The sequence below is a fragment of the Brassica rapa genome, chromosome A03 (genome assembly GCF_000309985.2).
Source record: "Brassica rapa cultivar Chiifu-401-42 chromosome A03, CAAS_Brap_v3.01, whole genome shotgun sequence".
NCBI classification, from domain to species: domain Eukaryota; kingdom Viridiplantae; phylum Streptophyta; class Magnoliopsida; order Brassicales; family Brassicaceae; genus Brassica; species Brassica rapa.
The window spans coordinates 35,960,836-36,105,014 of NC_024797.2; the positions used below are offsets into that span (position 1 = coordinate 35,960,836).

Sequence of the window (144,179 nt, forward strand, 5' to 3'; positions counted from 1 at the left end):
TTCTGGATTCCATCTGAAGCCTCGTGATGAGCTCCTCGAGCCCCATCTTCTTCTTCTTGTGCTTCAAGTAGTTCTTGAAATCCGCATAGCTTGGAGGAAGCTTTTCAATGAAGCTGAGAGTTGTGAATGTCTCGCAGATGGACATTCCTTCAGCAGCGATTTCATGGCAAATGAGCTGAAGCGCTTCTACCTGATCCATGATGGGTTTTGAATCCACCATTTTGAAGTCGTGGAATTTTGAGACCACATACTTCTGGCAGCCAGCGTCCTCACCTCTGTACTTCTTGTCTAGTGATCTCCATAGCTCTTTCACCGTGGGGATCTCACAGTAGACACGGTACAATGGGTCAATGAGGCGACCCAAGATGTAGCCTTTGCAAATGAAGTCGGAATGCACCCATATGTCAACAGTTGCGAGGCTGTGAACATCATCAATCCCGTAGGGCATAAGGGGCTTGTCCTCCTGGAGGAACTTCTCCTGCTTCATCGTTGCCAAGAAGAACAACATCTTATTCTGCCATGTTTTGAAGCCTTTGCCATCAAATTGGTTTGGCATCAGTCCTTGAGTGAACACACTAGGGACAGTCGGAGGAGTTTGAACTGCCACCGGACCACTTGCAGTTGCTGAAATGGAACCCGTCTGATAAAGACCAGCACCGAATAGGGTACGGCGAGTGGTTTCATCAGCAGCATTCCCCGCAGGGAGGAAAGTGCTCGTTGTTGCTGCAGTGGTTGACGCTGTGATGTTTCCAGCGGTTGTCACGCCAGTTGCTGCAGCGTTGAGTGGAGTCTGAATGACATCCGAGGTGTCCATGGGAGTGGGGGTGTCATTATCGTTTGTCATTTTTCTGTAGAGAAAACATGAAAACGGATTAGTACTCCATTCAATATTTAACATATTATTTTAAATAAAATAATAGTCTAAAATCGATGTTCATTTTTGGTGTTTGAACCAAATCATATCGATATAAGTCTTGGAAAAACGTTTTGCAAACTCGCTTAAAAAGCGTTCGCAGAAATCATTTTTATAGACTTAGAATGTTTCACAAACTCGCTTAAAAAAAACGATCTTGAAACGATTCATTTTTAATGAAATAAAACAGAAACGTTTCGCGGAAGTGCTATAAAGCAAATCGCAAACACGTTTTCAGAATAACACAGAAACGTTTCGCGGATAAGCGTATAGCAAATCGCAAACATCGTTATCAGATAATAATTAAACGTTTCGCGGAAGTGCTAGAAAGCAAATCGCAAACACGGTTCCAAAACCCGTTTTTATAAATCGTTTTTCAACCCGATTCGAGCTTTAGGAATAAAGCGATTTTGAGTTAAGATTGTAAAAGCCGGAAAACCGGACTGACATAAACGATAAAATAAGAAACGATGTTAAGGAAATATACGAATGTAAAGACGAATACAAGAACGATAAGAAATCGTATTCGCAAAGAGACATGGGGTCGAGATATGATCTCTTTCCTTAACTCAAAATATTCGCTCCGTTAGTGAGACGGAACTGTACGAATAAAGAGTCCCAGGATAAAACCATGGCAGACGAATCACGCCTCACTCGTGATCGCCCTATCGAACTATAAACTCTACGAAACACTCTCGCAAAATAGACTTACGCAGAGGGGTTTTTGCTGTTGGATTTTGATACGGAAAAAGTTGAGAAATGAAGGAAGAGGAGAGACGAAATTTAAAGAGACGGAGACGACCCACTTCCCGCAACAGCTGCTGCACGTGGGCGAGAATCTCGCGGAGATCGAGGGAAGTTGAGTACCGAAACTTCTTCCTCAAGACTCTCTCTTATCTCGTTTTAAATTTTTCGAGAAGATAACATGCATGACGTTTTTAATTTTAAGACAAACTACTTGTCGTTTTAAATAAAATTGTATGCTGTTTTGTCCCGAAATAAATGGCAAAACGTTGAGCTTAACTTGGTCCAAAAAAAATAGTTCTTATCGGGCCAAGGGCCCACCCAAGCCCAAGCCCAAGCCCAAGCCCACGCCGAGCCGAGCCGGCCGGACGGCGGCGGCGGCGCGCGTGGGGAGCTTTCTTCTCTCTCCAAGCTGTTTAAGCTTTCATGGTAAGTGAACATATATATATTGCTCAACTTCTCTTCCTCTAAGCGATGTGGGACAAGTCCCCTTACATCATAAATGATGATACTTTGGACTGTTGATTACACAGGCCCAAGTCATTTGCTTTTCACATATTTCATTAAAGCCTAAAGGCTATTAATGGATCCAACATAGTGTACTCCTAGATAAAATACATATTGTTATGTTTACTGGGGTAAATAGTTTGAGTCCACATTAACAGAAAAAAAATGAAGACTTTCTCTCAATTTTTATAACATGAAGATACGCACCATACAACATACAGTCATGCTCAGGAAGAAGACAAAATGAATTCCACATTTTAAAAAGTCGGGCTGCACAGCTGCATAACTTACACAGAGAGCGAGAATGAAACTTCATTAGGGAGATAAAATATGAGTCACCATCTCCAAAGCTATATCTGACCCGTACCTGAGAATCTATCGTAAGAAGAGAAAGCACATAGTCGGAACCATCAATGGAGATGTCGAAGGAAAGAAGAGACGGAACAGTGTCGGAGAAATTTTAACTGGCACACCGGACCCTTGAACCACTGTTGAACTGACATGTCCATCTTTTAAGAAGCAGATATGGTTATTCTTATCCACATCACTTGAATCGATTCCCGATTTTTATACCATATACAGATCTCTTTGCGTCTTAACTAAGCCTTGAATCATTTCACTGCAGCAGCGTTATAGGATCCGGACTGTGAATCTTCGTCTATTGAGATCCAATCACTCAGATCCAATCACTCGTCTCGGATCCGAACGATAATCCGTCAGTCCTAAAAGTTTCTCTATGCTTAAAAGTTAGAAACTGAGGAATACAAAATCACTTGTCCAACACTTGAACAATCGGCAAGCAACCATTTCCCTCATAAACTGAGGAAGACAATGATCTTCTTGAATGCCGAGTTATTGGAGTCGTGGTTTGATGGAGTCAATGAGAACGTAAATGCCACAAATTGAATGAAAGCATAGACCTTACGCTTTCGTATGGTAAGAGGCGTGTTCTGAACTATGATCGTTATGGTGGCCTATGAAGATGATGAACTGTTAGGAAACGTAAAGACCCTAATTGAGAACCCAAATTAATGAAGTTCTGCGTTTTTGGGATGGTGAGACACGTGTCGCAACGATAGTATTCGAATTTCTGACCTGGCATCTTAGGTGTCTCTCTAAGACTATCTACAATCATAAAATTATTCAACACCCTTTTTCTCTTTTTAACACTCCACATCATCTTTTCTCTTCCACATACTTATTCAACACCCATTTAAACTAAAATTTATATCAAAATTCATAATTTTTTATGGTCTATAAATAGAGTCTAGGTTTGTTTCATTTAGATAAAAACGTCAATTTCAGATAAATTTTCTATTAGTCTCCAAGCACATTTCCTTTTTTGTGTTTAAACTTCCTTTTTTTAGTTAAATGGATCACAATAATGATCCCTTTAATTTTAAAAAAAAAATTCTTATTACAAAATAATTGAGTTACAATGATTTGGGGAGAAAAAAATCTCCAAAATTTAGAATAGCCAATAGGATGGGAGTAGTTCTTTTTACAAAATAAGGTTTTAGACATGTGATCATTCTTTTCTTTTTTTCCTCTTAAATTTTGACATGTGTATTTGTGGGTCCCATAATCAATGTATTCAACTAGTTGAACTGATTCAACTCCAATTAATCCACGTCTGATTTTTTGAAAATTCAACTACTCCATTGTGGAGTTCAACGCGTTAAATTTATTATTCAACTATCTCATTTCTCCTTATCTAAGGAGAAAGCAAACTTTCCTTTATAAAATAAAATAATAAGATGTACGGGTGAGAGTGATTTCATATTTAAAAAATAAATAAGTTAGATTGAACCAAAATTGATAACCAAACAACGAAATAAAACATTTAAACTGAACCGAAACTCACGGCAAGAACACGTCATATACTCATATTAGAAACAAACATAGAAAAAACTTTCAAGTCGCAACCAAACAACGAAAATAAAACTTAAAACATAGACAAAAATTTCACCATACAGCAATTTCAAGTCATATTTAGAAACATAGAAACACTTAAACAAAAATAGAAAAAACTTTCAACTCACTAGGTAAAACCCGAGACCAAACTTTGAAACACATATGCTATTGGTTTCACCTGCTGACCACCCGGCCATGCCTATATTATTCCCCAAAAAATTGAGTTTAACCCATTTAATCCACTTTGCATATGGGGTTCGTCCCTAACCGACTCATCTATATTATTAAAAGAAAAATACAAAAATAAAGTACCCCTTAATTTTTCAACTTATCTACAATGACATGCCATTAAAATTATTAATTAACTTACTTTTTAGGATTCTTTGTCTTTCTCTATTTTCTTTATTTATTTAATAACTTGATTACTAACTAAAACAATTACTCAACTATACTTTAATGCAACTAAAAACCTAATTGAGCCTAACTTTTAGAATTTACTATTTTTTGTCAAATTAACAACCGTAAAACATAAATTTTATATAATAAATTTTCAACAAAATACTAATATCATAAATTTAGGACAAACGAAAATTTAAAACTGAAAACAAATACTAGCGTAATTTCGCGGATCATTAATATAAATTCAATATGATAAATATTTAACAGTATACAATACATGTTTTAAAAAAAGAGTATAAAATGCATAGCAGTAAATTTTAAATAGTACATAATTTTTTTATCATACATTATCATCAAATTTTAATCCATATAAAAAATAAAATCATATCCGCATGCACATGTCTTATTTTAAAAATGTGGATGATATAGTTAACGATTTACAATACAAAATAAAATCATGCAATATAAACTATAAATTTATTGTGTTAAGAAATGTCATATTAATCATTATTTAATATATGTTATAAATTTTGAAAATATATATTATCACTGATACAAAATATATATAATTACCATGATGTCGGTGTACCGACTACCGAAAGCTATAGGGAAGAAATTAACGAGTACAGTAGCTCAGTTTTGATGGAGCCCAGGAGGAAGTACAAGGGATATGCATTGGAAATCATGGGATAAAGTATGTGTCCATAAGGATAATAGTGGGCTAGGTTTCAAGGATTTGACGGATTTTAATACAGCAATGTTGAGAAAGCAGCTGTAGAGGCTGATTGAGAAGCCAAATTCTCTTTAATGTAAGAGAAAGAAAAAAAAAACGTCGATTTCAGATAAATTTTCTATTAGTCTCCAAGCACATTTCCTTTTTTTTTTGTTTAAACTTCCTTTTTTTAGTTAAATGGATCACAATAATGATCCCTTTAATTTTAAAAAAAAAATTTTATTACAAAATAATTGAGTTACAATGATTTGGGGAGAAAAAAATCTCCAAAATTTAGAATAGCCAATAGGATGAGAGTAGTTCTTTTTACAAAATAAGGTTTTAGACATGTGATCACTCTTTTCCTTTTCTCCTCTTAAATTTCGACATGTGTATTTGTGGGTCCCATAATCAATGTATTCAACTAGTTGAACTGATTCAACTCCAATTAATCCACGTCTGATTTTTTTGAAAATTCAACTACTCCATTGTGGAGTTCAACGCGTTAAATTTATTATTCAACTATCTCATTTCTCCTAATCTAAGGAGAAAGCAAACTTTCCTTTATATAATAAAATAATAAGATGTACGGGTGAGAGTGATTTCATATTTAAAAAATAAATAAGTTAGATTGAACCAAAATTGATAACCAAACAACGAAATAAAACATTTAAACTGAACCGAAACTCACGGCAAGAACACGTCATATACTCATATTAGAAACAAACATAGAAAAAACTTTCAAGTCGCAACCAAACCGCGAAAATAAAACTTAAAACATAGACAAAAATTTCACCATACAGCAATTTCAAGTCATATTTAGAAACATAGAAACACTTAAACAAAAATAGAAAAAACTTTCAACTCACTAGGTAAAACCCGAGACCAAACTTTGAAACACATATGCTATTGGTTTCACCTGCTGACCACCCCGCCATGCCTATATTATTCCCCAAAAAATTGAGATTAACCCATTTAATCCACTTTGCATATGGGGTTCGTCCCTAACCGACTCATCTATATTATTAAAAGAAAAATACAAAAATAAAGTACCCCTTAATTTTTCAACTTATCTACAATGACATGCCATTAAAATTATTAATTAACCTACTTTTTAGGATTCTTTGTCTTTTTCTATTTTCTTTATTTATTTAATAAATTGATTACTAACTAAAACAATTACTCAACTATACTTTAATGCAACTAAAAACCTAATTGAGCCTAACTTTTAGAATTTACTATTTTTTGTCAAATTAACAACCGTAAAACATAAATTTTATATGATAAATTTTCAACAAAATACTAATATCATAAATTTAGTACAAACAAAAATTTAAAACTGAAAACAAATACTAGCGTAATTTCGCGGATCATTAATATAAATTCAATATGATAAATATTTAACAGTATACAATACATGTTTTAAAAAAAGAGTATAAAATGCATAGCAGTAAATTTTAAATAGTACATAATTTTTTTATCATACATTATCATCAAATTTTAATCCATATAAAAAATAAAATCATATCCGCATGCACATGTCATATTTTAAAAATGTGGATGATATAGTTAACGATTTACAATACAAAATAAAATCATGCAATATAAACTATAAATTTATTGTGTTAAGAAATGTCATATTAATCATTATTTAATATATGTTATAAATTTTGAAAATATATATTATCACTGATACAAAATATATATAATTACCATGATGTCGGTGTACCGACTACCGAAAGCTATAGGGAAGAAATTAACGAGTACAGTAGCTCAGTTTTGGTGGAGCCCAGGAGGAAGTACAAGGGATATGCATTGGAAATTATGGGATAAATTATGTGTCCATAAGGATAATAGTGGGCTAGGTTTCAAGGATTTGACGGATTTTAATACAGCAATGTTGAGAAAGCAGCTGTAGAGGCTGATTGAGAAGCCAAATTCTCTTTAATGTAAGAGAAAGAAAAAAAAAACGTCGATTTCAGATAAATTTTCTATTAGTCTCCAAGCACATTTCCTTTTTTTTGTGTTTAAACTTCCTTTTTTTAGTTAAATGGATCACAATAATGATCCCTTTAATTTAAAAAAAAAATTCTTATTACAAAATAATTGAGTTACAATGATTTGGGGAGAAAAAAATCTCCAAAATTTAGAATAGCCAATAGGATGAGAGTAGTTCTTTTTACAAAATAAGGTTTTAGACATGTGATCACTCTTTTCCTTTTTTCCTCTTAAATTTCGACATGTGTATTTGTGGGTCCCATAATCAATGTATTCAACTAGTTGAACTGATTCAACTCCAATTAATCCATGTCTGATTTTTTGAAAATTCAACTACTCCATTGTGGAGTTCAACGCGTTAAATTTATTATTCAACTATCTCATTTCTCCTAATCTAAGGAGAAAACAAACTTTCCTTTATATAATAAAATAATAAGATGTACGGGTGAGAGTGATTTCATATTTAAAAAATAAATAAGTTAGATTGAACCAAAATTGATAACCAAACAGCAAAATAAAACATTTAAACTGAACCGAAACTCACGGCAAGAACAAGTCATATACTCATATTAGAAACAAACATAGAAAAAACTTTCAAGTTGCAACCAAACAACAAAAATAAAACTTAAAACATAGACAAAACTTTCACCATACAGCAATTTCAAGTCATATTTAGAAACATAGAAACACTTAAACAAAAATAGAAAAAACTTTCAACTCACTAGGTAAAACCCGAGACCAAACTTTGAAACACATATGCTATTGGTTTCACCTGCTGACCACCCGGCCATGCCTATATTATTCCCCAAAAAATTGAGTTTAACCCATTTAATCCACTTTGCATATGGGTTTCGTCCCTAACCGACTCATCTATATTATTAAAAGAAAAATACAAAAATAAAGTACCCCTTAATTTTTCAACTTATCTACAATGACATGCCATTAAAATTATTAATTAACCTACTTTTTAGGATTCTTTGTCTTTTTCTATTTTTTTTATTTATTTAATAAATTGACTACTAACTAAAACAATTACTCAACTATACTTTAATGCAACTAAAAACCTAATTGAGCCTAACTTTTAGAATTTACTATTTTTTGTCAAATTAACAACCGTAAAACATAAATTTTATATGATAAATTTTCAACAAAATACTAATATCATAAATTTAGTACAAACGAAAATTTAAAACTGAAAACAAATACTAGCGTAATTTCGCGGATCATTAATATAAATTCAATGTGATAAATATTTAACAGTATACAATACATGTTTTTAAAAAAAAGAGTATAAAATGCATAGCACTAAATTTTAAATAGTACATATTTTTTTATCATACATTATCATCAATTTTTAATCCATATAAAAAATAAAATCATATCCGCATGCACATGTCATATTTTAAAAATGTGGATGATATAGTTAACGATTTACAATACAAAATAAAATCATGCAATATAAACTATAAATTTATTGTGTTAAGAAATGTCATATTAATCATTATTTAATATATGTTATAAATTTTGAAAATATATATTATCACTTATACAAAATATATATAATTACCATGATGTCGGTGTACCGACTACCGAAAGCTATAGGGAAAAAATTAACGACTAAAGTAGCTCAGTTTTGGTGGAGCCCAGGAGGAAGTACAAGGGATATGCATTGGAAATCATTGGATAAATTATGTGTCCATAAGGATAATAGTGGGCTAGGTTTCAAGGATTTGACGGATTTTAATACAACAATGTTTGGAAAGCAGCTGTAGAGGCTGATTGAGAAGCCAAATTCTCTTTTCTCGCGAATCTTCAAAGGACGGTACTATAGGAATGCTTCACCCCTCGAACTGATTCGCTCATATTCCCCATCGTATGGCTGGAGGAGTATAATCTCTGCTAGATCTCTGGTTTGTAAAGGACTAATTAAAAGGGTTGGAACATGGTCATCTATCTCAGTATGGAATGACCCCTGGCTCCCATCCACCGCCCGAGACCAGCAAACAAAAATTTTCACTATAACTACCTGGACCTCACAGTGGATTCCCTCATTCATCAGGAATCCCGAACATGGAATTTACAGGCAATTATGACTTTGGTGGAACCCAATGATGCAAAAATGATTGAAAGTCTTCCTCTGAGTAGAAATCTGTTGGATGATAGGAATAGATGTCATTTCACTAAAAAAGGAAGATACACGGTACAATCAGGGTATCAAATTGAAAGGATATATCCTGATAAGGAGAAACAACCAGAATTTTATGGACTCAACGTGGATATTCTTAAGGCATTCTGCTGGAAATTGAAATGCCCTCCAAAGTTAAGGCATTTTCTATGGCAGTTATTGACAGGTTGTACATCAGTGACCAAATATTTAAAATCACGTGGAATACAAGGAGATACAAGATGTGCAAGATGTGATGATCCAGAGGAATCAATAAATCATGTATATTTTGAATGTCCTCCGGCACGGCAAGTGTGGGCACTATCTAAGATTCCATCGAACCCAAATATTTTCCCTTTGGGCTCGATATTTGCTAATATAGATCATCTGTTTTGGAGAGTTAATCCAAAAATGGAGGATCATTAGTTTGCATGGATTCTATGGTACATTTGGAAGGGTCGGAATAATAAAGTTTTTAGTAATATTTATGTTGACCCGAGAGAAACGATAAACTTAGCTGAATTGGAATCAACATTTAGGGCGGAGGCACAAATTTTTAATGATTCCAGGATGGCCCCTGAAGCGCAGTTCAGAGTTAACTCACAGACTACAGGAAGATGGTGTTTCATTGACGGATCTTGGAAAGATAAGGATTCTTTCTCAGGACAAGGCTGGTTCAGCACGTTTCCGGGGTTTGAGGGTTTGTTAGGGGCAAGGAATGTAAGGGCAAGTCTCTCATCTCTTCATGCGGAGTTGGAGGCTCTAATTTGGGCAACGGAGTGTATGAAGAACTTACGACAGTACCGGGTCACGTTTGCAACGGATTGTTCTCAATTGGTGAAGATGATTTCGGAACCAGAAGAATGGCCGGCATTTGAAAGCTACATGGATGACATTAAGTTTTTGAGAAGAAGCTTTACCAACTCAGAGATCGTTCATGTTCCAAGGACGGAAAACATAAAGGCGGATCGCTTTGCACGTAGTGCTCAGACACAACCGTCTTTCGTCGTACACATGGATACGAAGTTACCACATTGGTTTAAAGAGTCTATATGAGTCTGTAAATTTATTTTGCTATCAAAATATATATATATATATATATATATATATATATATATATATATATATATATAATTAAAAACAAACACTCGAGCGGAGGTTTAGTCTACTCTATTAATTTAAAGTCTTATTTTTTTATCTACCATAAAAGGTTATTTTTAAAATTTGGACTTTTCATTTTTAGTACCACGCTTAATATATTACGAGATGCACAAGTTTGTTACACATTATATATTTACACGCTACGTACATAATGAGACCGGATCACTTAAAGTAAACCAAAACCTTATTTACCATAACCATCGGAAATTAATCTAACAAAACCGATGTGTTATTGACTATTAGAATAATAATACACTAACTCTGATTTGACTCCATGTCACCACAAATAATCGATCATCTTTGCTTATATTCCAATCTACATATACAAGACCATGTTATGATAGAAGAGTAATACAATAACACTGATTTACTATTAGAAGCAAAACATGGTCTTTTCTGCTTATTCTCAGATCAATACCTGCGCACATAAAAAAATCAAAGTGTTTCATATTTGGTTCAGCTTGACCCATACAAAGATTACCACCAATTTATAGTTATTAATATGAAAATAAGTAGCATATAAGCTTCAGTCTTATATATTTATAACTAGGTCTTTTGCCCGCACATGCGGTCACAATCATCTTACGAATAATTATTAGTTTATGTGTTATTAATTCAAAAATCAGCATAACAAAACTCTAATTGGTGAACATGTTGAAGGAAAAAAATTATGGTGAATTCTTTTTTCTTCAAAATTTATACCAGTTATATCGAAATTTTAGTCAAATTATTGAGAGGTAGATCCCATTTTTTTCTTCTAAATTCTCCATGGAGGAATGAATTTATAAGAAAAAAATTCCCTATGCAATTTTGATAAGGAACAAATTGAACAAAAATTCATATTTTTTTTTTCAATTCCTCGAATGAAATTTTGTTTTTTATTTTATATTTTGTTTATTTTTTTCATTCGTCTAGTGGTCACCAACTGAAACTATAGTGTTTTACGGATTAAACTTAAACTGGTTTAAAGTAAAAGCAAAATAATTTGTTTTGAATTTAGTCACAAGTTAAGTTATTATTTATGATTTTAAATAGTTAAATCAAACGTCAAATTATTTATATATGTCAAAAAAACGTTCATCAAACTATGTACTTATTATTGTGTTAAAATTTTTAGAACATTTATATATTAGAAATAGTTTAGAAAATATCTTTATATAAATATTTTTGTTTGACTAATATTTAATTATAAATTTTTTTTATCTTAATTTTTTAACTTTATAATAGAAAATATTATTTTCAGATAGTAATACAATATATATAAGAATTCTCTTAATTTTTAAATATATTTTCCCAATTTTATTATATTAGTTTATAATTTAATTATTTAATATAACATATAAATTTCATATTATTAAGATAAAATTCGTATTTCATTATATATAAAATTCATTACAGGTTTTGTGAAAATTAATAAATACTCAGTTAAAAACTAATAATAAATCAATGACCTGTATAAAAGCTTAAAACCTAATTAAATATGAAAAATAAGAAAATATGAATTTTAATATAACACATAGATTTAAATATTATTAAATCAAAATTCGTTTTTAATTTTATAAAATTAATTACGAATATGTTTTAAATTAATAAATTAGTGATTCAGCTAAAAATTATTAATAAATCAATGACTAAACTAAAACCTAATAAAAACATGACAAATAAGCAATTGACTAAAACCATGGAAAACATGACAAATAAGCAAAATCAAAATAATTATTTATCTTATTACATATTTTCTAGTTATAGTATTTAAATTAATTAATTATGGAGTCAACTAAAAACTATTAATAAATTAATGACTCAGCTTAAACCTAATTAAAACATGACAAATAAACAAAATTAACTAAAATCATAGAAATCATGACAAATAAGCTAAATCACTTCATAAATAATAGTATAGATTCAAAACATAATTGTCATTACATATGTTTTCTTTTTTAATCTATTTAAGCCATATATTATAAAGGAATACTGCAGTTTATATCGGTATTGTAATACCAATTATTTTAATTTCTTTTAATTATCAAAATCTAATCAAATAGAATAGAATATTCTAACCTCATTAACAATATATAAATCTAATCTTAACTAAAGTACCGTGCAAACAAGATAACCTCTAACAACTTAATTCCTTCTTATCTTCAAGATTTTCTTTTTGATCAAAGTAGATTCTTTGTTTTAACTAATGAGCCAATTCCATAGACAATAAGTATAACCATTTTGCAAATATATGCTTCCCAAACGAGTATCTATTATTCTTATATGTGCCAAAAGTTTTCAAAGTTTGAATATATCAAAATTTACATAAATGTCTATCTCTTCCAAATTGTGTTTCAAAAAACAAACTTTTTTTGTCAACAAATAACAAACTAAAATACAAACGTTACGTCCAAAACAAAAGTAAATTATTTTAAAAAAAAGAAGTTATACAAAATAAAAATATAATCTTATCTCAATAATTATTATTAAAATTAGTACAAATATTATCCGCGCATGGATCTGGATCTAGTTATATTTTAAACGCTGATCACTCATGGTTACGCTGATCATTTGACACTCCTATAGACTGTCGCCAAAACGTATAAACAATACAACTATACGCGCATTTTAAAACTCGTACATATTTAGCAAATTTTGACTTTTTTGAGAGTTAGATTAACAGAATAATAGGATCACCGCATGACCATTTCTTCAACTCCAAATATAATCATTTCTCAAAAAAAAAAACACTCTCACTTTCTCTCTCTCCCTCTTTCTGTTGCCATCTTTGAGTTTTGCTCGAATCCAAAGGTTGATTTTAACTAAAATCATATTAGATTAACCAAGAGACTTTGGTTTTTGTTTGTTTCTTAAGTTTTGCTTGGAAGAATCAATAATGGGTTTGGAAGATGAGAAGAAGGGAGGAGAAGCATCAGGAGAAACATCAGACAGAGAAAATAGGCTAAGCAGAATGAACAGTGAGAGCTCTTTGTCTCCGACCGAAGATGATGATGATGACGACGAAGACAGGAAGCCCGAACTCGGTCCCATGATCGCTCTCAAAGAACAGCTTGAGAAAGACAAGGTCTTTATATTTTTTTAACTTACTGTTATGAGAAGATCTAAACTATACAAGGTTATATATAATGGTGGAATTAGCTTGGTTATATGTTATTAATCTTACTATTATATTAATCGAACTTTTAAAAATAATTTATATTTCCGTCGAAAATTTTGATAGGATGATGAAAGCTTGAGAAGATGGAAGGAGCAACTTATCGGCGTGGTGGATCTTGAAGACGTTGGAGGTAAACCAAAACCACAATCTCGTTTACATCTTATGATTTAATTAGACTGTAATCTTTAGAAGGATATCATGTACGGGAGGGACGATTCATGCATCTATCTTATTAAAACTCAAGTACAAAATAGGATTGTTTGGAAACTTAAATAGTAGTCTAAATGAAATGTGTTTGGAAACATGTATAATTAGATTCATTTTAGTAATTTCAAAAACATAATCCTTTTACCATAAATTATAAATCATGTGGCCCATTTACAAAATCTCAAACGTAAGCCCACTTTTTTCATGTTTTTTAAAATGAAACATGTGATTATCTTTTTGAAAATATCTTGCTTAACCACCAAATCATTTCGTTACCATAAATTTGGGACCGAATATATTATTCCGTCTAACAGATCGAATATTATCTTTTCTGTTTCATTCATTCTTTCTCTCCACGTAAACACTAAAACCAAATAAATACACCTTCCTTAACTATTTATGTGCAATATATTTTTAATATATCAATGAGATTTCAGCAAGAAATCCTAAAAATACACAAGCAGCTAAATATTCTGCACTAATTTGTTACCATGTTTTGCGCAAACAAGTTTAATAGTATCTAATATTGAATAAGATATATTGTCATATATATGCGCCCGCGCGGATATTATTGTTGACACCTATTTTGAAAAATAGGATTGTACCTCCGTGCGGATGTATACAGATACATGATCGATCATATTACAAGGATAGTAGTATTAAGAACAAAGTAATGGGCTTATGTTATTAAAAAAAATTGAAAGTTCATTATATTATAAGAAACTATCTATTTGGGCCAGTTTTAAAATATACGAAAATGGGTCAATCTAATTGTCTAAAACTTTTTTTTTCTAAACTAACCATAAAACAAAATTTAAACTTTATACACATATTTCAAATAAAAATAATAATTTAAAGTTGATTTATATCAAAAATTGATTAAAAAATAATACATATATTCAAAAATGGATTTTTACTAAACTATTTTTTAATAACCATTATAAAAAATATTGTCAATATATATAAGAAAAATACAATACAAAGCCCAATTTGAAATACCAACTCAAATTATGGTTTTTATATTTCATATTAAGTTTTAAAAATATAATATATGTAATTATTTATATGATGGTACGTATAAAATACTATTAATTATATGATTACTTATATGATGGTATGTATAAAATACGATTAATTATATGATGACAATATACGATATATAATAATGACTAGGGATAGGCTTTCGGGTACCCATACGGGTTTGGTTCTGATCGGTTTGCGTTTCGGGTTTTCGGAGTCAAAGATTTCAGTCCTATTAGGATGTTTCTACATTTTGGTTTGAGTTCGATTCAGATCTTTGCGGGTTTGGTTCGCGTTTGGATAATCCATTTAAATTATTTTTAAAGTTTTAAATCATTATATATTTTAAATTTCTCAAAATCTATAAATAAAATAATATATTACCTATAAATTTGAATAACATATGTCAGAATACCTAAGCTTAACATATCAATTGGTTTGATTTAAAATTTTGGATACAGAATCAATAATTATTTTAAGTATTTTTGGTGATTTGAGTATACTTTAACTATTTCAGATATTTACTTTTGACTATCTATTTATTTTCAAGTATTTAAACCAATTTAAAAGTATCATTCTTGATGTTTTATATACGTTAAATCTAAAAATAATTAATATATATAAGTATATAAATCTATTTTTAGATAAATTCGGGTACCGAATACTTCGGTTCGGATCAGATTTGATTCTCTAAATAATAAAATTTTGATTAATTTGAATATTTAATCAATTTATGTTCGGGTTTGGTACTATATTTTTGGATCGGTATTGGTTATGTTCCTCGGATTCATTTTGTCAAACTCTAATAATTACATAAAAAACAAATATCAACATATATTTCAAAATATACACTCGTGCAGGCGTGCGGGTCAAAGTCTACGATTGCCAATGTTATTATTATTATTTTTTTGTCAACCCAATGTTATTAATTATCAAATTAACTATCATTTTAAAAAATAAACTATATACTTACTTTCTGTACAAATTAATATATGAGTTTCTTATGTGGTCAAATATATCTGCATAGATACAATATACAATACATAGATACAATTTTAAATGGCCAAATCTTTTAAACAACCATTTTTAGTTTTTATCATAAAAAGGAATTTTGAAGAAGAAAAGTACCAAAATATGTTTTACTAAAAACACAAAATACTTTTCTACTCATCGTTTTCTATTTTTAAATAATAAATTTAAAAATTAAAATGCTTTTAAATATTTAAAACTTTCAGTATTTATTTTCTACTCTTTAAAATTTTAAACCTCACCCTGAAAACTCTTCCCATCTATCTTATTAAAACCAAAGTTTATGATTAGATAACCTTATGGATATAAGATTAAATATACCTTTTAATAAAACTATTTTCAATCATTTCTTCTTTTTTAGACTAAATGTGGAAGAAAAACTTACATAATGGTCATTTGAGGATATATTAATACATACTTACATTTTAAAAAATATATATATAATTACATGACTGATCCAACACACATCTAAGAACAAAAATATATAACACAGTAAAGTAACGAAATATATAGTCTCAACAATAAACTAAAGTAGTACAAATGAAACGAACATAATTATCGGAAAATAATACCCGCGCGGGTGCGCGGGTCAAAATCTAGTGTTAGTTAAATCAAATGACATTTTTACTTACTCTAGTCTCTCGGTTAATATTAATACGGGCATAAAGTCCATAACTATTGAATTTAAGCTGTCCTAATGCTATATGCTAAATGATGTTTTGGAAGAAAAACACTTAAATTGTTATATCCAACACACTTACGATCTACGAAATGCAGAGACACCGGATCCTGTAGTAAAGATACTACACTTGACAGTTAGGTCTCCAGACAGAGATGAGATGGTATTGACGATACCTGATGATGGTGTGCCGAACCCGAAAGGTCCTTGGTTCACCATAAAGGAAGGATCTAAGTACACCCTTGTCTTCAACTTTCGTGTTACCAACAATATTGTTTCTGGACTTCGCTATAACAATACCGTTTGGAAAACCGGTGTCAAGGGTAATTTTAAATTTTTGTGTAAGATATATTCTCCAAGAAATTATCTATTAATAGTTGGTGTTTTTCTTGTTGGGGCAGTGGATAGTACGAAAGCAATGCTTGGGACATTTAGTCCCCAGGCTGAGCCTTACCAACATGTGATGCCTGAAGAAACCACGCCGTCTGGTATATTTGCTAGAGGATCCTATTCCGCAAGGACAAAGGTATATCGTTTCATATTTGAGCAGGCAGTTAAATTTTTATAGGTTTTTGTCAACGTAATAAAATTTAATTATTATCTTTTACTAACGTTGATGAGTATCGATCATGAGGCCCTCTTCAAATACAACTATGTTTTGCTTTGTTAGTGAATAAGTTTTTAAGTTACTTAATTAGTTTATTTTACATTTCAGTTCATTGATGATGATAATAAGTGCTATTTGGAGATCAACTACACCTTCGACATCCGCAAAAATTGGCAATGATCTATCAGATTCAACATTTTCTTAAGTCTAAAACTATATAAACAAAGCTCTTCTGATAACATTCATTTTTATCTTACATTCGACTTCAGACTAGAAAATTTATTTAGCTTTCGATTAAACGAGCATGAATAAAAATATCGTTCGAAGCTTTAATCTAATTTCCTCTTCACTTCTCTAGTGATCTTTATCTTCTAGAGTTTTAATGAAAAAATGTTATTTTGAAGCATAGTGTTTTATCTCGTAGTCTTTCAATTCTTTCGACCATATATTATAAAACTCATTAAGCAAGAATAAGCATTTGTAAAAGTAATTTATATTTTTACAACATTTAGAAAATACACGTAAAATAAGTAGCCTATCTATACTATTATTTGCGAAATGATTTTTCCCGTTTGAACTTTCATGTTAAAAGTTAGACTGGTTAATGTCGGCTTTATCTTTAATGACCTTTTATATATAATTTATTATATAACTTAATCAAATCTATACTAATATTTGTGAAGTGATTTTTTGCATTCGAACTCTCATGTTAAAAGTTAGACTGGTTATATTGGCTTTACTCTTAATGAACTTTTTATATATAATTTATCTGTTATATTAGATAATTGATTATAATTTAATATAATAAATTTCCAAAAAAATATTTTAAAAAGTAAAATAATTCTTATATATTGTGTTATTATCGAAAAATAATTTTTTCTCTTATAAAATTATAAAATAAGATATAAAATATTTTTAATGTGTGCATATTTTTAAAATTTCAACACAATAATAAACATATTTAATAGATAAAATATTTTATATATATAAATAATCTGATGTTAAAGAACACAAATAATAACTTATTATGCTCTGTTTTTAATTTAATAAGATAAAATAATAATTATTCGCAAGAGAATTAAGCCCGCGGAGAAAATATTTAGTTAAGTTATTATTAATAATAAACAAAACTTATCCAAAATCTGAAAGATATATTTTAAAATAAAAGATAATTCATATATATTTTGTGTTGTTATCTGAAAACATAATCTAATAAAAAAATTAAATACTAAAAATTTAAAACTAAAAACACACAGAAAACATATAACTTAATATTATTCAATAAATATTAATCATATTTTATACTCAATTTGTTTTTGTCATCCATATTTTATACTCAATTATTAGCTTTAATTAATAATTTTAGATAATATTTATTACATGTCAATATAAAAACAATTTAGTCGTTAAAACCCCGTAAATCTTCTATCTTTTACTATATTATATTAAAATAAATATAAATTCATGTATATAGTTTTATGTATTTTTTTATGTATATATAAATGTTTTGAGGATTATTTTACATAATAATAGATATTATTAAAATGAAAAACTTTAGCGTATATAGAAAATTTAATATTAAATTAATTATTAAATATTTAAAAAGCATGAAAATAACGTATTCGAATTTTTTTGAATTGATAATATATTTCTTTACAAAACTTTATAAAATTATTAAGCCCGCAAGTGCGGGCAAAACACCTAGTAAACATTATTAACCACTCTAACTTTTAACGTGAGAGATCGATTCCAAAAATTTACTTAAATTATCTTTTTTTATTTATATTGTTAGATTTTGGATAATTCAATATTCTATTTTTAATTATATAATTAAGAATTTTATTTGATTAATATTTTGTTATATAATTCATGTTTTTAACTTTTAACTAAAAAACTTTTTCAGATAACAATACAATATATACAAAAATTATCTCGTTTTAAATTATATTTTCAGATTTTGGATAATTCTTACTATTATTAATTTTAATCAACTATCTAATCAAATAAATTAAAATTTCGTTTTTTTTTTTTAGTTATACATTTTATTCATTAAGGGTAAATACGTTATTAACCACTCTAATTTTTAACATGAGAGCTCGATTCCAAAAATTTACTTCGCAAATAATAGTATAGATTATCAAATCAAAACAACTTTCTATTTGGTTCGGTTTTAGTTGTTTGGGTTTTACCGGATTGAGATCTTGGTAAATTTATATTTATCTTCAGATTTGGTTTTTAGATTTCTTTTCTTTTCCGGCTTCACCCACCCCCCCTCCGCCGTTTGTAACCCATTAAAATAATATCAGTAAAATAATATATTATATAATTTATACATAACTATATTACTATATTTTAATTAGTTGATTTATTTAGTTTATAATATATATCGAACCATATCCATATACTATGGGTTTTTGTTAAAATAATATTCATTCGTTTTAAATGGTATTATTAAATCAAAACCACTTTCTATTCGGTTCTAGTTGTTTGGGTTTTTACCGGATTGAGATCTTGGTAAATTTATATTTATCTTCAAATTTGGTTTTTAGATTTCTTTTCGTTTTCGGCTTTGTAACCCACTAAACAAACCCCTTAAATTCAAATGGTCCAGGCCCAAAACCAAAGTCGCCTTTCCTGAAGAGCTAGTTGTTCGACTTTGTCTCTTAACCTACCAAAAACATTTGGGCCTAAATACCTGAATTACATATAATGGGCCTTTTTGACAAGAAGCTCGTTTGTCTAAAAAGAGAGCGAAATCAAAATCTTTTTTGTTTCGTCTTCTTCCTCCCCAAGAGACAACTACAAGTCTTAAACCCTAAAGAAGCACTATGAAGGATCGAATCTGATAGTTTGGAGATGAGTTTTCTGCTTCGTCTTCCTCAAACCCACCTGCGGAAAATGTCAGTGCTCATGGGCTCGAACCAGTTCCTCGGCTTTTGTCTTCCTTGTTCTTGTGGTAGTCAAAGGCAGCAGCTATCTATCTTCCGTTTATAAAATATTTCGTCCGGTTTTAGCCTCGAGACCCGTGTCTAAAAGCAACCCTTTTCACCATACACTTCAGGTATGTGTTGAATGCTTGAGTTCTCTATTCCGATAGATAGTTGCATGCAGTTGATTTAATTGCTGCTCTATAGTGGTCCCATTTGATGGATTCTCAACGTTTTATGAAGAAGAAGCTGTTCAATCTTAGATTAGTGAATTTGAGGCTTAATTTGGCTGAACATTGAATTGATTGCTCAGAACGACATTGTATGTTTCAGATTTGAGTCTGGAAAGTTCGAAACAAGGTTGCAGGACAAATTGGTGATGCGTACTTGTGTTACGACAGGTACATGAAGTCTTCAACTTCTCCCTTTTTTTGCTAATAATCCAAGTTAATGTACTGCAAAAGATCCCCAAGAACTTAGGACGGTATTGTTATGATCTGTTTTGTCATTAGAAACTTGCTGAAGTTGTTCTGAAGTAGTCAAGAGTTTTGATTAAAGAGGTCCACTCATAAAACTCAAGAGGAACTTGGTTCAGTAATGAAAGGTTAACTGGTTTATTCTCAGACTCTCTCCTATAAAAGCCTGAGAGGAGATCAAACAGACGGCCATGAGCTAGTTTGGTGAGTTGACGGACAGCTTAACACATTGGGACATAGACGTATCGATAACATTTGTCTGCTAATTTTTTTATTCCTTTTGGTGAGGCAAAAGATCTTTTTCTGAGATTCTTACTTACCTTTTGTAACAATTAACAGACTGTCTATGTGTGTGTAATGTGGGGATGGTTTCCTTGTTCTGTCTGGTGGGTCTGATGCAAAAAAAAACGTGACTATAGATTTGGTTTTTGTACAGCTTGATCTGGTGATCTTTTGTGCTCTGTCACTTTGTGTAGTTTGTTCTGTTTCTCTCTGTCTCTTGTCTGTCTCCTTTTGCTGCGGCTGATTTCGCGGGATGAATTAGCTGTAACTATTGACTTGTAACAACTTCTGTGTTAACAATTATGCAACTCTTTTTGCCAATTTGCTTCAATCATTTCTACTAATTAGTTGCGGCGGTGCACTATAAATGTCATCTTATAATCATTGGAAGGTCATTAATATTAGATGAGATGCGAATATATTTTTCCGGGTCAAAGATATACTTGACCAAACTTATTGTCATCTTCTAATTATTAATATCTGTCTTTAATGTAAACTAGATTTTGACCCGCGCAGGCGCGCGGGTGTATATTTTGAAAAATATGTTGATATTTGTTTTTCATGTAATTATTAGGATTTGGAAAAATGAATCCGAGGAACATAACCGATACCGATCCAAAAATATAGTACCAAACCCGAACATAAATTGATTAAATATTCTAATTATTCAAAATTTTGTTATTTAGAGAACCGAATCTGATCCGAACTGAAATATTTGAGTATCCGAATTTATCTAAAAATAGATTTATATACTTATATATATTAAATATTTTTAGATTTAACGTATATAAAAAATCAAAAATGATACTTTTAAATTGGTTTAAATACTTGAAAATATATATAGATAGTCAAAAGTAAATATCTGAAATAATTAAAGTATACTCAAATCACCAAAAATACTTAAAATAATTATTGATTTCGTATCCAAAATTTTAAATCAAGCCAATTGATATGTTAAGCTTAAGTATTATGACATATGTTATTCAAATTTATACGTAATATATTATTTTATTTATACATTTTGAGAAATTTAAAATATATAATGATTTAAGACTTTAAAAATAATTTAAATTAGTTATCCAAACCCAAACCAAACCCGCAAAGATCCAAATCGAACTCAAACCAAAATTTAGAAACATTTTAATAAGGCTGAAATCTTTGACCCCGAAAACCCGAAATACAAACCGATCAGAACCAAACCTGTATGGGTACCCAAAAGCCCATCCCTAGTCATTATTATATATTGTATTTTATCATCATATAATTAATCGTATTTTATATGTACCATCATATAAGTAATCATATAATTAATAGTATTTTATACATACCATCATATAAATAATTACATATATTATATTTTTTAAACTTAATATAAAATATAAAAACCATAATTTGAGTTGGTAATTTCAAATTGGGCTTTGTATTATATTTTTCTTATATATATTGACAATATTTTTTTATAATGGTTATTGAAAAATAGTTTAGTAAAAATCCATTTTTGAATATATGTATATTTTTGAATCAATTTTTGATATAAATCAAATTTGAATTATTATTTTGATTTGAAATATGTATATAAAGTTTAAATTTTGTTTTATGGTTAGTTTAGAAAAAAAAATTAGGCAATTAGATTGACCCATTTTGGTATATTTTAAAAGTGGCCTAGATAACTTTCAATTTAAAAAAAAACATAAGCCCATTACTTTTTTTATGAATACTACTATCCTTGTTTTCAAACAAAAATATTTTTTTTTAAAAGACTGCAATCTATGTTTCCAAACACTCATTTTTTAATAGTCCTATTCAAGTCTCCAAACATTCCAATTTTGTACTTGAGTTTTAATAAGATAGATATTAAGATATGTTAACAATATTTAAAATATTGTATGTTTAGAATGATTAATGTATTATCAGAAAAATAATAAATAGTTATACATAACTCCAACAACTTTTTTATATTAGATTTTTTAGAACTCTTTCCTTTTTGATAGTATTGATTCGTTTTAAGTGAAAAGTATATAAAAGTATAATATCTAAATAAATTATTTTCAAAATCTTGAATAATCAATACTGATATCGTGAAGTCAGGTTAGCTTTAATAGAACCAATGAATTTCTTCATTTTTGTGAAGGTAACATGAATATTCAAAAAAATCATTTTTAAATATGAAAATATTATCAAACTATAGACGGTTGAAAGTTTAGTATATGATATGAGATTTTAGTGGGAAAATTTATATATGATATGATTATTTTATCATAAACGAAAGAGGAAGTTAGAATGTACACATATATGTCTTGTAATTTATCTTGCTTTAAATCATATATTATATGATAAAAGTGATAATACAAAACATTAGTTTTAATGCTTTTACGATTAAAAATCAAAATGATAAATATAGTAATAGTAATGATTAGGATTTAGGAGTGAGATTTAAATAAATAAAAGAATTGACTAAATTATTGTTAGAGAAATATATGGTAACATATTGTTAGTATAAATTTAAGGTAAGACCAAAAAATAATGAGTTAAATAAAAGGGTCCAAACAATTTTTATAGGTAGATTTTCTTAGACTCCTTCCCTTTTAATAGTATTGATTATCTGTTTTCTCATATAAACACCATTGTAGCGAAGGTTTTGTTGGAGAGGAATTTAGCATTCTCACACAAGGCCCATCGGTTAATAAGATTCGGACCAACTTTATCAGGAGACTAACCAGGATCTAACATGACGATCGGTGTTAGAATCCAAGCTAATCAACTGGACCTCGCGATCGACTGGATCAGTCTTGGCCCATAAGGCCATCGCTCGATCGACTCAGCCTCCCGATCAAATGACCGACTGGATCAGTATCGGCCCATCAAGCCATCGCTCGGCTGGAAAGCCCATTAAACATCAAATTAAGCCCAAACTGCCAGGGCGAACGAGTGAGAGACATATAGAGCCTATAAAAGGAGAACGAATGGGAAGAAGAAAGGGATCCACAAATAGACACTAAGAGATTGACGGCAAGATCTAGGGTTTACGATCAATCGCCTTGCTTAGTGTTTCTGTCGGAGTCTTTCAACAAAGCTCCGACCTTTTCCTTCTTTCCCTAATCTCTTTGTAACCTCGACTGTTTACCTCATATTGTGAATAGAACGTCTTTGTAAGACCCACAAAAACCGAGTTCATTTCACTATCGTTCAACCTACCAAACTCGTACTCAACATTTGGCGCCCACCGTGGGGCCTTACAAAGTAACGTTCACAAACTCAGTATGAGTCCCGACGACACACCCGCTGACGGTAACCGACCGTCGGTCTCTTTCACGCCGGCTCCTGACGCTCCGGTCGCACCGAACCAATCTGTTCCCGAGATGCTACAGGCCATCATGGCACGTTTCATTCAACAAGAAGAAACCAACAAAGCTACGAGCGACCGTCTGGCCGCACTCGCTGCTGCTCTCGGAACCCTAGATGGTGAAAACGACAGAGCTGAAACGGCAAGAAGAAGGTTGTTCACAACCGCAAACCCTAACCTTGGAGTCGAACGACCAACAGACGAAGCAAACCCTACGAACGGTGAAGTTGCACAAACGACTGACGGCTCAGACTCTCTGACTAGCCGCCAGATCGCCGATCTGCAACTCTCACTGCGGGACATCCATTCCAAGATACATCATGTCAAGGCATCCACACCAGAGATCGAACGCGTTCTCGCCACCACCCGGCGAAACCCTTTCACCCAGCGGATAACGAAAGTTAAGATCAAGAAGACGGAGAAACTCCGTATCCCTCCATACAAGGGAGATTCTGATCCCACCGATCACATGACCGCTTTCAACATCGCTATGGGTCGAAATCACTTTTCCGACGAAGAGAAAGACGCAGGCCTCTGCCAACTCTTCGTCGAGAGCCTTTCCGGACCGGCCCTAAGTTGGTTTTCACATTTGAAAGAAGGTTCGATCGATAGCTTCGACGACCTGTCCGCCTCTTTCCTCAAAAACTATATCATGTGGTACCGTCAAGGAACATCCATGGCCGACCTATGGAAGTTGTCCCAATCGCAAAACGAGAGTCTAAAGGACTTTATGGAAAGATTCAAGCAAGTAATATCAACGGTATCTACCCCGGATCACACTACCGTCGAAGCTTTGACCAACACTCTTTGGATCAACTCCAAGTTTCGCGATTACCTCGGGACTAACCCAACCATAACCATCGAAGACGCTCTGCACGACTCAAAGAAATTTATCAAAATGGACGAAGACAAGCGAGCTTACAACGCCAAGCAACAGGCTCTAAAGCCAACGGCATCGAAGACATCAAACGCCCAGGAGCCACGACAGCACGCCCCTTACCAAAAGAAAGGACCTGTCTACGCCGTCTCCGAAGACGATCAATCTGGCATAGTTGCCGCGGTACGTGAACCAGGGTGGAACATATGGGAACGCGATACCGAAAGAAAGGCGCAGCAGCCCTGCAAACCTGCGCCTGCCAACTCTAAAAGCTCGTACGACCAGAACAAGTTCTGCAAGTATCATGATATGAGAGGTCATGACACCAAAGAATGCACACACCTCTATGAAGCATGGCTCGCCTCCACCAGCGACGGTCGCACCGAGGTCGAACCACTGGTGGGGTCAAAAACGGTTGCAACAAATTTAACATTCAAAACGTCCGAGGAAGAAAATAAGAATTTCTCCGATGAGTACTTTTCGAAATAGATTATTTTTTACGAAAAAGCTTTACGGAAGAAAGAATCGAGACGTCCGACGAAAGCTCGAAATAGGTCGTTACACAGCGACCGAACATCCGTCCCGCTCGGTCGCTACGTAGCGACCGAGCGTTCGTCTCGCTCGGTCGCTACGGATGCTCGGTCGCTGCGTAGCGACCGAGCGTCCGTCTCGCTCGGTCGCTACGTAGCGACCGAGCTTGGTCGTTACGTAGCGACCGAGCTCGAGCCGAAGCTCGGTCGCTACGAGAACGCTCGTCCCGCTCGGTCGCTACGTAGCGACCGGGCTCGAGCCGAAGTTCGACTGCTGTGTAACGATTGAACTCTTCCGAACATCGATACGACACCAATCCATGCATTCTCGTCAAACCTTCAAATGCTATCTCCCGAAGACCGTAGCAAGCTCAGTCCATGTTTTCCGCTATTCTAACTCATCGATCAAATTTCGCGGATTAGAAACCGTGGAAAGTTCGTTCTTTATCAAAAGAAATCGTAGTAAACGTGTCGAGTCGGAAGACGGCCCAAAGGGACCTAAAACACGACTCGAGGCCCATCTTACGATTTCTTAACTAAAAGCCCGTGAACCACAGCACGGTTTACGCTTGGTCCACAAGGAAGGATAAATGTCAAGTTTCCGCGGATAAATACGGAAGTTTTGAAGATAATTGTGAAGATCGGGAAAAATAGAATATCTTTATTTTTATGCTAGGACGGCTTAAGGGCAGAAGAGTAAAAGCGTAAACCGACCTTGGAGCTAGTATATAAGGAGTCCTAGGCGAGGAGCATGGGAGAGAACTTTTTCAGAGCAAACTTAGCACTTAGAGCAATTTAGGCAATTTTACGTTTTTGTTATTTCGAGCTGCGACTCAATTAGGTTTAGCCGTCTTAGGGTTGCTAGAACTAGGAATCTCGCCCACAGCTCTCGAGCCCAGGCTTATACCTTGTTGTAAACGCTCATACGCAAATTCGGAATAAGATCTTCTTTGCTCTCTTTTTCGATTTCTTATTCTTTATCGTTGTTATTCTCGTGTTCTGATTGCTTGACGTGTGGTAATTAGCAGATATCCGGGTCCTCTGGGAAATTAGGGTTTTCCTAGTTTCCTTATTTAAACGGAAATCGACAGTGCGAATTTCGGCTCCCACAGTTTGGCGCTAGAAGGAGGGGGACATACGGATCAATCTAACCCGCAAAAGCCACTCAACGATCAGGAACGGTATGCAAGATTCGACGTGTGCGAACGTCATCTCATTCAAGGGGGGAGCAAAGATCGATCGAGCCAAACCTCGAAACGATCTCCTTGTTATCGAGTTGACGATTCGAGATATCGACGTCGCTAGAGTGCTAATCGATACCGGAAGCTCGGCCGATATCATCTTCAAAGACACTCTTGAAAAGATGGGGATCAATCAATCCGAAGTCACGAAATGCCCAAGCCCACTGCTAGGACTTTCAGGGGAAACAACCATGGCCTATGGATCGATTAGTCTCGCTGTCAAAGCCGGAACCGTGACGAACGTCACAGAGTTTCTAGTCGTTGACCGTCCCGCATCGTACAACGTTATCATGGGAACGCCATGGCTGAACACCATGCGCGCAATCCCATCAACCTACCATCTTTGCCTCAAGTTCCCGACCCCTAACAGAGTCGAGGTAATTTGGGGAAATCCGAGAGTTTCACAGGTTTGTTTCGCCGCGGAACTAAAATGAAAGAGACCGATCCTCGAAATCACTCCTAAAAAAGTGGAGAAAAAGACCACCAGCAAAGATACGCGAAGTCAGGATTCAGCGGAATTCTTCTGGCAATCTCGCAGCATCGCAGCTCTAGACAAAAAACACGAGCCAACATGCGAACCAGTGGTAACGATCTGTCTCGACGAAGCCTTCCCAGAACGCTGCGTCGAGATTGGAGCCAATCTCCGCGAGCCTTTAAGGACATAACTCGTAACCTGTCTTAAAAAGAACCTCAATACTTTCGCATGGACTGCGGAAGATATGCCGGGAATCGACATTAACATAACATGTCACGAGCTGAATATCGACCCAACATTCAAACCCGTCAAACAGAAAAGACGAAAGCTAGGACCCGAACGTGCTGCCGCAGTAAACGATGAGGTCGAAAAATTGCTTAAAGTTGGGTCGATAACAGAAGTAAGATACCCGAACTGGCTCGCCAACCCCGTAGTAGTCAAAAAGAAGAACGGGAAGTGGCGAGTTTGCGTGGATTTTACCGACCTAAACAAGGAATGTCCAAAGGATAGCTTCCCTCTACCACATATCGATCGATTGGTAGAAGCAACAGAGGGCAACGAACTCTTATCCTTTATGGATGCCTTCTCAGGTTATAATCAAATTAGGATGAACCCCGACGATCGTGAGAAGACTGCGTTCATTACCGATCGTGGAACTTATTGCTATAAGGTAATGCCCTTCGGCCTCAAAAACGCTGGTGCAACTTACCAACGACTCGTGAACCGAATGTTCTCCAAACAGCTCGGAAAAACGATGGAGGTTTATATCGACGACATGCTCGTCAAATCCCTCAAAGCAAAAGATCACGTGTCACATCTCGAAGAATGCTTTGCACAATTAAATTCCCATAACATGAAGCTCAACCCGACAAAATGTAGATTCGCCGTGGCATCAGGGGAATTCTTCGGCTACTTGGTCACATACCGCGGCATCAAAGCAAATCCAAAACAGATCAACGCACTAATCGAGATGGCTTCACCAAAGAATAAGTGGGAGGTCCAAAGACTGACCGGCAGAATCGCAGCGCTTAACCGATTTATTTCACGATCAACAGATAAGTGTCTGCCCTTCTACGACGTCCTGCGAGGAAATAAAAAATTCGAATTGTCGGAAGAGTGCGAAAACGCCTTCCAACAGCTGAAGCGCTATTTAGCTACTCCTCCAGTCCTCGCAAAACCCGTGGAAGGGAAGCCTTTATTCTTGTACATCGCTGTGTCGGCAACGGCCGTAAGCGGAGTCCTAATCAGGGAAGAACGCGGGGAGCAGAAACCTATTTTCTACATAAGCAAAACCTTGCTGGATGCCGAATCTAGGTATCCATTGATGGAAAAATTGGCATGCGCGGTCGTAACATCGGCCCAAAAACTAAGACCATATTTCCAATCCCACACAATTGTCATCCTCACGACTTTTCCCTTACGGACAATTTTGCATAGCCCAAGTCAATCAGGCTGACTGGCTAAGTGGGCGGTTGAGTTGAGCGAGTATGACATCGAATACCGACCGAGGACCAGCGCAAAATCATAAGTGCTCGCAGACTTCTTGGTCGAACTTCCAACGGGAACAATAACCAATGAGGAACCAAATTCCACCTGGCTCCTCCACGTCGACGGATCCTCATCCAAGCAAGGATCGGGTATCGGAATCCGTCTCACATCTCCGACGAGTGAGATCTTGGAACAATCGTTCAGGCGGGAATTCCATGCCTCGAACAACGAGGCCAAATACGAAGCATTAATCGCAGGGCTACGTTTGGCTCACGGCTTAAAAATACGTAATCTCCACGCTTACTGCGACTCCCAGTTAGTGGCCAGTCAATTCAGCGGAGAGTATGAAGCCAGAGATGAAAGGATGGATGCGTACCTCAAACTGGTCCAAGGTCTAGCTCAAGACTTCGACTGTTTTGCCCTTACGCGGATCCCCGTTCCGAGAATGTCCAGGCGGACGCCCTCGCGGCCCTAGCATCAAGTTCCGATCCAGGACTCAAAAGGGTAATTCCGGTCGAGTTCATCGAACATCCGAGCATCAGACCACCAATCGTCGTCAATCTCATAGAGGGTCAAGACGACGAGGAAGAAGAAATTACGATACCACCACCATCGGAGCAATCTGATTACGGCTGTGATACCCCATGGCTTCAGACGATTCGAGACTACATTGTCAACGGGCAACTGCCCGGCGAAAAATGGGCAGCTCGCAAGGTCCGAACACAGGCCGCACGCTACGTAACAGTGGACGGCGAAATCTACAAATGGAGATTCTCCGGACCACTCATGACGTGCCTGGAAGGAGAAAATGCGAGAAAAGTAATGGAGGAAATACATTATGGCTCCTGCGGCAACCATTCCGGCAGAAGATCACTAGCCGTGAAAATCAAATGCCGTGGATACTATTGGCCAACAATGATCGGAGATTGCGAGAAATTCGCACGAAAATGCGAAAAATGCCAAAGGCATGCACCAACCATCCGACAACCGGCCGAAGTTCTTTCCTCCATCACATCGCCCTACCCCTTTATGCGCTGGGTCATGGATATTGTCGGACCTCTGCATAATTCAAAGCAAAAGCGTTTCCTTCTAGTCCTTACCGATTTTTTTCTCAAAATGGGTAGAGGCGGACTCGTACGCAAGTATAAAAGACGTCCAATTCGAGAATTTCGTATGGAAAAACATCATCTGTAGGCATGGAGTTCCTTACGAGATCGTAACCGATAACGGATCACAGTTCATCTCCACCCGATTCGAGGCATTCTGCAAAAAATGGAAGATACGACTCAACAAGTCAACTCCCAGATATCCGCAGTGCAACGGACATTCTCGACGGACTGAAGAAACGCTTAGAGGCCAAAAAAGGCAGGTGGGCCGACGAACTCGTGGGAGTCCTCTGGTCTCACCGTACCACCCCAAGGCGAGCAACGGGAGAAACTCCCTTCGCTCTGGTATACGGCACGTAATGCATGATTCCCGCAGAAGTAGAGTTCCCCGGTGTTCGAAGAAGGTTATTACCCGAACGAGAGGAACTTAACGATGCTATGCTCTTGGATGATCTCGACCTCATTAATGAGCGCCGAGATCGAGCGCTCATCCGAATTCAAAACTACCAGCACGCCGCTGCAAAATACTATAATTCCAACGTACGAAATCGTAGGTTCAATCAGGGAGATCTGGTCCTTCGCAAAGTCTTCCAAAACACCGCTAAACGAAACGCGGGAAAACTTGGAGCAAACTGGAAAGGTCCCTATAAAATCGAAAAAGTCGTCCGACCAGGTTCTTACGAAATAGCCAGCATGCAAGGCATAAAAATTCCTAGAACTTGGAACGCGATGCATCTCAAAAAATACTATCACTAAACTAACCAACTCGCAATCAATGAACTATGAGACGGCTTGATCTCCGCTAGGAGTACGTAGGCAGTTTGTCGAAAGGCAAATTCAGCTGTCCCCCCTCATTAAAAAAGGGGGGGGGAGTGGGTACGTATATTCGTATACTCCCAAAAATCGAAAAATCTTCTTACCACGCTCTTGGTGTTTTCGACTTATCAAAACATCCTCACCCGTAAAACCAGAACGAGGTCTTCGGAAATTAGTCAACCGCTTAGGAGAAGCAACTTTTAGCATCGCGAGACGTCGCAAAAGATGCCTCAAAGTTTATTTCTTCCGAACAAACGAAACCTCCGTCACAAAATATATATATATATATATATATATATATATATATATATATATATATATGCACACATTAACACTTATTTTGCGCAAAAATATTCAAAACAACGGACCACGCCACCAAGTCCGATGCTGATCACATCGAACTCACAAACGTCCTAAACAGACATAGCCATCTCACAGAGATGACTCTTTTACAACCGACACAAGGATAATAGCGCTATAAAAGAAATCCAAAATTTTGGTCTAGCACTTCCGGTCTCCGGAGAGATGCTCTATTCGTATCAAACAAGTCGTATAAGCCGAGAACCTATCGCGGACTTTACATCGATACGAATCAAGAAGAAATCGCGACAGGAAAAACGATAGCCGGTTAGTCACCGCACAATCCTTAAACCGAAAGTAAACCTAGGTCTTGCCCTAAACCCAGCGCACTGGTCTCTAACATCTCAAAGGCATGATATCGAAAGATAAGAGATTCTTAAACCATGCCTCTATGTTTATGTTCGACACCTTCAGCACCACCGCAGAGTTCATATCTCGCGGAAGAACTCTCGAAACAGATCTTGAATGAAACATTTCACAATCGAAGCCTCTTGGATCCCGCGGCTCGCTAGTCCCGCGTCACCCTCGATCTGACGCTGGAGTCGACGCACCTCCGAGGATTTGGCCTTCCTGGCCTTCTTTTCTTTAAGCAAGGAACTCGCCGTCTTCCCAAGGTCCCTCTCGAGCTCTCCTATCGCGACCTCGAGCTTCGACACTTTCGCAGAGTGAGAGTCCTTGACGGCCGTCAGCATGGTCTCAGTTTGAGACCATCTGCCCTGAAGCTCCACCAACTCCCCGGAAAGGCGACTGGTCTCAGAACCACACTCGCTGATCATCCCATCGATCAACGATATGAACTGCGAACGGTGAAAATTCTTAAGACTAAGTCCGAGAAAGAATGCACAAAAGACGATCGAGAATTCAAACAAGAGACAAACCTTTCCGCGAAGTCCCGATGCTAGGCTCGATCCACCTCGCTGCGAAGTCTCCCCGTCACCACTCTTGGCAAGTTTCCTCTTCCGACTCTTAGGCTGAGTAGCCAGGACAGCGCTAGGAGCACGCAATGCCAGAACGATTTCTTTCCTGGCTGGAGGAGGAGGCATAGGGCTTGCGGAAGAGGAGCCATGACCTCGGTCCCATGACACGGGGCAACGACCTGCGCGGAAGAAGACGGAAACTCGGAGCCAGCTTGAGCTAGTTCTTTCTCGGTTTGGCGACGAACTAGTTTCTCTCGGAAAGAAAGATGACCGGCAACACAAGCCGGCGCTTCAGCCGGAAAAGTTAGAACCGGAGCCGGAGAAGTGGCCTCGCCCATCTCGACGTTGGAATCTCTCTTATCACCTTGGGAGGAAGACATGTTGAAAGGAAAGTTATGAAACTAGAGAGGTTTTTGAAGGAATGAAGAAGGGAAGGTGTGGAGAAAATGAATGACAAGAGCTCAATACTTATAGAAGTATGGGTTCGGAATACTGTCTCGATAACTTTTGTCCGCGGAGTTTAAAATGTGAATTTCGTCCAATACGCTTAACCTTGTCAAAGTCGTTTATCCGCCCGCTAGAGTCACAACTCTAACGGGCTGGGGGGCTAACTGTTGGGGTCAAAAACGGTTGCGACAAATTTAACATTCAAAACGTCTGAGGAAGAAAATAAGAATTTCTCCGATGAGTACTTTTCGAAATAGATTTTTTTTTACGAAAAAGCTTTACGGAAGAAAGAATCGAGACGTCCGACGAAAGCTCGAAATAGGTCGTTACACAGCGACCGAACATCCATCCCGCTCGGTCGCTATGTAGCGACCGAGTATCAGTTTCGCTCGGTCGCTACGTAGCGACCGAGCACTCGTCCCGCTCGGTCGCTACGTAGCGACCGAACACTCGTCCCCCTCGGTCGCTACGTAGCGACCGAGCTCAAGCCAAAGCTCGGTCGCTACGTAGCGACCGAGCTCGAGCCAAAGCTCGGTCGCTACGTAGCGACCAAGCGCTCGTCCCACTCGGTCGCTACGTAACGACCGGGCTCGAGCCGAAGTTTGGTCGCTGTGTAGCGATTGAACTCTTCCGAACATTGATACGACACCAATCCATGCATTCTCGTCAAACCTTCAAATGCTGTCTCCCGAAGACTGTAGCAAGCTCAGTCCATGTTTTCTGCTATTCTAACTCATCGATCAAACTTCGCGGATTAGAAACCGCGGAAAGTTCGTTCTTTATCAAAAGAAATCGTAGTAAACGTGTTGAGTCGGAAGACGGCCCAAAGGGACCTAAAACACGACTCGAGGCCCATCTTACGATTTCTTAACTAAAAGCCCGTGAACCACAGCACGGTTTACGCTTGGTCCACAAGGAATGATAAATGTCAAGTTTTCGCGGATAAATACGGAAGTTTTGAAGATAATTGTGAAGATCGGGAAAAATAGAATATCTCCATTTTTATGCTATGACGGCTTAAGGGCAGAAAGGTAAAAGCGTAAACCGACCTTGGAGCTAGTATATAAGGAGTCCTAGGCGAGGAGCATGGGAGAGAACTTTTTCAGAGCAAACTTAGCACTTAGAGCAATTTAGGCAATTTTCTATTTTTGTTATTTCGAGCTTCGATTCAATTAGGTTTAGCCGTCTTAGAGTTGCTAGAACTAGGAGTCTCGCTGACAGCTCTCGAGCCCAGGCTTATACCTTGTTGTAAACGCTCATACGCAAATTCGGAATAAGATCTTCTTTGCTCTCTTTTTCGATTTCTTATTCTTTATCGTTGTTATTCTCGTGTTCTGATTGCTTGACGTGTGGTAATTAGCAGATATAGGGGTCCTCTGGGAAATTAGGTTTTCCTAGTTTCCTTATTTAAACGGAAATCGACAGTGCGAATTTTGGTTCCCACAACCACCAAAACCAAAAACGACCAAAAACAGTAAAAGTTGGAGCAAGAGCAAGGACAAGAAGAAAAAGTCCAATGAAAAGAAAGAAGAACACTCCCCTCCGACAGATGATGGCGACCAATCGCATCATGACGAGGAGTCAACCTCCGACAAAGAAAAACCAAAAGCTCGGCGAAAGATTTTCACAATCCGAGCCACGCCATCTACAACGGCAATGCCGGAGGACGATCTACGTCACTCACTCAACCAAAAACCCGGAAAGACGGTCGAAAGCCCCACTCTCACTGACACCTCGGCGCGAACAATAGGAAGCAGCAGTACGCTTATGGAGATCGATGGCGCGCCGCCTAGGATCAGTCGTTCCATAAGGAAGCTCAATGTCTCAGACGCTCGACACGTCCTAGACGCAAAGAGAAAAGATCCACTCCATCGGCAAGACAAACTTAAACGGGAACTGTTGTCAAGCAACCAATCCGATTGTGTCGAGATGACTGATCTTCGAATTAAGCTTAACTCGAAGATCCCGGATCTTCGCGAAAAACTCAAACGATGCAAGATCGACCGTTCCAAAGCGGCGCCAGAGCCAATCGCTCCATTTCAACGCAAGACTCAAGATCTGCGTACACGTCTCAATTCACTTAGAGCTGAACGAACGGTACAACCCGAGGAAGAGCACCAAGAGCAGTTTCAGCACTTAAACGTGATCATGGGAGGATCCCCTCCTGGGAACGATTCTGTCAGATCTGTGAAAGCGTTCCGAAGGAAGGCAATCACAACTAAGCGCTGGCCTACCACTCCAGAGGCTAGCCCTCCAATCACATTTTCTGTCGAAGACGCGGCAGGCATCCACATGCCGCACAACGATTCACTCCTCGTTGACGTCGGAATTAGTGACTGCACGGTCACCAAAGTCCTCGTAGACACTGGCAGTTCAGTCGATCTCATCTTTAAAAGAACACTCGTCAAGATGGGGGTAAGCCTCGACGATATGAAACCGTCCGCGCGGTTGCTAACAGGTTTTAACGGGTCAACCAAAACCATGCTCGGAACGATACGCTTGCGAGTATACGCCGAAGGCATCACCAAAAACGTCAAGTTCTCCGTCATCGACGTTCACGCTCCATATAACGCAATCCTAGGCACACCATGGATCCATGCGATGAAGGCTATCCCTTCGACCTATCACCAATGTATCAAATTTCCTGGTAACGAAGGACGGATCATTACTCTTCGGGGCAACCAAGCAGCTGCTCGAGATCTCCTCGTCGCTGAGATAAAAAACCGCAAGGCGACTTCCCACGTTAACTCAGTCGCCAAACCAATCCAGAAGATATACCCTTTCAAGGAAGAGATTCTCGAGGTAACCATCGACGACAGTGACCAAGCCAAGATCGTTCGAGTCGGCGCCCACCTTCCCGACGACACGAAAGACAAGATCATTTTGTTTCTCAGGGATAACATCTCTACTTTCGCTTGGTCTACCTCCGACATGAAAGGGATCGACCCGGGCGTCACTACACACGAGTTCAACGTCGACCCAACATTCAAACCAATTCGTCAAAAAAGGTGCAAGCTCGGCCCCAAACGATCAAAGGCCGTCAATGAAGAGGTCGACCGACTGCTGAACGCAGGCTCCATCACGAAAGTGAAGTATCCCGAACGGCTGGCAAACCCAGTCGTCATAAAGAAGAAGAATGGCAAATGGAGGGTCAGCGTCGATTTCACAGACCTCAACAAAGCATGTCCTAAAGACAGCTTCCCTCTCCCTCACATCGATCGACTAGTCGAATCAACAGCGGGAAACGAACTGCTGACATTCATGGATGCCTTTTCCGGTTACAACCAAATAATGATGCATCCAGACGATCGAGAGAAAACAGCTTTCATCACTGACCGCGGGATATACTGCTACAAAGTAATGCCCTTTGGTCTCAAGAATGCTGGCGCGACATACCAACGACTCGTCAATAAAATGTTCGCCGAGCGATTGGGAGTCACAATGGAAGTGTACATTGATGACATGCTGGTAAAGTCCCGAAAGGCAGCCGACCATATCGACCATCTCAAAGATTGTTTCTTCATTTTGAACAAGTACGGGATGAAGCTTAATCCAACGAAATGCACTTTCGGCGTAACGTCCGGCATATTCCTTGGATATATAGTCACTCAAAGGGGAATCGAGGCAAACCCAAAGCAAATAACCGCCATCCTTGATCTTCCTAGTCCAAAAAACAGTCGCGAGGTGCAACGGCTGACCGGTCGAATCGCCGCCCTCAATCGATTTATATCACGATCGACCGATAAGTGCCTCCCGTTTTATGATCTGCTGCGCGGCAACAAGAAATTCATTTGGAACGAACGCTGCGAGGAAGCATTCGAACAGCTCAAATGCTATCTTACAACACCGCCAGTGTTGGCCAAGCCGGACAAAGGTGACACGTTTTACCTTTACGTCGCAGTCTCCGACGCGGCTGTGAGTAGTGTGATCGTCAAAGATGAACGAGGCGAGCAGCGTCCAGTATTCTATACCAGCCAACGCATGACCGACGCAGAAACGCGGTACTCGACCCTCGAAAAGATGGCGTTGGCGGTTATGACTTCAGCAAGGAAACTTCGGCCTTATTTCCAATCTCATTCGATCGTCATCCTGACAAACCTACCACTACGAACCATCATGCAAAACTCCAATCACTCGGGTAGACTCTCAAAGTGGGCCATCGAGCTTGGTGAGTACGACGTCACGTTTCAGAGCAAACCAGCTGCGAAGTCCCAAGTGTTGGCCGATTTTCTCATCGAGCTATCGCCGGAACTCGAACAAGACTTACAACTGCCCAACGCCACCTGGATCCTGCACGTCGACGGATCATCCTCCACTAAAGGTTCAGGAATCAGTATCCACCTCCAATCCCCCACCGGGGAGTTGCTCCAGCAATCTTTCTGACTCGGTTTCAAAGCATCCAACAACAAAGCAGAATATGAATCCCTCATTGCTGGATTACGCCTTGCGCAAGCAGTCCAAACAAAGCACGTCCACACCTACTGCGACTCTCAATTGGTTGCTAATCAATTTAGCGGGGACTACGACGCTAGCAACGAGCGAATGGACGCTTACCTTAAAGTTGTGCAAGACCTAGCCAAAAAATTCGAGTCTTTTCAACTTACAAAGATTCCCCGCGGAGAAAACGTCTGCGCAGATGCTCTAGAGGCGCTCGGGAGCAGTCCAAAAGATCAAGTAAAGCGGACCATTCCAATTCAGCAGATTGACAAACCAAGCATCACTCTATCGCACGATGAGAGCGATCATGTAGTAACAATCGACGCAGCAGAAGGGATGGATATAAGCGAATCAGGCGATCGACCGAATGATACACCGCTTGACTGGCGAACCCCATTTATCCGTTTTCTCTCAGACGGATCACTTCCGCAAAACAAATGGGAAGCCCGTCGACTGAAAACCAAGAGTGCGAACTACGTTCTCATCGATGGAAGACTACGTTGTTGGAACAAGCCTCGATGTGGAAGAAGCGTCTCTCGCCATGGCCGAAACCCACAAAGGAGCAGCGGGGAACCATTCAAGCGGACGAGCGCTAGCCCTTAAAGTAAAAAGCCTCGGCTTTTACTGGCCAACCATGGTAACCGATTGCGAAACGTACGCACGCAAGTGCGACAAATACCAACGATACGCACCAAACGTACACAGCCCGACCGAAGCTCTGCGAACTATGACAGCTCCCTACCCATTCATGCGCTGGGGGATGGATCTCATCGGACCAATGCCAAGTTCCAGACAACGCAAATACGCCTTGATCATGACGGACTACTTCACCAAATGGGTCGAAGCGAAAGCACTCGTCCACATAACAGACAAAGAAGTCCAACACTTTGTTTGGAAGAACATCATTTGCAGGCACGGCCTTCCCTACGAAATCGTCACTGACAACGGCTCTCAGTTCATTTCTAACGACTTCCGCGGTTTTTTAGAACGATGGGGAATTTGCTTGAACACGGCGACGCCTCGCTACCCCCAATGCAACAGACAGGCCGAAGCCACCAACAAGACAATCCTGGATGGCATCAAAAAATGCTTGGACCTCAAAAAGGGACATTGGGCCGACGAGTTGGATGGAGTTCTTTGGTCACACAGAACAACCCTACGAAGTGCGACCGGTCAAACACCATTTTCTCTGGCATACGGAGTCGGGGCTATGGCTCCGGCGGAAGTCAACGTTACAAGTCTTCGCCAATCGAAGATGCCGCAGAACGAGAAACTCAACAGAGAAATGCTATTTGATGCCTTGGACGCAATCGAAGAACGAAGAGACCATGCGCTGCTCCGAATCCAGAACTACCAACACCTGGCCGAATCTTATTACAACAAGAAGGTTCGCGCTCGACCGTTAGAACTCAACGACCAAGTCCTCCGCAAAGTATTCGAAAACACGAAAGAATGGAAGGCCGGCAAGTTGGGGACAAACTGGGAAGGACCATACAAGATAGTCGAGATCGTTAAGCCTGGTGTCTATCGATTGGAAACCTCCACCGGCGACCCAGTGCCACGAGCGTGGAACGCCGCCAACCTTCGGAAGTACCTCATCTAACCGTCTCCCAAAAAAAAAAAAAAGGAGCGAATGACCTTACCGTCACTTTCGCTTAGAGCCGAACGAATGACAATACGTCACTTTCGCCCAGCTCCAGACAGATGACACCACGTCACTTCTGTCCAAACACCGAATGAGCACGTTTTCGTCACTTTTGCCTTAACTTATGGTAAATGACCAAGACGCCATTCGGTCAAATCGAACTACGATTGGCTTGATCCCTTTACCAGGGGTACGTAGGCAGCCTGTCATCAGGTCCAGCCATACTCCAAACAAACAAAAAACCCATATACATAAGTTGGAGTCCTCACCAAAGACACCGCGTGAACGCTTGTATGTCATTTCTGATCGACTCGGATGACTATACATCACACGGTCCGGACTCGCCATCAGCATCAATGGCAAATCCGTGATAAAGCCCCATCAACAGGAGCTTCTCGGTCCTCCATTTTTGAAGCCAAAGTCACCTAATTGGAGTACTCACCAAAGACATGGCGCGAACGGAAGCTTCTCGCAGCCCCATCAACGGAAGCTTCTCACGGGTTTAAAGCCCCATTATTTGCTCGACGGTCAAAGAAGCCAGAGATCATATATACACGTCGGCCAGCAAGAAGCTCGAGCTTAAGTTCGAAGATCAATAGGCTCACTGCGCCAAAATTCTTTTCGATCCTAAGACAAGTTCGCACATTGCTCGCAACTAGTCATAGTCGCTTCTCTAGCAGCCTTACTCCAAAGGCTAATCTTCTCTTTGTAAAAAAGATGCACACATGACCTTGACACGAACCATTTCGGATCGAAAATGTCATCACATCTCCATCACAAGAAGCTGAGCTAACACATTACATAGAATTTCAGGGGAGAGCGTCTGAAACTAGGAGAATAAAGAAGATCCAAAAGATACAACAACGGTTCCAGACCAAATGCAACAGCAAGCGGCCGACCAAACAAGAGACAGAGCTCAGAGGCCATAACAAAAGGTGCTAAATAATTAAAAAAAAAACATAAGTAGTAAAACAACAACAAGGTAGCACGATCAACCCTTGAAGGCTATTCTTCAATGGCTACTTCCGACGAAACAACACTTCCTGCTTCCGCGACCCCCGCAGGCGCAGAAACCCCAAGACTGTCCTGAGTAACCGCACGACCATCGGACGTGACAGCCGCCGATCGACAGGCAACGGCCGGATCCAAAGCAGCGGTCGAACTCTCACCACAAAGGACAGGAGATCGAAGAGCCGTCGCAGAATCAGAATCAACGGTGCCGAAGGTTGACCCAAATTGGTTCCCATAAGGAAGCAAGTCCCTACGAGGAGGTGAGAGAGCAAGATCGTGCTCCGTGATAACTTCAACACTAACGTTTTCTACCTCTTTCTTGAACTTCTCCTCGTTAGCAGTCAAAAGATCTTTCAGTTGTTGCGGGACAGACAGTCCCTTTGTCTCCAATAAACTCAACGCGTCCAAGGTTCCAAGAGCCGTACCGTGGAGTAGACGCTTCTCCTCCTTTTCATCTCGATCGGCAATATACTTCCAAAATTTGTCAAAACGCCTATTAGCCGCAGAAACCACGCAACTTCTCTCGGATAAAAGCTCGCGATTGCGAGATTGTCTCATGCGATCCATCGCTCTCTTCGTCTTCTCAAGCTCCTCGACCTTCTCCGCCTCTAGCCGAGAAATTGTGCTCCGGGCGGTCTCTAACTCCTCCTCAAGATCCGCGGCCGTCTGGATCGCTTGCCGACGCTTGCGGGAATAGCGACCTCGCTCAGCGGCCAACTCCTTATCCCTATCGTGCTTCTCCTTTCTAGCCGCTTCAAGCCCAGCCTCTTTTATCTTGATCGTCTCTTCCGCTTCCTTAAGGTCCAACGTCATCTTCTGCAAAGCTTTTTCGTACTCCATCACGAGAGCATTCTTCCGAGCAGCAGCCTAGACCAAGAGAAAGCCAACAAAAAGAAAAGGATCAATCGATGATAAGAAGATCGTCACCCAAAGGAACAAAATAAGTAAGCAATCAAACACAATCCCACAGACAAACGCCTACCTTCGCATCCGCACGAATTGATTCAGAAAATTTGTCTGGAAACGCAAACTCAGAAACAGATAGAGTCGTCTGCATCCCACCGTTGATCGGACGAGTCACCTCACCAGGCTCCCGGGTCCCCCCCCCCCCCCGAAGACTCATCTCCGCGCGGACCTGTAGAATCCTCTATGGGAGCAACTTCATCACCTTCCTCCACCTCGTCACCACCCATTGGTTTGAGTTGCGTTTGAGCAGCTTCTGTTTCATCTCCATCCAAAGGAGGATCAGCTGTCACCTCTTTGGAAGACTTAGTCCTCTTTCTCTTTTTCTTCGGCGGACGAATGTCAACGGATCCCTCAACGCCAGAATCAACTGTAACGATCACCGGCGCTGGCGCCCGATCGATCGATGTGTCCGCAACTGCGCTACCCGTCCCATCCGTGTTCACCGAAGGGCCGAAGTTTGCGTCCCTCAGTTGAGCAGCCAAGATTTCATTGTAGTCTGGATACACTCTAGAAGGCGTCCTCATGATCGGAAGTTTTAGTCTTTTCTTTCCCTTCAGTTCCTCGCAAGGAACGTTTGCTGCCCAATCGACTGCCAAAACAAAAAGGAGAGGAGAAGAAAAGATATAAAACACAAAGAGATAATGACAATCAATCGATCGGTCGAGAAGAAAGGAAAAATAAAAAAAAAGAAATATAAAGGAGACGAACCGTTAGCAACGCGTCTTCGTTGACGACAAATTCTTTTGAGGTCAAAGTCCTTTCACTCTTGGGATCGGAGCACGACGATCTTCGGTAAGTCCCTCCGAAAAGCGTCCCAAGGACCAAAGGTGTTTGGATGACCCACTGCAAAAATTTTAAAGAAAAAGTTAGAATCAACACCACACGAGGAACAGGTCGACACAAAACGATCTACCAATGCTGCTACTCCATAAAACCCGGCGATCGACTTCTAGCGGATCAACGAATCCAGCATCGTCTGCTTTGACATAAAAGTAAGAGCGTTGCCATCTCTTAGTCTTGATAAGGGGACTCGTAAAGACGTTCAAACCCGACCTCATCTGCACTGAGTAAAGCCCGTTTGGTTTTGGCTGAACTTGTGTTAGTTCCTCGAAAATGCGAACGGTCAACGAGACGTCAATCTCAGCCGCCATAACCATTAACGCAACAGCGATCCTGATCGCCCCGTTCATTAGCTGACTGATGGCGATCCCTCACCGAAAGCAATAAGAAGTGATCAAACGAGGAATTGGAAACCACAACCTTGAATCCTCCCCGAAAAACGATTCGTAAACGCAGCAGTATCCGACCGGCGGACTCCATGGACGCTGGTCTGATCTCGGGATCATGAAAGTGACGCCGGATGCTCGGCTCGCTTCCATCAACAAGGAAAGCCCTTCCAAAGTAGAATGAGTAGGGGCAACGTCGCCCCAATCCTGCCCATCTATTCCCCGCGACCGATCGAATGACGGAGCCAGATCTGGAAGTTCTTCAATCGTTCCATCACAGCAAAAACGGAACGGAGTCAGTCGTTCGGTCGGCGAAGGAATAGACCTCCACGATGATTGCCCTGCAGCCTCGGAGTTGCTCGAGCGCTTCCCGGCGGGCCCAACCTTCGCCGGACGAGAGTCGCGCGCAAGATGCCCAACGCCTCCATCGCCATCGCTCGCCGCGGAGTGCTCGCGATCGACCATAAGACGTCGCCTACCTTCACTTCCATCAAGCGGCTCTTCAGTGCCAGCCCCCGAATCGACGGATCGAGCAGCCGTGTCGTCGCGATTAACCCTAATCGCCGGATCCATCCGTTTAGGAGCGATCGACGGCACGCGCGGAGGACCCAAGACCGATCGATCGACTTTCAATCGATCATGAGAAAAGCCTAATCCGATCTCAGACAACGAACCTTCCTCCTCAAATAACGATCGACCAATCGATCCCGAAGATAAAAAAAAGGGAGGTGAAAGAAAGAATGGAAATCGAAAGGGAGAAAGGGAGAGAGAAAGTACCTTTGGGTTTGAAGAGAAGTGAAGAAATAAGAGATTAAGACCTTATTTATAGCTAAAATAATGAGCTTTGGAGACAATACTGTTATTAGGCCTTTTTGGGCCCATATTGTTACACTCAGAATCCCGCGCCAACGGAGGCGACGCTCCAGATTTCCGCACGACATGGCATAAGAGGCGACCAACCGATAGGCAAAGACCAGACGGTCAATCGATCGCCAAAAGGAATCGTGGAAACATCACGGTTGTTCGTTGATTACCGGATCACCCAGGGCGGCGGTCGTCTAACCATTCAATGAACTCCAACAATAGACAAGACCGAATCCATTACCCTCAGAACCAATTCATGACATTCCACTGCGAAGACCAATGTTTCTTCGCAAGCGGACTGGGGGGGGCTTATTGTTGGAGAGGAATTTAGCATTCTCACACAAGGCCCATCGGTTAATAAGATTCGGACCAACTTTATCAGGAGACTAACCAGGATCTAACATGACGATCGGTGTTAGAATCCAAGCTAATCAATTGGGCCTCGCGATCGACTGGATCAGTCTTGGCCCATCAGGCCATTGCTTGATCGACTCAGCCTCACGATCAAATGACCGACTGGATCAGTATCGGCCCATCAAGCCATCGCTCGGCTGGAAAGCCCATTAAACATCAAAGTAAGCCCAAACTGCCAGGGCGAACGAGTGAGAGACATGTAGAGCCTATAAAAGGAGAACGAATGGGAAGAAGAAAGGGATCCGCAAATAGACACTAAGAGATTGACGGCAAGATCTAGGGTTTACGATCAATCGCCTTGCTTAGTGTTTCTGTCGGAGTCTTTCAACAAAGATCCGACTTTTTCCTTCTTTCCCTAATCTCTTTGTAACCTCGACTGTTTATCTCATATTGTGAATAGAACGTCTTTGTAAGACCCATAAAAACCGAGTTTATTTCACTATCGTTCAACCTACCAAACTCGTACTCAACCGGTTTAATATGCTAATTATCTGATATGTTATCGGTGAACTCACCACTATCAAGACCGTGTGATGGCGACCATCAAATTGATAAGTAAATTTCTAATTCATGCCGAACTCAACACTGAATAAATAATTTTATACATTTTAAAATAAAACATGTGGTTTGCATTCCTTACACTGTTCTTCTTGTCGCAGTGATGTGTATGTGACCTTGAGTTAGCATTAAACAGGTTTTGTTGGTATACTATTTCCGATCTGGTTCTGTTTTCAAATACTGACTATATCACTTTCATGGCAGGGAAAACAAACAATGTGTTCTTGAAGAATTTTTAAGTTGGACGACTATGTTGAGATAAGCTTGAAGATCAAAGAAACTTGAGGAGCAAGTAAAAGACCTAATCCTATTAAAGATTGAGATGAATAATATATTTAGGAGTTATCTAGATATGTTTGTTAAATAGGATTAGGAAAATATAATCTCTATATAAAGGATATGTCAAAGTGTGACATAACTCGTGAGTTAGAGATTGTGAGTTTGAGAGCTTGTGGTTTTGAGTGAGTTTCCACAAGAGATTAATAAAGAAGAGTTAGTTCTTTATATCGATATACTTTCAATCTTTGATTCTATATTTGGTATCAGAGCTTTACGAGAAAAATGAGTGGTGAGATCGTTGTTACGGATGCAAAACCTAAAGATGGAGGTGGAACCTCGATTAAGTGCCCTATGCTTACGCAAACAAATTATACGGTCTTGGAGATAAGAATGAAAATCGCGTTGAAAGTTCACAAAGTTTGGGAAGCAGTCGAAGAAGAAACCCTCGAAGGAGACAAAAACAATATGGCCATGGCTCTTCTGTTCCAGTCTATACCAGAGGCGCTAATTCTACAAGTAGGTGAACTCAACACGGCAAAGAAGGTTTGGGAGGCTATAAAAACAAGACATGTTGGGGCAGAGAGAGTCAGGGAAGCAAGGTTGCAGACATTAATGTCTGAATTCGAAAGATTAAAGATGAAAGACACGGAGAAGATAGATGACTTTAGCGGGAAACTATCAGAGATTGCCTCAAAATCTGCAGCTTTAGGAGTGAATATAGAAGAACCAAAGCTAGTCAAGAATTCTTGACAAGCCTGCCAAGGAGAAAGTATATACACATCGTTGCCTCACTTGAACAAGTATTAAACCTCAACGATACTCGTTTTGAAGACATAATTGGCCGGTTGAAAGCCTACGAAGAGCGTATTGGTGAAGAAGAGGAGCAACAAGAAGATCAAAACAAATTGATGTATGCAAATTCTGAATCTAACCGAGATTACAACAGAAACTATCGAGGTAGAAGAAGAGGAGGCCGGTCATATTACAGAGGAAGAGGAAGAGGAAGATACAATGGAGAAAGAGATACTTCGAGGATCATGTGCTACCGTTGTGATAAGCTAGGTCATTACGCCACAGATTGTCCGGATCGTCTTCTCAAGCTCCAAGAAGCTCAAGAGAATGATAACAATGACACACAAGATGCTGATGAGTTAATGATGCATGAAGTTGTATATCTCAATGAGAAAAACTGCATACCCGAGAAGTACGAGACAAACACTGATACTGCAGACGTGTGGTGCCTAGACAACGGAACAGTAACCACATGACAGGAGATCAGCGGTATTTTTCTTCTTTGGATAATGGAATCACAGGAAAAGTGAGGTTCGGGGATGACTCAAAAATCGATATAAAGGGAAAAGGTACTATCTCATTCACTGATCTTAATGGAGAAGCAAGAAAGATGAATGATGTATATTTCATTCCCGATCTGCGAAGCAACATTATCAGCCTCGGACAGGAAACAGAGTCAGGTTGTGATATAAGACTGAAGGATGACAATCTGATGATGCGTGATCAGCAAGGAAAGATACTTGTGACGGCTAAGAGATCTAAAAATCGACTTTATAAGGTCCGTATAAGAATCAGAGATACAACACAACTTCACTTGAGCCAGATAAGCGAGTCAAATAGGTGGCACTATAGACTTGGACATGTAAACACGGCCACAATGAAGTTGATGATCCAAAAGGAACTAGTGCTTGGAGTTCCTAATTTTGCCGTCTTAAAGGAACTGTGCTCGTCATGCCTGTTCGGAAAACAAGCGAGACAAGTCTTCCCACAAGAAACAATGTATAGAGCAACTAAACCACTCGAACTAGTGCACGGGGATCTCTGTGGACCCATTACACCAAGCACTCCAGGAAGAAAACGGTATATTTTTGTTGTGATTGATGATCACACACGCTACATGTGGTCAATTCTTCTTGCAGAGAAAGGTGAAGCATTCGAAAAATTCAAACGACTAAAGGAGTTGATAGAGCAAGAAGTTGGAGAACCTATAATCACTTTCAGAACAGATCGCGGTGGAGAATTCACCTCTGGAGAATTCAATACATTCTGTGAAGAAAAGGGAATAAAAAGGCACCTCACGGCACCATGCACTCCTCAACAGAACGGAGTGGTAGAGAGAAGAAACAGGACGTTAATGGAGATGGCGAGGAGTCTCTTAAAGCATATGCACATGCCAAACTACCTCTGGGGAGAATCAGTGAGGCACGCAACGTATCTGATCAATCGTATAGCAACAAGATCACTCAAAGATCAAACTCATACGGAGTTCTGAGGGGTCGAAAGCCAAACATCAATCAACTTCGCGTCTTTGGGTGTATAGGCTACGCAAAAGTCGATAAAATCCATCTAAAGAAGCTAGACGACAGATCACGTGTGCTTGTTCATCTGGAACAGAGCCAGGGTCTAAAGCTTATAGATTATATGACCCTGATACAAGAAAAATTGTGGTGTCTCGTGATGTTATCTTTGATGAAACCAAAGGATGGAACTGGAAGAAGATCGATGGCGACACAAATAATTACAATGACTTTGAGGTCATACTAGGTGAGTTCGGAAACCATGGGATTACTAGAGCAGGTGAAACCGTCAACAACGATCAACATGTAGAAAAGGAGAGTAGAGGAGAAGATGATGATACTGAAAGGGATGAGAATAAACCAGAGACTTTAGAGACAAGTGTTACACAAGATGAAGGTGAAGAGAACGACAGTGATCATGGTGAACAACAACTGAGAAGAAGCGAACGAGTAACTAAGCTGCCAAAGTACCTTGATGATTACGTCTTGATCGCAGATGAGGAAGGAGAGATGTTACTATTGAGCTTAAATGATGAACCAAGCAACTTTGTGGAAGCAAGCAAGCTTAAGGAATGGATAGATGCATGCCTGGATGAGTTATCCTCTATAGAGAAGAATGAAGTGTGGACTTTAGTTGATCTACCAAGTGGTGCAAAACCAATTGGGCTCAGGTGGATTTTTAAGATCAAGCGAAACTCAGATGGGTCTATCAAGAAATACAAAGCACGTCTTGTGGCAAAGGGCTACGTACAGCAATATGGAGTTGATTTCGAGGAAGTCTTTGCACCCGTAGCTCGACTTGAAACCATCAGACTACTTGTTAGTATTGCAGCAACCTATGGATGGGAAGTCCATCACCTAGATGTGAAAACCGCATTCCTACACGGTGAACTTAATGAAACTGTTTATGTAAACCAGCCGGAAGGATTTGAGGTGAAAGGAAGCGAGATGAAGGTTTATAAGCTGCACAAAGCGTTGTATGGTTTGAAGCAGGCTCCAAGATCATGGAACCACAAATTGAATCAGATTCTACTTGAGCTTGGGTTTAGAAAGTGCACCAAGGAGGCCTCGGTGTATAGAAAGACAGTCAATTCAAGTATACTCGTGGTGGCTGTTTACGTCGACGATCTGTTTGTTACCGGAGCCGACAAGAAGATCATTGACGTGTTTAAAGTGGAGATGGCTTCTAAATTTGACATGAGCGACCTCGGTAAACTAAGTTACTATCTGGGAATCGAAGTAAGCCAAGAAGTAGGACGCATAACTCTAAATCAAAGACGATATGCACTGAAGATTCTAGAAGAAAGTGGTATGAAGAACTGCAACTTGTCTCACACGCCAATGGAGAGTGGACTCAAGCTGGCAAAATCGATTGAATAAGCTGATGTTGATGCAACGAAGTATCGAAGAAACGTTGGATGTTTGAGGTATCTCTTGCACACTAGGCCGGATCTCTCTTTCGCTGTTGGAGTTCTAAGTCGTTATATGCAATGGCCAAAGCAGCACATGAAGCAGCCATGAAACATTGCCTGAGATACTTGAAAGGGACGACATCACTAGGCCTTATATTCACAAGATCATCACCAAAGATTCCCAAGATCATAGGCTATAGTGATAGTAGTCACAACATCGATCCGGACGATGGAAGAAGCACTGCCGGTCACATATTTTATCTTGGAGAAAGCTTGATCACGTGGTGTTCTGTCAAACAAGAAACGGTGGCACTGTCAAGCTGCGAAGCTGAATTCATGGCCGGTACGGAGGCAGCCAAACAGGCCATATGGTTACAGGAGCTACTGAGTGAAGTCATGGATCAAGCAGTCGAGAAGGCAGTGATCAGAATTGACAATCAATCCGCTATAGCCCTTACCAAAAATCCGGTGTTTCATGGTAGAAGCAAACACAATCACTCAAGGTATCATTTCATTAGAGAATGTGTTGAGCAAGGGAAAATTATTGTTGGCACTTTTCTGGTGATCTACAAAAGGCGGACATCTTGACTAAAGCTCTTGGAAGAATCAAGTTCAAGGAGATGAAGGAGTTGATTGGAATGCAAGATTTGGAAAAGAATGATTTCAAGCTTAAGTGGGAGAATGTTGAGATAAGCTTGAAGATCAAAGAAACTTGAGGAGCAAGTAAAAGACCTAATCCTATTAAAGATTGAGATGAATAATATATTTAGGAGTTATCTAGATATGTTTGTTAAATAGGATTAGAAAAATATAATCTCTATATAAAGGATATGTCAAAGTGTGACATAACTCGTGAGTTAGAGATTGTGTGTTTGAGAGCTTGTGGTTTTGAGTGAGTTTCCACAAGAGATTAATAAAGAAGAGTTAGTTCTTTATATCGATATACTTTCAATCTTTGATTCTATAGACTAATCATATTCGAGTGGACAAAAAATATATTCTAAAAACTCAACTCACACTATTTTTTTGTTTTTTTCATTTGCTATTGTATGCAACCATCAACTGTTTCGCTTAAACATTGGTTAAAATATCAGGTTTCAAATAAATGAAAAAAGTACATTCGCCACCGCAGTTCAAATTATTTTGATTTATTAAGTTTCTATGGGATAGATAATTCATTCGTTCGGTGTTCAAATCTCATTGCAGCTCGAAATCTACTGAACTGGATGATCTATAGAGGAGTGACTTAGCTACGATAAATCTGAGAAGAAGCAGCTTCTTTTATTATTTTTGAAAGGTGTGTTCTGCCAAATAGTGTAAACAAAATATGTTTTAAATTTTTTTGGTCTCGATTCTAATATTTTTTTTTCGGCTGATATAAGAGAATATTATATCATTTTTATATGTTTTATAGGTATCATATTCTTCCTAATGAAAAACAAAGTATTTCTTCATATTTTTGTCTCGACTTTAAGGCATCCCTATTGTCTAATACGCATGTGTTAGTTAAAATGCTTCAAGATAAGGACTCACCAAGGAAATTAGCGGAATTTTCTTTGATATTTAACATTTCACTTCTTTAAAGCTTGCTCTTTATATAATATTCGTAGATTATGTAATGTGAGGCTGATGCAGTGGCAAATTCAACGCTCTTATCTCTAAATTTGTCTTTTCTTTGTTTCGGGTAAACTTGCTTTTTGTTTAATGAATTGTAGTTCAGCCAGAAAAATGTAACTATGTATAATGATATTTGCTTGGTGTTTACCACATTATAGCTTCAATGTAACAAAAGCAATCCACGTTTAAGTTTTGAATGAATCCTCAAAAATTTAACGAGATGTGTCTAGCCATCATATATATATATATTTTTTTTTTCTAAAATGTAGAAGTACTATATCTAATTATTACGAGTATACATATCTCTTTTGTAAAATGTATGGACACTATATCTAATTATTACAAATTATTTCAAAATCAACAAATATTAAAATGTTATAAAATACTCTAATATAAAATGCTAATATAGTCTTATAGAATAATTCTAGAAACAATGATGCAAGATTGAAAGAAAATTAATGCATAGTCATGTGTTAGACAAATACTTTATTTTTCATGACCATAAAATTAATTTAAATTTCACTAGAACATATATTATTATCGAAATCCGGCGCTATGCGCCGGACTACCCTAGTATATATATATATATATATATTATACGCTTCCAATAAGCATCTCCTTCTTAATATATTTTATAAAATTCGCTTTTACGCTTCCAAAGGTATCTGCTTCCGCGCATCTTCCTGTGATTCCATGCAGCATAAGTTGCAGAATTTGTTCGATTCCAAGTTCTTTTAACAATTTTGCGAATCCACTTCCTTCTCACGGTTAGCAACTGACATGGCCCTTATTCTGCCCCTGCAGACGAGTGTGATACAGTGCCTTGCTTTTTCATTTTCCAGGCATTAGGTGATCCTCTTTGAAATGCTTTAACATGTGAGAGTTATCACCACATATGAGAAGGTATCGGCATATATCAACACACCCAACTCAATATTTTTGCACGAGTATGAGAAGAGTGAGTAGTCTTCATAAAACTAAAAAAAATCCAAAACGAAGTACCGCATCTGAGAGAGGCAAAGAATGCTAATGTAAATGAAATCTGAAAGATGCATTGAATTGTGTGTACAATATATAGACTGTGTAAATATACTTGCCTCAGTACCCTACTTGTAATGTATTATATATATGGTGTAATCTCAGTATAATAAGATCATTCAATCATTAACCTCTATTGAGTACATTCAACAAACCTGAGACAAGAGATCCAAGTTTGTGATGTCAAGACTCAGGATGATCCAGATAAGAGCAGAGGAGATGTATTTGTTTCTGAGCGTTTTCTGCAGAGAATATAACAGTTATATTGGGAGTTTGTCTCTCAGGTTTAAAAGAGGAGTAAGGTGAAGCCAAGTCTCCTTTTGGATCGGTCAGTGATTAGTTTAATCAATCTGATAGAGAGATTGGTTACAACCTAGAGACACACGACACGTCGTGATCAGAGTTATATTCACATTTAATATCCCAAACAGTTTATGAAATAAAGATGTGAAGCTGAGTGGTTACTGCTTATAAAGTGACATAGCTATAATCAATAATCATTACTAAAAAAATGTGTATATATTTTGTGACATCCCGATTACATAATAAAATATTACGATAAATAAATAGCTCTGATACCAAAAATGTGACACCCCGATTACATAATAAAATATTACGATAAATAAATAGCTCTGATACCAAAAATTATCAGACCCGACTTTCTCTTTTTTTTTGAAACACTACCCGACTTTCTCAAAATAATATAAACGCGAAATTAAAATAATAATAATATAATACAACCGAAATAATAATAATAATCTCCATATCATAATATAAAAGTCAATTCGATACCACAAGGCCTAAAGGCCCAATAACGATAACATCCGAAATATAAAGTACGACATGAACTAAAATTCCAAAATACGAGATAACATAAACGATAGATAGGAGCCCAAAGGCCCAAAAGCGATAAAACGATAAAAGTGATAGAAGTCCAAAGCTCGATAGTAGTAAAAGCCCAAAAGCACCGGTCCGGTATAATCACTTCTGCTCATCGGTCTCACCTGAAAGGGGAAAGAAGGAGGGGTGAGCGACAGGGGAATCGCCCAGTGAAGTATGGGGATGCTAAACCGCAAACCACTGACTGAGTTCATAGCACTACTAAAATGTAGGCCTAGCTCTAGCATGAAACAAACACGGCGTCTATTACACCACACATAACAATCAACATATGTCTAGTGGACTAGACATGCTACAACCAATACGATGATATCATACCGCATTTCCTTATAAGGATGTAAATATATATGACTCTACAAGCGTCGTAAGTACAGTAGTCCACTCTGTACCCCCGCAATCTCCACAAACAAGCGGCCTAGTACAAACGTCTCTGTACCCCGCTAAACACACGGCCTAGTACATATATCTTTGTACCCCGCGATCTCTCAAACAAAACGGCCTAGTACAAACTTCTCTGTACCCCCGCTAAACACACGGCCTAGTACAGATATCTCCGTACCCCGCGATCTCTCAAACAAAACGGCCTAGTACAAACGTCTCTGTACCCCGCTAAACACACGGCCTAGTACAGATATCTCCGTACCCCGCAATCTCAACAGATGGACTAGCATATATACATATATATATTTAACAGTTCTTAACATCAATCATTTCAATCAACCGTTGAATCTTCTATTATCCTATTTCCGGTTTAACAATCAATATCAATAATGAACAAGCAAGACTCTCAAACAGACTCGACTCACAGAGACGGATCATGTTTCGAAACTAAACTTTCCATAATGGTAGTACTAAACTAGCTCGGGATTTAAACGGAGAAGCCCTCACCTTAGAAACAAGAAGAAGTGGTATCTATGGACTCCAGATGCTCAAATAGACTCCAAATCTGAAACCAGGGCGAGAAATCGAGTCAGAACGCCTTTCGAATGGTTTAAAACGAGTCTGGTCAAAGTTTATGGAAAAGTCAACTCCCTGGTCAAAGATCAATCTGGTCAACCCTTGATCAGAAATCAATTTGACTTAACCGATCGGTTTACCCTAATCGAATCGAAATCAATTTAAACCGGTCAGACCAACCGGTTGACCGAGTCACCGAGTTGACTCACCGGGTCGACTCAGCCGGGTTGGCGAGTCGTCGGCGAGTCACCGGCGCCGGTCATCGGCGGCGGCGGCGACGGCGGATGGCGGTGTCTTACGGGAAAAGTCACCGGCGACGGCGGAGGTGCGGCGGCGATACGGCGGCAGATTCCCGGCGTCGGGCTGACGGCGGCCGAGCACAGCGGCTTCGGCGAACAGCGGCGCGTCTGTTTCACGCGCTGACAAAGGGCGATCTTCCGGGGGCGCGTGAGGGCTCGTCCAGACTCTGATTGCAGCACGGTCGGTGTCTATGGCTTCGTCTCGACGAGAGGAACACGATGGTGGTCTTTTATGCACGAAATTCGCAGTGGTTAGGAAGTTATGGGTGATTTACTAAAACGGCTGAAACTGAACTAAATGCATGGCGGTTTGCGATGGTTACCTAGGGTTGCGAGCGGCGGTGATGAGCTCAGCTTGGTCACGGCGTGCGGTTACTCCGGCAAACTCCGGTTTTGGCTCAGCCTCTGCAAAAGTTCCCCATTCTCAATCTCTCAACTCTTTCTCTCTAACTTATAATTTTCTTGGATGGTTTGGTAGAGAAAACAAAATGAAAAGGAGTTTGGGCTTGGACCTTTGCGGGTTTGAATATGTGGACTTGGGTTTGGATCATTACATATCCCTTTATTATTAATAGAGAAGCAAATTCAAAGAATACCCTTTAAAGTGCAACATATTTATGGGCATGCCATTTGCTGACGTGTCATCATGAGAGCCACTCTCAACAACCATTGATATAGACCCACTCATTACTAGAGTATTTACAATTATTTCCACTGGTCAGACTTTATTGTCGAGACTTATACACATGCATATAATACGGTTTTATAATATGTGTCGTGTTCTCTTTCTCACAATGATTATAACCTATAGTAATTCTCATGTAAATATTTTATAAAATTTAAAGCCTCTGCTCTACTATATGTCCTGGCCGAAAATAATCAAGCACACATCCAAACGATCGTATAACATATAAGATGAACTGTCTTTTATAATCAAACAAACATCAAAACGACTGTAAAACACACATCAAATTGCAAATTGTGTTGTGTTAATTTCCGCCGGTTTAGGTTTTGTATTTTATTCGAGAATCAAGGTTACGTATGGTAATGGCTACGAATCAATGTTTCATTTGTTGTCGAACATAACAGTGAAATCAACATTTACAGGACAAACTGGCTATAAGTTTCAATCATGTTCTTCTCTTATTTTGAACAAATGTTCCAAAATCTTCATATTAGTAGAGTCTAACGTTTTAAATTTCTCATTTTTGTGGGTTTCGAAATTGTTTCTCTATTCACATCAGCTATGTTTTTTTTCTTTTCTGGGATCCTCTAAATCTAAAATATATATTTGTAAAAACGCCTCTGAATATTTTACATGAAGAATTTCTTTATCATTTTCTTTATTAAGTAAAGAACGTTATGCTTTAATTCCATGCAAGTCTAACAACATTATACTTGAATTTCCACACTATACACATTTTTATAAAGAAACATTTTTCTTAACTTGAATCTGGTCAGAGTACGGTTAGCCAAATTATATTTTAAAATACTTAAATTTTGAGTAGAAAATTGTAGGGGTTTTTGCCAAAACTAACCCACAACTTGATTTTAATCCCAAACCTATACCCAAACTTGAATCAAATGCAAAACTAACCTAAAAGCCTAGTGAAATTACAGCTCAGCCCCTTGTGACCAAACAAAAAAACAGAAGCCATTTTTACGAATATAGCCCCAGTAAATCGTCTGAGTCGTCTGAGATGTTGGAAGTCGTCTGGACGACTGAAGTGTAAGTCATCTGGTACCAGTTTATTTTAAAAATAATTTATAAATCTTGTAAAAAAATATTTTGATGCGTAAAAAATAAAAATCAAATAATTATAAACAGTTTTAACTGATATAAATTAAAATATGATAAAATTGATTTGTTTTGAAGATAGATGAGTGGAAGTAGTGAATCATGAAATACTTTGGTTTAGGAGTTTGGCAAACATATGTTGTAGTATTGTATGTATTGTTAGGGTTAGATTTTGGAAAACTAAAATGTTTTTTTCAAAAATTAGTTTTCACTTATATGTGTTTATTTCTGTGTATAGTAAACACTTTTCAAGTTTGATTTGGTTTTATGAAGTGTTTAATTAGATAATTAAGTTTAGGGGTTATGTTTAGGGTGTGGACGACTTATATTTCAGTCGTCTGTTGAATAATTTACCCGGACGACGTATATTTCAGTCGTCCAGACGACTTACTTGTAAGTCGTCTGGAAAGTCTTCTATTTTAGTTTCCCTCTAAAAATATTTAATTTCCCGCTAAAAATATTAAACTCTTCTGGACGACTTACATGTAAGTCGTCTGTTTTAATTTCTACACCAGACGACTGAAATGTAAGTCGTCCAGGAAGTCGTCTGAGTCAAAAATATTTAACCTAATTGGATTTTTTGTCTCCCTATATAAATAAAAATTTACACATTCTCTCTCCTCCTCTCAAATGGCTGCAACAAAAATGTAATGTTCATCATTCTAAAACTCTCCAACCTCTCTCTAATCTCTTTGACTTGAAAACAACAAACTTTATATGAATTTTTCAGTTTTGTCTCATGTATTTCTTACTAATCTATCTCTTTTGCAGGTTTTTAATCAAATGGTACTCATCTTCCACTAATTTAGAGGTAGATCTATTAATTTTAGATATGTATTTTTGTGTGTTCTATAAATGTAGATTTATCTAATCTTCCACTCATTTTCTCTATTTTTAAGTCATTTGAACGTTTTTGGATATGCAGGTTTTTCAGATCTGGATTTGATGTGCAGGTTTTTCAGATCTGGAAGACTTCTGGGACGACTTACCTGTTAGTCGTCTGGAAGTCGTCTGGAAGTCGTCTGGAAGTCGTCTGGACTTCTTGGAAGTCTTCTGACAAAGTCGTCTGGACTTCGAGGAAGTCGTCTGGACTTCCAGGAAGTCGTCTGGACTTCGAGGAAGTCGTCTGGACTTCCAGGAAGTCGTCTGGACTTCCAGGAAGTCGTCTGGATTTTTCTGAGCGTTTTGGTAAGTTCTTATGTCTGATTTTTCTTCATTTGGTAACTTCTTGTTGTATGAAGTTCTTACTTTTTTCCCAAACTAAAACTCTCCAAACCCACTCTAATCTCTTTGACTTGAAAACACCAAACTTTATATGAATTTTTCAATTTTGTCTCATGTCTTTCTTACTAATCTATTTTTTTTTTTTTTGCAGGTTTTTAATTAGATGGTACTCATCTTCCACTAATTTGAAGGTAGATCTATTATTTTTAGATATATATTTTTGTGTGTTCTGTAAAGGTAGATTTATCTAATCTTCCACTCATTTTTTCTGTTTTTAAGCCATTTGAACGTTTTTGAATATGCAGGTTTTTCAGATCTGGATTTAATATGCAGGTTTTTCAGATCTGGAAGACTTCTGGGACGACTTACTTGTTAGTCGTCTGGAAGTCGTCTGGACTTCCTAAAAGTCGTCTGGACTTCCTAAAAGTCGTCTGGACTTCCTAAAAGTCGTCTGGACTTCCTGTAAAGTTGTCTGGAAGTCGTCTGAACTTCCTAAAAGTCTTCTGGCAAAGTTGTCTGAACTTCCTGGAAGTCGTCTGGACTTCTTAGAAGTCGTCTGGACTTCTTAGAAGTCGTCTGGACTTCTTAAAAGTTGTCTGGTCTTGTCTACTCAAGTGGAATCCAAGCTTGTCTTTGTAGATGAATGATCTATAATAGTTTTGTTTGTGGTCTGTTTTGTGAATTGCATGTATACTCTTTTAGTTGTGAATTTTTTGTAAAATCAGTAATAATGTTTTCCAAGATGTATTAAATGTGCTAACAATGTGTTTACACATTTACAAATCAATGAAATAATAGACTTCAGTAGCCTTTTTCTTATCTTTGGATCTCTCATATGCAATAATAAACTCCAATGGCCTTTTTCTCATCATAATAAACAAGAATGTTGGTAAGAGATGGAAACAAACAATAGTAACTAGTCAAAGCATATCATATTTTTTATAAGTTTGCATTGAAAAACTTAGTCAAATTTAGTAAAACTAAGGGAGAGAACATATTTTGTAAATATGAGTTTTACATATCTTGAAGTTACTTATCACTCTTAAAAATACAAGTTATTCAAAAACTAACGTAGAAGACTTAAAAACTAGTGGAGAAGACGCGGACGACTTCAATCTAAGTTGTCTAGACGACTAAACTATATGTCGTCTGGTCAACGCAGAGGTTATTTTTGCAATTGACTTTGAAATCTGTTATTTCGGACGACTGAAAGTTAAGTCGTCTACTATTGTTTGGTTAAAAAAAAACTCCAAAAAAGCTAGACGACTTACATTTCAGTCGTCAGAGGTTAGTTTTGCATTTGACTGGATTATTTCAGAATTTTGACTTTTTGGACGACTTACATTTCAGTCGTCTAGTGAAAATTAAAATAATAATATTTTTTTAAAAGTAGACGACTTAAAGTTAAGTCGTCATAGGTTAGTTTTGCAATTGAAAAAAAAAACTTCAAGATTTAATTATACACATACGACTTATAATTCTGTCGTCCACCAGACGACTGAAATGTAAGTCGTCCAGGATTTACGAGGTTTGACCAGAATCTCGGAAAAAAGTCCTGGACGACTTACAATTAAGTCGTCTGGTGGACGACTGAATTATAAGTCGTCTATGTATAATTAAATCTTGAAGTTTTTTTTTTCAATTGCAAAACTAACCTATGATGACTTAACTTTAAGTCGTCTACTTTTAAAAAAATATTATTATTTTAATTTTCGCCAGACGACTGAAATGTAAGTCGTCTGGGGAAGTCAAACTTCTGAAATTATCCAGTCAAATGCAAAACTAACCTATGACGACTGAAATGTAAGTCGTCTAGGTTCTTTGGAATTTTTTTTGAAACCAAACAATAGTAGACGACTTAACTTTCAGTCGTCTCAGGTTACAGATTTCAAAGTCAATTGCAAAAATAACCTCTGCGTTGACCAGACGACTTCCAGGTAAGTCGTCTACAGCCAGACGACTGAAAGGTAAGTCGTCTACAGCCAGACGACTTCCCAAGTAAGTCGTCTGACGAACAGATCTGGAAAAAAACTCGATGTCATACCTTAAATTGGTGAGATAAGTTCCTTATCATACATAAGGCTTCTCCAAGCACACATAATCACAAACGAAAGTCACCCACCCATAATCGTTAGCTTCTATGACTCTATGAACCATAAAAATTTTAGAATCAAAATCTTGGATTTTTTTAGCTCATTGTGGAGAGAAAGTGAGAGATATGTTGTGTTTAGTTCACAAGAATGGAAAAAGAAGAGGGGTAAATCGATTTTGGAAGCATTAAGAGCTTCAAATTGGTTGTTCATGGTGGTTGTGGTATTGATGACAATGGCAATCTTGTAATTACTTGAAGATGATGAGGGTGAGAGAGTAAAAATATCATTTTCGAAAAAAAAAAAAAAAAATTGATGGCATTTTCGTAAATTATATGAACTTGTGGGGTGAATAGGGCAAAACCAATTTTCAAAAAAAAATGAGGTTAGTTTTGTGTTTGATTTTAAGTTATAGGTCAATTTTGCAAAAACCCCAAAATTGTAACATTAAATATATGACTCAAATTTGGGTAACTTTGAACAATCATAAAGAGTGCAATTTTTTTTAAAAAAAAATTGAATTGGTCATCACGCTAATTATACATTGAATGTAAATATATATATATATATATATATGTATATACGTATTTTATTAATCAATGCTACCATCTACAAATTTATTTTACGGCAAGTAAATTTTCTGTATGATTAGTTAAATATTCCCTTATCTTTATAATTGAATATATTTCATTGCAAAAGAGGAAATCCTACATTTGTCAAAAAAAAAAGAGGAAATCCTACATATCATATGCTTATAGAAAATAATCAGAGATGTTATCATTCACTGTGTTTCTGCCTTAATTGGATCCTGTCGAGAAATTAATATATTAATATAGGAAAGTCTTCGTTTCGAGAGCTAACATTTCGGCATATAGGTTGTTGTATACATTTATTTACAAACTAGTGGCATGCCCGGCGGGGCGGTTGTATTTTGTTGTAATTCATATGTTTTTGATGTAGCCATGTTTTGGAGTTATTTGTTTGTGTTGAATTGATTTCATTTTTGAAAGTTGAATATACGTTGAGGGATAGATATTCTTCTGTTCTCTTTTGATGATTAATGAAACTTGAAAAATTAGGTAATGTTTGAATTAATTTTGTCCGGTTGAAACAAACGTCAAATGAATAATAACATGAAGAGTTCTGTTTATATTCCAATGCCTTGACAAAGAAGTAAAACTTTATTTCATTCTCCTTAAGCAAACGATAATGACCTAATATAATAACTGTTGGTAATTCTAATAATAATAGAAACTTTCACTAATCATAATTTATTACTTAAAATCAAAATACATAAATGATAGAGTTTAAATGGAAATAACTTAGATGAAAATTAAGGAATAAAACATGAAAAAAAGAGAGGCTGGAATGCTTGGTTCTTTCAGTTGCAAACGTTTTGTTCGTTTACATCATGTAAACAAACTTTGTCAATTGCTTATAATAGTAGCACGTATCACAGCGCTCGTGAATATTGTCTCTGTGGCATGCGATGGTCTCCCTTGTGTTACGGTAAGCAGTCATGTAAGACTCAAGTCTTGTGACTCTTATTCCATGGAGTGAGTGCTTGACCCTTCTCCAGCACCTGTCAGCTCGGTTTTTGCTTTGTCTCCATCCAAGGGTATCTAACATTGCTTGTCCAATTGCCGTTTCTCCCTTAGCTAGCATTATTACACCATAAAGGTAAACAGCATTTTCGTACGATCCTTCTGCTGCGATCTGAAGATGTAGCAAGCCTCCATTGATGTTTTGGTGGTGGAAATATTGTTGTATCCCCCGTACGTAATGAGCTTGCAAGTTACCGCTTGCGAGGCAATTTTCCATAAGACTTTGGTACCTTTGTAACGCAGCTCGTGGATGAACGGTTAACGGTGGATATTGAGGTTCCTATAGACAATAGGAACTGCCGCGGAGCGGGCAAGAGGAGGAACCGCAGCCAAGAGATTGCGGACTGCTCTCCTGGAGTGCCTTGCTATACGTGAAATGATTTCTTTTTGCATATCAATTGGCATGAGTTCGAGGTTAGAGAGATCTCTGTTTCCGGCCATTGTGATCTGAGTGTTTTTTTCTTCTGGTTAGTGCTTGTGGAAGTTTCAGAGTTTATATGTAGGTGGCAAGGGTTTGGTCTGATCAATATATGTCGAGCAATGTTTATTGCTTGACGTGATCTTGTCTTTGTAATTGATTTTTTTAAAGTAATATTGGAAAGTATGCTTATTTCATAGTAACTGTTTTAGATTTTTTTGATAATCATTTGAACTTCGTATATATTGGATTCCATGTATAGTTTAAATTTAGTGTTGACTATCTTTTGTTATCATATTGTATTTAATAGTATAGATATATATGAGAATTGGATTAATGGATTTGTTTTTTTTTTTTTGAATTTTGAATGATTAAGATTAGTTTTTATAAGTAATTAATCTTAGATTTTGTTTATGAATTTTGAATGACTAAGATTTCGTTTATGAATTTTGAATGACCAAGATTTTGTTTATGAATTTTCAATGACTAAGATTAATTTTTATAACTAAAACACATAGAAGAAACCCGTTTTGGGCTTAATATATTAAATCAGGTTTGGTGGTTTAGTACACGTTATTATTAGGTTGTTTTAATTTATAAAAATCAGCTTTGGGCTAAGTATCAGAAAATGAACACAGGTTTTGAGCCCATGCGCATAAACCGTTTAATGAGTTTTCTTAAGTTTCCATGCATGGTAAAATCATAGGTCAAATGTGATAAAGACGCGGGAAGTAATATTTTTTGTTTGTAGTTTGGTTAAAATATTATTTTGTAATTTGATTAACAGTTTCGGTTTGTTGTAGGAAATATTGAATGAGTATTTGTAATTTTAATTCTGATAATAATGTGTGTATCATTGTGGTAGGTGATTTAAAATATAATCTTTTAAACATTGTGGTTATGCATCGACTTGTATTTGTTTGGAGTCCAAATTAAATAAACGGGGTATCAATTTAAAAGATTAAATAAACGGGATATCAAATTAAATAAATGGGGTATCATGAGTAAAATAGCGTATATGTGTATTTATATTATATTTAATTTGTTTATTACGTCTGTAAAATTTTATAGTCTTATAATCCAAATTTTTTTTGCCAGGTTTGATTTTGTATTTTTTTTTTGTCATCTCGATTATAACTTTATGATCAACGAATTATGATTTGCCATAGGCCTGATTTTCAAGTTCGTATGTGTACGTATAAGATAGCTTAGGTCTTGGTTCTACTCTTGATCGTAAGGCTGGTTTCATTGTTTTCATTAACAAATGTATTAAGGGACAATGTAATGCTATTATTATAAAATGATGATAGTAAGAAAGAAAACCTCACATAGATATTATTAAAACATAATGCAAAATAAGAAGTTGATTAAGGAAAAAAGAGAAACAACATAATAGGATACGTAAACATAAGTAAACGTAAACATAGCAGCATGAACACTGGATTGGGCTTTTCTTCTTTCAAACTAAAGCCCAAAAAAAACAAACTCTCCCGTAAACCAAACTCTCCCGTAAACCAAACTCTCCCGTAAGAAAAAAGTGAAGCTCCTCCCTCTTCGACACGTGGCGGCAAAAGGAATAGGGTGTGCTGAGGTGGCACTCTAAGGAGAGTTTCTGGGCAACTTTATTAATATAGATACTACAGTTCCTTAGGGTGCATGCAAGTGAGAGTTATAGGTGATTTGTATTAAAAACGCATTTAAAATCCACTCTTATTGAACTTAACATTTCGTAGAGTACTCTAAAATCCACTGTTATTGAAAATATTTTAAGTTATTGAGTTTTAAAGTTTTCAGGTGATTTTGGGGTGTTTGGTGGAGTTTCTTAGTTAAAATAAAAAATAAAACTCAAATTTTATGGTTTTTAGGTTATATTCGAGTGGTTTAACAATAATCACCTAAATCTCTGCAACTTATTGAAATCATCTAAAACTCCATTAAAAGTCAAATCATCTCAAATGTTATACACTAAAATTCCATTAAAAGTCAATTTATTATATATATATATATATATATTTATTTAAATCATTTTCGGAAATCGGTTCGGTTCAAAAATTTTGGGTATCGGGTAGTTCGGATAGAGGATTAGAGGATCCATGACCTATTTTTGGTTTGGTTCGGATAGTTTTGGGTTCGGTTCGGTTCAGATAGTACTAGGAACCGGAAAATACCCAGAAAAATTTGGTTTTCATCTGGTTTCGGTTCCGGTTTGGATAGGTTAGGTCGTTCGGATAATTCAGTAAAATATCGGTTATTTAAGGTAAAATATCAAATAATTAGGATGATTTAAATTAAAATTTTAAATATTTCGGATAAAACTATCTTGATACTTTCGGATTATTTTGGATACTTTCGGGTAGTTTGGTTAATTTATAACAATTTTAGTTATTTTTAAATATTTTTTATAAATTTAATAGATTTTTAAATTATAAAAATATATTTAGTTATATTTTAGATATATATAATTAATATTCTTTTATATTCGGATACTGTTCGGTCCTCGGTTCGGTTCAAGTTTGGTTTTGTTATTTCGGATATAAAAATATAAGAACCATTTGGATATTTCAAGGTTTCAGGTATTTTAGTTCGGTTCCGGCTTGGTTCTTCGGTTCCAGTTTTTTTTGCCTAAGCCTAATTTTAACATTGTAATTTTCATCTCATTCCACGCAAGGCGCGGATCCTATCCTAGTTTATTACTAAAAACAAAAACCTTAACAACATGGATGTGTAAATCTACAAGGGAAGGAATAAAAGGATGGTGAGTTATGCCCGTGGGAGCTCTAGTGTGTGTGATATCCCATGGATTACAAAGTTGTTAGAAGAGAACATATCTGGATCTACAATCTCAACTCCAGAGATCATGAAACACTGTGACGAATTAACTATACCTCTCCTAGTGAATATGAGACCTTGGTAAGGATCCAGTGTCTTGAGTAAGGCTTTATCAGGCATTGAAGCAAGATCTTTGTTGGTAAGTCGTTGAGCAAGAATGTGACGTCTCATGACTTCGTAGAGAAACGGAGAAGCAGATGACAGTGAGACCAGATTTGGTGTGGCTAGAATTGTTACTCCGGTCAAGTTCTTGTGTTGATCTGCAATGATCCTGTTGAGAACAGAGTGCAATCCGATTGCAAATGGCACAAACCCGTTTGAACTTAGCAGCTGAATGATCCGAGTCCACTCTATCTTAACCGGCACAGCTTCTTCTTCTTCTTCTTCGATAATGGTTTTGTTTGAGTCAGATTGACACAAAGATGACTGGGGAATATGATGCATGCGAGGTTGCAGAGGTGAGAAGGGTCCAAGAACTCCGTGAATAACCAATGAATCTCCAAGAAACATGTCCGGATGTGAGATCATGACATGATTCACTTCTACTGTTCTTGATTCTTTGTCAACGGTGGAGATCTGGACGCTCTGGTGACGGAGAAGGGTAGGGAGACAGGTTCCTTGTGGCTTCTTGAGGAGTTCCTCCATCGGAAGCTTTAGAGGGAGTGTGTGATACTGAAGAAGCTGCTTCAGAAACAGAGGAGGAAGAGATGACGTGTTGAACAAGGAAGAGTCGTCAATAGCGAAGAGGGTTGTGTTGGGAGAAGACGAAGAAGAAGAAGAGAGGAAGATCTCAGGAGATACGTGGAGGAGAGTGGCGATTGCTTTGAAATTGGATTGGCGTAGAGCTTCTGAAGCGTTTAAAGAGAGAGGATCATGATGAGTAATGGGTCTGTTAGTTTTTGTGATGTTGGAATCTCGAGGTGGAGGTAGAGTGGTGGAGACGGCCATGAAAGCTAAAGCAATAGAGAGGACAAAGTAGACAAAGCAATCCAATGAACAACAACCCATCTCAGAGACTTGGAGAAGACGAAGAAGAAGAAGAGAGAGCTCGTCAAAGAAATGGTTTCTTGGAGGGAAGTTAGCTTTCACAGGAGAGTTTGCCGATATACTCATTTTATTAGTTAATAATCTTTTCGTGCTTTTTTTTTTTCTTGTAGCGGTTACTTATTGAACTAAGTCAATGTCATTATCATGCAAGAATGCTGTACTCTTAGATTCTTCCACTTTTCGAAAACGCCGTGTCCGACGGCCGGAAACACGCGTTGCGCTATAGCAACAGACAACGTTTATAGAATTTTCAAACCACATAAGCTTATCTTATATATATGTTGTTTCAATATCCCCTCTAGTCTAATGTAAAATTCGCACAAGAGCCTCAAAAAGGATGGAGGGATTACATAGTTTTCAGTTTTCACTGTGCTTTGAGTTAAAAGTAATAATGTAGAGATGCAGATTAACCAATTTTAAACCGCTTATATCCGCCAACCCACCAAATTTATATTTAAAAACTAAAATATATTATTTATTTAAATTTAAATTATGTACATTATATAAACATAATATTTATATTTTTAAATACAATTTTATTTTATAAAATACAGTATATTATTAAAAGATTTTTTAACAACATATCAAAGTTGTTTTTTTCTTTAAATTATTATATTCTCTGTAGACATTCAGAATACCATTTCACATGAATACTCGACGCCTCTACTATCTGAAAGACTAATGGAGATTAAGTTCTTTGACATTAATGAAACATGTCTAATTTCAGTCAATGTGTATAATTTATCATCATGTGTCATGAGGTTTATAGACCCAATTCCAGCAATCTTCCATGCAAAATCATTTGCCATCTTAATTTTGCTATCATATATTTTTTTCAAAATCCGAGAATCATTTTTCCTTGGTCACATATGATATGACAATCTTATTTCCAAAAGCCACACATCTTTAGGATGTGCTTTTTTCATGATCAACCAGAACAATTTTATCATCCGACTTAGTTTCATTCTCTGCTACGAAAAAGGAACTATATTGCTTCTTTTTCTTAGCACAATCGGACTTCCAGTGTTTTTTTTTTGCAATAATTGCAAATATCGTTTGGATTAGAACTTTTTGGGAATCTCTTTTTGTCTTTCGACCTCTTGCCTTTCCCAAATTTATTTCCACTACTGGCAAATAACACATAAGCATGGCCATCTTACCATATCATTATGCCTTGTGATGCAACTCTGTACTATCAAATGTTGACCCAGTTTTTTTAGGTTCATTGTATCCTTACTTCCTATAAATGACTGAACAAAATTCTCAAAGAAGTTTGGCAGTGATACCAACAAGATCAACGCTGCATCTTCATGTTTGATCTGACATCAATTTTACGCAGATCCAGCATTATTGAATTTAACATGTCAAGATGATCCTGAAATTGTGTATCTCTCTGCATTTTTAAAGCAAAAATATGTTTAAAAGTAACATTTTAGTCAAAGACTTTGTCATGTATCGACTCTCTAACTTCAACCACAAACCAGCTGCAATATCAACACCTTAAACCTCGATGATGATATCATCTGTTAATTTTAACAAGATTGTTGAATACACCTTTTTCTATAACCTTCATCTCAAATGTAACATGCTCAGTCTTCTTCCCTGACAACGGTGGCCGTTGACCCTGTTGATTTAGCAATGTGTTCATCTTAATTTTCCAAAGACATAAACTGTTCCTACCAGTAAACTTGTCGATCTTCATGTTTATCATATATATTCTCACCAGATTACAACCTGTAACTTTGATGCTAGTTTATTGTGACGGATGTGAGAAGAACAAATTAACATATTTGATAAAAATAATGAAAGACGCGTATATTTAATGTGGTTCACCCTTATGACCACATCCATAAACAAAAAATACTTTATTAATGGAGGCCGAGTTTTAGAATACAATTTCGTGCTACAGACTAGGTATTAACTGTATAGATTAACATAGGAAATATTTAATGACTAATTTCATATTTTTTGTGATTGGCAAAGATCGGTACATGATCGATTCTTGCATGGGATCAGTTGATTCTTGACATCCTTGCTTGCAGATTCAAAGTGTATTTCAACACTTTCAATTTTGTGCTTTCAGTCACTATTAAAATACAAGATTATGATATTAGGAAGATAATATATCGAATTGAATAGGGCAAGACAGATACGGCCGTGCTTCTCTCCATGTGCCCAGAAATTCTGATCTCATTTGGCTCCTTCTCGGTTTATCTGTGATATCCAAATATTAGATACTCTTTTAATTCTTAAAGGGAGACCATCATACAGAAAAGTAGTTGTACATTTTCTAAGTATTAATACTATTATATTATTTTTCTATTCGATAATATGGATAAAATTTCTAAATCACTAATTGAAGATGATCACATCACATTTTTAATTAACTTTTATGAAAGTTAGGGAATACACACTAATAGTAAGCTACAAATGATGTCATAAAAGTAAGCTACAATAAAAAAAAAAATACTATTTTGAGATATCTATATACTAGAGCGGAGCCCCGCGCAAGCGCGGGGATGTTAATAATTAGATGTGTTGTAATACGTTAAAAATGTTATAGGAATGTTGTGGAAGGTCTCTCCAAAGCAGGATGCATGGTTAGTAATTCCAATGGTACTGCTATCTTTTGGGGCACTACGTGTTGGGGATGGCATTTACCACATTGGAGGCTGAAGCACTTGCATTACTTGCTCTAGTATAACTATTAAGTCTAAGAGGTTTTGTATCCATAGTATTTGAACGTGAATGTCTTAACTTGGTGAAGATGATGAATGATCATGATTTCTTTTACAATATAGCTGTTGAAAGCAACGTTAAATCATAGTGCGTATTAAATTTTGACTCCAACTAAGGTGTCCATTACATTTATATTTACAAACCCTTTTAATATTTTTGTGTTAATATCCCACCCCACCAGTGTTTTTTTTTCATTGAGGTTGATGTGTTTTCAAAGTTATGGGACGTAGGAATTTGTACTGCATGATAAAATGAAGTTTATAAGTAATTAAGTGGACACCATAAATTATAATACTCGTCAACGTTCCCCATAATTTAATCAAAAAGTATATACTAACCCTCGTGGGTGATAGTTTGCAGAAATTTGAAAACAATAAGAAAACTCAAAAATTGAAAAACATAGCAATTTAGAAAAGTAAAAACGCAGGAAAGCTAAGTGGGGTTGACAGTTTGCTGTACTTGTACCAATCACTCAAGGGGGCGCTTGCGACTCTTGTCTTTCTAAACCAAGCTTGGCGAATTTGCTTCATCAACTTCCTTGGCATTGCTGGGAGAATCCCCAGTCTCGCTAGCAGATGATGGTGATTGTTCTGGTTGGAGATCTCCCCCTAGAGCCTTTTCAGCCTCGGATATCTGTAAGAAAAAAAAGACGGTCAAGTTTTTATTGCTATTAACACTGTTAAATCATGTTAAAGGTAAGATGAGAGTGACTGCAGACATAGTACATGTACGGTAGTTGGAGGTGAAATTGAAGGAAGTGACGTAGCTCGGTTACAGCTACTTGATCAACCTTTTCATCGACAAATTCATTGACTTTGTACGTAACAGTAACAGAGCCCAAATAGTCAACTTTATTCACCAGAGCCTTTATCGCATAATCTTTGACTCTGCATACACATGTATAAGCTTTATAAATAAATAAAAAAAGTCTAATAATAATAAAGAGGAATAAAGTTTCACTGACTATTGTGTGTCTCCATCGTTTGTGTAGGATAGTTCGAAGTACTTAGCTGCTGATCATACTAATAAACCTCTTCTTGTTGATACTCAGACTGATTAGTTGAAACATGAAAAGAACTTAGCATTGATCAGTCACAAGACTTGTAAAGATTACTCAGTTTCAATTTTTTTTTAATATTACCTTAAGACTATCAGAGAAGAGCATACTCTGTTGCATAGAGATTTCATCGTAGTTTGAGCCATCTCAGGGCATGTGCAGCCGCTGTACTCATTTTGATTCAAAGGTTCACTAACAATGGAGTCTTCATCGCCAGTATGCTGCTTTTTGGTTAATAACAGACGTGTAACATAATGTAGAAAATTAACTGCAAATAAAATACATCAGTTTCCCTGAAGAACAAAAAAACCATGAGGATTTGGAGAAGATCAAACTCACATGATCGATTTGTCGTGTTGCTTGTGCCTTCCCAGAACCGCCTTGCTCAAAACACTGTAATAAGTAATAACTCTCTAGGAAGATGGACTTTTTCTTGGCAGCATCGGGAAGAGAAAGCCAAACCTTTTGCCTAAATGATGATGGGATCCCTTTCCTAATCAACCTATTCAATGTGATCGCATTAGTCAAGATGTAGAAAGGACCCCACTGGAGAATTGGAGTGCATGATATACGTACCGGAAGAGGAGTAAGAGCAAGCAAACTAATCCCACATTGATGGGACTGAATCGAAACCCTGAACCCAAGGAGTAACATGTCGACCAACTGCAAGAAACATTCACACACGACATATGACATGGGCTTCAGTTTAATTGAGAATATATTCTCATTAGTTAGTCCAGTTGATCGTTCTTAGTTCTTACCATTCGTAGGTCCTCGAGATCCACTGCCTTTGATTTCTTTTCGTGAACCTTTTGATATTTCTGATTGTGTTGAACCTGTAAAAATCAACTTTTGAAATACCACAACGAAGATAAGTGGCTTTCGATTCACTGCTCCGTGGAAACATAAATGGTTACTTTCTACATTAAGAGGAAGATAACGAAGCGAACAGATGCCTTCGGTGTAAAAATATCTATTCTCATCGAAGAAGAAGATATTTGACTAAAAAAATCTAGAAGAAAAATAACGGAAAAAGAGGCTTTGGCTGTAAATATTTATTCTTCACTTTATTGGGCCACATGTTTTGTAAATAAATGAACATAAAGGTTAGCCCATCCATCCAAAACGAAAAACACAACATGTCAGTAAAACGATACACACGCAAAGTAAAACGCAAATATGTTTTTTGCATGGGTCCCACCACTGCTGACATAGATAGCTTAAGGAGTGAGGAAAGTCCCTCATTATAATATAGATTAGGTGACCGGCCCGCACCCTGTGCGGACATAAGAAAATTCAGAATATGGACTAAATCTTATATAATTTTATAAGTAACGGATTTTATAATATAGTACCACCGTTTTTGGGAGAATTCATCAGGCATGGAAAAAAGATCGCACACCAATTTGAGATGGACGAGAGGGAACAAAGTAACTTCAGTATGAAGAGGCAGATATTGTGTGTACGTATAATTGCAACGTCCCAAAATAATTTGTATGTTTACGAAGAAACTTTTATTCAAAATTTGGATATTAATGCATAGTTTTATGTCTACACAGATTTTATATTATCATTAATTAGAAATGTATTGTATATCAGTCGTAAATATCTATGTTGGTGAATAAAATATTTTTTTCCATTAATAATAAAAAAAATTTGTGTAGACATAGTAAAAGAAAATATAATAAAAAAAAATTCAAAAAATTATCCGTAAACAATATAAATTTTAAAGTACAATTGTCGAAAAATAATGCAAAATAATTTAGAAACCTGCAAAATATTAAATAAATTTTGTAAGTAATTTGTCGGATGAACATTATTTGAAAGATTTATAAGTTTCAAAATAAAAGTTAACATGAAATAATATTAAAGTAGACATACTTTCATTGAAATAGTCAGAAAACGGGATGCTCCTGAATACAATCAGTTCCTAACTCATCACTACCCATCTGGAAAATACAAAAAGTAAACAAATGTAACAGTTTATATACTTAAAATTTTATATTTGAAAATAAAGTACATTAAAATTACATACCGTGACTATGGAATATTCTAAAAAACTTGTTTGTAGAAAACATTCAATGTTCTTGTCTGCGTTTTTCCTTCTTTACCAGTTATTAGGATTTTTAATCCAGATCTCGACTTAACTCTTGAAAGTGCAATGTAGAGCTGACCATGAGAGAACACTGGCCTAGGCAGAAACAACCCAACACTTTCTAGTGTTTGACCTTGACTTTTGTTGATGGTCATCGCAAAAGCCAAAGTAACTGGAAACTGTCTTCGATGCATTCTGAAGGGGAACTTGGTGTCAGGTGGTGTGACAAACATTCTAGGGATCCAAACCGGATGTCCAGCAATTTTGTTTCCGGTTATAATTCTACCTTCTATCACATGGGGCAGTAACTGAGTAACAATTAGCCTAGTACCATTACATAAACCATCTGCAACATCCATGTTACGAAGACACATGATAGGAGCACCAACCTTGAGCTTCAAGCAATGTCTAGGCAGTCCAGCCACTTTAACACTGTTCAAAAACTCTGCAGGATATACGACATTTTCTTCTATGTCAACATCGGATGGGATAATACTGTCAGAGCTAAGGTAAACCTTCTCTTCTCCTGAAAGCATATGCAAAACCGTTTGTTTAGTGATATGTACAAAGTTAGTTGAAGATAAGAATAAATGATAAAACATGTTACCTGGCAACTGCGAAAGCATGTAATCATTTATTTTATCCACTTCATCATTTGTGGGAGTAAGAATGGCTCGATGTCTATACAAGTCCTTATCTGTTGAAGTTTGAAAAGCTGTTCCATAAACCTCTTTTGCCATAGTCTCAATAGGGTCTTCTCCACTATTTTGTATCAGCAAATCAGAAGGGATGTCAATCTCAACTTGACCGTCGTTAGGCAAATTTATTTTTCCATCTCCTATATCCAAAATCCAGTTTGAGAAGGATTGAAGCTCTTTTGCTGCATCATCAGTAAGACCAGCCAGCAATCTCATGTTTTTTTTTTAGCTTCAGAACTTTGCAGTGCTCCCAAAGATATGACGAATTCAAAGCAGCCAAAACAGTCTCTGCTCTACCACCTCCAGGTATAACCGGTAAAATTTGTCTGAAATCTGCACCGAAAACAATAACTTTACCCCCAAAAGGTTTATCTTCACAAGATCTTATAATATCACGCATAGTGCGATCCAACGTCTCGAAACAGTGTCTGCTCATCATAGGCGCCTCATCCCATACAATTAACTTTGCCGCTTTAACTAATTCTGCACGATCTGATCCTGGCTCCATTTTCTTGCAAGTACTGAATTCGTCTGCATCTATCGGAATACCAAATTTGGAATGTGCGGTTCTACCTCCTTCCAACAACAATGCTGCAATTCCACTTGATGCGGTATTCAGAACAATCATACCTTTAGATCGGATAGCTGATGAGAGTGCTCTGTATACGAAGGTTTTTCCTGTGCCTCCATAACCATAAAGAAAGAACACTCCACCGCTATCATTTAAAACTGCATCCAGAATCTGTTCGTATACCCCTCTTTGCTCATCTGTTATCATCGCCATAAGTCTTTCATTTTCCTTTAGCTGATCTTCCACAACATAATTAAGCTCATCATCTATAAGGCGATTGCCGTAATAAGAGCCAAATCTTCTGGCTTTGGTATGTGGGGCCATTTCTTGAGGCTACGACCATTGCTGAGCAAATGATTTTCGATCTCAGTAAGAGCTATATTTTTGATCTGGTCTATGGTCAAGTTCATATCTGTAAGTTTGATAATTCTATTAAATTAACATAGACATTCTTACAATAAGAAAATTTAATTATCTAAAACTCACCAGGTCGTCCAGTTTCTCGCCGCTTCTTGTAAAGAATATCGTCGGTAAGATACTCCCAAGTAGCTTCCCACACAACATGAGGCTGAGACAACGATTTGGAAACAACCATTCTCGCAAAAAGCTTCCTGGCATACGTGGCATAACTACAGTCACTGGCATCTTTGATAGCTTCTATGAATTCCTTGTCATCATCCATCAATCCCAATGCATAGCAAGCATCTTCGTATGTATGATATTAAACACCATCAACTGTTCTTATATCCTCGTATGATTACGGCCCTCTTACCCAATTTAGCAATACTCTCAAGAAATATAGCTCATCACCTGATGGCTGAATATGCGCAATCCTCCCTATGGCAAAGCCTCGTTTCCGTGGTACCCATTCTCTGGTACCTGATTTCCAAACGAATTTTGTTGGAAATTCCGCATATGTCAACTCTCTTGCCTCTGCATATTTTCTGTTTGCTATGAACCAGGCCAAAAACATGGATTGGTTGACAGTCTTTTTGTTGAGAATACTCTCAATAGGTTCGTCTTCATAAAAAAATACCAGTTCCTGATCCGGAAGATGAAAGCCAAGTTTCTCTACAGAAGTAGTACGAAAATGTGTAGGAAAAGCAAGAATCCGCCAAGACGACTCGCATGCAGTAATATATCTAATTAAGAAATACGAAAACATAAATGAGTAATGATGAACGTAGACTTTACATGTAAAAGACAAATAAACTCTATTTGTTAATAATGTTTTTATTTTATTGTAAACAAATGAGTTATATAAATTTCATCTATTATATTATATATTTTCTAAAGCTTATACATATATATTTGTACTAATAGTAATAGATTATTGATGTATTTTCGTTTCCTTTGCAAAGACATAGCGTAGAATATAAATTTTGAATTAAATTAATAATTACATATTTAACTAACTTGCGGTCTTTCCTTTATTATCTTAGTATTTTTTCGTATTATATTTTTTTATTAGTACATTTGCGCAAACTTGGATTGGAGAAATGAAGTTAATGTATAAAGTTCAATATTCTAATTAGTATTAATTTATTGATCTTCTATATTTGATGAATGGCTTATAGAGTTTCTACTAAATTTTTAATATATTGTTATAAATTTATAAAATATAGTACTTTCTAAATAGTAACACGAATTGGTATAAAAATAATAATACATGCAGTTGTAATATGTTTTGATTTCATCAATGATGTCATCTTCATCTTCTTTATCTATTGCAGCTGAGGCATAATCAGGTCCCTTATGAATATATTTGAAAAGATACTTAACAGCTCGTGTTTGGACGCACCACTCTACATTCATATGCGCGCGATATTGAAGCATGAGGTCTCTGTTGTATGGTACAACAAATCCATTGTCTAATCTGATTCCATTTTTCTCAATGAACCTACCATCAATCCGACGCATGTAAGCTGGAAATCCATTTGCGTCAATCGATGTCCTGATGTTGAGAGGTTTCAGAAACATCTTAGAACATTTACCGTTAACCATACATACATTATCCTTCTTTGCTGCACCGCAAGGACCATGCATCATACAATCCCCAACGATCACATACAGGTCTGGATCTACTGTCTTGTCTGGTATTTCAGCGGAAATAATCTTATCTATATCATCGGCTGTTGGAAATTTTGATCCTTTTTCCATGAAGACAAGGATATGAGCGTGTGGCATTCCTCTTTTTTGAAACTCAATCGTGTACATTACTGTCAAAATAAAAAATAAAATAGTTAGAAAATTTTAACAAACAAAATACTATCTACATTAGTTGTTTTGATTAAAATTTAATCATAAGTAACATGTAAAGGAGATTTACCTGCAGCAACAGGTCCGAATAAGGAGCCGTTCTTTTTAGTCAACTCGCCGATAAGATTATCGAGTTTCATCTTGAAAACTCTACACAATATTTCTGGCCTGTCTTCGGTGGTCAGGTTATATTTTTTCAGATACCTTGTAACTTCAGGCCATTTTGGATTGCACGTAAAAGTGATGAAAATATCGGGAAATCCATGGTATTTGCACAGAGCCATGGCATCATAGTAGTGCTGCTTCATATACCTTTTTTCCCCCGGTGAAAGTTGCTGGAATGAAAATTCGGCTCCCTTGTTCCGCCATCTTAGCTCCAGCTCTTGTAGCTGCTTTCTGGATTGCAGCGTAACTACTTGACCGGAGCTTTTTCTGATTCAGCCACAAGTAACGTAGTCTACTCGATTCTATCATTGTGTAAACGTCCACAAGGAACTGATGAAACAATCTGCCTGATCTTGTAATTGTAGGTGCTTCCCACCTCCTCTCTAAAATCCGAAATGCAAAGTACTCACGCATAGTTACATTCTTGCGTTTTCTCGCAGTGCTGTCTTCAAAACCAATAGGAATATTTAATCGAAAGCCATCCTCTCCATATGGAAACAATAGTGGATATTGCAGAGGCAAATACGCCGGATGTAATTCACTTATCCTTTGCAACTTTCCACTTGTACTCTCTAGAACAATATCTCGTGTCTCCATATTTAAAACAAAATCTCCAGGTATCAAAGCAGCAACTTCATTTGCAGTCGGCAGATTATGGGTCCGTCCATCAGATTGTCGACTTTCAATCAATCTCATCCTATAACCTGTTGATCCTTCCACGTCGAATCTGTCTCTTGCAGACCTAAAAGCCTTGACATGAGGGTTACACTGATCTAACATATTCTTCAGAAGAAGAACAAGTGGTTCTCTTAGTTTCTTAGCAGCAGCTCTGTCAGACCTGCAAAGTTTTAATTTTTTTTTAATATAAGCTAACAAAATGTCGACCATACTACAAAGCGAACAATATAATCATAGTAACTTCATATAATGAAGTAAATTACCCGACATAAGCGTCAAGTCTATTTTTGATCTCATTTAAAGTGTCAATGATATAGAGCTGGGAAAATTTTGGAGCTTGTCCAGGCTCGGGAACTATATCACCAATACGATGACAGTTCTCACCAGATATTCGGAAAACAAATGGTCCACGACCATTGTTAATAGAATGATCTATCTTCCCCCCAAGAGATGTGAAAGAGGACATCATATTGTAAGCTCGTATGAACTCTCGATAATGTTTGCTTAACTCGTCTCCTTTGCATAACAAAGTCATTAACTCCATTGGAGGATTCGCGAGCCGAGGAAGTACAACTTTACCACGTTTACAACACATTGTGAAGACATGATTGGCACTACGCCGGCGTTTTCCAATTCTTTCACCATACCACATATATGCTTGACAAAACTTACAATTCCAACCTGGATCTCCGTCGTCGTAGTAACCTGTGTTTCGTCAAATATCTTCATTAAAAAAAAAAAACTAATATCGTGTTTCTGATTTGTAAGAAACATTGTAGTAATTTTCAGGTCATCACCGTTTTTTTGTATCCCAATGACAATAGGCGAAGTAACTGTATTATTAGTTTCTTGTGGGATATGTTGTGGTGATGTGTTTATCAAAGTCTCTCCAGCTGGATAGGTAGTGTAAGTCTGATTCTCCTCATCTTCATTATCATTTTCATTTTCAGACTCACTTTCCATTGCATATCGATTATTGTAAGCTGCGTGAAAAAGTGTACTACAAAGTCAAAATATATGATCCATAAATTTAACTTTTTGTATATGTATAGATGGAATAGACATTTTACCTTCAGGATGATCCTCGACGATGAACCTTGGTGGAGGAATGAATTCATTGGTTTTGGTTTGTTGGAATGGACTTTGCGTAGCTGAAAAAGATTTATTTAAACATATAAACAAAGGTCTAGCGCAAATAAATTCATGAAATAGGTATAATATAAATTTTTACCTTTCAGTATACATCATATTAGTACGATTACAAATATCTAAAAAATTACCTTCACGATGTGCATCTTCTACAGACACTGCTGGACCAGTCGGATTTGTTTGTCGTGTCATGTTGGGACCTTGTCTTGCTGTTGAAATTTGTTTAAGTTTAGTCCCACTTTTGAAATAGTAGCATATAACTTATAATAACGACAAAACATTATTTAAAACCCGTTGTTACCTTCCTTATGTCTTGTCTTTGAATTCACCGATGGAGGTGATCCAATTGTCTTTCGTTTCCTCAAGAAAATGCTTGTACTCCGGGATATAGTTTCTTGATAACCAATTGTACCTTACGGAATGATATTTTTTAATTATACGAAACTTGTCCTAAACTATAAATTTATTATTGTTTTATAAACTATTTGTATACGATCATACTAAATAAGCACTACTCATATAATATGCAGTAATTAATAAACAATGCTCTTACTCGATGGGTGCATGTTGATTCCAGAAACATTCAAATTTGCAAGAGTAGGTGAACTTTGCGTTGAATTATAGGGACCTACAGACATAAATTGATTTCACAGAGAAATAAGTAAGCTAGTTTTCACAAAGGGTTCCATCATTACTCATTCTTTAAAAAGTCTTCTAACTCTTGCTTTGAACAGAAACTTATACCTAGAGGTGGTACAACTGATGCCTTGGTTGGCTTGAAAAATCCTGGTAACTGTACAATGTAATGAAAATAAATTTTTCAGAAATGTTTTTCATCAATACAGTAATAAGAATAAACGTGGGGATAATGAAAGCGTTAGGAGACTAACCTCTATTTGAGGTAGTAAGCCCTATTGTTCTTTTGTTATTCAGTATTTCCTTTCGCGCAGCTCTAGCTTGATGTGTTAGTCCATCTTTAAAACTTTGAAAAACACGACTTAATGGGACAGTATGTGTCGCTGTATTTTCAACGTTTTTTGACGGATTAGACTCTGGTGGAATTGCTCCAATGGGTCGAAATACTTGATTCATAACATTCTGCAAGGGCGTCCAAAAAGAATTTATACTGGGCAGAGGTGAAACGTTAGTGATAGATGAGTTTTGTGTTATATTCCCCATTGGAGTATTCTCTTTGTCATTGGTACCTGCATCAACAAAATAAGTCTGTGAATAAACCACAGAAGAAAAAAAACAGTGTATGTTCACAAAAACGTTAGTGATAACGTATCATTCTTTGTATTCAGTAGTAGGAAAATTCAACATTTATAGATGTTTTTATTTATTTTCTGTAGAACATACACTCTTTTTTTTTTCTGTGGTTTATTCCCCGTGTCTGTAGACAGTGGATTACTTCTCTTCATGCTTCCCACTCAAAATCGAATGCTTTTGTTTTCAGTAACACCAAACACTACGTATAGATTAAATCGTATGCAATTAGAATTAAGGCTTGAATAAACTTATATAATTTGAAAGAAAGTCGAAGATATAGAGTTCAGAAGCCGACCTCTAAATTTATAAGATACAATTGAAATCCATACATGACCATTAGGTTTTATCATCTTCAAAATATACGTATAATCCTTTGTTGCCAAATAAAGACTTTTTATCAAATTCTTTCCATGTATTTATTCCTTGCGCAAGTGAATATGATTTTTATTGGTAAATAATTTATGACAATGTAATTCAATATATTACCTTCTTTTACTTTATTCGTTTATTAATTATGCTTTTTTGGAACTTTAACATATATATATATATATATATAACAACCTTATGTTTGCAATTTAGATATATAGTTGTATACTATCTTCTAGTGATAAGTTCCGCACATTTAAAGTTTTAAACAATAATTTTCGTGTAATGTGGAAAAATAAATAGATTAAAGGAGTTGTTATATATAACGAACCAAATAACACCTCATAATTAATTCTCATAACTATAAAACCCAAAAGAGAGACAACGGAAAACATTATTAAATTTGATGAATAGGAAAACAAATTAATTCTTAAACTCTTCCACTTTGACGGGCATATTGGACTTCAACTTAGAACCAATAAGAAAGGATTAGCATCAGTCCTCTTCCGACTCATAATCATTAAAAATCACAAAATGCGGCTGCAAAAAAAAATTCGTTAGAAATTAAACTGTTCACAATTAATTTTGAGTTATCACTATTATGATTGTTACATGTGGATCGAAGTGTTGAATTATTTCTGCATCGTCAATCACTAAATCAACAACATATGCTGCATTCTGTTCTTGTTGACCATTACTTCCGATAGTGATCTTAAATAGAAGTTTTCTCCCAATCAAATCAGTTAGAGATTGAGGTAGAAAATGTGGATTTTCCTGTAAAACAAATATACATCTTTCAAATAATATATATAAATGCAATTTCCTTAGTTCCCCTAAACTTAAAAACGAAGAAAATACCTGACCAGCCTCTTGGACTAACTGAAACGCAGGTCTCCTAATGAGCCTCTCCGCAATATTGTTGAAAATCAAAAACTTGACTTCTCCCTTTGAGTCATCAGAGACACGTACAACCAAGTAGTAACTAAAAATACACTATTTAAATTAGTATACAAACATATAATACTGATTTATTACAAAGGCAGCAAGATAAATCTTTATAAACGGCCATACCAGTGAATAGCATGTTTAAAATCCTTGTTGCATGTTTTGCAGTTGTATATAGGATTATGTTGAAGATGTTGCACGTTTCCCTCAAAACCATCTCCTTGTCTGGCCATTTTTCTTTTGCAAAAATTGCAGGCAGTGTAGTACCATGGTTTATCCAAATCAATGGCCTCAATTTTAGCAACAACCATATAAGTTCCAGCCTAATTTGAAGCATTTAAATGACAATAATTTTGTAGTTAAATCATATTTGTCTTCCTCTTTCAGAAAATAAAAAAACGTTTGAGTAAATGATAATTCCAAAAATATTTACCGTTGGTGCTTCAATAATTTCAGAAATTGTTCTCTTCATGGTTAACATTGCTTCAAGAATACTGTGTTTTGACAAAGACCTATATAAAAACTACTATGATCGATTTGTATAACATACTAACAACATAATAACAGAGAAGATAGAGAGTGGAGATTGTAACTTCTTTGTACTCAATATGATATAGAATGTCGAGTAAAGCTTAGTTTTATTTATAGGAGCATATGAAAAACCTAGCGTCAAATCAGAAAATCCAACCACTTAAGTAAATAGAATTTTATTATTCTTGTTTGAGCAACAAAATATTCTTATTCGTATGAATAAGGACATGAGTAGTGGTCAAGTAAACTTCTAACATTTATTATCTTTTATGAATGAAGAAATCTCGGATGAACTTATTCAATTGATTTAATGCATTTCCTAAACTAATACAAATCATATCTATAATTACCATAAGTTTAAGTGGTCTATTGTTTGAGAAACTATTCTATTCAAATACATACTAATAAGAAAATGAAAGTTGGTCAAGTTATAGTTTTACTTTTATAAGTTTTTGTTGAGAAACCATAAGAATCCAGTCTATATAGTTGTCAAATTGTCACTTCGATTGGTAATATCAATAAGCATGCAAATAAAGCAACGACCAACTTTTCTGAGTACGTGACAACTCTTCATGAACCACAGTCTTTTTACAATGCATGTGTCGTCTCTTGTCTTTTTTAGCACATACTTCTAGCACTTACACAGCATTTTCATCATGTACAATCACATCATTTTCCCACCACCATCTTTATAAGTATCGTCCTACAATATCGAACATTACCTATCCGCATTCTCAGCATCGACTGAGAGTAGAAACAACCCAACGGGTCTTAAAATATCAAGAAAAATACACACACTTAAGTGAATATGGGAGAAGAAAAATCGGTGAACAATTATGACATTGTTTACATCGGTGATTCCTCTAATTCAAACGACAACCACTCCAACTCCGATCCCACCATCTATTTCAGAAACATTTCCTTGTCATATTTTGCTGCCGAACCTTCCGAAATGCTCACTAAGCACAACAGATTCAAGGAACTATGCTTGGAGAACGACAACCCTGAGGCACACTATATTGAGGGCATACTTCAATATTTCGTCCACAAAGAAAAACACAAAGGCCTCTATCATCTACGCCAAGCATCCATTGGTGAGTATACAAACGGTACTTATCTTTACGGTTTGTTATTGCTTGCAATAGAACACTATCCAAAAGGTAAGAAGTATCTGGATAAACTCCAATGGAAAGAAAATCTATCAACCTCCGATCATTGCTGGAAAAGAGTCAAGAAAACTCTAAGTACAATCCCTGCAATTATGGAGACCCGCTACTATACAGCTATGGTCAACCTTGAGCCACGGACTGAGTGCCATCCCGATAACATGGCTCAAGTATGCAAGCATTGTTACTACTCCAAAAGGCTTACTCAATTTGTTCAGTTTGCTATGAATCAAGACTAAAAAAAGCAGAGTTGTGGAGGTGTATTATCTAAGCACGCATGTAAAAAAACTGAAGTTTTTTATATGTGCGATTAATCTATTTTCGTTCAGTTTTGTATGTTGCTATTTTGTATGTTTTGCAAGTATTTTTATATAATATCAATTCCAAATAACCTCAGTCTCATTATCGTTCTTTTAACTTTGGTTATTTTGCAATCGTTTTGACTAAATTGTGCAATGTATATATAATATTACATGTGTTGATTATTTGAACACAAGGACCAAAGCACCTTAACAATGATTTGGTTATAATTTGTAACATTTTCCACGAAAAAAAATGGAATAGTAATTAAACACTAAATATAAAGCCCAAATAAGTAATAAAATTTCGGATGTAAAATAAAATAATAAAAAAATAAGAAAATTATCTAAAAATACAGAAACACAATTCAATTGTCAAATTTATAGAATTATAAATTCGACAGATGACTAAAACTCATAAGTTGGAAAAATCTCCAAAACTTTGAACGTTTGGCAGTTTAACAGGAAATTTTGCTCCTCTATAACAATCTTGCAGAAATAGGTTTCTCCAATTAATTTAGAGAGAAAAGAATGGACGACAACGGGATCCTCAATCTACATAGATGTTAAACAATAATTTATAAACAGAATCAGTTGAAGATAACATGCATAGTTTTCAAAATCAGGTATTGTTAAAATAGTCAATTGTATGTTCTTACCTGGTCAGCCGATGAACCGTATAACACCCCGCAGGAAATCCCTAATAATTCTTCTGCAAGGTTGTCAAGCAGAAGGAACTTTGCGTGGCCAGTATTGTCAAGGACGACCAATTGTAAATTGTACCTATATGGAACAGCATGGGTTGCTCATATGTTTCGAAATCACTGGTTTCTCTTATCTAAAGCAGTGTTTCTTTATACGGTAAGAATATTTTACTTACCTTGGCAGAAGTTGAGGCCGATAGTTATTACACTTGGCGCAATAGTACTTTTCTTGATTTGGGACTTTTGAATTCCATAAACCATATGATCGCTAGGGACTAACAATACTCTTTTCCAACAGATTTTGCAACTCATATAGTACCATCCAATATCATAATCAATGGCAGCAATTGTACACATAACAATATACCTCTCCCGCTGTATATCCAATAAGCAGAGTGTTATAGTACAATCGGTAAACAACGTTAGATATAACATCTCCTTTACCTGTTTTGTCTCCAACACTTCAGTAATTGATTTCTGTATGATATGCTTGAAAAATCTAAACTTTCAATATAGCTCCGGAGTCGGACAATATGGTTTGGACGCCACCAATGCTATCTGCGGGTCTCTTTTATCTACCCTGAATTTTTTTGAAAAGTTTATGAAAACTAATACCAAAAGTGTCGGTATAACCAATACTTTGAAATATATTTTTGATTTAATATTTTGAACAACTTACAAATTTAAAAAAGCTTCAACCTCTACCATTCCTGGATTGAGGGAAACTTCAGTAAATCCGTATGCGGTAGATACACTATCTGTTGTTACGAAAAGGCAAATCTTAAGAAAACCGGATACATTTGGCAGACGTACTGTACTATTTAAATACAGAAAGATTACCTTTGAACATACCGATTTTGCCAAATCGAATAACGCATATAATAGACTTCTCCTGGATGACGTTTTGCGTAGCATCATGAACAAATATAGCATATTTACCCAACAGATGGACAGTGAGGCGATCAGAACTGGAATAAAAGATAAAAAAAAAACCACTATCTCATATTGTTAAAACAATGAAAACTATCAATAAGCGCTGATTCATTATTAAGAACCGAAAAACATACAGCTGATTCTGGAGCTCCACTGTTATCTTCTCAGTGTCTTTTCCATTGAGAGAAACAATCTCTAAATGGCTGACCCCAACTATTTGACCTATAACATCTAGAAAAATAATTGAGGTTAAATACCAGTTAACTTAATAGGTACGGATAGTTAAGGCTGTAACAGAATTAACGCTTGAGAAATGAATCGTCTTCAAAACATGTTTTAGTGTTACGCACCAACCAAATACTCAGTATTAACCAAACCATCGTAGATATCATGGAAAGCAACTGGTTCGAAACCAGTGAGTGCCCGTGGAAGGAAATCACACACACAAACACTAGTATTACGGACAAACTCAATCAAGTATGCATGTTTGCTAGTTCGATATGCACCTCCCGATTGGATAACTGAAATTTTTTCAAAAAATGTCCATAACCCTTGTTTCAGTCTTTGTTCATTTGGTGCTACCAACGAACTACTGATAGAAGCATGAATCTTATCTCCCTGCATCATAAAAAATCATATTAGGGAGAAATCTATAGGTCGGGGGTAATAAAAACTTTGGTAAACTCAAGTATATGATGTGTATATCTTACAAAGGCATCGCATAGCACCAACTCAATAGTATACCGATCAGCTGCGATATAGTTTTTCCACAAATGGATAATCTGCACATAAATATGACATATCTCTTTGCAAGGTACGAGCTCTGCAACAGTTTTGAAAGTAGACATATCTATGATGATCTCTTAGATTTAGGTTATACGAAGTGTTTAGGTTGCAATATGTGTTGTTATATAAATGTTTTTTAAGAATGGTGTGTCCGTCAAGGAACATTATATATCAAAGATCTACAAAATTAGTACGCGTATATCCTCTACCCATATTTACTGGGAATCATAAATTTGTTACCAAATATTATTAAGAAAGTTACCGATCAAAGATCTACAATGATCGACATCTAATGTAATATAAACACGTTTAATTATTAATTGGGCAAGTGTGTGAAAAACAATTTTAAGAAATATATCAATCTGAATTATGTATTGGTCAAGTAAAATCAGTTCCTAGGTTATACTTTATAAATTTAATATTAGGACGGCTTCATGCATGTTACCGGTAATATTTCTGATATTAAGGGAACTGATATTTTCTTTCTTTTAAAATTTGGTTTTAATAATTTTGATTTTTAGACACCTAATCACTTGAATATTGAAGATATTATTATGCTTCAAATTAAAATATATAATATAAGCATAATATTACGACGGCTGCATTCATAGTAACAGTAAAGGATAAATATATCATAGAAACTGATATACGACAAATGAAGATCTCTAATATAAAAATTAAAAAACCCAACGAAGTAATAAATAAAACCAAATCCAATAATTAAGAGTTAAATACGACAAAAAAAACATATAGTAACTTCAAATCTCAAATTTAGGTGTCCATGTTTTAGTCAATGGATCCCAAACAAAGTTACGAACAGCACAGCAAACTAAAGACTTTAGATTTACTCCTTGACGTATTTGTTTGTTAGTCTCCATCCAATCCATAAACTTGGATTTATCTGGGTCATTGTGGAGTTTGGCTGAATGTTGGTTTCCGTGTGTAAAGCTCATCATAATGTGATACTGATGCCTCTTAATGACTTTATTGACTATATGATTGTCAACTTTTTCGTACGACAATTTATGACTTGTAAGTACTCCAAACGTATAATAGAAACTAAATATTTTATGTGTAAAAAAACTTACATAGCAATAGGAAGACAATAGAGTTTTTCAGGATCAAATGTGCATAATTCCTATAGGATCATACAAATTATCTTTTATGATGAACAAATTTGTATTGAAAAAAAATTTAGTTCTCTAGCTCGCAATACCTGGGTAGGAATTGACCAACTATATTTGTCCGGCTTCATTTTAAGGGGAGAATGTTCGGACGCTATGATTGTAATTTTTGGTGGCAGATTTATAGAGACCTACTAAACACGTCGCTCAATTTAGGGTTTCGAGTTTTGAAGTCCGTCTTCTTTATATTTGGGCATAACTATGTTTTCAGATAGATAACTTAAATGGGCTTTCAATGTATTAATGCATATAAAAGCCTAATAACGGGGGATCGGTTCGATTATGATTTTCTACATGTAATAATTCTTAAAAAAGGTTGGTTTCATTTGGATAATAGTGGGTTATGAGTTTATTTCTAATCAGGACTCAATGTCATATTGTATAATAACAGGTATAAATCAATGGTATTTTATTATTGGTTTTGCATATTTGATGTTTGTGCTCTCTTGGTGATATGAAATACTTAATTTGTATTTCTTATGTTCATGGCATCATTATTTCACAGAATAATGATGGAACAAAATAAATGTCATATATTTCAAAACTCTAACTAAAGAAACCCTTTAACCAAAAAATGAATGTTTATACCCTAAATCCAAACCGTAAAATTTAAATCCTAAATATATATCCCTGGACCCTTTACTCTAAACCTGAAATTCAAACCCTATACCCTAAACCCAAGTCCTATACCGTAAATCAAAACCGCATACTTTCAATTGGATAATTCTAGACCCAAAACCGAAACCGTTAATTTGAAATACGATTCCCCTATATACTGGTCTAAATCCTTGACCTCAATCACAAATCTTATACAATAAACCCGCATCTTAGACTTAAAACCAAAGCCGTAAACACTAAACCCAAACCCAAGTATTTAACAAAATTAGCAAGAAGGAAACATATTGACAATTTTATGTTTAATATAACCCATAATTTTACATATGGGCTGCGTTTAAAATCAATTAAACCCAATATCTGTAAAACGTGCCTGCCAAATCCCCCCCTTTCAAGTAATATTTAGTATGTGTCATTTTATAATTACGAAAATCTAAATATAATAGTGATGGCTACAATAAAAACATTTAAACTATTTAAAAGGGTTCTTTTCATATTAGCGAAGTGAAGACCAAATGATGAACAAAATCATAACTTTTTTTCACTAACACCACAAATAAATGCTAATCATATCACAAAGTACTCTTAAAGTACATCGAAACTACACTGACTGAACACACAAGATCAGCAAAGATTGTGTACAAATCATTTAAACGCATTGTTCAACATTCAATATATCATATAATGCAATGATCCAGGCTAATATAAAAGCAGTTCATCAATTCAGTCAAATACGTTGAAACTCTTCAAGAAAATAACATGTTATTAAACTGGTTTACAAAACCAGAAGATAGATTCCGATATTGGTAGCCGAATCAACACAAAAACTAAAACATTTCAAACTTGGAGAGATTGTTAAAACAAAGACTTCGGTCAAACATTTGTGGCTCACCCATCTTGAACCAATCAACGTAAGGAATCTTGACCCCATCCATCTTCTCCTTTGCGAGCACAAGTTCAGTCTTTAGTTTATTCTTCTCCTTCCTCCTTGCGTCTTTCTTGAAGAGTTCCTTGAGTAACTCTAATTTACCTTGCACGCGATAGACTTCACGCTCTTCATCATGCTTGGCTGTGATGGCTTCCAATTGGTTCTGATACATCAAGAGCATGGCTCGGTAACGCTCCCTAGTCTCATTCTTTCCATTGTTAAAAGCCTCTTCGAGAGAAGAACTGTAATCTTAAACGATCGGTTTCTTGAGCTTTAGATCTCTGTTGAATGCCATCGCGAGATCTTGCCTTGCATGTGGACAAAAGAAATATTGATTAACATATACACGTTTATATAAGCAACACAATTAAAAACATAATTAAACTATTGCTAATTCAGATCAATAGTGGAGACAAAGCGACTAACAGTACTGAAATATATCTATTTAGTTAGATCCTCAAAATTTAACAATTAACGATTATATAAGCAACACAATTTTAAACATAATTTAACTATTGACAATTCAGATCAAACATAGAGACAAAGCGATCCATTGTAAAATATATATATATGTAGTTAGATCCTCAAAATTAAACAATACATGATACTATAGAGATCTTACAAAACCTTTTTTACTATTCCAATGACACGTTATATATCCCTAGAAAGATGATCGACATGTATTGAAAACTCCCCAGATTATATAACGAAATATTGAAGTAAGAAACCGTGATTCGTTCATCAAATATCTGATTAATGATATACAAGTGTTGCTAAGATAAAAAGAAAATAAAAGCTTACAAAGGATTTTTTTTAGATTAGGAGAGAATTGTAGAGACAATGTCGGCGAAGAAGACTGCAATTAGGTTTGATAAAATAGGCGTCATTCTACAGTTTATATAGAAAGGTGTGTTCTAGAAAAATGTCTTTCCGATTGCCCTATAAATGATCAACCCATTAGATTCGTTTCCAATTATTTATTAAACATTTATATCATTGAAACTATAAAGGTTTCCAACATATATATATATATTTCCTTATATATAGATTTTGTCCGAAAATAAACAGAACGCAATAGATTTTGTACTAATATATGGATCGCATCGTAACAGGCATTTAAAATATTGCCTTCCTTTCCGAAAAGTAGAAAAATTTAGTTTAAATAAATGCTTATTATTGATCGTTCTAAATATATTTATAATATTGCACGCATGTCAATAAATTAAATTATGAAGATTTCAGTAAATATCATCATTTCCATACTTCGATCAAATATATTTAACTTCACAATTCCGATACGAAAAGACCTTTAGTTAAATTATAGATATAAACTCTTCTTACGTAATTATTTTGTCAGTACATTCCCTTCTTAAAATTTATTAAATCAGTTTCCTTTGGTATTGTAAGATCTCAAGAATCCAAACTTGATGCGATATTGTCTATGACATAATCACGCTACCTTGAATAATGTGATTTAGAAAAATCTATGAACCACTTACCCCACCACTATAGGTATAACCTACTTCCTCTTCCAAAGTCTTATATACAGAAATTTAAATTTTGTAACTAAAGCAACTAAATCAAACGAATGTGTAATTGGAACATGAAAGCCAATTATAAGCTATGACAATAAGAAAAAAATTGAGATAAGCTAATAGAAAGGAAGATTATAATATAACAAACTTAGAATAGTTTAATAACCGACCAAATTTTGCTGGAAAACTGGTTTTAAAAACCAGAAATATGTTCCATCTTACAACACCAAAATATCAAAAAGATTAAACGTTTTCAACTTGAAGCAAACAAGAAATTGACAAGGTTAATCAAACATCTGTGGCTCATTCAACTTGTACCAATCGATGTAAGGAACCTTCAAGCACAAGTTCCGACTCTATCTTCTCTTTCTCTTCGCTCAATGCAAACATGTTGAAGAGTTCGTGAAAGAGTTCCAGTTTACCTTGTACGCGAGCGACTTCAAGTTCTTCAGCATGCTTTTTGATGAGGGCATCATGTAGTTGCTTGTACATAAAGAGAATGGCTTGGTAATGCGCAGTCGTCGCCTCCATTCCATTTTCGAATGCCTCTTCAAGAGAAGTACCGTAATCATCAGTCATTGGAGACTTGCGTTTATGGTCCTTCTTGAATGCCATCGCGAGATGTTGGTCGATCTGCTTATTATAAACAGGATTGGTTATAAACATTATATTATCTAAGCGGAAATAATATTTAGAACGATCAATAATAAGCAGTTGTACACATAATATCTCATAAATACTCATTGATTTTTACAGAAAACAATCTTACAAATTGAACTAAAAGTGATTATATTCATTGGATCTAAGTTATTATAAGCCTACCAAGATCATTCTACAGTTTTTGAACAAGCAGACGCATGACGGATACAAAACCTAAAAAGTCTTGATTCAATCGGTAACAAAATATACAGAAAACTGTAGGATCTACATGCAATATATTTCAAAGCAAAAACTAAAGAGAAAGAAAACCAACTTACCGAAAGTTGGAGAGACTCAATCGGAGAAGAAGAGAGATGAAAGATTTTGGTCACAATTCTTCACTGCTGTCTTTATAATGTCATCGCGGACTCTCGATGAGTCGTGTCTTTTCACATTACTTATCGAAAACATAAATTATAAATATGTTAATTGTATTTAGCTAAACAATTAATAGTTTTATATACCGACATAATCATATTTTCCGTGTTTGTTTTTATCGACATTCTTCCAAAATCGATTTATGTTGCATTAAACTCCTGTTTTTTAAATAATATTTGCTTTTCACTTCCTGTACAAAGACCCCATTGTTTGCACTAACTTGGGTTTATATCTATGACCTAATTGCATAACCTTTTTTACATAAATGTTTCGTTTGAAAGTATTAAATAGTATTACCTTTGCATTAAAAATATGTTAATTGTATTTAATACTTTGTCTTAATAGTTTTATATACCGACATAATCATATTTTCCGGGTATGTTATAATCTACAAATAAATATAAAAAGAAGTTTTCAAATTATAGGCTAATCATGTCTATAAAAGAAAATCGCCAAATAGTATTAAATAGTATTATAGACAAAATTATGGGCTTAAATACTATTCGGGCATAAATTGGTTTTTAGTTGGGTATTACAAATGGGCTGAGATTGTATTACTACCAATAAAATCCTAATGTACTGATTCTTAAACGTTACCGATTGGCATAAATACAAAATCCTAATGTACTGGATCATTGCATTACAAATGGGCTTAATAATATATAGTATTGTTTGGATAGAAATTTTACGAATGTACTGATTCTTAAACGTTACCGATTGGCATAAATACAAAATCAAATGTCAGAGCCAACCAAACGTAAGGTGGTCTGGTTTAGATTGGAACTTGGTAAATTTGTATTCCAATTAAAAGCAAAAAAAAAAGGTACTCGGACAAAATCTTAAACAAAACCAAAGAGAAAGGTACTCAGACAAATTTTTAAAAAATGAAGCAAAAACAAAGCCATAACAATATAAAGGACAGCAACTCATCAAAAAGAGACAGCTCACTCGCCCTTGAGTTTCTTTTGAGAGAGTTTCTTGTTAACAAAGTGTTGATCCTCAAGGCAACTGTCGTCATCTTGTTCGCTTTTTCTTTTGGACAAAGGAGTTGCTGTAAAACCACCAGAACCAGAGGAAATATCATCTGCGGACTCCAACATTAGTACCTGCAAGAAACAGATTTAATCGTATCAATATTATGCTCCTATAACAATCAAATTAATCGCAAGTATAAGCGAAAAATTACCGGTTTAGGAGGCAAATCACCAAATTCCTCAACCATTTCACGGTCATCAGTAGCCAATCGAACAACATACTGAGAACTCTTTCCTTTGATGTTATCAGCGTCAACTGAAATCTCAAAAAGGACTCTCTTACCAAAGAGATCGCTAACTGCTTCAGGTAAGAAGTCTTCATCTTCATTCTACAATTACATAGATAGCGGTTAAACTATAGAATTTACTGTGTTAATTGATGTACACTGGAATTTTTAAATGTACCTCGTCATAGAGTTCAGCAGCAGAATGACGCACAATTGCTTGAGCATTAGCATCAAACAACAGAAAATTAGCCTCACCGCTATCATCCTTGACATGGGCAATTAATTTGAACCTGAACAAATCCAAAAAAAAAAAACGTCACAGCCTATTTCAATGACGATAATATAACTCATATTTTTGTATATCTAACCCGCTCAATACCTGGAAATGACATCACTGTGTTCTTTGTCACACGTATTGCAGAAGAACAAGGGCCGGCCATCAGCATCAACATTGGTTGTAGACATCACTTTTTTGTTGTGGTATTTGCAACTTAAATATTGCCAGCCACGTTCAGTATCAATTGTTTCAATGGTCCCCAGAGTCACAAAAGTGCCAACCTATTCGTCAATGAGTATTTTTTAAAAGCACTGATAGCACATGGAGTATACGAATGTGTAAAAAATTCAAAAGCGAAGAGTGTAGTCTATATACCAGAGTACTATCAATGATCTCTCCGATGGTTAGCCTCTCATTAAGAACAAAAAACCTGGCACGAATAGAAGTAGCAGTACCAACAGACCATTGGCTACTATCGTTGTTTGTAAGATCAAGTGAATCATCAGGGAGACTGCCAAATAAAATAATCACACTTTATGTTAAAACGTTTCAGTGAAAATGATGTTCAAAAATTAAAATAAACATCTATATGTATTGAACTTCTCCATAGGTTTTCATCCGTAAGACATCGGACACGTACCTTGCTTTGAACTCCTCAATAAAATCAAGTGTTGGGTTGAGCAGAATATGGGTTGAATTATACCCGCTAGATATGGAGTAAGCACCTACAAAGTATATTAATCTTATTAATATGTTATGCTCAGTAACATTTTACACAAACCGGACGAATATTATATACCTTTCCACTCTTTAACAGAACAAAATCTGATCACACAAATAATCATGGTGGACATGTTACTCCTACTGTAATCGTATACTTGTTTAGCATAACAACCCCACAGAGTACACATCATCTTCACATTATTGTATAATATAAACTTAAGTTAAATACAGTTAATAGAGGTTTTCTTAGCAAAGTATAAATAAGATTAAAAAGCGGGTCTTACTTTGGGTCACGCAACTCAACCAAGAGCCACATGTTGTCTTTTCATTTTATTATTTTGTTTTCAGAGACCCGAAGTTAACTATTTGGCCAACCACATCTACATACCAAAAATAAGCCTCAAATCAGAAACAGGTAGTAGTAAAGTGAAAGACTCTTTAACTGAGTAAGAAACTAACTCACCAACCAAACAGCTATGGTCCAGATTTCCACAAAGAATATCAGAGAAGTCCGCGAAATACTTTTCGGGAACTGCACTTGGAAAATCATCAGCTATTCCAACAAATGTTGTGTGAAAGAAGCCAATTTTGTAAGGATGTGGCGTCGTACGGTATTCACCAGTAGCATCGTACACTTTGAACAACTAGAGAACAATCGCATCTCCCTCGCGTAGCTTGTCATCGAATTTTTTGATGAGTTGTTCACCAACTGAAGCATGAATTCTTGTCCCCTAGACAAAAAAATATGAAATCTTTATATACGCAGAATAATTATATAAACGATGCTTCCAAAAAAATGTATATTTAAATTTACTTACTTCTTTATCAACAACCACCATTTCAATGGTGTTTACTGATTCTTTGTTATAGTTTCTCCACAAGCGAAGAATCCTAACTTCAATACGGGACGTATCTTTACGTGGTTTTAATTCTCTCACTAAAGAAACAATATTTTTTTTGGCTCGCACCATTGCCATTGTTCTTGTTAGAGCTGAATGTTTGTATTTTAACCATTCGGGTATGTCATATATATATTAAGCCGATTTATTTATCATATTAATGACTCCTAATAAAGATTAAAATCGTTTAAAGAAAGATTTTAATTGTGTATTGTCATAAATTGATTTGCATATGATATGATTTTAATTTGCGCAAGTAATATAATAAATACGAAAACAACTTTCGCAAGTAATTGATTGGAATAATAAGGAAAGTTATTAATATGCAAATCTTGCGCAAGTTATCTAATTATATGGGCTTAATATCTATCTAGTTATCTAGTTATCTAATTATATAGGCTTAATATCTCATAATTAAGAAGACCAAAATTGAAAATCTGAAAACCAAAAGACCGGATACAGAAAGGAATGAAACCGACTGAACAAACGGATTTGCATATGCTTTCAGGAGAAGAGAAGGTTTACCTTAGCTCTGACAGTATTATCCCATTGAGATCTTAATCGTTTTGCAATTAGCGATGCAACAGACTATTGGAATTAGTAATGTAATGCTCTAAATCGTGCCAATGAAACAAAAAACAAACTTTAAAATCTCAAGAGAGGACTGTCCAAATGCTTGTTGAGTTATTAAGGAGAAGGTAATCTTACAGTCCTTCTTTAGAGACTGAAGTCGAATGCAAGTTTGTTGTGATAATACTTCTCTAGTCGTGGCAATGGTCTTGTTTAAGAGAAGCAAGACCTGAACAACAAGAAGGTTAATCAATCAATTAGATACAAAAGATTCAAAATGTAAATAAGCAAAATGTAATCAATCAAGTAACATATGTCGATTCCAATCAGTGAAATCCAACAATCTTTGTATCATAGCTTAAAAGTCGAATCCAATCAGAGGTATCAAAAAACCTTCGCGTCATATCTTAAAAATCGAATCCAATCAGAGAAGCAAAAAAAACTTAAAATTCCGAGAGACTCGACAAACTTCACCTTGTGTGGTTGTCATTGCTGTTAGCGATGGATAGGATTGAGTCTTTAGAATATGGAGAACAAAACTCATCTTGTCGGACTGTCTTCATCGGATTGAAACCATCTCCCCCTTCAATTGACACGCGATTGGAAAAAAAAATAAAAAACTTCAGGACAAACGACGGCGTTTTCAATGACGCGGAAGGGAGAAAAAAAAATAAATCAAAAAGAAAAATTCCAAAAAATCAACCAATAGAATTATAACGTTTTTCTTGAGAAGCTCTATATGAGTGATACCTCAGCAGAAATCACTAAAGTGACTTTTCTTTTAATGTATAGGGGGATTATTTTAAGGGCTTATTTGTGATATAACCAAAAAAAAAAAGTAAAATTAATTTTGTAGAAAGAGGTTAGAGAGAGATAGGAAGAGAGAAGAGGAGAGAGGATGTGATTTTGGTTATATAATGAATTATGGGTTTTTGTTTGGTTATATCACCTAATTTCCCTTATTTTAATTTACTATGAGTTTTATATTATAGATTGAAATAATATTTTATGTTTATTATTATGTAGAATAAACATAGAAATGGTGTTAGAAAAAGGCAAAATAATACCAACAAATAGAATTTTCAGAAGGTGTGACAAAAACAAAACCAATAAATACGAATTGTAGGAACAAAAGAAAAATATAATCTTTGTGCCAGGTGAAAAAATGTTTTTTTCTTAAAGAAAAAAAGCCTTGTGCTCTCTCTCTCTCTCTAGTCTCTATTCCAGAGAAAGGGAAAATAATTCTCCTTGTTGATACTTTCTACTGGGCTTTGCTTTGATTTACTTTTACTCTCCATCTCCACAATAATATTCCTTTGGTCTCTCTGCAAATCTCTTCGTTCTCGTCGCTCAGTGTGTTCTTCTTCCGATCTTCGCTTCAAAACCAAAGCTATCCCTTTGGATTCAAAACCTCGTTCTCGGCGAAAGAGGTATGCTCGAAAATAATTAAAACTTTGAATTCGAATTCGTCACTTCACTCTATTTGTTGAATTTATTTCTGAATTAAAACTTTAAATTTGATGGAATGGAATCGAATCGAACCCAAGGGCTTGTATGATAAATCCACAGCCGCCTTCATATATAATCATAAATTAGGGTATTTAGGCGAATCAAAATGAGTCAGTTTCAAGTTTCTGTTGGACACAGATGTTCGCCTCTTGAGGTTAATAAGGCGAAAGATATGGAAGAGGAGAGTAACGTTAGTAGCTCCCCTTCAACGCGGCTTAGGCATCGAAAACAACAACGCTCCTCCTCTGCGGAGGCTGTTGTTGATGATGGGAACCCAAGCCCTCTCCTTGTTAATGATCAAAACAAGTACAAATCTTTCATGGTCCGGACATATTCGACAATATGGATGATTGGTGGGTTCGTCATGGTTGTCTACATGGGCCATCTCTATATCACTGCCATGGTGCTTGTCATCCAGATCTTTATGGCCAAAGAGCTCTTTAATCTCCTCAGGAAAGCGCCTGAGGAAAAATGTCTCCCTGGAATCAAACACCTCAATTGGTAAAGAAAGAAAAAAAAAAGATTATTGGCTCAGGCGCTGTATAATGTTCTTAAACTCGTCTTCCTGCTGGCACTTCTTTTTCACTGCCATGCTTTTCGTGTATGGCCGGATCCTTAGTCAACGGTTGGCTAATACTGTCACTGCTGACCAGTTCCTATACCGGCTTGTCAGTGGCCTAATCAAATACCATATGGCTATCTGTTACTTGTTGTATATTATAGGTTTCATGTGGTTCATCCTGACGCTAAAAAAGAAGATGTACAAGTACCAGTTTGGCCAATATGCATGGACCCACATGATTTTGATTGTCGTCTTTACTCAGTCCTCCTTCACTGTTGCCAACATTTTTGAAGGAATCTTCTGGTACATTTGTGAACTTGAAATCAATCTTATGCTTTTCAGTCTTTTTGCTGAAAAGCCACTCATTTCCTTTCCTTCTGTTTGCCCCTCTGTTTTTCTTTTCTTCTTTGTCGAAATGTGATCGTCTGCTTTTTTCTTTTCTTTTCTTTCCATGGCTTTAACTGCAGGTTTCTTCTTCCAGCATCCTTAATTATAACGACATCTTCGCTTACATTTTCGGTTTCTTCTTTGGAAGAACGCCCTTAATAAAGCTATCTCCAAAGAAAACGTGGGAAGGATTCATCGGAGCCTCTGTCACAACTATCATCTCTGCATTTTTTGTGAGTATTTGTTACCTCTACCACCACCAGTTCAACACATTTAGAATTCCTACGTCATTTCATTACTTTTTTCACCCACCCTCTGCCTGAAAATGTTATGTATTCGCTCTGTTTCAGCTTGCTAATATTATGGGTCGTTTCCCATGGCTGACATGCCCTAGGCAGGTTAGTGATTTAAGAAAAAAATGATACTGATCTTTGAGGGAGCTTATAGTAAATCTGTTGCTCATTCTGCAGGATTTGTCCACTGGCTGGCTACAATGTGATGCGGATCCATTGTTCAAGCCTGAACCTTTTACCTTACCTGCGTGGATTCCAGGATGGGTAAGCTTTAGTATACTGTTACATTTCTTTGAAGAAATTTTGCATTCGCTTTGTCAACTTGTTAGTACTATACTTTTGCAGTTTCCTTGGAAGGAAATGGAGGTCCTCCCTGTTCAGTGGCATTCGTTATGCCTCGGTTTGTTCGCATCGATCATAGCACCTTTCGGTGGGTTTTTCGCCAGCGGGTTTAAAAGAGCATTCAAAATCAAGGTCTGTAACCATCATCACCAAATATGAGCTAAGCTTCAATTACGATACACATCTAAAAAAAAACCTTTGCTTCTGTAATGGCAGGACTTTGGTGATAGTATTCCAGGACACGGTGGGATCACGGATAGAATGGACTGCCAGGTAACTCTTATGAATTGAGTTTATGATTAATTCTTCTAGTAGCAGAATTGATTTTGGTAAGAACACAAAAAAAAAAAAAAGAGTGGCAGAAACAGTAACATTTTTTCTACTGTTCCTCTGTAAAATGGTCGATAAAGAACATTGCACTGAGGAACCAAGGACTAGTGGATATCAAGAACCAAGAGATAGTTAGGGTCTTGTTATATATTCCTCAAAACAGACTTTATCCTTTTCTATTGTCACAGATGGTAATGGCAGTATTTGCTTACATATATCTCCAGTCATTTATAGTCTCCCAAAGCGTTTCCGTTGACAAAATCCTGGACCAGGTAGTTTAACTTCTCCATATACAAAGCTAGACTATGTTATTCTATCAGAGCTAGATGATTCTCTTTTGCAGCTAATCAAATTCAATCATATTATGTTTTATTGTAGATATTGACGAACCTTACCTTGGAGGAACAACAAGCTCTCTTCACGAGATTAGGGCAAATGATTGGTTACTCGTAGTTTCCCACTGCCAAAAATACTTTTCCTCAGATTCTTCCAAGAACAGCTTCTGTAACTCTGAATCAGTACTAGAGACAATCCTTTGAAATTGGATAAGATTTGTTTTATGGCATTGTAAATCCTCTCTTGAAGTTAGAAGTTTTTTTTTCTAAAAAGGTCCTCTCATTTGATGCAATAGGTTTGAAGTTACAATTGCAAAGTTGTATCTACTATCTACTTAGCTAGCATCGGTAGTTCATAATTTTTGTTCCATGTTTTTTTTTTACTCAAATTGATATATATATATATATATATATATATATATATAGAAAACGAGACTGATATACGAAATCAAAGATGACATACCATCTGGATCACAAAAACCATTCAGTCTCTAACCACCACCAAGAGTGCTAAACCTTCCAAAAAACATCAACATCCAGCATAACCATACAAAATATACCTCCTCTACTCTAATTGACCAGAGATACTTCTTTTATTTACAAAGAACTTGTCCAACCACTGAGGATGACCAGAGGCAACATAGGACTGTGTTAACCCAAAGTTAACCACACTCTGCGCGATAAAAGAAGCACATCTAACCGTAGCCAAAGCTTCCACTTTCAATTCCCACTATACAAAAACCTGCAACTCCTTCCTTAGCTCTGAAGCTTCAAATTGCAGAGCCGGCCACAGCCAAGGCTTAACCACCGTTTCAGACAGATCATCAAAAGTAGAAGAGAATATCACCTTTTGATATCTGAGACATCTCATACTTTCCACTACCCACATATAGACTTGAAGCTTAGCCTCCAATACTGTGGAAACAGCAGGGAGAGCTCTTCTACTGTGCTGTAGGACTGCCACCGTCATTTTTAACTATCCAAGCCGCACCTGTATATGAACTCCCTCTAGACCACTCCATTCCTATCTCACATCTCACCCAATCTTTTGGAGGCGCAATGAATGGAGGGCAGGCTTCAAACGGACATACCGCTTCCTCCATCTCCATTCTTCCCTCTATCTGTTGAGCCATGAACCATTCATCAGCTTCCTTATACGCTTTGCTCACAATAACATTCGGGGGTTAAGCTTTTTCCTTCGAAAATGAAGCCATTTCTATGCTTCCAGAGAAACCAAAGGATCCAAGGCCAAGCCCTTGAGATGTTAGGGTCAACCTTCACATTCTTGCTCATCGACAGCATATAAGAAATATTATCATAGATGGATCTCTCCAACCATCCTTTCGGCGGCATAGGGATGTACGAAAGCGCCCAGTTCTGTCTCGCTATATCACACTGGAACAGAACATGATTGATAGATTCACCTTCTCTCCCAGCGACCCGACACCTTTCATCACATTTCATACCTCTCGCAATAACCAGCTCTGATACAGGGAGAGCATCCGACAAAGCCTTCTACAAGAACAATCTTATCTTAGGCGAGGTATGCACCTTCCAACATTGCACGTTGAGGTCATTAAGAGAAGGCTTCGCACCAGCCAGAACCCGCAGCTCCTTGTTCTTCTCGTTTGCAGAAACAAAGAAACCAAAGGAAGAGACAAAACAGGTTAGATGATGATGAGAAGACAGAAATGGTGATCGTCCCTTCACCAAAGCCAAGAGAAGCAACTGTGATATGCTTGATCGGAACGAGCTTCAGACGTATGCCAGTTTGGAGAAGATGTTGCACAAGGCAATTTTTGCTATTCAGCAACTCAAAAAGAAGGGAAACACCAACACTTCTTCTGCACCAAAACATCAATGTAATTTTTCTTCTCTTTCAAATTCTGATTTGAAAAGTAATGTGTTTTCTTTTGATAAAAGCAAAGTTGTGAAAACCACAAGCAAATCTCATTCTACCAGGTGCTTCAAATGCCATAGGATCGGTCATTATGCTAACAAGTGCCAAAACCAGAAACCGTTGGTGACTTTGGAGAATGACAAAGTTGAAACCGAGCTAGAAAATGAAGAATTTTCAGACCTATTGCCAATTTTTGATGACTATGCACATGAGCCAATGGCATGTTTGAAATCATGTGAATATAAGAACTTCTTTTCTTCTCAATCTGAATCAATTCCTGGTGAATCTTGCTTGCAATTAACCATTTTACAACCGGATAATCCAAGTAGTTTTGAACTAATTTCTCAGTTTGAAAAAGATTCTAAAAACGTTTTGAACAAGAATGAATTTTCTGGTCCTTTGAATGATCTTGATATTGGTGCATATGACCTTGGTCTTCGAAGCTTTGTGTCAATACAGGAAGGGCCAGATGAAGAACAAAATCGTGGTCATCAAGCAAACTAAGAAAGATCTTCTTCCATTCAAAAACCGGACCAAACTAAAGGTGAGCAATGTTCTGAATATGATTCCTCTGCTTATAATCCTTTTCCTTTTAATGTTCCAGACTTGAGGACAAATCTTTTTTAAGAGGGAGGGAATAATGCGCCCCAGTCGATGGATCAATACATGGAACCAGCTCAGCATGGAGATCAGGACGTTCTGAACAATTCAACCCAGGTTCGCCCATCCGACCGTATCAATCAGACTAACCGCGCCGTGTACCAGATCAACCCGCGTACGTCCGAAATAGTTTCGACTGGAACCACAACCATGCAACCGAACTGACCCTACCAGAGCTCGTCTTTCCCGACCATCTCGACATTCTAAAGACAATAGTCGAGCCAGACTTAGCTTGGGTCGTGAAGAACCCAAAGATGGACATGCATTCTCACCCAGCGGACCATCCGGACAGTCCCGCGTGTGTCCTTCTCCTTACCGCCGTGCACCCATCTGGTTCGGATGAACCTGGACAGTAGTCGATGGGTCATCCTTGACCAATATGCTCGGAAGACTGAGTCCTTGAAAAGAAGAACCAGCCAATCTTACAGGTACAAGCCGGTGCCATTGAGGGACGGAGGAGGCAGCGACGCTTCACCATCCTTTCTGACTATGGCAAGGTCAGATCTGACCCAGATCTGCTCTGATTGAAAGGCCATGACCGATTTTGAAGGCTCTTTAAGCTCCCCTACAGACCCACTCCTCGCTGATGATCTAGAGAGGCTATACACACGTACAGTGCTCGGTTAGATTCACCCGAGAATCCGGTGGAAGTCCAGACAATCGTGCGAAGAGGAAGAGGGTGGGAAGAGGAGGCTAAGGAAAGAGGCTAAAGAATGGAGTGGCCGGGGGTGGCGACCGGAGCTGGAGAGCTTCCGGTCACCGGTCGCTAGAGAAAAGTGGTGGTGGTTCTAGGGTTACGTGGAGTTGAGGGAAGAGACCCTAGAGAGAAAAGTTTTTTTTCTCTCTCTCTCTTGAATGTAACTTGATTTTAGTTGCGTTTCTCTTGAATGTCTCTCCAAACACATGTATGACTAGCTTCTAGCCAAGATTGCTCTGCACGAGCTATAAACTTAAACCGAATCTTGCTTAATGCATGGTTGCGTGACTGGAAAACGAACCTCAGAGGTGTGGGACGATGGAATCTTTCGTACGTATAACTTATGTTCTTGATGGACTTATGATTCAAACTTGAATAATTTTTCTTGTGTTTCTTGTACACCTCAAGGTGATTAATTTTTAGGGAAATTACTTAATACATTTGCCAACTCTGTTTAAGTTTCCAACATTCTTTGTTTTTTTTTTCGTAACACTACATATTTTTCATTCATACTTTAATGTTTACATGGATACAAGCAACATCAAACATATAATGTGCCATCTTTTTAGGGAATTTAAGAACAAATCAAACTAAAGATAGAGAACTTAGCTAAGTTTGATAAAGGGTCGAAATTGATATCAAAAGAGCCACTCGCAAGTAACCTCATGGAGAAAGTATTGGGTCCTTTGAAATCTTCAGACTTTGAAATAGTCACTTTAAGTCGTGACGTTGAATGCTTCACAACCTCGAGTCTTAACAGGATGATTCTCGTTGTATCTTCCGGTCCGAAACGAACCATCACACAAGATATCAAGCTGTCAGGAAAGCAACAATGCTCATTGGCTCTGAGGCCACGAGTCAAATACCTCTTATTGAGAGGAGTACTGGTATAAAGATGCACTCCTACAATAAGGAGGAGAGTAGAAAAGGATCTCTCATGGCACCGGCATGAGGAAGTTTGGCTAGCCTTTTTTGCAAGGAAAAATGCCAAGGGACTGCAATCTTCAAGTTTCAATAAACTCCGACCAAATGTTGATATTTATTTGAGAATCGATCTTGTCGGGGTTGACCTCTGATGATGAACTTGACTTGACATTTTTGGAATAAATCCAACGACTGCACCAAGGAGAAACACATGTGGTTCTAAACCTAATATGAATGGTTCGATTGATGGGAATATACACTCGTACAACAATGGAGAGTGAGTCATCTTCACAATGCCGAGTAGAGTAGTGATTGTACCTCATTGATCGTTGGGGTCTTGCTGCCAGGTTGAGCTTGGAACCCCACAAACACATGTCTGACGATTAATTTGTGACTGAAGAGCACAAGATCATATAAGATTGATATCCGGAGCATACGGCGATATAAGTCGAAAGAAGAGCAGGTTCTTTTCCGGAATACCAGAGACAATCACCAAAAGAAGATGTTAACGTCATGGAGATGATGGTCGAGCTTCGTGAATACCAATCTGGTCGCAATCTAAGAAGTGGAGCCCCGTATACACATGGTACCAGATCCGGTCGATAAGAACAGAGAAAGCGCATAGGTGAAAAATGGATATCCCCAGAGCCAATCACCACCAATATTTTTGACAATAAAAAGCCAGTCCTCGAGACTTCGGTTTGTTGCGTATTGGAGAGAAGCAACCATGGAGACAATTTGTTTTTCCACCAAGACCGTTGCATCAACATACATATCTTGTAGAGGTAGAATCAAAGCCCTTAAGTCTGGGTTTGGAAAATAACGTTCATTTTGGGTGTTCCTCACTGAAATGGCTTGGAATAGATGCTCAGTGCCATCAGAACTCTTAGATCTGAAAACCATCGCAAGGGACTTTGAAGCGATGCGGCTCACAAAGCTGGTGCGCAAGATCACCAAGGAGACAGAGTAGAGGGTGTTCCTCGCTGAAATGGTATGGAATAGATGCTCAGCGCCATCAGAACTCTTAGATCTGTAAACCATCGTGAGGGACCTTGAAGCGATGCGGCTCACAGAGCTGGCGCGCAAGATCACCGAGGAGACAAAGTAGAGGGAGTGGCTAGCGGAGCTGAAGCTTGAGCAGACTGTCAAAGAATCCCCAGAGAATAGAGCCGTGCCGGTGAGATCCGGAGAGTAGAACTTGACAACGGCAAAGAGAAAAATAGAGTTGCAGCAGAGAATGAATAGAAGCACTCGAGAACAGGAACGGAGGTGATGCCGGCGAGCTCCATCGCCGCTGGCATTGAGAACCAAAGTGACGCGACCCAGGTCAACAACTATGTCTCAACGAGGAGCTTAAGGTACAAACCAGCTAAGCAACTGATCATAGCTTGGCATAATGGGCATTTTATGGACCGAGAGAAGCTAATGGGCTTGATGCATAACGTGAAGGCCTTATTTTCAATAAGAAATCAGTGTTTGGATTTGTCCAAGAAAGGCCGTCCAAGAAAGGCCCACCAAGAAAATACAAGTCATGGTCGTATAATATATCAATCTGACGGTAATTCTGAGATCTGCAACCATGCAAAAGGACGGAACCAGTCGAAGAGTTCTGCGACCAAAACTTTCAATATTCGGTCAACAGTCTTGGTCTTTGGTCAAGTCAATATTCCTAGTCAAGTCTTTATGGTTATAAGAGCTTTATAGTTTCTAGGATTGACTAGACTATTTATTTCTTCCACAGCCTATTATATAAAGGCTTGTTATTGTATTGTTTTAATCATTCAATTTTTTAATAGAAACTTTTCTTTTTAACTTGTTGAATCATTTGTTCTTCATCGAACATCTTATCTTCTGAGTCGTCGGAGTGAGTCATATCTTTGGGCTTAGAAGTTGATAGTATCAAGAGACTTTCTGCACCTCTTGTATCACCATTCGATCCACATCCCTTGATCGTTTGTGCTTTCTAGCTCATTCGGTGCAAGGCTTATGCAATCCACCAACCTTAGAGAGATCCTTCAATTTAGGGCGTATCACAAAGGCAGAGACAGCTCCTCGATAGCTGTGTCCGAGAGGAAACTTGAATAATTGGTTTTCCAACATTCTTTGTGTGTTTGTTTGTTTGTCTTTGTGTATGTTTTTTAAAAGCTTTTAAGACAAAAGCTTCTTTAGCTTCTATCAACATTAAGTTCTGATTTTTGAAACAGAGAGCTGATGTGATGATAAACATAAAAACTAGAGTGATTTACACTTTAAGTCACTTTGTGACTTTTTATTACATTGTAGAGCATTTCTTGCTCTTGAGGTACTTTTCTCTAACTAAGCGTAACTACAGCGAAGTCTAGTTCATTCTTTTTGTTTTCGTCTATATTTTTTATTTTTAATATTTGTTTCACTCTCTCCTCCACTTTAATTCATTTTCTTTCTGTAAAGTTCGTACTTTATACTCTTGTCCGACCAACCAAAACAACCCTCCTCCGCCATAGTCTTCTTCTTTTCCAGCGGACAACAAACGACACTTTATCTCTGTAGCTTTGTCGAGTAAACATTTTTGTTTGTTTATTTTTTTTATTTTCAAGTTTCTCCTCCACCAGAACCCACTCGTTGAACCTCCGGTTAACTGTGATTTCCCTCCATCTCCGACTTAGATCTTTGTTCTCGTTGTTCCATGTGATGTAGAGGAAGTTGACAAGCTTTTGTCGGAGAGAAGCTCTTGTCGGAGACAAGCTCTCATCGGAGAAAAACTCTCGTCGAAGATAAACTCTGGTCGTCCCCGTCAGTGCTGGGTCATGACTTCCTCGCCGTCTCGTTTCGTTTTCTTCCGCGTTTTCAAGTCGGTGACTCGTTCACCTCTGTAGTGCCTTCCTCCATGAGCGTCTGAAACCCCTCGTCTTCACCGGCTCATTCCTAAGCAATCCAACACCGAATAATGAGTCACCAACGCGGCGGGTCTCCTATTCAACCCGGCTCAATCGTCTCCGTGACCTACTGCTCGTCTACGACCGTCAACGAATCACACCGGAGGGAAATCGAGCTGTCGGACCAGGAAGGGATCCATTCCTAAATCAAGTTCCTGATATTTGCAGGACCGGTCCTTTATCTTTAGAATAATTACAATTTTACCTCAAAACTTCCTGTTTTGCACAGTTACAATCCAATTTAGCCCCAAATTTATGCAAATACAAAGATTAACACCCAAATGCAACATAAATCGTTAAATGACCTAAAATGAAAAGTCGATGACCTAAAAATAAATATTAAACAAAGTCATGGCAAATCTTGATTTTCTTGTGTACGATGATGAGATATTCATAAACAAATTCGATGGTAAACAAAGTTTTCTCTACGTATGATTTTTTGTATATGTGGATAAACATGATTTTCAAAAACAAAGTCTATTCCTTGTATATTTATATGTACATGATACAATGGAAGATGTGTACGTCTGTGCATATAAAACACGTGTGTGCATGATATTTTGGGATGTTTTTGATTTTTTTAGATAGATAATGTATACTAAGATATCGATAATGTATACTAAGACGAATGATTTTGTTTGTAAGTGATACTCTTTGTATTGAGAATTGATTTTGATTTGTGTACATATAATGAAATGTGATGGCAGTAGAGGTGTACTATGTGGTGGTGTACACAAAGATGTGTGTACATGTGTACTACATTGCATGTCTATCTACATGTACAACATATCAAGCTATCTATATCAAAAGGTGTATATCTATATCAAGCTACCAATGTATCAAGTTATATACATGTACAGCACTTTATGATGTTTTTTTGCCAATATTTTTTTTGCTTTCTATACATATAAAGAAGGGTATATTACATGGTATTGTACTCCATATGTGTACATGTATACGTGGAGTGAATTAAGAAAATAGTAGTGATTATACAAATCAAACAAAAGATTGAAATTGTTACAAGTATACACAAGGAATTGTCAAGGGTTTTTTTGCAGAATTAACCTATAACTTAAAGTCAAACACAAAACTAACCTTTTTTTTTAAATTGGTTTTGTCCTATTCACCCCACAAGTTTATATAATTTACGAAAATACCATCAATTTTTTTCTTTCAAAAATGACATTTTTACTCTCTCACCCTCATCATCTTCAAGTAATTACAAGATTGCATTTGTCATCAATACCCTAACCACCATGAACAACCAATTTGAAGCTCTTAATGCTCTCAAAATCGAGTTACCCTTCTTCTTTTTCCATTTTTATGAACTAAACACAACATATCTCTCAATTTCTCTCCACATTGAGCTAAGAAACCCAACATTTTGATTTTACATTTTGTATGGTTCATAAAGTCATAGAAGCTAACGATTCTGGGTGGGTCACTTTCGTTTGAGATTCTGTGTGCTTGGAGAAGCCTTATGTGTGCTAAGGAAGTTATCTCACCAATTTAAGGTATGAAATCGAATTTTTTTCCAGATCTGTTCGTCAGACGACTTACATGGAAAGTCGTCTGGTCAACGCAGAAGTTATTTTTGCAATTGACTTTGAAATCTGTTTTCTGAGACGACTGAAAGTTAAGTCGTCTGATATTGTTTGGTTACAAAAAAAATCTCCAAAGAACCTAGACGACTTACATTTCAGTGGTCATAGGTTCGTTTTGCATTTGACTGGATTATTTCAGAAGTTTGACTTTCCCGGACAACTTACATTTCAGTCGTCTGTTAAAAATTGAAATATCAATATTTTCTTAACACTATATGACTTACAATTAAGTCGTTATAGGTTAGTTTTGCAATTGAAAAAAAAACTTCAATATTTAATTATACACAGACGACTTACAATTCAATCATCCACCCGACGACTTACATGTAAGTCGTCCATGATTTTATTCCGAGATTCTGGTCAAACCTCGTAAATCCTGGACGACTTACAAGTAAGTCTTCTGACGTACGACTGAATTGTAAGTCGTCTATATATAATTAAATATTGAAGTTTTTTTCAATTGCAAAACTAACCTGTGACGACTTAATTGTAAGTCGTCTAGTTTTAAAAAAAATATTGATATTTTAATTTTCACGAGACAACTGAAATGTAAGTCGTCCAGGAAAGTCAAACTTCTGAAATAATCCAGTCAAATACAAAACTAACCTATGACGACTGAAATGTAAGTCGTCTAGCTTTTTGGAGTTTTTTTTTAACCAAATAAAAGTAGACGACTTATTTTTCAGTCGTCTCAAATAACAGATTTCAAAGTCAATTGTAAAAATAACCTCTGCATTGACCAGACGACTTATATTTTACTCATCTGGAATACTTAGATTGAAGTCGTTCGCGTCGACCCTAAATGGACAACTTCTCTGGAAGTCTACTAGATGACCTCCGTGGATGTCGTCTGCTTCAATGTTTAATAAACTTGCATTTTCTCTAAAACTATAAAGACTTTTTAATATTTTCTTGTTAATTCATGTTTATTAATGAATATTTGGGCTATTGAATAAAATTTATAACTTAATTGGTGATATTTATGAGGTTACCAACATTCACGTTAATTAAAGTTTCTAACTGATCCGAGAAGACTTCCGTGGAAGTCTTCTCCGCTAGTTTTTAAGTCTTCTACATTAGTTTTTGAATAACTTGGATTTTTAAGAGTGATAAGTAATTTCAAGATATGTAAAACTCATATTTACAAAATATGTTCTCTCTCTTAATTTTACTAAATTTGACTAAGTTTTTCAACGCAAACTTATAAAAAATATGATATGCTTTGACTAGTTACTATTGTTTGTTTCCAGCTCTTAAGTATTATTGTTATAGACAATAATGATGATTATTGTTATGAGTTGGAAGAAGGGTTAAAATGCTTCTTAAAATGTTGTATCAATATGAAGCTACCAACATTCTTGTTTATTAAGATGAGAAAAATGCCATTGGAGTTTATTATTGCATATGAGAAATCCAGAGATTAAAAAAAGGCTACTGAAGTCTATTATTTCATTGATTTGTAAATATGTAAACACATTGTTAGCACATGTATTACATCTTGGGAAACATTATTACTGATTTTACAAAAAATTCACAACTAAAAGAGTAGAAATGCAATTCATAAAACAGACCACAAACAAAACTATTATAAATTATTCCTCTACAAAGACAAGCTTGGACTCCACTTGATATGGAAGAAGACTTTGTCAGAAGACTTCCAGGAAGTCTAGACGACTTTTAGGATGTCCAAACGACTTCCAGGAAGTCCAGACGACTTTCAGGAAGTCCAGACGACTGAAGTGGAAGTAGTTTGGAAGACTTCCTGGAAGTCTTCTAGTGCATTATATTTTAGACGACTAACAGGTAAGTCGTCCCAGAAGTCTTCCAGATCTGAAAAACCTGCATATCAAATCCAGATCTGAAAAACCTGCATATCCAAAAATGTTCAAATGGCTTAAAAAAAGAAAAAAATGAGTGGAAGATTAGATAAATCTACTTTTATAGAACACACAAAAATACATATCTAAAATTAATAAATCAACCTTTAAATGAGTGGAAGATGAGTACCATCTGATTAAAACATGCAAAAAAGATAGATTAGTAAGAAAGACATGAGACAAAACTGAAAAATTCATATAAAATTTGGTGTTTTCAAGTCAAAGAGATTAGAGTGGGTTTGGAGAGTTTTAGTTTGGGAAAAATGTAAGAACTTTATACAACAAGAAGTTACCAAATGAAGAAAAATCAGACATAAAAACTTACCAAAACGCTCAGATCTATTATGAAAGGGAGACTTCATGGAAGTCATCTGGACTTCAAATCTAGATCTGAAAAACCTGCATATCCAAAAACGTTCAAATGACTTAAAAATAGAGAAAATGAGTGGAAGATTAGATAAATGTACCTTTATAAAACACACAAAAATACATTTATAAAATTAATAGATCTACTTTTAAATTAGTGGAAGATGAGTACCATCTGATTAAAAACCTGCAAAAGAGATAGATTAGTAAGAAATACATGAGACAAAACTGAAAAATTCATATAAAGTTTGGTGTTTTCAAGTCAAATAGATAAGAGAGAGATTGAAGAATTTTAGAATGATGAACATTACATTTTTGTTGCAGGCATTTGATAAGAGGAGAGAGAATGTGTAATTTTTTTTTATATAGGGATACAAAAAATCCAATTAGGTTAAATATTTTTGATTTAAACGACGTACTTGTAAGTCGTCCACAAGAGTTTAATATTTTTAGCGGGAAATTAAAATATTTTTAGCGGAAACCTAAAATAGAAGACTTTCCAGACGACCTACAAGTAAGTCGTCTGGTTTAAATTATTTAAGCGGAAAAATTTATTTTTAAAAAAATTTTAGGCGGGAATATTTGGACGACTTACATGTAAGTCGTCTGTTTTAATTTTTTCACCAGACGACTGAAATGTAAGTCGTCTAGACCCTAAACATAACCTCTAAACTTAATTAACTAACTAAACACTTCATAAAATCAAATTAAACTTCAAAAGTGTTTACTATACACAAAAATAAACATGTATAGGTAAAAATTTAAGTTTTCAAGAAACATTCAAGCTTTCCAAAATCTAACCCTAAGAATACATACAATACTACAACATATGTTGCCAAACTCTAGACCAAAGAATACCATGATTCACTACCTACACTCATCTATGTTGAAAACAATTCAATTTTGTTATATTTTAATTTATATCACTTAAAATTGTTTATAATTACATGATTTTAATTTTTCGCTTATCAAAATATTTTTTAAAAAATTTATAAATTATTTTTAAGATCAGCTACACTAGAAGACTTACTTTGAAGTTGTCCAGACGACTTCCAACATCTCAGACGACTTACTAGGGTTATATTCGTAAAAATAGCTTCTGTTTTTTTATTTGGTCACAAGGGGCTGAGCTGTAATTTCACAAGGCTTTTAGGTTAGTTTTGCATTTGATTCAAGTTTGGGTATATGTTTAGGGTTAAAATCAAGTTGTGGGTTAGTTTTGGCGAATTCCCCAATTGTCAATGTGTACAAATTTCTACGTCCATAAAACCACATGTATATCAGTTCTTGTGTACATTGCACAATTTATAATAACTTTTGTAATATTTTATATTTATATGTACATACATATGTGTGTTTCTATTTATAATTTATATGTACATGATCAAGTGTACACAAAATATTTACTATCCACATGTACAACGACTCACAAGTCTCACATGTACATCGATTAACTTGTACACCTGATAAATTTGTTGAATACATTTTAGATTTCATTTAGATAGATTAGAGTATCTTTTTCTCTTTTATAATCGTTTTTCTCATCTTAATTTAATTCAATTTTAGACAAATCTATTAGCTCCGTCTTAATATTTCATGATTTTAGTAGTTTTTACCATCTTACTTTAGTGAAAAAATCTGACTTATTTATAAAATAAAACTTTGGCATATATTTGTCCATTTGCATTTGATATGGTGTAGAATGTTATTTGCAAAAATAAAACTTTGTCATATCTTAATTTAGTGAAGAAGAATCTAACTTATGTACAATGGTCCATGTATACAGTGTATATATTTGTACATTTGTATTTGACAAGGTTTAGAATGCACAACTCAAAGTTTAAAAAAAAATCAAAAGGATATTTATGCATAATATAAAGTTTATGGGCCGAAATAAAGCCATCTAAGATTCTGAGGACAACTAGTAAAATTACTGAGAGGTTTGAAATACAGAATCTGAAAGTTTAGGCTGATTGGAAAAGATGTTTCTAAAAGTGCAAAGTTTGGGGCTAATTTGTAAACAGATAGAAGTTATGACGACCAATTGTGAAAATAATTAAAAATCCACCATTGAAGGAGCTTTTGAGCTTCTAGATCTAAAGATGGCCGTGACGGCGAGAAGCGACTACTCCGGAGCTTCAAGACAGTCTGTCACGGCTCGAACTGAAGTCACACCGGTGATATTGGAGCACAGCCGCGACTTGATTATGAACCCCGACGAGGAAAGATTTTCAAGGATGAGCGCTCATCCGATGGTCCAAATAAGTATTTCGCCGGAGTGAACCTATCATGACTCTCGCTGGAAAAAAGGCAAATATTAAATCACTGGATCGTATCGAGATGACTCCCTCCACCGTGGCGAGCTTCACCTAACTCTTATTGGATCGACTCTCTCCAACTCGACTCGCCAAACCACCTCCATGCTCTTTTCTCCTTAACACATGTATTCAATTAAACTAAAATTTAATCTGGGAACCAATCATTTTTGAAAAGTTAAATTCTTGAAGAAGAAGAAGAAAAGAGAGAAGATAATGGATCTCATTAGTTGGCAAAAAGCTAACTGAATAAAAGATAGTTTAGACCATGATTATGGATCGTTCTTAAAGAAGGTCTTAAGTGAAATTGGTGATTTAATTAAATCTAAAAAAAAAAGAAAATTACTTTTTAACAGAAGAAACGTCGCTTAATTAAGGGAAGGAAGAGACGTGGCTTATGGGACACGCGTCAAAGTCTCATCCTCTCTCTCTCATCTCTCCTCTCTTTCTTTGCATCCATGTGAGTTGATTTCGTCTCTCCCTCCTCTGTAATTCTCTTCTGCCAAGACCTCTGAGTTTGCATCTGGGCTTAAGCTCTCTTTCTCTGGGTTTCATCAACTATGAAGAAAGTTGAAATTTTTATGATCTGTCTCTGCACTTGCGATTCATCTTCTTCTCTGTTCTTTGATTCTACAGGGAGGGGAAGAAAACAAGAATTGCGTTTGCTAATTTCAGCAGGTGAACTAAATCTCTTTTCGATAACTTTTTCTTCTTCTGAATATCCTCTTTGATATGGGTTTTTCGATGTTGGGTACGAAGAATGTTCGATTCGTGTTCATGATTTAGTCACTACCATATAAAATGCTTCCTGTGTTAGCCATGTGTCACTCTGTTTGTAGCTTGTGGCATTGGTAAAGCATGTACTTAGAACATATGAAACTGATTAAATCTCAATGAGTCGCTTCCTCTCCGTACATGTAGTTTGTAGTTTCTCATATGATCAATTCGCATTGTAGGCTGATGCAGAAGAGATCATTGAGATGGCTGGTAAAGCCACTTTATCTGAGCAACAGAAGCAAGTACAAGGTAACATTCACTACCAACTCCAAAACTTGGAAAGTTTATGATTTGTCATTCTCATTAACGTTTGGGATGTTTTTGAAGCATATGAGTTTTGATTATGTCAAGCTTTGGGTTGTGTGTGTTGCGATTGATACATAGCTTTTCTTTGGGAGCATCATTCAGGGGAAGTTACTGATGAGAACCGTGAAGCTGCTCAAGAAGCTAAAGGCAAAGCCATGGAGGCTCTCTCTGAAGGAAACTTCGATGAAGCAATTGAGCATCCGACATCAGCTATCTTGTACGGGAACAGCGGTGAGTACTAGTTGAGTTTTGTTCTTCCAGTTGAGTCTTTGGTTGATTCTCATGAAGACTTGTAATTTATTTTCTAGCTATATTCAGAATGATGATGATTCTCATGATTTGGTCTTGTATTTTTTAGTAACAAAAAACAACATTTTTTTAAGAACCCCTAAATAAGAAACTACCGTTGAGGGTATAAATCAATGTGTTTCTTAAACAAAGTTTTTAATTACATTAAATTAGTAAAATATTCATTAAGAGACCCAATGAAGTTTGTGGGTTAATCATGCTCTTAGGTTTTAGCTAGTAGAAACTACCTCCATAGTTAAAAATGTCCTAGAGTGAAATATAAAAAAGTAAAAGTGACCCAAGGTGTAAATCTTTCTTAAAACTATTAGAACAATTACTCATATTAATATTATTATCTTCCATAAACATAAACATTACACACTTTAAACACACCATTGAACAACAATTAATCAACCAGATTATTAATTATATCAACACTAATCTCAGTCTTAACTTATTCACGTAAACACACAAAACAAACCATCTTCTTTCTTTCTTTGCTTCACTTAAACTCTCAACTCCGTTTTTAGAAAGTCTCTACGGATGCGGCTGGGTTCAGTTCTGTAACTGCAGTAGCATTCTTCATCGCCTCAAAGCGTGGCTCTTTAGGCTGAAACTTGACCCCAGCATAAAGCTTCATGTAGTCATCAAACACAAAGCTTGGGTATTCGGTTTCCTTGCTGGCGAGTGATGAAGCTGGAGAGATCTCCGCATCGCTTCCAGGATTGTAGAACGATGCAATAGACATTCTGTTCCCTTCTTTTTGAGTCACCACACGGTGCATCACACTCTTGTACTTGCCGTTGGTTATCACCTAAATATGTTACGAACCCATTAAAGATTTCAAATGTCATTCTTGTTTAATTCGGTTATATCATATACAAACCATTTTGCCCAATATCATACAACGAGGACTAAACCAAAATCAGACTTCAACATGAAAACAAATTTTGTCATACAACGAGGACTAAAGCAAAATCAGACTTCAATATCATACAACGAGGACTAAACCAAAATCAGACTTCAATATCATACAACGAGGACTAAAGCAAAAGATATTTTGAAAATATTGTGTGAACATATCATACCTCGAGTTGGTCACCAAGATTAATGACAATGGAGTGGTTGAGTGGAGGAACATCGATCCAATCACCATCTTTGAGAAGCTGGAGGCCACTGACTTTGTCGTCTTGAAACAACAAGATGATGCCTCCTGCATCAGTGTGGGCCCTGAGACCTTTGATCATTTCTGGTCCAGGACAAGGTGGATAATTGCTCACCTTAGTCCCAAAGGTTGGACCTTTTGTTCCATGAAACACTTTCTTCAGATACCCGTTCTCTAACCCTAGATTCTCACACAGTAGATCCAACAAATCCTCTGCAAGATTCTCCAATCTCTTCCCAAAATCTTTCATGGCCGTCCTGCAAAATTTTGAAACATTTTTAGTATTTCGTTGGGATATTATTCACTATTACTCCAAGAAAAAGCAATCTTTCAGTATGCTGCTTTCAAAAAATTGTCTTTTCTTTTTTAATTATTGTTTCAACCTTTACATTACAATAAAAAGAATTAGAAGTTCCAAAAGAAAAAGTTTCAATAAAACTGTTTTTTATCAACCAACAAAGAAAAAGTAATTTTAGCTAATAAAATATCATAACTTCCGTTTTAATCCCAGGTAAAAGAGGTAAAGTTTCCCTTTAAAGAAATATAAATTGTGATTTGAAGTTGTTTTTTTTAACGTTGAACAAAAAAAGAGTTGTGTAATATTGATAAATAAATAAAAAGTGTACCGATATTCATCAGACATATCAGGAATGTCGTAGAGATTGGATTGAGGAAGGTGACGAAGGTAGAAAGTGCTTTCCCAATCGACGTCCTCAACTTCTGTCTCAAGCTTTTCCAAACCTTTGGACCTGAGCATGTCGTTAAACTTCTGCTCCATTGATTTCTTGTAATGCTCCTTTGTCATCTTCTCAACGTTGTCCATCAAATCATGTGGTAACCCATGGTTCACTATCTGAAAACAAAAAGATCCACATTACCATTAAGTATATAAACTTTTTTTTTTTTTTTTTGTCACTGACTTTTCATTAGTAAAAAGAAAGGGAAATGAGCCTAAAAACGGTGGCCCAATTCCAGGATCCATTACACAAACAGAGAAGAAGAAAGAGCATTTTTGGCTATTGAATCAGCAATCTTGTTCTGCGATCGGGGCTGAAAGAAGAACTCGATTGATGCAAAACCAGAGGAGATCTTTTTATTTTAAGTATATAAACTTAAAAGCTGATATATTACTAAAACAAATATATATATTGAACACATGTTAATATTTGTACCTCAAAGAAACCCCAATTTTCGCAAGCATCGTTGATTAAAGCCATGGTTTGGTCTCTTTCTTCACCATTGAGCTTGGACAAGTTTACAACAGGAAACTTAATGGTCTGCTCCATGATCTCTCTTTCTTTATATCTCTCGTCTTGGAAAGTCTTTGTTTGAAGTAGCCAGTTGTGTGATGATGTGAGAGTACCTGAGGGAATGAGAGAGGATTGCTATTTATAGGCGCAAAAGAGGAGAAATACAATCTAATAAATGTTAGAAAATATGTGTGATGGTCATACAAATATTCATTCAAGGAAAATAAAATAAAGTAAAAGAAACAGAAGTTCGTGGAGCATGTATGTGAGCACATCTACAGTGGACCCCTACCCTCTTTCTTCTTTATGAGTTAAATTCATTTGGCATTTTCCTTTTGGGGCTCTCTTTGTGCACTTCAATTGGTTTATTTCCCTTTGTTTTAAAAGAAAATTATATATATATATAATTAAAATTCCTAACCGGGAATCAATGTTAAATACAAACAGGAGTCAAACAATATAATCTAGATAAAATGGTTACAAATCTAGTTTTGCATCACCAACTATCCGGCATGTTCTGCTAGACCGTTCTAAAATCACTAGATTACCGATGACCGTGCTCTTCTATTGACGTTAACCCCGGAAACGTGGGTTTTACTTTATTGCCTTTGATGCCAAAGTTCCGAGATGTCGCCTGAAATAGCTAGTTATCGATGATCTGGTCAAGTCTGTATTCTTCATTGTCGTTATAGCACAAAGGCGACCAAAGGAGAGAGAAGTCTAGGAACCCCATACATGTGGAAAGCAATCGGATCCCCAACTGTACAAGCCCACCTGAGACGCCGAAGGTCGGGTTTCAAAACGCTGCTGCGCCCTACACGGAACCTCTTACGACCTGACAAAAGCTGCAAGCACACTAACAACCAAACTTAAGCGATTTCAATTGGCATTGGCAGAGGCGCTATTGTTCTAACGCGTTTATGAATCTCAAAGATTATAAGAATAACTTCTTTATTAGCTTAAGAAAACTCACTCAAAAACTTAAACTCTAACAATAATCTCAAAACTCATAAGTTCATGTCACAACTCAAAATCTTTTTATATAGAGATCTACAACTCCTAAACCAACTAGTAAAACCTGTTATCCTAAACATAGCTCGAATATGATTATTATGACTTGATCTCCGACTTATTCTTCAAGTTTATTTCCAACATTCGCATTAACAAAAGAGACATCGAACCTGCTACTACAAGAGCGTAGCTGTTATGCCAATTGCTAGCTCCAAGAACCGGAGACAGAGGTTGTGACCTGATAAGCCAACCCTCGGTGTCAGCAAGGAGAGAGCAACCGATGAAGAACCAGATGCGATCCAAAAAATAAAGTGGGCGTTGACTGGTGGAGAAACCGAGAGGAGTACCGCGTAAAGGATCGGAAGTCAGAGGAACCAGCTAGATGTCACCAAGTAGCCATAGACGATAATCGGGCACAAAAACTTCCTGGAGACTCATACGCCATTGAGAGAGCCACCGCACTATCACCGCCTGCATAGGATTGCCCAAAACGCGCCTCTAAGATAATGAGACTCTCTGGAACTCTCAAGACTGAAGAGAGAAGGGGAAGGTTTCTAAAACGCCGCAGAAGAAACCAAATCTCAGATCCCCCCAATCGTTAACGCCACTGAAAGAACCTGCAGAAACGCACGTTCGAAGTAGCATGATCGTCACTCCGCCAATTGGAAATAATTAGAAAGATCTAAAAATAAGAAATTTCTAAGGACTCTATTACACTACTTGAGTCTGTCGTTGCGAATCATAACCACATATAATGAATAGATGTTGAGAAAAATGAAACTATTACACTTGTTCAAGATGCCGGTTTTGAAAAGTTCATCATCTCTATTGCATGTAAAATCAAGCATATATATTGCTATTTATTACTTCAATCTCTGACATCTATCTTATACCTGTAGTAATGCAGAATATATAACCACACGGTAACACATATCAAATGTATCTATCTATCCAAAATGAAGGAGGAATGGAAATGTATCTAGGAATCCCAGAAGATATTAGTGAATCCAAATGCAAACTTTTTGCTTTTATGAAGGACAAGCTAATGCACAGGGTGAATGGATGGACGGGCAAATGGCTTACAAAAAGAGAAAAGGAAGTGTTGATCAAATCTATCTTGCTAGCTCTCCCGACATATGTTATGTCTAGTTTTTTGCTCCCGTTGGAGATATGTGAAAATCTTGCAAGTGCCATTGCACAACTCTCGTGGAGTTCAAATCCACCGAAGAGAGGAATTCACTGGGTGAAGTGGGAAAAGGTATGCTTACCATGAGAGGAGGGCGGGATTGGTTTCCGTATGATCCATGAATTTTACCTGGCTTTATTAGCAAAACAACTATGGAGGCTAGTACAATACCCTGATTCGTTGGTGGCTAGAGTATTGAGGGGAAGATACTACTGAATGTGTTCGTCTTTACGGACAATATCTGTGAGCAGTCCATCGTACATGTGGAGCAGTATTTCAGCAGCACGAAAGCTATTGCTATTGGGAATTAGACAGAAGATACACTCATGATATAAGGTCAAGGTATGGGAGGATCCTGGGATCCCTACAATACCAGCCAGACCGGCTCTCCCCTTAGCCCCAGTTTTTCATCCGAACATGAGAGTCAGTGACCTCATTAATAAGGAATCAAAGGAACGGGAGGTTGGGTTACAGGAGGACTATGTTGCCCCTGATGATATACCTTTTATAAGGAGTTTGGCCATACGCTCAGCTCATCGCCGCGACACATTTTGTTGGAACTACACTAAGAATGGCTAGCACACGGTTAAATTATGATATTGGGTAGCTCGCAATTTACTAAAGGCTGAGGAAGAGAAGGAGGTACTAGAACCCAATATAACAAAGCTTCAAGCCTTTTCTTGGACGGTAAAAGCCCCACAAAAAATATGTCATCTTATATGGCAACTGATAACATGTTATGTAGCAGTAACAAAAAACTTGATAAGGCGTGACATGAGATGCGATAACTATTGCCCACGATGTGGAGAGCCAGAAGAATCTGTTACTCATGCAATTTTTGAATGCCCACTAGATTTACAAGTATGGGTATTATCAGCGACACCAACAAGCCCAAATATCTTTCCTGCTTCGAGTATCTATGGTAATATGGATTATCTCTTCGGGAGAAAGAACAGCATTTTCGAGCCAGATTTAGATAGGGATCCTTATCCCTAGATAATCTGGTACATTTGAAAGATCAGAAATGATAAACTTTTTAGGGGAATAGACAGAGATGCTTTGGAGCTAGTTCGCTATGCAGAGAGTGAGTGTCAAGGCTGGTTCAATGCAAACGAGATGGTCCTATCAACTCCACAAATCAATAGCATTAACGAACCTCAAGTCTTAAGCTTGGGTAATATCTGCATGATAGACGGGTCATGGACCTCTACATCACAGTTCAGCGGATGTGGGATGGTTTGGATGGATAGCTTGGGAAAGGTTCAACTTATGGGGACACAAAATTATGTTCGGAGAGAGTCTGCCCTGCATTCAAAAGTGGGAGCACTGACATGGGTGATGGAGTGTATACTTCAGCACTCGACATCTCAGAGCTTCAGAACTTGCTGAAAGGATTTGATCGCCATGATTAAGGAGTCCCATGCTTGGCCAAGCCTTGCAACAGAGTTGGAGAAGATAGAGACTTTGCATATATGTTTCACGGACTTCAAGATTACTCACATTGCAAGAGCGCAAAATCAGATTTCAGACTCTTTAGCTAGGACGGCAAGATATTTTCATAGAGAGCTTTATTTTATTGGTTGTTCTATTCCGGTCCGGTTATCCAGACCACCTCAAGTTTGAGTAATAGAATAGCCTTTCGTTGTAAAAAAAATGTGTAACGCACTTTCAGCATATAAATTTTAATTTTTGTGGCATATTTGTTCTTATGTAAGTATTGTAAATGTTATATATACAATTTTTATCAGTCACCACATTTTCTTCTTTTTTTTTTAATTAAATAAATTTCATTAATCAATCCTATAATCGGCAGACTACAATTCTGATTAACCGTTAAACGGTGGTATTAGGGTACCGAGACTTCGCCGAGATCAGGTGTCCTAGCCAGTCTTCAAATCCACCGACAGTCACCATGACCACCATCGGAGGTGTATTGTGACATGACCTCCGATCGTAGATAACCGGAAATGACATGGTCGGTGTTCCCTGATGGTCGATCCGAGGTTCTCGAAATAAATCCGATCGCCTTGGACCAACAACCAAAGAATACAGACGCTCCTATCGGATATTACTCTAGGCTTTTCAACCCGATAAAGCAATATTCGATAGTTAGTTCATCCCGGACAAAGACTAATATCATATGAGAACACGTGATTTATAAACTTCTTTTATACATTATTTATTTACTTTAAACATCTTACAAAGTGTTATAGTTTTATCCTACGGGCTAACGCCCAACAATGTTTTAAGTAAATATATATCAAAAGGTACGTTGCAAGAAAAACGAAATACTACCGCTGGTTGGCCGCTCCTTCCATCAAAATAGTAAAGTGTCACCCGCCTAAGGGTTACATGCACACACGAATGAGTCATGAGCAACTAGTTTACTCAGTGAATCTAGAATCCCAACACAATCAATAATAAATCAACAATTATACAATGCATAAACATGATCATGCAAGTACTAGTACTATACTATAATATATCATTCATCATTGTGAATTCTTATTTTAAACATCACTTCCACAACACCCGCCCGTTACCATACTCATATAATACAATATATATAATAGACCCGATAAACCACAAAGGCTAACCAAGACAAGTGAGTTAGCATCACCATTATTGTCGAATGTCCGGTATGATCAATCCGACACTGCATCGTCATGCAGTACACGGTCTCCAGAGAGCTACCCCATCATCGTGTATTCATGACCTTGTTCCGTTCGCAGGACCAAGTCACAGTAATGCGGAGACTTTAGGGATAGTGAATATAACAAGACTTCACATGATTTTACTTCCATAATCATTCCAAAACTAATCCTTAATTAATCATAATTAACTCTTAATTAATCCATAATTAATCTCATATTAATCTTTAATTAATTCAAGATTAGTACTTAATTAATCATGATTACTCCTTAACTAATCTCAGAATAATTCTCAATTAAACCAAGATTAATCATTAATTAAACTATGATTATTTCATAGTTAAACAAGTACTAACATTAGAACTAACGTCACTTTAGCATTTTGATTACTCTTTATGTGTAGTTCACAATAAGTAAACACAACACCATTCTTTTAAATTTCACAGACTTTACTAACTTAATGAATCTCAACATCTATTAGAATCACCTAAGAGATTAGTCTTGAAACTGGTTGGATACCTAAAGCCTAACCCCACCTCTGACCTGAAACAGAAGTGAATGGACACAAAATCAGTTTGGTTCAAGCTATAATAGTTTTTCTAGGTTCGTATCAGCTCAGTCCATGCTTGTTTCTACTCATCCTAAATCAGATCAGCTCGGTTCAGACAAGGTTTATTTAGGACAGGATCAGTTCAGCTCAGCTTAGGTCTAGACAGTTCACATCAGTTAGCTAGCGGTTTACAGAAAATTAATTCAAACCGAAACTAACAAACTGAACCATATAATCACTTAGACAAGTGATCTGACCAACACCCTAGCTTAACATGAACTAGTTCTGATAAAGACTGGTCTGAGGCATGGAGATGAAGCTTACCAGAACAACTTACTGACAGAAGAACTCAGATGGTCCTCCCCCTTAACTGAACTCCCCACTGAACTGATTTAAAAACAGAAATCAAAAACGGTTCTTCACAAAAACAGAACAAGGCCTAGGGTTTACTCTGGATTCTCACCTTCTGATCTTCTATACAGTAAGGAACTAAGCTAGAGGATGAAAGGATGTCGTCCAAGGTCTTGTATAATTTTTCTCTGATTTTCCACTGATTTTTGTCTCACTTTTTCTCTGTTTTTCTCTGAAATTTTCTAGATTTTTCTGCAGTGTTCTGAACGTGGGAAGCAGCTGGAGATGGGTTAAATATGAGGTGAGCTTACTTCAGGTGAGGGTTTAACTTAGGAAAAAAGCTAGGCTGGGTGGGGACAGCTGGCCAGCTGCTTCAGCACTCTCAGCACAAGCTGCTGTCCTTTCCTTAACCTGAAAAAACTTCAGCCCTTTCATGTGCTTCTCACATGACAACCTAAGAAACAAGGCAAGCAGGCAGCTTGTGATTGTCATGTGCCAGTTACTGAAGAAGCTAGGCAAACAGGCAGGTGCAAGTCTAAGACTGAATAAGTGCACAACCAGGCTGGTGAAGGCATAACTCAGTTCTAAAATTATTTCAGACGTTGGTCGATAATTTTAAATAATGTTTCAACAAAATATTCTTTGTCTTTGGCTCTCGTCTTGTTCTCAGAAAATCTCGTCCAGCTTAATAAAAACTCAACAAAATATGTAAGACTCGACGAAACTATCAAGGGAAGGTATTTCGACCACAAGACAGTCCCGTCGAGAAATTAATCTATCGAGTCAACTTTTACTTTTATTAATCCTTGCTCAATCAACTAAAAACTGGTCGAGCGGGATTTTTATCGACCAAAAATTTATTGGCTCGTGAGGGTTATTACATGTATCGTGGCTACTAATGTCATAACCAAAAGAGGAACCGACGCTCGATCCTGAACCACCAAAACCCCCCACCTGCCATAATATAGCCGTCTCAACAAGTCTGAGATAGCCAAGCTCGACACAGAAATCGTCTTGGTGTCGAGAGAACGCCGAGCCGGAAGGGATATACACTATGAGGAATCGCCATCCCTTAGGATTCCTTAGCAAAATCGACACAAACATCTAGACCCCCGATGACTAGTTTGAGGATTCCGGTGTCGCCTCCGTCTTCCTCGAAATATAGAACAGAGGCCTTGCAGTCCGTCGAGCCACCAAGACCACCGGATTCTTTAGAGGTCTTGCACAAACTCTTTTCAAAACCTGTTTGAGTATTTGACATATTTGATTTGAAAGGAGTTCGTGCAAGATATTTGATATATCAATTGTTAACCAATTTAACACCTATCTTTTGAGTAACTTATCGAGTCAAATATGTGCGTTTAGAGTCTTTTAGGCTTTCTTAAAAAAAGAGTCTTTAGGCTATTGTCGAATATTTAAGGGTTTTAGGTCAGTTTGGAACAAAAGAGTCTTTAGGCTATGCGGGGATTTTAAAATTCTACATTTGAATTGTTCTTATTTTTGAACTTGATTGACCACCGAGTTCATGATCTTAAGTTAATTGAATGTAGTGAAAGTTGAACTAGTTGCTTGAAGATAATTCTTGTGAGCAGAGTGTCCATAGCTGGTGAAAGTTTATGTTATTAGGCTTTGCAAACCTAATTAAACTGAAACTTAATGTATGTTTAATTTCCTAGACTCTGAGAAAGCTAGTTCTCTAGGTTGTTAAACATAGTGATTGGAACCACAACGTGAAATGAAATTGTGTTTCTGAGTTCTAAAATGGTACTTATTTGATTCTCCAATAAGTTATCAATATTTATGATATAATTTCTTGCGAATTCCCTGATACCTAATGCTTTTATTACATTGTTTATATTGTATATTTACTTTTTGAGAATTCTCATCATTGTCGAATATCCGGTATGATCAATCCGACACTGCATCGTCATGCAGTACACGGTCTCCAGAGAGCTACCCCATCATCGTGTATTCATGACCTTGTTCCGTTCGCAAGACCAAGTCACAGTAATGCGGAGACTTTAGGGATAGTGAATATAACAATACTTCACATCATTTTACTTCCATAATCATTCCAAAATTAATCCTTAATTAATCATAATTAACTCTTAATTAATCCATAATTAATCTCATATTAATCTTTAATTAATCCAAGATTAGTACTTAATTAATCATGATTACTCCTTAACTAATCTCAGAATAATTCTCAATTAAACCAAGATTAATCCTTAATTAAACCATGATTATTTCATAGTTAAACAAGTACTAACATTAGGACTAACGTCACTTTAACATTTTGATTACTCTTTATGTGTAGTTCATAATAAGTAAACACAACACCATTCTTATAAATTTCAGAGACTTTACTAACTTAATCAATCTCAACATCTATTAGAATCACGTAAGAGATTAGTCTTGAAACTGGTTGGATACCTAAAGCCTTACTCCACCTCTGACCTGAAACAGAAGTGAATGATCCCAAAATCAGTTTGGTTCAAGCTATAATAGTTTATCTATGTTCATATCAGCTCAGTCCATGCTTGGTTCTACTCATCCTAAAATTCGAAACCAACAATGATTTAAAAAAAAAAAACACAATCGAATAATGTCTTTAATGTATTCTTTTAGAAGAGAGATTATATCCGGGTTTCACAAACTAAATGCAAATATTTGCATATGGGATATATACTATCAAATTTACATGGTGCCCTGGTTGTTAATATGGTTGCGTTGTCTTTTTTTGATGAGTCCATTTATTCAGTTTCTTCCACAATTGGGACGAATCAACAAGTTTTGATTTGCTGTTTCATGTTTAAAATTTACAATAGCAAATTATAAGCAAGGTTAATTTATCTAATATTCCCAAATTAAATTAAAAAAATATGCAAAAGTATGATATCTGCATTTTTAATATGTACAACTGCATAATTTATTTACACATATTTTGACTTGAAAATCACACCAAAAAACTAGCACATGTAATATTATATATCTCATCAACAGATCAACTCTTTGTTTGAGTGGTACGTGCGTTCAGATATTCGTTTGGGTATTCATTCGGGTTCGTTAAGATTTTTGTGTTTTTAGATCCACCTTCCTACACATATATGTTGGGTTCAGGTTCAGTTAAATTTTATAACTCAATTGAAAATCTATTTTGGTTTTAATTCATTCAGATTTGATTAATTTTTGTTTGGGTTCAGATATTTTTAGATACCATATCAAAATGAACAAAGAATTAACTGTTTGAGTTAATTACTAAATTTTCAAATATTTATACTTTGGATACTAATTCGGACTGTTAAATCATGTTCTTTAAAGGTTATTCGGATTATTTGGATTTCAGTTTTTTTTTTGTATTACCCATTCGGGTTTGGTTAAAAGATAATTCGAACTTGTGTTTATTTATACTACAATATATGATCTATTAAGATAATTTAAAGTTGGGATGGGATACAATTGTTTTTTTGAGTTTGGGTTTGAATTTGGATTTTGTGTGTTGCCCACCTTAATACGTTTCATACAAAAATTACTTCAAATAACTTGTGACTTCCTCTATATATCAACTAGAGCTTGACCCGCGTGCTCGTGTGGATATATTTTTTTTTTATAAATAAACATTTGTTTTGTATAAACGTTGTTATATATTTTTATCATTTACCCATATTATATAGATATTTTAAATGAAATTTTAAATAAAATAATTTTATTGTTTATATTGAGAAATTGTGTTTTGTTTTTTGAACCATAAATTATATTGCTCACATTTTATCATATATTTATCATATTAGATTTTCATTGGGTTATTATTATATGAAATATGCGTAAAATAATCCATTTACAGATTAATTTATATTTTATTTATATTTTATATAAATTGACAATTTATATTTCACCGTTTAAATAAATATAATTTCATATTTATGAAAATATGTTATTCCATTAATCTAGTAAATTTGACATAATAACCCGCAAAAGCTTTATTACATATATATATGGGTTTTAAAAATTACTGTATCGTTTTAATTATTTGTATGGCTTAAAATATCAAACAGTGAGACAAAAAGACAATTAATAATGAAATTTAGAGTAATTTGTTAGGTAAATTTTCTGCTTGTTCCGGATGACAAAAAGACAATTAATAAAGACTCATTCGGTTAACGAGTGCAGTAGCTCAGTTTTGGTGGAGCCCAGGAGGGAACAAAAAATGTATGCATTGGAAATCATGGGATAAGTTATGTCTACCTAAAGATAATGGAGGTTTGGGTTTTAAGGATCTTATGGATTTTAACACGGCGATGCTTGGAAAGCAACTGTGGATGCTGATTGAGAAGCCAAATACTCTTTTTCTAGAGTTTTTAAAGGACGATACTATAAGAATGCTTCACCCCTTGAACCGATCCGATCTTACTCTCCGTCATATGGCTAGAGAAGTATTACTTCTGCTAGATTTCTGGTTTGTAAAAGACTAATCAAAAGCGTAGGAACAGGTTCATCTATATCGGTATGGAATGATCCTTGGATCCCAGCCACTCGCCCGAGACCAGCAAACAAAAACCTTCAAAAAAGTTACCCGGACCTAACAGTGGATTTCCTCATTAATTCGGAATCCCGAACTTGGAATGTTGAGGCAATTAGGGCTTTGGTGGATCCTCAGGATGTACAAATAATTGAAAGTATCCCATTAAGTAGACATCAGATGGAAGATAGGGATAGATGGTATTTCACTAATAATGGGAAATATACGGTCAAATCAGGGTATCAAGTGGAGCGGGTCTATCCTGATAAGGAAAAACCACCAGACTCTAATGGACCCACAGTGGATACGTTAAAAGCTTTCTGTTGGGAAGTACGGTGTCCGCCAAAGATAAAGCATTTTTTATGGCAACTTCTTTCCGGTTGTATAGCGGTTATGAAGAATCTTCGGGCGAGAGGTATACAAGGAAATATTTGTTGTGCTCGATGCAGAGATCCGGAGGAATCAATAAACCATGTGTTTTTTGAATGCTCTCCAGCACGTCAAGTTTGGGAATTATCTAAAATACCATCGAACCAGACTATTTTCCCTACTTGCTCGTTTTTTGGTAACATGGATCATCTCTTTTGGAGAGTCAATCCAAAAATGGAGGACCACCAATTTGCATGGATATTATGGTATATATGGAAATATCAGAATAATAAAGTGTTTAGTAATCTGGATATTGATCCAAGGGAAACTCTTAAACTAGCAAAACTAGAATCAGCACTTTGGGCTGAAGCACAGGTACTCACTGAACAAAGGAGGGAGCGTCAAGTTCTGACTACACCTTCATTAGGAACTTCAGGACGATGGTGTTTTACAGATGGTTCGTGGAAAGAGAATGAACTATTTTTGGGAAAAATATGGTATAGTACCTTACCCCGCTTTGATGGTTTATTAGGAGCAAGGAACGTAAGGTCATGCCTATCACATCTTCACTCGGAGGTGGAGGCGTTGATTTGGGCAATGGAATGTATGAAGAACTTACGACAGTTTCAGGTTACGTTTGCAACGGATTGTTCTCAATTGGTGAAGATGGTTTCGGAACCAAAAGAATGGTCAGCATTTGAAAGTTATCTGGAAGATATCAAGCTTTTACGTAGAAGCTTCCTCAACTCAGAGATCGTCTATGTACCCCGAACGAAGAACCTACAGGCGGATAGCTTGGCACGTAGTGCCAAGAAACAACCGTCTCTCGTCGTTCACATGGATGCGGAGTTACCGTGTTGGTTTGCAGAGTCAATATGAGTCTGTGAATGTCTTGTTGTCAAAAAAAAACAGTCTCATTCAGTATTTATGTCAAATTTAGATTAGCTTGATTTCCTTTTATCATGTGAGATTCAGTTCAGATTTGTGGATCAGTTTATTTGCCCATATTTAAATTTTCTCAGGTTAATTGATTAATGACAAACATCATTCCGCATTAATTAGTTAACTAGGCCCTGATCCGCGCGGGTATGAATTTTCGGTTTTTGGTTATTTATTTAACTAAATGATGTATTTGTAATATTTGATGTATTATATTCACCAAGTAAATAATTTTTTGGCATCTTAAACCATCTATTTATGATGAATATTCGACATCATATAAAAAATAAAACAAACAGACGTAATTAGAGAATTGTAGACGATATATAAAAACAATGGTTATTAATGTAAAATATGAAAAAATATTATATTATGACTTAGTATGACATAAAAGATTATAAATTAGTTATACATGTTTAAAGAAAATACAATGATTTTTAAACTTCTATGAAAAATTTAACATATAAAAAATGGCGATGAATTAGTCATCAAATTGTAAGTAATTTCATAATTATATTAATAATAAATTATTTATAGTCTCTGTTTTTCGTCAAAATAATTATTAAATTAATATGTTAAAACACCATATTATGAAAGCTCATGTTGTAACCGTTTTTTTCTGGGAAGTATACCAAAAACAATTAAATTTAACTCTTCATTTTGTTTAAGTTCTGTATCGGTAAAAGATTAAAAAAATCTCTCTATCTTTTAAAATGTTCAATTTGAAGCTTATTATGCAAAAATCATACGCAAATATAGGCAATTGGTTGGAATCTCTATATCTTTATATTTTTACAAATTTTAAATTTATTGTTTCGTCTTCTGCAAGCAGATCAATTACCGAAGTAATATATCAATTGGTTGTAATCAAATATATTCTTATAATTAGTGTAATTATGGTTACAGTTTTTATATTTAATAGGTACATTAAAGATACGACATTGAAGATATTATGTTTTGATTTATAGAAGATATTGGATTTTGAGTTTATATTTATTGATTTGTTTTTTTATAAAGCTTAGAAAATCAATAGGATGATTGATTGGTTGATACATCCTATAAGGAAAACGAAAACTATAGGTGGTTTGAATATTGTACATCGATCGATGCATGATGTAAGTTGACTATATAAAACTTGAGCATGATCATTTCAAACTAAAGTATATGGAGGTTATATGCATTTGTTATATTGTAGTTAATATAGTTTAAATATTACATATGTCAAGTGATTCACATTTTCGTAAGAATAAAATTCAAGTTCATTATTGGATCATACTCGTCCGTAATAAGCTACGTTAAATATGATGCATTTTTAGGTTAATTTAATCACATTAAGTTTAAATTTGATTAAGAAAAACTCATTAATATAACTGAAAAGACAAGAATTAAAATATTTAGATTCATTTAATGACATTAAGTTTAAATTTGATTATGGAAAACTCATTAATTTAACTAGAAAAGAGAAACATTAAAATAGGTAATTCAGTTTAATTTTCAGTGGCATGGAAGTATAAATAAGTTAGAAAACTTAGGGATATTTTTTAATGGGTACTTCTCTTTTAATAATATAATAGAAAAAGAAAAATTTTAAATTTATTGTTTCCTCTTCTGCAAGCAGATCAATTACCGAAGTAATATATCAATTGGTTGTAATCAAATCTATTCTTATAATTAGTGTAATTATGGTTATAGTTTCTATATTTAATAGGTACATTAGAGATACGACATTGAAGATATTATGTTTTGATTTATAGAAGATATTATGTTTTGATTTATAGAAGATATTAGATTTTGAGTTTGTACTTATTGATTTGTTTTTTATAAAGCTTAGAAAATCAATAGGATGATTGGTTGGTTGATACATCCTATAAAGAAAACGAAACCTATAGGTGGTTTGAATATTGTACATCGATCGATGCATGATGTAAGTTGACTATATTAAACTTGAGCATGATCATTTCAAACTAAAGTATATGAAGGTTATATGCATTTGTTATATTGTAGTTAATATAGTTTAAATATTACATACGTCAAGTGATTCACGTTTTCATAAGAATAAAATTCAAGTTCATTATTGGGTCGTACTCGTCCGTAATAAGCTACATTAAATATGATGCATTTTTAAGTTCATTTAATCACATTAAGTTTAAATTTGATTAAGGAAACCTCATTAATTTAACTGAAAAAGACAAGTATTAAAATATGTAGGTTCATTTAATGACATTAAGTTTAAATTTGATTATAGAAAACTTATTAATTTAACTAGAAAAGACAAACATTAAAATAGGTAATTCAGTTTAATTCTCAGTGGCATAAAAGTATAAATAAGTTAGAAAACTTAGGGATATTTTTTAATGGGTACTTCTCTTTTAATAATATAGATTCATGTTTAAACATAACAAAAATAAACACTTGTCCGCATCAAATTTTTTTTAATGTTATTAGTTAGTTATTATTATAGGGGAAATTTTACTTATACACTTTTTATGATACCACTTTTCAACTTTACCATCAATCAAAAGGTATTTTCAAAAATACCACATTCATTAATGTGTAAAAGACAATATTGCCCTTAACTTATCTTCAACTCATTTCTCTCTCTCTCGTGAATCTCCGTCCGTCGTCTATCGTCTCTGTTCAGATCCGCTGTTTTCCGTTCAGATCCGCCGTCTCCGTTCAGATTCGCCGTCTATTCGCCGTCTCTGTCCTCCAGATCTACCGTCTCTGTCCTGAACCGACGTCTTCGTCCAGATTCGTCGTCTTCGTCCAGATCCACGAAGCAATCGAGATCGAGACTCAAAACTTCAAATGTTGAATCCTCAGCAAGAATCACAACCTGTAAGTATTTTTTTCGGATTTTGTTGTTTTGATCTAAGAGAAAGAGTTATCTATTAATAGTCTGATCTAAGAGAAAGATTTCTAATAGTGAACATTGAGTTTTTAAAATTTTATAACTCTTTATAAATCGAAGTTATTTAGTAATGTAATTGACATGTTCAGTTCCCGACACTCATAAAAAAAGCATATGTTCAAGCTTATATGAGAGCCACAACTCTGCCTTCACACATTTTCTTTGATCTACAATGTTAATCATCAAATTCATCATTGTCTCTTGTTTTTTTTTCTAAAGTCTTATTGACCAACCATTGACATTTTTTAGTTTCTTCTTGTGTCTTAGATTGCAGAGTCTGTTTCTTTTAGCAGTGATAAAAAGTATGATATAACGCAAGTGAAGGCTCCACCTCAGCTGCAGAAAACGATATGTTAAGTAACTCAATCAACTAAAAGACAATTTAGAAAAGCTTATAAGAGAGTTTATAAAGTTTGTTAAATAATTTATAAGGTTTATAAATTCTGCACAATTTTGAAGTTAACTACGAGGTATTGTGATACTTCAACAGAGCTACCAGACAAGCCAAAACTGATCATCCAACGTTCAAATATGAATTATGTTGAAACTGATTTTTTGTATTTTAGGTAAGGAGGAATTTAGTGAAATTGAGAATTCACACCTTGCGGAAGTGTTGTAGAACTAGCTAGAAAGAATAACATTCAATTTTCAGGAGAACCTTATGCAAATAAGATTATTGATGAATGGGGGTAGATCTATGGTTCACTTTCTCATATCAACCAATGGGGTTAGATCTATGATTATTGATGAATGTAAATAATTTATAAAAGTTGATAAAAAAACGTTATGAAAGCATACATTCAATTTATAAGGGTATTATATTAGTTCCATAGGTTTATAAATCAACTAAAAGAGTCTATAACCATTTAGAAAGCCTTATAAAACAATTTATAATGGTTTGTATAATAATTTATAAGGGTTTATAAGGGTACGTTAATAATGTATATGGGTTTATAAAAATAATTTTTTAAGTTTATACACCATTATAAATATTATAAAATGATTTATATGGGAACTTAAAATTTCTGAAGCGGTGGAGTCTTGATTGCTGTCCACATGTACCTCAGAATCTGCCATGTATCATCATCTCTTTACAAAGCCTTATAAGGATATGTAAAATTATTTGTAAGAGTTTATAAACTATTAATAAATGCATATAAAACAAGTTATAAAATCTATAAACCATTTATAAATGTTTATAAGAAAGTTATGAAAGTTTATAAATAATTTATAAGGGGTATGTATACTATTAATAAGAGTTTATAAAAACTGTATGAAATATTAATTATATTCAATTTATAAGAGGTATTATAAGAGTTGTATAGGTTTATAAATCAACTAAAAGAGTCTATAACCATTTAGAAAGCCTTATAAAACAATTTATAATGGTTTGTATAATAATTTATAAGGGTTTATAAGGGTATGTAAATAATGTATACGGGTTTATAAAAATAATTTATTAAGTTTATACACCATTATAAAATATTATAAAATGATTTATAAGGGAATTTAAAATTTCTGAAGCGGTGGAGTCTTGATTGCTGTCCACATGTACCTCAGAATCTGCCACGTATCATCATCTCCTTACAAATCCTTATAAGGATATGTAAAATTATTTGTAAGAGTTTATAAACCATTAATAAATGCATATAAAACAAGTTATAAAATCTATAAACCATTTATAAATGTTTATAAGAAAGTTATGAAAGTTTATAAATAATTTATAAGGGTATGTATACTATTAATAAGAGTTTATAAAAACTTTATGAAAGATTATATTGAATTTATAAGGGGTATTATAAGAGTTGTATAGGTTTATAAATCAACTAAAAGAGTCTATAACCATTTAGAAAGCCTTATAAAATAATTTATAATAGTTTGTATAATAATGTATACGGGTTTATAAAAATAATTTATAAAGTTTATACACCATTATAAAGGATTATAAAAGAATTTATAAGGATATGTAAAATTTCTGAAGCGGTGGAGCCGTGCTTGCTGTCCACATGTGCCTTAGAATCTTTCATGTATCATCATCTCTTTACAAAGCCTTATAAGGGTATGTAAAATTATTTGTAAGAGTATATAAACCATTAATAAAGACATATAAAACAAGTAATAAGATCTATAAATCATTTATAAATGTTTATAAGAAAGTTATGAAAGTTTATAAATAATTTATAAGAGGTATGTATACTATTAATAAGGGTTTATAAAAACTTATGAAAGCCTTATAAAACAATTAATAATGGTTTGTATAATAATATATAAGGGTTTATAAGAGTATGTAAATAATTTATAAGGGCTTATAAAAATAATTTATAAAGTTTATACACTATTATAAAGGATTATAAAATAATTTATAAAAGTATGTAAAATTTCTGAAGTAGTGGAGTCTTGCTTGCTGTCCTCATGTGCCTCACAATCTGCCACGTATCATCATCTCTTTACAAAAGTATATAACTATTTATTCAGGTTTATAAAACTATTTAAAAGGGTGTATTAAACTATTTACAAGAACATATAAGCTATTTATAAGTCTATTGTTAAAAGTACAACTCGACGATTTATAAGTTTTTATTAAGAAGTTTTTAAACAAGAGTTGATTGTATATGTCTATACAAAACACATAAATGTTTGAACTTGAGAAGTCTTGTGAGGAATGATAGGCAGAATGAGTGTAAGAAACTCAAAGTGATTTATAAGCGTTTATAAATTTATTTACAATGGCTTATAAGGTAATTTTTCTAAAATCCCTCCAAAAGACAATCAACACAAAAAAGACATATCTGGTGAAAGAGCCACGTCCTTCAACAAGGGATATATTGCTTTAACATAGTCTGAGAACATCAAGGCTTCTCCATATCTCACTCTTCTATAAAAGAAACAATTGAAACCAAACTCACTTACATGTCCAACTAATATTTTCAACTATGCAACTACTAAAGAGAGATACAATTGTTTTAGTATAAGAGATGTCTAAAGAAGATGAGAGAGAAGAATGTACTAAGAAGCCAACTCTGCAACTTTTATAAAGCGTTATAAATACGTAATTCTTTGATAGCACAAACCACATTCTTCTTCAGAGTCTCTCTTGCCTCTTCAAACAGCTCACCAACCTCGTAAATTTTCAAAATCTGAACAAAAGCCAGTCACATATTATTTCTACGCATCAGCATTCACTTCCAAAAATAAGATTCAAAAATAGTATGCTTTCGTAACTCAACAAACTCATCATTCATCTCCACTGCTTCTGTAGATATTATACACAAAACAAGACATAAAAAATAAATCTCACAAAGTATAAATAGAACGTTACACTACCAAAACACCAACGTTCCACCTCATATACTGCACATACTAAAACATTGCTAGTCAAACTACAAATAGTAGCATTGTATTGCCTTAAGGAAGTGAGATACTTATATATGCATATCACCACACATATTCTCCACAACATCCTTTAAATCCAAAAGCTGACAACACACATTTGTAATTCTCTGCAACATCACCAAATCAACCAAGAGAAGAAGTAATCATGGAATAATTATACTCTTAGGTTAGTACCTTCTCATGAATTAAATAATTATATAAATCTGAAAACTATGAAAATAAATCAACCAAATCAATAATTGTACTCTTACGTTAAGCTTTATGTCTTTTGATTGCTAATAGATCAACAGTAAGATTTGAAAGGACCCAATTTATAAGATCTTATAAATTTGATATCTGAAAAATTCACTTGAAAAACTTCGTCTTCTTTCTTAGAAACATATCGATTTTGATAAATCAAGCTAAAATTACAGAAAGAGGCAAAAATCACCATATACTATCATCTTACCTTTGTTAGTGTTTCTTAGGCGTTGGGAGAGAGATCGTCTCGTTCGTCTGAGCTTGTCGAGTCTGTCAGCTTTGCCGGAGAACTTCTCGGCATCGTCAGATCTCGCCGGAAAACTCGTTAGCGTTGATCGTCTCATTCGTGTTTCGCCAGAGAACTCATCAGCATCGTCAGATTTCGCAAGAGAACTCGTCTTCGTTGTCAAAGCTCGCCGGAAAACTCGTCAGAATCACCGGATCTCGTCGGATTGATTATCAGATAGTGGAGAAGAAGATAATAGTTGTAGTTTTAATTAGATATGGATATAATTGTATTTTGCCTATTAAAATTTTAATGGTAAAGTTGGTTAAGGTATTAATGAAAAGTGGTACATTGAAAGTGGTATTTGTGGCAATTTCCCATTATTATATTAGTTAGTTTGAAAATCGATTTAGTTATGTTTTATGGTTATTTTAATGCATAAACTTCAGAATATAAAAGTTGTTGAATTATTGAAGTAGTGATGATAAGTGAAAAAAAAAAAGTAAATATTATAATAAAACACTTAAAAATAAGAAAATTTTGTTGAATACTTCTGGTTTAATAGAATACTAGATCTTGAAGGTTTAGTTCTTTCTATCTTCAAATATTCTAATTTATATAACATTATTATGTAACAATACCATTTTTACATAATATTTTGTATTTTGTAGAAAAAAATACTATTTTACATAATTTTATGTTTCATTTCTAAAATTTGCAATTTTTATTGAAATTAAATTGAACTGAATATAATAGAGGATAAATATTTTGGGATATTATTAAAAACAACAAAATTTATTTTAAAATAAAAAATAATATTTTGTACTTGCAGATAACCATCTTATTTGAGAAATTGCTTGAAATACACTAACTTGGATAGCATTTAAAAAACTCAATAAAAGATATCCTAACATTTGAGCTTGGAGTTTAACGATTATTGTTTAGGATTTATTATTTAGGTGGTGAAATTGAGTTTATAAACTTCTATAAATAATTCCTATATATTTATAAATATTAATTTTGTCTTTTTATAAAAAATTTAAGATATTTATGAAAAATGATAATAATTTAAAGGTAAATTTGAAAAATAGTATCAAATATGAGGTAAAATAAAAATTTGTTGGAATTATGTTATATACTGTACCATTAAACCAGTTTGATAAATGTGTGTTCTCTTCATATAGAGTAGTGTTGGAATATCAATTTTTTTGACATATATAGGTCATTCATGCTATGACATTAGTATGCATATAGATGATAAAAGTGTGTTCATGTTTAATGTATCCGTTCATCTATATATTCTTTTCATATATATATTGTTTGTCCATTTATGGTTTGAGTAGGAGATGTACAACTTTATATATACTGATTAATAAACAAATTTGGTATAGTTTATAAATATTAAAATGAAATAGTTTTAACTCAATGGAGAATGTAATCCCTAATAATAGTTGACAAATGCTTTATATATACGATATATAGGTAAAGAGTTTAAATGTTTCATCTATGAAGGAGGGGTAAATTAAAATTTAAAATTTAATAAGAATATTAGATTTTTGTTAAATATTATTGACAAAAATTGTAATGTTACATGATAGAAGTATTTGAAGTTGTGACCTCTAAGATATATTTTATATTAAAAAATCACACATGTAATAAGTCATGGTTTATGTGTTTAATAAATTAGATTTTTATTCTAAAGTTTAAATAAAAATGTAGATTTCTTTCTAACAAAATATTTTTAAATTTTTTGTAAAATATGTTTTTGAAAAGTAATAATTTTATGTTGTTATTATCATTAAAATATTTTATATAATTTTTAACTTTCCTTTTAAATCAAAACTTCATTAAATTTAAATTTCGGATTAAATTTTATGATAACTAAAATTTAAGTTAATCAATTTTGGAAATAAAATTTAAAGTGATTCTGAAAAGATTTTAAGAGATTTTGTTAGAATTTTTTTTAATGAATATTTATCTTATTTTAAATAAAAAACAAAGATACTAAAAGATATTATAATTAAGACATGCACATTTGATAAACTTTTTAAATAATGCTCAAACTTCAAATATCACCAATGAAATTAAGTCGTGAGTTCTATTTTAATAGAATAGATATAGATATATGCCTCTTTTTGTGACAAAGAATAATATTAATACAAAAAATATTAGCTACGCACCCATTATTTTCCCTTTATTAAACCATATAGTATAACTTAATCATAGGTCTTAATAAACTATAAAAATTATATGTTGTTGGGATAAAAATGGGTAATCTCGAAATCAACATCCAAGAAAGATATATTTTGAGAAAAACGCTCGAGATAACTTAAAAAGTTTCGTTCAGAAACATTCAAAACAGAAGTTTCGGTACTAGGAAAGTACACGAGACAATCTTTCTCTCCCCGTCTCGCCACCAACAAGGTGGCCACGCCTCGCCTTGCCGCCAAAATGCGGCATGCCCTTCTCGCTACTAACACGGTGGCCACACCTCGTCTTGCCGCCGAAAGGGCGGTCACGCTTCGTCCTCGCCGCCAACGGGCGGTCATACAACTCAACTTTGCAATCTCTATCAAACTATCTCTTGTTTCGTCTCGATCAGAATTACCCTTAAAATTATATGATAAAAACGGGAGAGACTTGTTTTCTCGTGAAACTTCGAGTCAATTGTATAAAACGGTAACAATTAACTCGACACCAATGTTATCTCAACTATACAATTGGTTTTTATTGTCTCATAGAGCCAACGTTATGGGCGCCAACGTCGTGAGAAAGATGATTTCTTTGAAAGAAATCGTAATAATGTTCAAAGTCGAAAAACGGTCCGAAAAGGTCCAAAGACGTGGCAAAAACTAATTTTGGTTCCACATATGTCATCGCATGTTTATATAATATAAACTGTTATTAGACTAAGTACTAGTTTGCGGTAAGGTAATAATATCGTTCACAATTTTGTTGAATAGCAAAAAATGTCTTACTCTGTCCCTATCTTCTTGAAAACGTTTTTTTTTAAATATAATTCTTGAAAACGTTGATGAAAGTGAGAAGAGAGATTCCGGTAGCGGCTGCTATCTACTTTTCTCTTGGGCGATTCAAGACTCCATTCATGTGCGTGTTATATACATAAATACTATATCATAACTCGCGCACATACACGGAGTGAGTTTTTATAATAGTGTTTATTTATTAAATAGTTTTAACATTTTGCAACACTACAATTTTTATCGATTATAAAATGACGAATACAAATGTTGGTCTTTTAAATATATCATCGTTGTTGAATAATTAACATATTATATCTCAATTTAATTATTTTAAGACTTCATATGCACAAAAAGAAATTAAGTTTTGCGGCTAACACAAATCACCAAAACCAAATAGGTAACATCGATTATATTAATATATTAATAATAATCTAACGCGAATATATTAATATTTTTCTACAATAAATATATTGTAGTTTTAAAAAAGTTAAAACAAATACCCGCACATCTCTAGTTTTACTTACAAGGATTAATTCTAGTTGTTTAGTTGGTTTAGAAATTAGTGAATTAAAATAAAAAGGTGGAAATATGTATAGCTTATTTTCTTCCTCGGAATGACTTGATCTTTTATTTGGTCTTGATCTGATTTTTTTTCAGGTAACAATATCCTCTCAGTTTTTAAAATTATAGCATTAAATATCAAATATTAGAAGTATATACGTAATAAGCAATCAATACCATTAAAAAGAGAACATTCCCATTTTATGCCCTTAATAAAATACTTCAGTTTTCCAAAATTGTCCTTATATTTATGAACAAACTAAAATTTTCATTAATGGCGTTATTGTCTTTCGGTTTTTCGTTCTAACATTACATTTAAACGGACTTGATGTTGTACAACAAGAAATTTTTAACATCGTTAGCAACATGTTACTATTATATGCAGAGAATATGACTGACTACATGTAACAAAAAAACCAAGTCTGTAGCAATACTTTTACATAAATATGAGTGCACATAGATTTAAGGTTAAAAAACTTCGTATTTACATATACATTGGATTGCAGATTTTCTTATTTTAGCCCATGGTTGTGAAATAAATTAGATATGACACAAATTTGTTAATTAATTAAATTAGTTATGTTATATATAATCCATTTCATAGCCCATACACGTTTTTGATAATAACAAATAAATTAAAATCTGCAATAATTTTAAAAAGTAATATTTGATATTGAAACTTTCTAACTAAATGATTTTAAGACATTATCTCAAAACTAAAAAAATTGGGCCACTTTATATGTTTAGAAATACAACCATTGTTTAACTTATTTACAAACATAAAACGGTTGTGTGAGACATTGTAAAATAAATATTTCTTTATACTGTACACTCTATAAAATTTATTATTCTATATAATCAAATCATATGACTTATGTTTAATTTATAGAAATAATCAACAATTCATATACCCGCACTTTTTATATAATTAAGTAACAAAAAATAGACTCGCATAATTGAAACTTGATTATGTGACATTTTATATAATCAAAACAAAAGACTTATCAATCCATTCGTAGATAAAACAACAAAAATAGTATCCGTCAAAAATCTAGTTGCACATTTATATTTTAACTCCGATGAGAAGCGAATCATATATATAAATAGTTTATGTATCTAGAATTCAATACGTTTTGCATTATTTACATCAAGTTGGTCGGTGAAGGATAATAGCATATTTATATAATATCATATGATTAATTCTTTGAGCATGAAAGATAAAAGAAATTTATATCATAATCTCTGTGGAAGGAAAGAAATGAAAAAATACATGGGGCAATACCTACTACAGCAGCAGGGCTTGCATAAATGGTGAATCGATTAATTCGGGATCGATGCTTAGCTTTTCGTCAACAATTAGGAGACTTCAAATTTGCAGCAGAGCTTTTTTGAGGCTTGCCAAAAGATAACACACTCTTTTTAACTAATAGTTTTTTCATAGTGTTGGATTTTCTTAAACTGATGCACTAGAAGTAAAAATGATATTTTTTGAATAAATTTAACATATATTCAAAAACATTTATATCAATAACTCAAAAATGCATTTTCTATATCATATCTGAATCTGGGGTAGTGATATGCAGAATATATTAAATTGTACTCGATCCTGAAAAAAAGTAAAATCGTTTTTACGACATAGGATGCAAGTTACATCAGGCGGCCATATTCGTTTATATTGGGTTAACAAAAATTCCATTTTTAATTGTTATCGAATCTTGTCACTCTAAAAATACTCCACAAGTTACGTTATTAAAGCAAACATGCACCTACCTATATTTTATTGATAAGATTCGAAGATTTGGTTTTAGGAACCATCCAACTTCAAATCTGAGAGTATACGTGAAAAAAATCATAATTTTGGGCACAAACTCTTTCTGCAAGGCGATCGATTAGGATATTCATAGAACGAGGAATAAAGGATATGAATCAATAAGTTAAAACCCAGTGAATGAGAGAAAATCATCAATTTCAGCCTTAGAAATGATCATTTTCTTTTTCTTTGAGTAGGTTGACTAGTTGGAGAGAGTAAAATTCAAAGGTCATTCAGAACTGGTAACCATATCACCTATTTTAAAATTTACCACCATCACCATGTTTTGTTAGGTTTTAAGCCAACTTATGTACCTTAATTTTCAACATTTTTTTTTATCAAAAAAACTCGAAAAGAAGACAAACATATATGTGTAAGTATGCAACGTCCTCTTGGATTTAAACAAACATTATAGTTTTATAATCTTTGAAAGTCTGCTAAATTTACGCTGAAGATTTATTTAATGCAACATGATCTTGACTGGTGAAAACCCACAAATTAAATAATGATCTACATGTGTAATACTCTCAAAAAAATTTACGCATGACTGCTGATAAATAATCTACACTATTGTCTTTATTCCAGTGGAGATCGAAGTTTTTGGTCAATTGGTTATGTCCTATGAGTGGTTGAAAACATGGCTTACGACAAATCAAATCATACAATTTAAATTATATCACAAGGGGCATATCTCAGGTTCATGAACTTCATGTATTACGTCACGAATAAGCATATTTATAAAAGTTAATATGTAATTCTATATGTATAAAGCACGACGGCTATATTGAATACTGAGAATTTCCTTTTCCGAAATATTCGGTTCGCTTGAAATCAGTGTTTTGAAACCCGACCCGGACCCGCGGTTGAACCGGTAAACCCGGTGACCCAGAAAAAATCCGGTTTGGATTTTGTTAAAAACCCAATATCTAAAAACCCACAAAAACCCGAAAAAACTCACTAAAATCCAGAACCCGATACCGGTTGAACTACCGCTTAACCCAATAAATAACTTTTACGTCATTTTTTTAGTTTTTAGATTATGTTTTATATTCTAAGTTTACAATTAAGAAGTTAGTTACTGACCAAAAAAAGTTAGGTTTTCCGTTTTCAGTTTTATATTTGTGATTTTTAGATTTTGATAAAAATTGCACTATGCCACTTGAAGAAAATGAAGTAAACAATGGTAAAGAGAACCAAAATTAGTTGATGTGATTTGGTGTTAGTTTATTTCTGCTATTGATAATTTATTACAATGATCTTTTACTTTTGGTTTATTTTTAATTTGAAGTTTAATTTATTATTCACATTAGACATTTAAATATTTATGAATTTTATATCTTGATTCTTTTGTAGATTCAGAAATTTTTAAATAGTCTAAACTATTTTTTGATATCTTGTATATCAAATGAAAATATAAAAATTAAAGTTAAGTATTTTTAAATACTTTTTAAACATAAAATATATACATATACAAACTATTATTTTATGTTTTAAAAAATATTAAACTTTATTTTTTTAATTTTTTTTTATAGCTAATATATTATTATATAATAAAATTAATTCATTTATAAACCCACGGTTGACCCGCGGTTGACCCAGTAACCCATCGACCCGGTAAGTCGTCCGGTTCAGTGTCCGGGTCGGGTTTAAAAAGATTGCTTGAAATAGATATGATGCAAAGGTGTAAATACGTCATTCTGAATTGGGTGAATAAAACAAAGTTTGGTTATATTGTATAGATGTTAAGAAACTTATTGGTGCCTTAGGATGCCATTACAATTATTAACTTTTTTTAATATATGAAAAACTCCGTACCAGTAATGTATATTCAGAAGAATATTCATTCGATCAACCATTTCAAATCTACCTCAAACACAGATTTACACCTCTTATGGCTCAGCCCATTTGAAGGGGTCACTAGAAAATCCTACACCTCTTCTTTCAATAAATAAGGAGTCAACCTCCTTTGAGAGAGGATTCTCTGACTTTCGGGGACTCTTTTTTGGTCTCTCATTCATCTCTCTCTACTTCTAGAGAGAAAAATACCTATCCACATGCTTTCACCTAAACACTTTTGATCCTTTGTTGTAGAACTACGATTGGTTTGATCCTCTTTCGGGATAAGTAGGCAACCCTTCACCAGGTCCAGCTATAATCATTAAACATCTTTTTTTTATTCTCTTCGAGTCGTCTCCATCCGGTTCAAGCTCAGCATGAAGACTTCTCATAACCCCACCGACGAGTCCTCGTCTCGTTCATTCACTAGTTTGTTGACAGTTCTCGGTTCAAACAGTTGGCGCCCACCTGTTGGAGATAAACTTGAAGCTTGAAGATAACTTAGAGAATAAGTTATCATAATCCTATGTTATGTTTAGGATAAAATAGGTTTTTACTAATATATCTCTATATAAGAAGATGGTGAGTTGTGCCATGAACTTGTGAGATTAGAGATTATTTGTGAGAGCTTAGGTTTTGAGTTATTTTCCTAAGTTAATAAAGAAGAGAGTTCTTATATAATCTCGAGTGTTCATAAGCTAAGCTAATATTCGGTATCAGAGCCATTACGACAATGGGAGATATCACGACAGTTTCTGGTTCGACGGTGAAAGAACGAGAGGGAGGAACCTCTTCGATCAACTGTCCAATGCTAAGCGCTACTAACTACACGGTGTGGGCTATCCAGATGAAAACCCTGTTGAAAGTACACAAAGCATGGGACGTGATTGATCAAGGAACAGAGGAAATCGAGAAGAATGATATGGCAATTGCATTGATTTTTCAGTCGATACCTGAAGCTCTGGTGTTACAAGTTGGAGACATAGACAATGCTAAGAAAGTGTGGGAGGCGATCAAAGCGAGACATATGGGAGCAGATAGGGTCAAAGAAGCTAGACTTCAAACCCTAATGGCCGAATTTGATCGCTTGAAGATGAAAGACAAAGACACTATTGATAACTTTGCTGGGAAGCTATCAGAGATTGCATCAAAATCCAGTGCATTAGGAGAAATTATCGAAGAAACAAAACTGGTAAAGAAATTTCTTTCTTCTCTCCCACGAAAGAAGTATATCCACATAGTTGCTTCACTTGAGCAAGTCTTGGACCTTAAAACAACGAGTTTCGAGGATATTATTGGTCGTATGAAAGCATACGAGGAGCGGGTGTGTGCAGAAGAGGAAGAAGATACTCCCGATAGTCAAAACAAATTGATGTACACATCGAATGAGGCATCGCAATCACAATCTACGAGAGAATATCAAGATTACCAAGGAGATTATAGAAACAGAGGCCGAGGAGGACGTTATTATAATAGAAGAGGACGAGGCCGTGGCAGATCGTATAGAGAGTTTGATATCTCAAAGATCACATGTTTTCGATGCGATAAAAAGGGCCACTTTGCATCAAGCTGTCTGGACAGATTGCTTAAACTACAAGAGGCCTATGAGACTAAAGAAGACGACACACATGAAGCAGACGCATTGATGATGCACGAAGTGGTATATCTGAACGAAAGAAACGTGAAGCCAAAGGAGTTTGAAACATGTACGAGTAGAGACAACGTTTGGTACTTGGACAATGGCGCGAGTAATCATATGACGGGTAATCGATATTACTTCAAAGCTCTCGATGAAACCATTACAGGGAAAGTTAGGTTCGGCGATGACTCAAGGATTGACATCAAAGGAAAGGGATCAATTCTATTTTGTACGAAAACCGGTGATCGAAAGACTTTGGCAGATGTATACTTCATTCACGAGCTTAAAAGTAACATTATCAGCCTAGGACAGGCTACTGAGTCAGGCTGCGATGTCCGTATGAAAGAGGACTATTTTACTCTACACGACAAGGATGGTAACTTGATCATTAAGGCAAGACGATCACAGAACCGTCTGTACAAAGTTGTGATGGAAATCGTCGAGAGTGAGTGCCTCCAAGCTATTGGACAAGATGATACTTCAACCTTGCACGCACGACTTGGTCACATCGGAGCAGAATCACTGAAAACTATGGTTAGAAAGGAACTGGTTGTCGGATTACCTAAGTTAACCGTGGAAAAGGAAACATGTAAATCATGCTTACTTGGCAAGCAGGCAAGACGCCTGTTTCCACATGCAACCTCATATCGAGCTAAAGGAATCTTGGAACTTATGCACGGCGACCTTTGTGGACCAATCTCCCCGACAACAGCATCAAGAAACAGATACATCTTTGTGATTATAGATGATCACTCCAGATACATGTGGTCTATTCTCTTAAAGGAAAAAGGAGAAGCGTTTGAGAAATTTCGGAAATTCAAAGCGATTGTGGAACTTGAGACTAAGGCTAAGATTAAGTGTTTCAGAACTGATAGGGGTGGTGAGTTCACATCTACAGCGTTCAATGATTTCTGTGAGGAAGCAGGAATAGTGCGACAATTAACTGCTCCGTACTCTCCGCAGCAGAATGGTGTCGTCGAGAGAAGAAACAGAACTCTTATGGAGATGACAAGAAGCCTGCTCAAGCATATGTCAATACCTAATCATCTGTGGGGCGAGGCTGTGCGTCATGCTACGTACCTTATCAACAGAGTTGGTACGAAGTCTCTGACTGATCAGACGCCATACGAGGCTCTAAAGGGGAGAAAACCTAATATTGAGCACTTGCGAATCTTCGGATGCATAGGCTATGCGAAGGTCGACACTCCGTTCCCAAAGAAACTCGATGATAGATCAAGGAGTTTGATTCATCTAGGCACAGAGCCGGGCTCTAAAGCTTACAGATTATATGATCCAGCCCGTAAACGAGTAGTAGTAAGCCGCGATGTGTGCTTTGATGAAAAGAAAACGTGGGAATGGACATCATCAAGTTCTGAAGAAGACAAACCAGGAACGTTAGTGATATCGTTTGGTCAATATGGAAACAGAGGAGTAAGAGAAGATGAAGATAAAGAAGAAACAGAGGAAGGCAATGATGAGACAATCGAAACAGAGCACATCCTACCTGAAAACAGTAGCGATGATGTAACTGAAACAAGTGAGTTGAGAAGATCTACAAGGATAAGTAAGAAACCAGGGTACCTTGACGATTACGTTTGTCTAGCAGAGGAGGAAGGAGAACGTCTGTTACTGTTAATAAACGAGGAGCCTTGGGAGTTTAGAACAGCCGTAGAAGAGAAAGTGTGGAGAGATGCATGTGAGGAAGAGATATCATCAATCATCAAGAACAAGACGTGGGATTTAGTCGAGTTACCACAAGGAGCTAAGGCCATTGGACTCAAATGGATATTCAAGATAAAACGGAACTCGGATGGGAGTATAAACAAATATAAGTCCAGGCTTGTTGCAAAGGGATACATCCAAAGACATGGGATTGATTTCGAAGAAGTATTTGCTCCAGTAGCTCGAATTGAAACCGTTCGCTTCCTCATTGCTCTAGCTGCATCTCACGGATGGCAGATACACCAATTGGATGTTGAAACTGCTTTTCTCAATGGAGACTTGAAAGAAGACGTTTATGTCACGCAACCTGATGGATTTGTAGTTGAAGGCAGTGAACACAAGGTCTACAAGCTACACAAGGCACTCTATGGTTTAAAGCATGCTCCAAGAGCTTGGAATGAGAAGTTAAACAAGGTACTTGGTGAGATGAAGTTTATCAAGTGTTCAAAAGAACCATCACTATATCGAAAGCAGGAGAAAGAACACCTACTACTTGTTGCTGTCTACGTAGATGATCTCTTGATCACAAGATCAAGTATTGACATGATAGAGGAGTTCAAAGCGGGAATGTCAGCTTGTTTTGAGATGAGTGATCTCAGGTTGTTAACCTATTACTTAGGCATTGAGGTCATTCAATATGATGGAGGGATTAAGATTGTACAAGAGAGATACGCAAAGAAGATATTGGAGGAGTCAGGTATGAGTGATTGCAACGGTGTACAAGCTCCAATGGACTCGGGACTGAAGCTCTCTATGGCCAAAGACGAGCAATCCGTAGACGAGAGAGAGTACAGAAGGCAGATAAGATGCTTGCGATACCTAATTCATACACGGGCAGACTTGTCTTATGCTGTGGGTGTTTTGAGCCGATACATGCATGAACCAAAAGTTTCTCATGCAGGAGCTCTCAAGCAGGTACTTAGGTATCTAAAGGGATCAACTTCATTTGGTCTCTCATACAAGAAAGCGGGTAGGAGAGAACTGGAAGGTTATGTGGACAGTGGACACAATATCGACGAGGATGATGGAAGAAGTAGCACAGGTCACATTTTCTATCTCGATGATTGTCCAATTTCGTGGTACTCAACGAAGCAAGAGACCGTAGCACTCTCATCCTGCGAGGCTGAATTTATGGCCGCCACTGAAGCTTCCAAACAGGCGATTTGGTTGCAGAAGTTACTTGAAGAAGTCAGCAAGGAGACGTGCAAGAGAACCACCATCTACATTGACAACAAATCAGCGATAGCATTAACAAAGAATCCTGTCTTCCACGGACGCAGCAAACACATACACAAGCGCTACCACTTCATAAGGGAATGCGTCGAGAACGAGCAGATAGAGGTCCTTCACGTGCCTGGCAACAAACAGAAAGCGGACATACTGACCAAGGCACTTGAAAGGATTAAATTCAAAGAAATGCGAGACCTCATTGGAGTTGAAGAAGTGAAGAAAGTAGACTTCAAGTTTAAGGGGGTGATTGTTGGAGATAAACTTGAAGTTTGAAGATAACTTAGAGAATAAGTTATCATAATCCTATTCGAGTTATGTTTAGGATAAAATAGGTTTTTACTAATATATCTCTATATAAGAAGATGGTGAGTTGTGCCACGAACTTGTGAGATTAGAGATTATTTGTGAGAGCTTAGGTTTTGAGTTATTTTCCTAAGTTAATAAAGAAGAGAGTTCTTATATAATCTCGAGTGTTCATAAGCTAAGCAAATACCACCATGGGGCATGGAGAAGTATCTTCGAGGAAGATTGAACTGGAGTATGTTCTGTCGTCACTCGACCGACGAGTCATCACTCTACCGACGAGTCGTCACTCGACCGACGAGACGTCACTCGACCGTTCTATCGTCACTCGACCGACGAGACGTCACTCGACCGACGAGTCATCACTCGACCGATAAGTCCTCACTCGACCGACGAGTACTCACTCGACCGACGAGTCGTCACTCGACCATTCTGTCATCACTCGACCGTTCTTTCGTCACTCGACCGACAAGTCGTCACTCGACCGTTCTGTCGTCACTCGGCGCAGATCGTTCTCTCGCAGTCGCTCGACTCGATCTCTCGCGGTCACTCGGCGCAGATCGTTCTCGCGCAGTCGCTTGGCTCGATCTCTTGCGGTCACTCTCTCGCTCTCCTTACTCGGCGCAGATCGATCTCTCGCAGTCGCTCAAATCTCTCTCTCATCGCGGAGTTGACGTGTCGACTCAGCAACAAGGACTCGCTGAGGCGTATCCATATTTGTTGTATCCATCATGGCTTCACGATGAATCTTCTCGAAAACAGTTGACTCGCTCTCTCGCGGTCACTCGACTCGCACTCTTGCGGTTACTCGACTCGCTCTCTTGCGGTCACTCGACTCGCTCTCTCGCAGTCACTCGGCTCGGATCGCTCTCTCGCAGTCACTCGGATTGCTCACAAGTCTCAAACATGACGTGATACCGCGAAGACACGTCCACCCGATTTGATTGTGATGGTTTGCTCGTGGCGGTACGTTCATGATGATGTCTATGACGACTTGTCTTTGGCAGTTTGTCGATTGACACTTCATCCATGGCAACTTGCTCCGGTGGTTCAGAACACTGTCCTCACAGATCGTTCGCGCAACCATCCCGGAGTAAGAAGTCTGATTGGAATCAGAAGTATGTCGATGACAGCTCGCCTGAGACAGTCTGTCTATGACATTTCATCTATTGAAACCTAACCATGATGGCCCATTCATGATAATCGTCTGCGACATGGGTAAAGCGCTGAGTCCATTTTCTTACAAACCCTCTTCGTAAAATTCACTGAGATCAACTCCATCTCTCTCAACGAACTGGGGGGCTTACTGTTGGACATGGACTTTGTCCCCAACAAGGGTTATAAGATAATTGGCTCAGCCCATTTGAAAAGGGGTCACGAGGAAATCCTAGATCTCTTCTTTTTATTAATAAGGAGTCAACCTCCTTTGAGAGAGGACTCTCTGACTCTCGGGAACTCTCTTTTGGTCTCTCATCCATGTCTCTCTACTTCTAGAGAGAGAAACACCTCTCCACATGCTTTCACCTAAGCACTTGTGATCCTTTGTTGTAGAACTACGATTGGCTTGATTCCCTTTCGGGGTACGTAGGCAACCCTTCACCGGGTCTAGCTATAATCATTAAACACCTTTTTTTATTCTCTTCGAGTCGTCTCCATATGGTTCAAGCGCAGCATGAAGACTTCTCCTAACCCCACCGACGAGTCCTCGTCTCGTTCATTCACTAGTTTGTTTAGCTCATCTATTCACACAAGATATAGATTTGATTTAGCTTTCCAATGCCACCGGTTTGAGGTCAATCAGCATCCTACAACATAAGTTATGCTCATTTTACTAACGAGTGATCTGTCTGTCTCGCGAGAGGAAGCTGTCGAAGAGATGAAAGACTGTCGATCGACGGTGCACCCTTGGTGTCGATCGACAGTGACGCCAGAATACGAGCCGAGCACATTTTATGACCGACAGAAGCCCAGAAAAAATCACAAATTACCAGAATACCCTCGGACGACCTAAAACCCTATTTATGTA

General features: G+C 36.0%; 7 protein-coding genes, 3 long non-coding RNA genes and 1 pseudogene across 18 annotated transcripts; 5 read left to right on the top strand and 6 right to left on the bottom strand.

Moving 5' to 3' along the window:
• The first annotated feature begins 12,024 nt into the window (after window positions 1-12,024).
• LOC103848193 (rho GDP-dissociation inhibitor 1) lies at window positions 12,025-17,563 on the top strand. Of its 2 annotated transcripts, XM_009125151.3 has the most exons (5): window positions 12,031-13,579; window positions 13,736-13,802; window positions 16,706-16,930; window positions 17,009-17,133; window positions 17,323-17,563. In XM_009125151.3, exons 1-5 carry the CDS (start codon window positions 13,391-13,393, stop codon window positions 17,392-17,394), a joined length of 678 nt encoding a protein of 225 aa, XP_009123399.1. In that variant the 5' UTR covers window positions 12,031-13,390; the 3' UTR covers window positions 17,395-17,563. The 2 variants fall into 2 exon arrangements, with proteins under 2 accessions (XP_033143580.1, XP_009123399.1); XM_033287689.1 differs by having other exon boundaries at window positions 12,025-13,579; window positions 16,706-17,133.
• A 1,592-nt stretch (window positions 17,564-19,155) lies between these two features.
• On the top strand, window positions 19,156-21,220 carry LOC103868396. Its single transcript, XR_632862.3, has 3 exons — window positions 19,156-20,275; window positions 20,475-20,542; window positions 20,654-21,220. It is a non-coding gene; the product is annotated as an uncharacterized LOC103868396 (long non-coding RNA).
• An 18,307-nt stretch (window positions 21,221-39,527) lies between these two features.
• LOC103848235 lies at window positions 39,528-40,778 on the bottom strand. Its single transcript, XM_033287683.1, has 2 exons — window positions 40,575-40,778; window positions 39,528-40,459 (listed from the first exon to the last, which is right to left on the bottom strand). The coding sequence occupies exons 1-2, from the start codon at window positions 40,713-40,715 to the stop codon at window positions 39,587-39,589; spliced, it is 1,014 nt and encodes a 337-aa protein (XP_033143574.1). The 5' UTR covers window positions 40,716-40,778; the 3' UTR covers window positions 39,528-39,586.
• A 6,920-nt stretch (window positions 40,779-47,698) lies between these two features.
• On the top strand, window positions 47,699-48,336 carry LOC117132704 (secreted RxLR effector protein 161-like). Its single transcript, XM_033287520.1, has 2 exons — window positions 47,699-48,088; window positions 48,196-48,336. The coding sequence occupies exons 1-2, from the start codon at window positions 47,699-47,701 to the stop codon at window positions 48,334-48,336; spliced, it is 531 nt and encodes a 176-aa protein (XP_033143411.1).
• Window positions 48,337-51,010: 2,674 nt separating this feature from the next.
• Window positions 51,011-54,022, bottom strand: LOC103848191. The gene is made up of 3 exons (XR_001956917.2): window positions 52,755-54,022; window positions 52,064-52,658; window positions 51,011-51,279 (listed from the first exon to the last, which is right to left on the bottom strand). It is a non-coding gene; the product is annotated as an uncharacterized LOC103848191 (long non-coding RNA).
• A 5,797-nt stretch (window positions 54,023-59,819) lies between these two features.
• Window positions 59,820-91,642, bottom strand: LOC103848189 (fasciclin-like arabinogalactan protein 21). 5 transcript variants are annotated; one of them, XM_033287678.1, is made up of 12 exons: window positions 89,528-91,642; window positions 89,369-89,453; window positions 89,104-89,239; window positions 88,831-89,009; window positions 88,630-88,741; window positions 88,377-88,553; window positions 67,999-88,296; window positions 67,814-67,900; window positions 67,322-67,730; window positions 67,145-67,232; window positions 66,906-67,067; window positions 66,452-66,813 (listed from the first exon to the last, which is right to left on the bottom strand). In XM_033287678.1, exons 1-7 carry the CDS (start codon window positions 89,640-89,642, stop codon window positions 88,135-88,137), a joined length of 966 nt encoding a protein of 321 aa, XP_033143569.1. In that variant the 5' UTR covers window positions 89,643-91,642; the 3' UTR covers window positions 66,452-66,813; window positions 66,906-67,067; window positions 67,145-67,232; window positions 67,322-67,730; window positions 67,814-67,900; window positions 67,999-88,134. The 5 variants fall into 5 exon arrangements, with proteins under 5 accessions (XP_033143565.1, XP_033143566.1, XP_033143567.1 ...); XM_033287674.1 differs by having other exon boundaries at window positions 59,820-66,813; window positions 67,999-89,831; window positions 89,915-91,642; XM_033287675.1 differs by having other exon boundaries at window positions 59,820-66,813; window positions 67,999-89,239; window positions 89,369-91,642.
• Window positions 91,643-92,117: 475 nt separating this feature from the next.
• LOC103848188 lies at window positions 92,118-102,315 on the top strand (annotated as a pseudogene).
• Window positions 95,170-97,774, bottom strand: LOC117132705. The gene is made up of 7 exons (XM_033287521.1): window positions 97,665-97,774; window positions 97,511-97,583; window positions 95,954-96,193; window positions 95,670-95,799; window positions 95,421-95,593; window positions 95,287-95,351; window positions 95,170-95,194 (listed from the first exon to the last, which is right to left on the bottom strand). Exons 1-7 carry the CDS (start codon window positions 97,772-97,774, stop codon window positions 95,170-95,172), a joined length of 816 nt encoding a protein of 271 aa, XP_033143412.1.
• Window positions 102,316-106,685: 4,370 nt separating the features above from the next.
• On the top strand, window positions 106,686-109,401 carry LOC117132754 (FAM10 family protein At4g22670). 4 transcript variants are annotated; one of them, XM_033287695.1, is made up of 4 exons: window positions 106,686-108,396; window positions 108,573-108,614; window positions 108,893-108,962; window positions 109,122-109,401. In XM_033287695.1, coding segments are annotated over exons 1-4 (258 nt in total). In that variant the 5' UTR covers window positions 106,686-108,394; the 3' UTR covers window positions 109,266-109,401. The 4 variants fall into 4 exon arrangements, 3 of the variants coding, with proteins under 3 accessions (XP_033143586.1, XP_033143585.1, XP_033143587.1); XM_033287694.1 differs by having other exon boundaries at window positions 106,688-108,396; window positions 109,098-109,401; XR_004456276.1 differs by having other exon boundaries at window positions 108,387-108,614; window positions 108,893-108,955.
• Window positions 109,402-109,623: 222 nt separating this feature from the next.
• LOC103848186 (1-aminocyclopropane-1-carboxylate oxidase) lies at window positions 109,624-111,907 on the bottom strand. Its single transcript, XM_009125145.3, has 4 exons — window positions 111,645-111,907; window positions 111,099-111,325; window positions 110,396-110,729; window positions 109,624-110,121 (listed from the first exon to the last, which is right to left on the bottom strand). The coding sequence occupies exons 1-4, from the start codon at window positions 111,756-111,758 to the stop codon at window positions 109,834-109,836; spliced, it is 963 nt and encodes a 320-aa protein (XP_009123393.1). The 5' UTR covers window positions 111,759-111,907; the 3' UTR covers window positions 109,624-109,833.
• A 16,981-nt stretch (window positions 111,908-128,888) lies between these two features.
• Window positions 128,889-130,156, bottom strand: LOC103848185. Its single transcript, XR_004456292.1, has 2 exons — window positions 130,051-130,156; window positions 128,889-129,709 (listed from the first exon to the last, which is right to left on the bottom strand). It is a non-coding gene; the product is annotated as an uncharacterized LOC103848185 (long non-coding RNA).
• Window positions 130,157-144,179: the final 14,023 nt, after the last annotated feature.

Bases quoted from the DNA above. Each gene is read 5' to 3' on its own strand.
- LOC117132704 (XM_033287520.1), top strand. From the start codon at position 47,699: ATGGCCAAAGCAGCACATGAAGCAGCCATGAAACATTGCCTGAGATAC. The intron at 48,089-48,195 runs GTGTTTCATGGT...GATCTACAAAAG, and splicing joins TAGCCCTTACCAAAAATCCG to GCGGACATCTTGACTAAAGC.
- LOC103848186 (XM_009125145.3), bottom strand. From the start codon at position 111,758: ATGGAGCAGACCATTAAGTTTCCTGTTGTAAACTTGTCCAAGCTCAAT. The intron at 111,326-111,644 runs GTACAAATATTA...TTTTGTTTTCAG, and splicing joins AAAATTGGGGTTTCTTTGAG to ATAGTGAACCATGGGTTACC. The intron at 110,122-110,395 runs GTATGATATGTT...TAACATATTTAG, and splicing joins ATCTTGGTGACCAACTCGAG to GTGATAACCAACGGCAAGTA.
- LOC117132705 (XM_033287521.1), bottom strand. From the start codon at position 97,774: ATGGCCTTTCAATCAGAGCAGATCTGGGTCAGATCTGACCTTGCCATA. The intron at 95,352-95,420 runs GTTTTTGTATAG...TTTATCGCGCAG, and splicing joins AGCTAAGGAAGGAGTTGCAG to AGTGTGGTTAACTTTGGGTT. The intron at 95,195-95,286 runs GTTCTTTGTAAA...GTTTTTTGGAAG, and splicing joins CATCCTCAGTGGTTGGACAA to GTTTAGCACTCTTGGTGGTG.
- LOC117132754 (XM_033287694.1), top strand. The intron at 108,615-108,892 runs GTGAACTAAATC...TTCGCATTGTAG, and splicing joins GCGTTTGCTAATTTCAGCAG to GCTGATGCAGAAGAGATCAT. The intron at 108,963-109,097 runs GTAACATTCACT...ATTGATACATAG, and splicing joins GCAACAGAAGCAAGTACAAG to CTTTTCTTTGGGAGCATCAT.
- LOC103848189 (XM_033287674.1), bottom strand. From the start codon at position 63,507: ATGAGTATATCGGCAAACTCTCCTGTGAAAGCTAACTTCCCTCCAAGA.
- LOC103848193 (XM_033287689.1), top strand. From the start codon at position 13,391: ATGGGTTTGGAAGATGAGAAGAAGGGAGGAGAAGCATCAGGAGAAACA. The intron at 13,803-16,705 runs GTAAACCAAAAC...TACGAAATGCAG, and splicing joins GGATCTTGAAGACGTTGGAG to AGACACCGGATCCTGTAGTA. The intron at 17,134-17,322 runs GTATATCGTTTC...TTTACATTTCAG, and splicing joins CCTATTCCGCAAGGACAAAG to TTCATTGATGATGATAATAA.
- LOC103848235 (XM_033287683.1), bottom strand. From the start codon at position 40,715: ATGAGTCTTCGGGGGGGGGGGGGGACCCGGGAGCCTGGTGAGGTGACT. The intron at 40,460-40,574 runs GTAGGCGTTTGT...CTCTTGGTCTAG, and splicing joins CAATTCGTGCGGATGCGAAG to GCTGCTGCTCGGAAGAATGC.